The 106,271-nt window shown below is 35.5% G+C and overlaps 1 protein-coding gene across 6 annotated transcripts; it reads left to right on the top strand.

The window, feature by feature from the left end:
- Nucleotides 1-232: 232 nt before the first annotated feature.
- Nucleotides 233-94,892, top strand: LOC138696027 (thiamine transporter 1-like). 6 transcript variants are annotated; one of them, XM_069820511.1, is made up of 11 exons: nt 255-384; nt 1,421-1,491; nt 45,271-45,437; nt 60,569-60,739; nt 69,976-70,189; nt 73,964-74,092; nt 80,377-80,591; nt 84,826-84,934; nt 87,714-87,906; nt 93,279-93,420; nt 94,646-94,892. In XM_069820511.1, exons 3-11 carry the CDS (start codon nt 45,315-45,317, stop codon nt 94,751-94,753), a joined length of 1,404 nt encoding a protein of 467 aa, XP_069676612.1. In that variant the 5' UTR covers nt 255-384; nt 1,421-1,491; nt 45,271-45,314; the 3' UTR covers nt 94,754-94,892. The 6 variants fall into 6 exon arrangements, with proteins under 6 accessions (XP_069676611.1, XP_069676612.1, XP_069676613.1 ...); XM_069820512.1 differs by lacking the exon at nt 1,421-1,491 and adding an exon at nt 24,191-24,251 and having other exon boundaries at nt 273-384; XM_069820510.1 differs by lacking the exon at nt 1,421-1,491 and having other exon boundaries at nt 233-384.
- Nucleotides 94,893-106,271: the final 11,379 nt, after the last annotated feature.

Raw genomic sequence — 106,271 nt, 5'->3', positions numbered from 1 at the left:
GAAATGTTTGATAAAAAAATTATCTCGAAAAGGAAGCAAAAACTAGCAACTAGTAACTTAATCCTCTGAAATTAATGTCATTACTTATGGTTCACTCTTTATATCTGCTAATTATGTCTCTGCATTATTTGTGTCCAATTGCCAAAGTCTTATCAGTTTAACTCCAATGAATGCACTTTTGTTGTCTGATAATGATCTCAGTTGTCGACTTCATAATGGAAGCAGTTATCATTATCTTGTTTGCTTCATCTTTCGCAAGTGTTCTTGAACAATATATGTCACGAAGCCGGCATGGTCATCACAGTTTTAGACTTTGATTTTCATAATACATTTTTTCGGTACAATTGGTGGTGGTCTCAGTAATACATAACCCAGAATTTAAAGGTAAGTCACAAATACAACATCTATACTAATAATAAATCTGTAAGCGAAATTTTTCTGGTAATTTTCACTTTTCCAAAAATAATTGATGTTAACATATATAATTAATCATCCTGAAACCGAAAATCGCTTTTTTGAAATTTTTGTTTGTATGTCTGTCTGTCTATCTGTCTGTCTGTCTGTCTGGATGTTTGTTACCTTTTCACGCTATAATGGCTGAACGGATTTCGATGAAAATTGGAACATAAATTAAGTTCGTTGTAACTTAGATTTTAGGCTATATGGCATTCAAAATACTTTATTTAAAAGGGGGGTTATAAGGGGGCCTGAATTAAATAAACTGAAATATCTCGCTTATTATTGATTTTTGTGAAAAATGTTACGTAACAAAAGTTTCTTTAAAAATGATTTCCGAAAAGTTTTATCCCAGGCAAAATTTTGATAGGACTGATATTTAAGTCTGTCTGCCTGTCTGGATGTTTGTTACCTTTTCACGCGTTAATGGCTGGACGGATTTCGATGAAAATTGGAATATAAATTAAGTTCGTTGTAACTTAGATTTTAGGCTATATAGCATTGAAAATACTTTATTTAAAATGGGGGTTATAAGGGGGCCTGAATTAAATAAACCGAAATATCTCGCTTATTATTGATTTTTGAGAAAAATGTTACATAACAAAGGTTTCTTTAAAAATGATTTCCGATAAGTTTTATTCCAGGAAAAATTTTGATAGGACTGATATTTAAGTATATACAAGAGTTTTAAAATAACAATACAATACATTTCCATTGCCGCCTCAGATTACACTGGACAACAAATTTTGACTTTTTGTTTGCGACATGAATGAAACCTCACTTTTCTAAAGGATCACACTATGCTGAACACGAATATGACAACAAAACTGCTAGGTTGGTTCTGGTTTCAGAGTAATATTAAGAAAAATTCGATAGTCATTTTTTCTATGAAAATCTGTCTGATGTCTTGTAAAACATCGCTTACCTATTCTAAATGTGCTTTCTCTTTGCTTCCCTCTTGTAGTCGAGTTGAGGAGCATCCCTGATGACTGTCCAGCAGTAGTCAGCAAGCATTCTTGCACTACACTTTCCCTGGTAACGTTTTTCCATTAATGATATTTGTTGGTTGAAACGTTCCCCATGTTCATCGCTTACTTCCCCACAACTTACAGGAAAACAATTCAGATGGGAGTGTAAAAAGTGTAATTTAAGGGAAATGTTGCATCCCATTTTGTGATAAGAAGACAGCAAATTCGTAGCAGTGTCCTCATAGTTTTCAGCTCGTTTGTTTCCCAAAAAAATATTTACGATTTCTCAACATCATTTAAAAGGTATTCAAATATCTCATCTTGGTGAAGTTGACGAATCTGTGGGCCAATAAAAACTCCTTCCTTTAACTTGGCCTCACTCATTTTAGGAAATTTTGAAACTAGGTATTTGAATGTCGGTCCATTTCGTTCCAACTTTATAGCAAAGTTTTTGATGAGACCAAGTTTTATATGTAGTGGAGGAATTAAAATGTTCTCAGATTCCACCAGAGGTTCATGTTTAATATTCATTTTTCCAGTTTCCATAGCTTGACGTAAAGGCCATTCCTTTTTAATGAAATGAGAAGCTCTGTCTCTACTGTTCCATTCGCATATGAAACAACAGTGTTTAGTGTAGCCTACTGCTTTGGAATCCAGTTAATATTGCAATTACTTTGAAGTCTGCACATATTTTCCATTGATAAGTGTTATAATGAATTGATTCAAGAAGGAGTTTCAGGCTGTCATATGATTCCTTCATATGCACTGAATAACCAATAGGAATTGACGGCAACTGATTTCCATTATGGAGTATTGCCAGCTTTGAGACTTAATTTTGAGGCATCTATAAACAACCGCCACTGATCAGAAATGTGATTAATGTTCAGAGCATTCAATAACCCACTAACATCACTACAAAACACTAAATCGCCTTCCACAGAAAAATATTTCTCAAGATGTTTCTGACGGTCACGAAAAAATGTCACTTTCACATTTTCGGCAAGATAGTTCCATTGTTGGAATCTGGAGGCTAACAGCTCTGCCTTGGCTTTAGAAAGCTCCAGGTCTCTCACTAAATCGTTTAGTTCATTTTGGCTAATTTTGTGATGTTCAGATTTAACATCAGGTGCAAAGTCAGGATCTGTAGATGTGGATGGTTCTGGATCACAAGGCTCTTTTTCCGAATCTATGGAATATGATTCAGGGGGTGTAGGAACAGGCAGCGCATCACTATGAGGTACAGGACGAGTAGCAGAATGTATGTTGGGATATACAATGGTCTTCTTTTTATAATTCGTCATTCCTCGGAGTGGTGGTACTATACAAAATAGACAGTTGTCAGTGTGATTTCTTGGCTTCAACCAAATAACTGGAATGGCAAAAGGCATCGAAGGTCTCCTGTGATTCAACCAATCCAGAAGATTCGTGTAGCAAGTCTTACAACAGATATGTGGAGCCCAACTCTTATTTTGGTCTTCTAATTTGCAGAATTCACCAAAATAAAGATTGTAAGCTGTTTTTATAACAGGAGTGATATTTCTCCGCTGCACAGCAAACACCACTTCGCCGCAAATGTAACAAAAACTGTTAGGATCATTTATGCACTTACGTGGCATTGTTAACAACACGTAAAATTTTATCACTATTATTTACTATTTATTTACTATTTACTATTATAAATTAATTTTACACTATGTCACAAATTTCTTTGTAGCGTTTTAAGACGAAGTTTTTACTTGAGTTTTATCTGTTAGTAAATCATATCTGCACTCCGAAACACTTCTCAGGCACTGAGGAGATCTACTGTAAATGAATTCTTGTTTTGTATGTTTATCTTAGTCCCTTCCTTACAATAACAAACCTAAGATAAACCCAGCTCGTCCTCCTAAGTGAGTTTATTCATCCCCTATATTCCTCTACATTCTTATCTAGTTACAACTTCCTGTCATAAGTATAATATGCCATACTATAAAAATACGAAGCAACTGGCAACTTTCAGTAACAGTTTCGTCATGAGGGGTGCCCAATTAATCAAAATTTGTACATACCACTCATGTTGCAATTTTGCTGTTGACCAGTTTTATAGTGTCGTTGTTCCGTAACTTCTAGGTGCAAAATATTAAATTTTTTAGTAGGAAGAAAAACAAATTTATCCATTCTAAGGCAGTAGTGCATAGGAGATCGTAAATTCTTACATTTTCGAAAGAAAGAAATATAATTAAGTTATATGTAGTAGAATGTATTATTTGCTGCATCATTAAGTTATTTAGTAGAGCAAAAATCTGAAAATCGATATGTGACATAGGAATTATTGCAGGAAAGACGACGATGGTTACAATGAAATCAAAACAAATGACTCCGTCTATTTAAGGCGGCCTTGACGTTTATCAATATTAATATACAGAGAATATTTTGTGTGTTTGTATGAAGTAATCTCAGAAGCTAATTAACCTTCACTATTTGAAATTTGTAGTACAAATGAGGACTGAGGTAAGATGAAAAGAAATCTGTGCACACAGAAAACTTGATATTTGGTCCACATAAAATATTCTAATTTTATACACTCATTTTACCATAGAGATCACTGGAGCTGAGTTATTTTAAAAGGTGTCATGAAATGGCGTTCCTGCGCTCATAATTTACCCATATTCGTTTCCTGTGTTTCTTAAAATAATATTTATGTAGGGGACCTCATTTTTTATTTGCATAAACAATGATATACAATCGAGCGAGTTGGCTCAGGCGGTAGCATTTGAGACACGCATTCGGGGGTCCCGGGTTCAAACCCCGTGACCGACCAATCTGACTGAGATTTTTCATGAATTCCCTTAGTCATAAAGGCAAATGCCGGATTGGAAAGAAACATGGCATTATTCATCACCGCCTCAGTTACCAATACCAAGAACATTAATCAAAGTCTATAATCAGTTACATGAACACAAGCCATCTACAACACACAATAGAAACAGGAACTCAACAAGAGTAAAAACGGCCTGCTGATATACCCACACATTCTAAACACGCGACATGACCACAGATGTTAAGGCGTGAATAAAATAAACTTAAAAAAAAAGATGCACAGTAAGGTTAACATAAAAATGATCTTCGTACACAATCAACTCTATTACTTTGGAGTGATTTATTAAAGGATGCATTCAACACTAATTTAGAAAAATGTTAAACGAATTATATTTGCATCAAATGAGTGGTCTCTGGACCAAAATGATAGCATTTTAATTATTTAAATACAGTTTAAATTAAGTACCATATTAAAGGATTTATTCTTCTATCAAACACGAATGTTGCCTGGACCCAATGTTCTATTTTAATTATGTAATTACTTTATATTTATTTCTAATAAGTGCAGCGGAGCGCATGGGTACAGCTAGTATTCAAATAAAATATTAAGAAGCTGATACTTGCGACGTTTAATAGTGGCTATTGATAGTAGTTCAGTCACTACTTTTATGATGCTTCCCGTATTTTAAGAATAGGCTACCTTAAGCATCGAATTCGAATGAAGTCGAAATAAAATTTTGTGACCTTATTTTAGCTCCCTCTAATACAAGGTGTAAGGGTTATAAGTTCCATTATTTTAACTAATGATTATTCATGTCATAAGAAAGAAAAAATGTCCTTACAATTTTTTTCTAATTGCAATATTTAACTAATTATTAAAGTTTACATTATTAGACGTTTTGCAACGTTGCTGGATGGGGGAGGAGGGGGTTTAGAAGTACACAGTACAGCTCAAGCGTGGAGAAGGGGATTTAGAAGTACACAGTACAGCTCATACCGGTAGAAAACAGATGTTCTGTGCTAATGCAGGAGCGGACCATGACAGTACTGCTGTTTACATAAAACGAGCAACAAATACAAACTTTCAATCTCATTAATAGAACATTATAACCTACATTTTATGTAAGAATATTGCTCCATTTTTTTTAATTGTACGTCTAAAAAATAAACAATAATTGTTTTCTGCACAAAATCACACGAACTTTTTTTTTTCTAATGCAACATTTTAATCTCTCCCGCTTCCGTAAAGCGGTATCATTTTTAAACAAATTTCTGATTGTGTGATATTCGAAATGGGGTAAGAGACTTTTAGTTTCTAGTAATCGTTGAGAAACTGCTACAAAAATTCGCCGATTAGGTAATCTTCTTTGAGGAAAACGTTGACGGTGCTTCCTTCTTACCTCACTTGAATTACAACGACTTTCTCCATAAATTAATAACATATGGTATTCCTAAACTGTGAAAATGACATTGTAAGTTGTTTATCGAATACCCTGTACTGAATTGTCATCCGCTCGGCAGTAGACCTATGGACAGGGAACTTGAACTCGGATGACTCGTATTTACGTCTGTGCAGAGTACTGCCTGCTGAACTTCGCCACGTCTCTCGCGCCAGAATATTAACAAATTTAAGTATGCATTTTTATTTAATTTCACGGAAACATAATAGAACACACAAATATTTATTTAAACTAATATTAACGCTTTGCTAGGTATATCTACTGATGTAATTGAATCGGTGAGTTGGAAAAGGGGTCAAGTCCATCATTTTTCATACTGACATTTATTGGTGATACCTGACTGCTATGTCTGTACGCATCGTTTGGTATAACTAGGAGTCATGTCCCGTCCACAGAAGTGTGCATTAGATTAGTATTGAGTTGGAGAAGGAGTCATGTCCAGAGTTTTTTGTCTCTCCTGAACAATTTACTTTTCAGGACATGGCCCCTTTTCCATCTCAACGATTCAATTGTTTTCGTTATTTTACTAACGATATAAGCAGTATCACGCAAATAAAATAAGGAAATATTTTTTTCTGGAAAAACTATCAAATTTTGTCCCTATGTTATATGGACTTTTTTTGATTCTGTAGAACGACCCCGACGACTGTGAAAAGGACGCCACTTATACCCCTTACATCCTGTATATTTACAAAATACAAACAAGTTTTGAACTGTAAGTAGGTAATAACTAGAGATCGAAATCTTAGCCATGACTCTTTGAAGTTAAGTCAGTACGGAGTTTGTGCAATGACCAAGGAACTAGACTGTAAACAGACTACTTCCGCATCACGGACAACAGCCGCAGTATGCACATAAAATGATGTGAAGAGTAGGGTTGCGTTGTTATTACAAAGGAATAAACATCGTCTTTGCTGTGAACTTTTAACGTAAAATGTTACTTTTTCACAGGCATTATTATTGATGAAATGTTTAAGCCTATATTAAACAATTTTTGATGTAAAATTTTAACTTAAAATGTTACTGGCATTAGAGGCACTATTCTTAATGACATGTATAGGCCTAAGTCTGTATTACAATAATCTTTGATATAAAATTTTAACTTAAAATTTTACTGTTTCATAGGTACATGAAATGTTCAAGCACATATTACGATAATCTTTGCTGTAAAATGTTAACTTAAAACACCGGTATAATTGTAATACAGGTACCGCTCTTAATGCAAAGTTTAAATCTATACTACGATAATCTTTGTTGTAAAATTTTATCTTAAAACATCGATGTAACTGTAACACAGGTACCGCTCTTAATTCAAAGTTTAAGTCTATATTACGATAACCTTTGTTGTAAAATTTTAACTTAAAACACCGGTATAACTGTAACAGAGGTACTGCCCTCAATGATGTAGTGCTGTTATGTTAGTGAATAGGGTGTCTTTTGAAGGACACGTGACGTATTGTATATTCCGTGTACACTTCTGCTTCAATGTTGTTGGACTAAGAAGACGGTCTTTAGTAATAATAATAATAACTAGACCCCGGACGTCTGTGGTGATTTCATTGAAGTTGGCTTACCTTTGACTATAGCGCGAATGAATGTGGGTAAAGAGAAGACATCGGAAGAGGTAAACATTGGACTCATTCAGTCAAACATGTACAGTTCTGTAAAAAGGATGGGAACGCTGAATTCAACTCGATGTCTTTAGAGTTTGATTTGTAATAGGCCTACAGGGTCCGTATTTTAAAATCTAAAAAGTATAAAATCATGTTTTATGTAATATACACAGGTTAAGTCCACACCTGTGGAGTAACGGTTAGTGGGAAATGTAAATTCGTCCGTAACTGACAAACATATTGCATTTCGAAGGTGTGACATTTTATTAGAACATGTAAACTCGTCCGCCTAGCGTTTATTTCTTTACATTGGTAACTTGTAAACTCTTCTGCCAAGCGTTTATTTATTGACATTGGCAACATAGCAGCCATTTCAGAAATTATAGTCATTTAGATGAAAATGAAACAATAGTTCTTATTTAATTTTCTAACGCATGTGATCTTTTCAAGCAAATTTCAACAAGAATTTTAATACTGCACATCCAAACATTTACGATTTTATCAACGTTTTGAAAGAATTTCAGACAGAAACGTACATCATGCTACAAAGTATAAATACACAGAAAATATTATTAAACTAGCTACCAGGAATAAGCAACTGCGTACATGCAAAGCCCTAGAAAATTATAAAGTAGGGAATTTGTACATGGTAGATTTTATTAAAATTATTCCTTATCATTTTAATCCAAGATAAGTTTGTCCATGGTAGATTTTATTAAAAGTGAAGACATTATTTCAAAAACAGCCCTTGTCAAAAATGTCGATTTTTCAGGAAAACAAAAAAACATGTAACTTATGACATCGAAATAAAAAAAGGTAGACTCTTTCTTCAGGATATAAGAATCAGATATATGATAAACTCATTTAAGTTTTTACATATTAGAGACCTATAATTAATTACTGAATGTGGGAGCGTGTGACATGGGCTATTTTTGTATTAAAATAATACAAATGGAGATAGTAATATTATTACTTCAGCAGTCAATATTGTATTGTAATATCAGTAAATTAGTAGGAAATCACAACACATATTAATAACTTTCTTCTCCACTGCTCTTATCAGACCCTTCAATGTTTACAACATATGTATTGAAAGTTTCCGTTTCTGAAACAGGTTGGAGACTTTCAAAGGACCGGCGGTTTTCTGGAGACAATAGTCCATGCAGTTTTTTCAGTTCCTCCATTTTTTATTGCTTAATCTTCAAGGGATCATTGTAAAGAGGTGCAAACATAGTTCTTGAGGTATTGGTACCCTTTTACGGATATGCACAGATCTCCATGGCCCCGAATAACTGACCCTTACTCCTACATGTGGGGAGTCTCTGTCAATCCTATACATTCTCAGCTGCTTCAGCTAGAAGACTGAGAAAAATAGGGCTCCACTGTAGCCATGATGATGTTGAGAAAATCACTTCAAAAGGTTTTGGATGAACTCTGCAGCTAGCTATTATATCATCCCACTGATTTGGAGTTTGCGCAAAGGCAGTTCGTTTTTTCTTTGCAATCAAGGAAAAGTCCTAATCGTTTGACAAAAATGAGTGGCCCCTTATGGTGAACAAGTGCGTAACTCGTTTGAACTTTTGAAAACAATGTACTAGCATGTACAAGAAGTACACCATACAAAAATTTTTATTTTCTTTCTTTTAGGTGACCAAAGAGCAAAGAAATGACTTCTTTTTGTCCCTTCTTACAACTGTTTCATGATAGGTAAACAGTGTTACCTCATCATTTGACAAATGATACTCAAAAACAATAATGCCAAAGCTGACGAGAGTAGTTTACATTGGATCTTAGATATGGGACAGGCAAATTCTGTATGTAATCGAAACTCAATACTGCAGCTATGACTTTACGAGCTCTTAGTCTGTATGATCGTTTCATGTCATAGAAAGCCTCTGCTTTGAAAGAAATATTTGTTTCTGGTCCATGAGTTTGAAATTTTTCATCATTGCTTTCACAAGTTTCTATCTGTTGGGTCAAAGTATCACATAAGATTCAGGTATCAGATCTAGGTACTCCGAAATATTAAATTTTTCTGTAAAAATATACCAGTAGGTATGGTAGGATACTTGAATGTGATGTAACTCCATAAACATACTGCGCATTTCTTTAACTGAAAGTGTTTATAGCAGGTACAATTATGAGGATTTCTCCGTATACAGTAATGGGACTGCCGGGGTTTGAATGAACTATTATGATGCATAATCAGCGTTTCAATTTTCCTTGGAACCGCCTTGGGGCGATTAGTGTGTTTATCTCTGGAGTCAGTAGAAGATTTCTGATAGTTCAGCAATGATATCTGTACAGTACGAAGACGCCCTCTTGTTATCCCATGCAAACTCATAAATGCATTGCGACAAACAGGCATATCTTTCGATATACCATCTGAACATATTCTCACCTTAAAATACAAGCTGCCACATATTTCCCTAAGTGATTAGTATGTTATTCTCCCTCTACTTTAATTTTCTTAATAAAATCTTCCTTTGTGCTCTTCCGTTTTTTTCTGAAAATTTAATATATTTCCATCGATACTATCCATGATGTACAAGAAACTAAATTGGAATGCTCAATGCCTGTTCATTGTTGCAATGTGAAACATTTAAATATTTATTCAATTTAACACAATACCGCCAGTAATTATTATATAATGCATAATGTACCTAATTAATTCAGTGCTGAAAACATGTAACAAAAGAACAACCCATGTCAGCTGACAAGGGAAATTTTTGTTCGAAAGCAGAATGACATGGGCTGTTTTTGTAGAATCGGTGTTTTTTCTTATGGCTACTGTGCCTGACACAAGTCGTTTTTGGCTTTTAAACACATTTCAGATTGTGGCAAAAATGTGGCTCCACGTGATGGTGCTCTTAACTCATTTTCGTTAAAAATTGACAAGGGCTGTTTTTGTAATAATGTCTTCAAGTACTTCTTTTCATGAGAAACATTTTTAATCATACCACTTGCCAGTCCTAAACCTGGATAAAATGGGAAGGAAAATGTTCTCTTTAGCATTCGGACGAGTTTACACTTCCAAGATACCGATATTTAGTAGCAATGCGGACGAGTCTACCTGTCAGATTATAGGTAATTATTTCCATCGGACGAATTTACAGTTTCCCACGGTCAGTGTGTCTAGCCGTGAAACCAGGTGGCCCGGGTTCGATTCCCGGTCGGGGAAAGTTACCTGGTTGAGGTTTTTTCAAGGGTTTTCTCACAGCCCAAACTGAGCAAATGCTGGGTATCTTTCGATGCTGGACCCCGGACTCATTTCACCGGCATTAACACCTTCATCTTATTCAGAAGCTAAATAACCTAAGATGTTGATAAAACTTCGTAAAAATAACCTACTAAAACTAAATAACATAACTGAGAAATAAGTTTGATACGAAGTGGAATATTTCCTAGAAAATCAGACCCCATGATGATATTCTTCTTTATAATTGATAGTGTAAAATACTGTGGTAGGTACCTACCTATGTCACTTCAACGTTGCGTAGGATTCCCAATATTACATTTACTACAAACCTCCCAGTGGCATCTGTTGCTTCGTCAATACTAACAAATATGTTGTTCTCATCCACATTTTGTCTAATTTTGTTTAGGGCATCTGTATACAAAGGAGGGAAGTAGTTTTTACGAAGCGTCGACTTGATAAGAATATCTTTACTAATGTATTTTCGTAAAAATTACCGGAAATGTGCATTCTCTAATTTATTAAAAGGAATATTTTTGCACGCACCATCGTATCACACAAATCCCTGCAGAAAGTCTCATTCGTGAATCTTTGTAAATCCGATGGAATCTTTTCACTGCGAGCATTTCGTCAATGTTTTTCAGAACTACAGTGCAGTTCTAAGTGCCATTTACCAGTGGCGGTTCCTCGGGGGAGGGAAGGGAGGAACGTCCTCCTCACATTTTCTTCTTTTGAAAGTAAATACCAAATAAAATATGTGCCTTGAAATTCGAGGAAGATTCGATAATTTTTAAGTTCACAACTATAAGAAAAACTCGGTTGATCGAGTTTTAAACGACGCGCGCTCATGTGCTGTAGAAAACTGTAAGAAAGATGCGAGATTGTCTGTGTGGAGGAAAGGCACTCCATTCCTCCTCTATTGCAGTTAACACACATAGACAACAGCGCACTAGCGGCCAGAGGAAGAAGCAGAGTTTTAAAGCAAGTAAATGAACGGAGAGGGAGGAGATCCTCCTCTGGATCAGTCATGGGCGGGAAATAGAAACCGACTGGTCGTGCAGCAAGCTCGCTACCGCTGCCACCTAACGATGTTGCATTCAACCGGACTATAACACATCTAGGAGGAGACACAACAAAAACAGTTTTAACGCAAAGCTATGAAAGACACCATGTAAACTTTTTTTAAATTATAAATCAAAAATATTATTCATTGCACTTTATATAGGCTACTATTCATGGTTTGAAACTCTCGTGGATATTTGAAAGTTAAAGTAGGGTTTATGTAAAACAAAGAGGAAGTAGTTCTACGTAGTTGGCCCCTGAAATTCACTTCTATTCATAGTTTACTAGATAGGGCAACAGCCAAGTTGTCAGTTTTGCACAAATATATTTGAAACTGAAAGTAGGTACTCCAAGCTACATCATTTTTAACATAAAAAATTAATCGGCCACCGGCAGCTTTGAACAATAATGATAGTATGACTTTACAAGAACTGACATTCTTCAAAAGCATGTGATACTGAACTTGTAAAATGTAAATGTGGCAACACAGTCCACGTAGGTGGGTGCGGTGTTCTCGCTTTCCTCAGATCATTTCCCATTCCTATTTCCGTAAAACGGTTCCGGTTACGAGTTAGTAGCTAGTCTCTTCCAACACGTGTGATGCTGTAGTGTGCTCGAAAAATGCTACGAGGTTGTGAATTTTCTTGTAATTGTTAATTTGCGCAATTATTCAACAATGAATGGAAGTGAAAACATAATATATTTTGGACAATTTAGGAAACTCAGTTTACAAGAACAGGTTATTGCTATACAGAAGGGAAGGCCAACCCCAACACTACCTGGTCTTACATGTATACATGTAGGCTAATTTGTAGCATGTTTCATTCAAGAAGTTTTCATTTCGTGCTGTTAACTTCTTTCATCCTCTCAAGAAATATGCAGGAGCCGCCACTGTCATTTACCCTCAACTTGTACCTCTGAATTGCATAATTTGCATATAATCCTTTCTCCGCGTAAACTGAAATATCATCCCCGAACTTACAGTACTTACAATATGTTTCAGTTTTTCAGTTTTTACGTTTTTATTCTTCGGCATTATGACAAAGACAAAACGAAACTTTACACAACTGTTTCTTTGTACTGCACTGACACTACTGGGAAAGAAAACCACCTATAAAGGTGAACGTTGTACTATTATTTCCTGTTTTTCTATGAGGTGTATTAGGAGAGTACACCCCTGGCATGGAATAATGATACGTCGCAAGGAATACTGAATACAAAAGTCTGGTTGCGGATATGAGCGGGATTCAGCAGAGATAGTGTTGTGAATTTTCGTAATTAGCATGTGTGGCGTTCTTGGTGATAGATTAATAGGGCATACGTGCTACCACAGAGATTAACTGGGGATCGTTATCAGGACTTTTTTTTATTAACGTATTATAACAAATTTCAAAGAGTGCGTGATTCCTTACGCCGAGGGACAGAGGAATGCATTGCCATGATTGGAGTCACATTGAGCACCTCCTATGAACAAGTGTTCAGATCTCAGAAAGTATGTGTTGTAGGACCCATGTTTATTAGACATTACTTTCTTGTTTTGATGCATACTAGCAACTCCGAAAATATTGGATACTTTTTTAACAACCTGTATATCATTCTGTTGTTCGATTTCGAGTTTGCAGCTTTATTATCATTTGAATATAAAATAAATGAATTAACGTACAAATGAATTAATTTGTTAATTAATTAATTTATCAATTAATATATATTGCTATATAACTATTTCACTTTACAGTCATCCATAACAATTTTTTAAAATCAATTAAATATTGAGATAATGATAATAAAATAGGCCTAGAAGTAATGATTTAATCAGAGAAATAGTACTTAGAGAATACTTCTCCCACTACTATTTTGTACAGTACAAATATCATTCAGAGTGCAGAGGAAAAATGAATGTTACGAAAATGACACATACTTTCTCCTGCATATTACTGTACATATTTCGGGACAATTCAGTTCCTGTATTATATTGCGAATGTTATTGCTACTTATAAGATAAGTTTACTTTATTGAATTATAACTATTGGTATTCAAAAGACATAAATCATTATGCATTCAAATAAAAAGATGAACTTTCGTTTTCTGGATTGCACATAAAAATCATTTCTTATACAGTAATTCCAACAGTAAGCTGTTGGACTTATGTTGTAAGTTGTAGACCTACAGTTTAAAATACATTTATATATTTAATTCTTGGGTACATTTACGTAAAGCAGGTAAACATTATTTTACAACCATTGCTTTTCTATTTATGAAAATCGGCATTAAAAATTAATATAAACGATGTTTGTGGTTTATGGACCCTGTATGGAAATTTCAAACTTAGAAGATTTTGCTTCATTGGTTTATCCGAGGGTAAAAACGATCTTTATTAAGGTAATCCTCTTAACAATAAGGATTCAAAGACCGCCCTCTTTTATGTGCACTGTCTGGCCTTTGACAAATTCGCAACGAAAAATAGATGTAGGCCTAATTTCTCTTAGCAAAATAATTTCTAGTCGAAAGTATATTGACCCACTCATTTGTTACTTCATTCTACGTAAATTTACATATCGCGATGAATATCGTCTACTGATCCTTAAGGCGAAGCGCTAATGAAATTTCTAAAATTCACAATTTTTTTTAGCTAGAGTTTTGAAATTTTAACTGATTAGAATGCATATCATATCATAATCACACATTGCAAATTTAAGTCTTCTTTCATAATTTTTTTTTAAAATAAACCCATATTGTTTTTTTTTATTTTCTTAGTGTAAATAAAAAAAAAAATATTTTTAAATCTAATATTTTTCTTAAAGGTAACACTGCATATTGTCAAATGGAACATTAGTCATAATCTACTTTGTTAATTTGTAAAAAAAAACATATATAATTTCTTCAATGTTCAAACATTAATTAAAAATAATATCTGGCAATAAAATTATGTGGAATACAGCCAATGAAATGCTTCATTTCACTGCAGAGATATTAATGAATAAGTAGGCCTATACTAAGTTTCATCACTAGTTTTAATCACTGAGAAATAAAATGAAAACTTGTTGCTGAAAACGTAGAACATTTCTTTTTTGAGTTAATTAAATTTAAAGTTTTTGTTACACATAACTCGTGCATAAACACAATTTCTACCAAGTTATATAAAAGTATACTTATAATTAAGATATTGTATAAAATTTTCACGAAAATACTCGACATGAAACCCTACATTTTTAGCAAGGAAAAAAAAAGTGATAAAATTTGTCAAAATTAGACTATTTTCAGTAGTGCCTTAAAGTGAAATATTATGCGTTCTTGATTCAAATCAAAACCCCATTCATGGATAAATTGATTCGTAAATACTGAATATGAACAAAATACTCCCAATAGTTTAGGAGAAATTGTTCTCAAACACTGGGCAGACACACGCCATGTCCAAAATTATTTTAACGATATAAGAAGTGCTGGAATGTGCATTTCGACGAAAATATAGAAATCGATTTTTACAGTAGGCCTACTTCCTCTTCACAGTTCACATAATATGAAATTAAAAGTAAAGAAATGAAACATAAAGAATATAAGAAAAAAGTCGAAAAGAAAGAAAGGATTTTGTGAAATATAGTCAAAAACAGAGTACCAGTATTGTGTTTTAGTTTATGTCTGTGATCTAACCTTTATCAGATATATTTCTTTCAATGTGTCAGAAGGCCTTGATAACAAACTTGTCCTTTGTCTGCGCTGGCTTAAGATGGATGTACCATTATGTGATAATCTGACATAGATAAAAGTCCTTCACATGCTGACGTGATTGAGTGTGAATAGCTGTTATGATGCTTAACTGCAAATCCTGCAATCTAATCTAACAATAAATTGTCGTGTTATTTCTGTACATTTAAGTTTGATAACAACGCTAAATTTAGGCCTATATGCAATGAATCATTTTCGTACTAACGCAAAAATTACACTTCCGCGATGTAAACGTAATGATGCTATGTTATTTTAATGCGAGAGCGGTGACAGCACGTCTTATTTTGGGTATTTTCAGGTGGAAAGAGCTTATCTGCTAGACGAAAAACAAAAATTAATCATTTAAAGCTAAAATTGAATGAATAACCAATACTCAAAGAATTAGAACTTTAACATTGTGTTTTTATACAGGGACATCATTTTATTTTTACTTCAATTATTATTGTACTGTACCTAAGTTTTTGAATGTACTTCACTCCCATCCCTTCTATTAACGAAGTTCAACCGTCCTCCACACAGAACCAAGAGTGCATATACAGTCATAGTACCTAGCCTTACGGTCATAGTAAACAGTACGTTCCAGAAATATGTTCGCGTTTTCCATTGACGAAGGAGGTTTCAATATTGTATCATTTTCGCACAGGTACTGTCGTCCATTTGCCTACGTCGCACCCCGGTTCCTCCCACCTGCTTCTATTCGCCCCTCTGTAAAGCCTAGTGGCTGGGCTGTCTTAGCTCTTTTTTGAGAACATTAATTTATGTTAGGAATTGGACGTCTACGTAATATTATACAACTGTTTAAAATAACTTAAATAAAAAGACCTCGTTAAGTAATTAACTGTCACGTGATTTCTTCCCTTTTTACAACCCTGCGACATAACCACTTGGACGGACAGTAGATAGCATGTCTTGAGTAATTTTATCTCTTCGAATCGGGCAGAAATGAAGATTTAATTTACAGTACATAAGGTACTCTTTTGTAGAGTAGGTTCAGAATTATTTCAACATGAGTTACTAGTACGAAGGACGAAACTGGTAATTAGAATTAAGTACAATAGTCTATAGTGCGATAATATGCACATTAGAACTGAAGCCTGTATCGAACTGACGGCCACCATTTTAAAAAATATGTTTAAATATTCATATTATAATTATCTTTCAATTTAACTTCATTCTCTATAGTGTACGCTAATGTGCTGTAGAAAGTATAATATACACTACATAATGAATAGCCTATGTCCGCATGGACAGCTCAGTTCGTGAGTAAAAACACTCATTGTTAATTCTGTATTGTATTCTGATTAAACAAAAACCTAATGAAAATTATCAAACTCAAAAGCGTGATACTTCCTAGTTTACGTAAATGGATGAACTACTTTTCTTCCCTCCTATACCTAGTAAAGTGATTTGTTGTATATTACGCCAGTATCATCGAACCCTAGTCGTGGAAGGGGATAGCAAACTGTGTTTCCGGTTCTCAACCTTTGATCCAAAGGTATAGCCAGGTTATATTAGAAATGTCAGTAAAAATAAAATGATGTCCCTGTATATGGTTTTACTTCTCGTAGGAGTTCTGTTTTTCCATTTTCAGCGCTATCAAATCATTACATATTTTAATTATTTTGTTGTTGGGGGTCAACGTCTCAACTCTCTTTATAAAGAAACTCTAGAGTCTAGACATTACAGTTAATGACGGATTTATTATTTCATCGGTCCAATTTATTTTGAGTACATAATGTACCTAGATGTATTAATTGTATGTGTTATATTTCCGCTGTGTCGACTGCTAGCTGGTGTGATGTCAGTGCCAACTCCTGGGAGAAAGCAGAATCTCACGCTCAAACTGGTTTCAAAATCATTGAAATTAGTCCTGCTACATCAAAAGTACCGACGCGAAGTGTCCATACTGTATAATTATTTATACGCTGCTTTCACTATCTACAAATACTATTGTGTGTAGTGCACATTATTCATAATGGAGCTCGATGCAGATAAATTATTTGTTTTGTAGGCTACAGGGAAGATACGTTCCGTACAATTTTTGAAAGAATATCACGACAATAAAGTAATTTCTAAAAATATGTGAGGAATTGCAAATGAGATGAAAGCACCAGGTGAATAATAATAATTTAATTTTAAGACTTTTTCAATTCTATAGATTTTTATGCGTAGGGGTCCTTGGGAAATAATAACCAAACACAATAGAATTTCTCACATAGACAGTCCTCTTTCACTGACGCCATTTTCTAGCCTAGGCCAGTTTTCCAAACCCACACAGCCAGCAAATCAGTTGCCGCGAGCAGACCGTGTTAAACAGTCGCGAGGCGTTGTAAAGCAAAACGTCGCGTCGCGTTGCGTCTGATTCTGTGTGCACCCCGCTACGTTTCGTTCAACAGTAGCATAGTAAGAAACAAAGGAATAAGTAAAACTCTATGGCCCTCCCAACACATTTGACATTAAATAATGTAAAATGAAGAAATACGGTTTATTTTACTTCGTAAAATGTGGGAGTTGAAAAAACATTATATGCAATTCGTGAGTTAACGTAGAATTTGCTAGTCTGGACTACTTAATTGCTGGCCTTGCTATCGGTCGAGCGTAAACTCGTCCTCGACTAGTAAACACTACTTACCTCCCTTAATACATGCATAACTATTGTCTGGAACAGTCGGAAAGAATGGAATTTTTACAACCCTTCTCATTCTACTGTAGTGGAATCGAACCGAACAGTACTTTTGCGTTTTGTCATACAAAAGAGAATAATTCTGGACAAGATTTTTTAATTTTTCTTCGTTCATATTAAATTGTGATTTTTGTATACGTACTACTTCAGCAATAACTTTCAATAATAGACAAATTAATCCGCCAAGAATGGATGTGGCCCATTTGTTTTTTTGACAAAGGCTTCACGAGTACTTACGATCGTACCCGAAACAAGAAATTCTGTTCGGCAGTGGAATGAATATTCTAGCTCCTGAATTGTGTTCTGTTCGATTCGCTTCGATTCGATTTGACGCGCCGCTTTCTGCTATCTTCCATTTAAATACATTTTGAAGAGAAATTCTGTTCGATTCGATTCCTCCAAGTGGGAGCAGACCTTTAGAGTTCCTTGGGTGCACATATGTGCAGATAATTATGAATTTCGCTTTCCTTTCACAATCTAATATTCTAATCCATATCATTTCGTCTAGTTTAGAATTACTTTCAATTATCCTGCTTTCTAATTATAACGGCAATTCCCCCAGAATTTCTCCCCACCATTTCCTTGTCTTTGCATAGTTTTACTGGAACATATAAAGTCTTTTAATTCTAACATAGAATTACATCTTTTAATTCTAACTGATCATTAGACTTCGTGGAATTGCCACGAGAATCGTAAGGTTTACTACGCACGCGGTATAGACTGTATGAAAAGGAGACGTGCAACGGATGGAGTAAGTAAACACTGAGCAGTATACTGCGGTTACAATAAAATATGTATCCTGCATTCAAGAATGAATGATCATTGAAATAGGAAACGTCTAAACATGTAAATACACAATTATTTTGTAGTGAGATATATTAATATATAATATATATAGCCTATATTTATATTTATAAAACAGTTATATTACCGGTTCTTCTGTATGGTTGTGAAACTTGGACTCTCACTCTGAGAGGGGAACATAGGTTAAGGGTGTTTGAGAATAAGGTGCTTGGGAAAATATTTGGGGCTAATCGGGATGAAGTTACAGGAGAATGGAGAAAGTTACACAACACAGAACTGCACGCATTGTATTCTTCACCTGACATAATTAGGAACATTAAATCCAGACGTTTGAGATGGGCAGGGCATGTAGCACGTATGGGCGAATCCAGAAATGCATATACAGTGTTAGTTGGGAGACCGGAGGGAAAAAGACCTTCAGGGAGGCTTAGATGTAGGTGGGAGGATAATATTAAAATGGATTTGAGGGAGGTGGGATATGATGATAGAGACTGGATTAATCTTGCACAGGATAGGGACCGCTGGCGGGCTTATGTGAGGGCGGCAATGAACCTTCGGGTTCCTTAAAAGCCATTTGTATGTAAGTAAGTAAGATATATTAACTCTTAAAATTTCAATGTAATATATTCACATCATCCTTGAACATGTGCATTGCAGCGAAGAGTTACGTACATTTTGAGAGACTTCAAAGTGAACCTTCTCTGATGGTCACTCAAACAGATTTTATATTGGGAAAATGTACGTTCAACATCACACGATGTAATAGGTGCATCTTTGAAGAACGGAAAGTCGCTACTTTTTAGTACACCAACTTCAGACGTCTTGTCATGACCTGATAGTACATCATTTATAATACGAAGTTGTGAATAGGCAGAATTTTTAGCAATAATGTTTCTCAACTTACATTTCACTTTTTTTTAAATTAGTGAATTGTTATTTTGGATAACGGTTTGTGATACTTTATACTCTATATTAAGGGCTTCTGAGAGTTGTAGTTTAGATTATTCTAACAGGGTGATGCTTTTGGACACGATTTTAAAATTAGAATCAACGAACAGAATATCTTCCAATAGCTGTTCAGAAGGCAAAGATTTTACAGCTGAAACAGCGGAACTGTCTGTGCTATCCAATGCATCAATTACCTCCATTATTTTGCCGCAATATTTTGCATAATAATTAACAGGATCCAACCACGTTTTCCAACGGGTCAAGACTGGCTGCGGGGCTAAGGGTATTCCAGGGGCAATTATTTGGAACAGCAACACTCTCACTGTAGTATGTTTGATTGAATTCTTGTCTGCACTGAACAAATGTTAAGCTTTGACTATTCCAACCACAGTAATGCAAAAACAAGTGCTTACATAGGTATACATTAGCTGTAGATGCTCTATCTATTTGGACCGGTCACAACTCTTAACATGAACTGCTTATACTACGAGACTGGGAGGTCGCTCTCCTCTTCTATACTACCGTACATCGGCAACCTGATTGCATGCTGCGTGTGGCAATTCAACGAAGTCTACTTATCATCATTCTTCAACAATGTTTCCACTAAACCTAGTAGGAGTATATCATGATCACTTAATAATCTTATCAGATCTTTATTTTTTTTATTTTATTCAGGACGCCTTCATTGTTAATAAATCCACAGTTAATTATTTCATTGCTCAGGCTATCTGTTTTTTTTTTTCATACATTTCTTTGTGTGCCCATCTCCAGTCATACACCAATTCCGGAGATTGTAGCTCTTGTGTTCTCTTTCCGTTGTTATCGTCATCAAACTACTATTGGGTGAGGATACCGTGACTTCATTTGACCTATCCATGCTGTTCCTTCACGGGATTCCGAAGATCATATCCCTTCTTCTTCTTCTTCTTCTTCTTCTTCTTCCCTGCGTCGAGTCATCACTCCCAACTCTTATCTGTCCTGTTATCGCTGACTCATGGGTGCTCCTTTTCCATACGTTGCTCTGCTATCCCTGCAAATTTGCCTGCCACTCTGCTCCCCCGTCACTTCTTCTGAATCAGCTGTCATCCTGTTTTCTATATTCTTACACGATGAGGATCTTGATCCGTTTCTTCTTCTTGACCCTGATTCAATAATGTTTCTATATTTCCGCCAGTATTCTAGATCTAATAAGTTTCCATTTACCTTCAGTTTGTTATTCATCAGGACTGCAAACCAGAGACCTGTACAATGGCCCAGTCCACGGGGGTGCTTCCGCACTGGACCGCACTGGGCTTCACAGTCTCGCACGGAACAAGCTCATGACGTCATCGGACGGACCGGGCTGGGCTTCTTGCGGAGAGGTTTTTTGCGGAGTACTGCTATCAAGGCATCGAGCCCAAGTCTTCTCTTATATCAGTTACCTATTAATTGAGTGCTTGTGCTTGCGTATGCGGTTCGATCAACGATCAATTACTGTTTCAAACTTTTTTGTTTTAATTTTTATTTCTGTTTTTCAAGATGAATCCAAATAACGGTGCTTCGCAAAGAAAATACAATCTCGGTGATGGTTTTCCGGGCTGAGATGCGTGGTCTACTGGTAGACTATAGCATCTCAGTCCGGAAAATCTTCATCACAGATACCGGCCGTGAAAGTCTACATCAGCGGTCATTAACACAGTGCACCCTCGGGCTACCGTCTTTTACCCGCGGGATATGACATTGCACTATACTTGTTTTTTTTTTAAGATGGGACATGACAATTAAGCGGCCGAGCTTGGAAGTACAGCGCTATGTTGCCAATATGGACTACCACACTATCAGCTGATGGAAGCTAGCAATTGACGTTAGATGGATGACGTTAAAATATTAATTGATAATTGACGCGAAGGTAAAAAGAACAATACAAAAATAGACAGAGAATCTAAGGCGAAACGTATCAATGTTAACATCGTTTACTCAATAAATGTCGCCAAGAGAGCTATTAAACACTCGCCACGTGGAAATTGTGACTTTGGCACCTCAACTGTTGTTACCATAGCAACAGGCCTACCACGCTATGTGACATTCAGTTGTTTTTTTCGATCCATTGAGTTCTATACTAAAATAATGTTGAGATCACTGTTCCGATCGCAACGCTACTGTCATGTCCCAACTTAAAAAAAACAGGTATAACATGCATTCGTGACTGCTGGCGGGTATGCTGTCTCCCTATTCCTTCTGCATGACGGAGCATATTTAGTTGCATTCCTTGCACTTTACCCATTTCAGCGAGTGCTAACGACCATTGGTCTACATGCTAAAATACACTCTCTCCAGAGCAGCGGAGACCAAACTGGGTATCGTGTTACATCGTGTAATCAAAGACATTCATACTAGTAAGGGGAGTTTCCTGTACATTGCTCTCTCTCCCTCTCTCTCTCTCGTTCACGTACTGATGGTAAGCAGTATCGGTACCGTTTCGCTCTACGAATCCTCTGTCTCTACGAGCAGGAACAGAAGGTTTCGTACAGAATGGGAAGAGGAATTTATTCGCTGTTTTGTCGGAGAAAATGTAATATGTTGCTTTGCTCAACGGTTCAATTAGTAGTAGTATATAGAAGTGACATTACAGGGCATTACGCTGAATACACAGGCATAACAGGTATTATTATTATTATTATTATTATTATTATTGCTATTATTATTATTATTATTATTATTATTATTATTATTATTATTATTTATCAGCAAGTGTTACCATAATTCTTATATACGTACCTCAATATACAGGCCTACATCTTCCCTTGAATGATAAAATAATTACTACGCTATATCTCCATTTTAATTTCTTTTTCAAATCTTTTGATGACTTATCAGCTATTTACTAGTTATTGATTTAATAATAATAATAATAATAATAATAATAATAATAATAATAACAGTAGTAGTAGTATTACTAATAACAATACTGATAGCTTTGTCTAGTAGTAGTAGTAGTAGTAGTAGTAGTAGTAGTAATAGTAGTAGTAGTAGTAGTAGTAGTAATAATAATAATAATAATAATAATAATAATAATAATAATAATATAGAGAAACTGATTGAATATTACGTTTTAGTGTAGTAATGAAGTGATCTATTAAACTCCAAGAACTGAAATCAACCTTCAATCATCGTAATGAAGAGAAAGATGACATAAATAAATGTAAGGAAGCCAGCTACCTACTGGCGAACGAAATAGCTCGTTCTCTTAAGCCTTCTAACGAAGGAGAGTTTTATAAAAGCGTAATGATCAAGGTGGCTGAAATAATTTGTACAATGAAAGTTGTTAATTAATTTTGAAAAACTGCGCATTTCTCGACCTAATATCCAGAAGAGAATTCAAGAAATTTCTGATTATGTTCATTGAGGAATATTTAAAAAAAGCAAGAAAATTTGTATAAATTTTTTATTGGTTCTTGATGACAGTAGTGACATTACTGATACAGCGAAGCTTGCTATTTTTATTCGCGGGGTTGATGAAGAAATCAATGTTAGTGCACGAACCGCCACTAGTTGCAGTTTTCATGCCATGTACCTCTCCCTCGTCTCCTAACTTCTTATAGACTGTTTCTCGCGTGTAATCACTGCCGTTCGAGTTTTGGTCACACCTGCTCTAGAGAAAATGTAGTGAAGGAAAAAATCGCTGCTAGAGAGTTTAAAACAGCAATCGGATGTTAATATAAAAAGTACCATTAGGACAGTTTTTAAATGTGTTCCACAGCAATGGAAAATAATTTAATTTTGTATGTTGTCCGGTATGCGGGGATCTCTATGCTCATGCTATGGATTTGACTGGTACCTCATATATTTCCAGTCATCCGTGCATTGCAAATCACAAAACTCGAAGTCACTCGTAAGCACAAATGATACCATCCCCATAATCCGTTCTGATTTCGAAGCATTTCGCTAGACATTGAATGGCTGCCGTGTTGAACCCGAAATACTAATTAAAAATATAAGTTCCGTACTTTAGAGTTTTCATAGGAGTAGAATAAGACCATACCTACCATGTATATATATATATATATATATATATATATATATATATGCAGACCTATAGCCTATACAGAGTGGAAGGTAATCTTTTACAATCCTTCTGGGATATATCTCGAATTATGACAAACAAGAAAGTCTAATAATATTTTGTTCTCAGAACGGATGTTTTCGAAAAAAAATTATCTTTTGTAGCTTGAAATTATGATTAAGTTTTTCATGAAACTACTCAAAATTGGATTTTATCTTATGTAGGATGATAGAGTAAGCTATGTATGAACCATATTACAGTAGTATTTGCATGAAAAATAACGCAGATTTCGAATAAATCGCGTGAATAATAGTGTTCACATTGCATGGAAACAGGGCTGTGACACGCTGGCAACATTGTTTCTGGCGTACGTAAACCATGTGGCCGAGCTAGGTGTACGGAGAGAACGATACACTTACATTCACTTCGTCATTAGTTGCAGGCTGCGTGCAGTTCGGAGCAGTTGAAACACAACGAGATGCCACAGTTTTTTAATCGTGAGTATCTGGATATTCATTCTACTGTATTATTGATGAAATTTCCTTAAAATGTAACGGAAACTACGTGTTTATTCGTACTAAATTTAGTGCTGAAATGATAGAATAAGGAATATTTAATCATAGATAACGAATAACATAGTTCATGTAATTAACATGTTACGATTACATAAATTGTGATTTGACTGCATTCTCAACAGATGTTTTTGTTTACAAAACGGTATGTTTGTAGATCCTCTCAAACCCCCTGTCAAATAGATGAATGGAGCGGCATTCAGTAGGCTATGCCGGGATGCAATGATCGCGCGGAGTAAACACTGCTACTGGCTAAAACGTTGCAACATTGCAACATTCGTTTTCTGAAAATATTACAAAAATTATTCGTCGTTTGAAAAAACATTATTTGACAAAACGTTCCTAATGATATGATCTGTTATGTGTGTGAAGGATTGCAAAAAGTTACCTTCCACTTTGTATGTAAAATTCAGAGGGAAAATTTGGGATATTTTTTGTAGACCTAGTTAAAAGTGAAAGCTTATTTCTAAACAATATTTAAGCTCCAGGAAAGTGTAATAAATTAAAAATACATTATTAAACCATTAAACCATACTCGAATTACACTGTTTCGTCTGAGACACTGAAATCGACTAGCAGCGCGATACGTCATGTCATAAAAGATAAATTTAAGACTTCCGCTGAGTCCATAGTTTAATGGCAGATATCAAAAGAAAGGTGGTGATACTTTATCGTTTTATTAACATTAGGTTTTGTCTGAGATAATTGTTGTTGTTCAAAAATCGATTTTTGTTCGGCTAGAATTGAAAATTTTCACACTTCGGCACTTGTTACCCTATAAAATAGTTTGTACCTGTGTAAGATTTAATTTTGAATTCGATTTCATATTGAAAATTTTCGAAACCTAATACAGCTATGACATGATTAAAATTTCAGCATTGCGCGTTCTTTTCTTACTCCTCAATAAAACGCCGAATAGTTGCCGGATCACGGAGTAGCGCGCGACTGAAAATGATTAGTTTAAGTTAATTGTGCATGATTGCGTAAGGGAACAAAATGCAGAATCGTCACAACAATAATACTTAATAAAATACGTAGGCCTAAGTTCTCTTGAGTCTGTATTAGCTTCTTTATCGTATTTCTCGTTAAAGCTTGAAAATTATTTTGAAAATTGATGTATGCAAATGTTAAAAAGATACCCTTGTGAAAAGCGTAAATATAAAAAATGAATAAGAATTTGTGTTTTATTCTGAAGAATCTACCTGCATTAATAAATTCCAGGACAATAAACCATATAATACACTAAGGAGTAACATCCACAGAAACATTACTAGAGTGCATAGCAATAAGACAGAACTCACAGCGGAATTGCGCGCACCGCGGCACAGAAAATAATTTCAGACTTATTCGCAAATTTCCGCAAAAAGAGAAAAAAGGTGCCGTTAAAGAAAATAACATAGAATATAATCACAGTCTAGTATATACAGTCGCGAAGCTCAATGCGTAGTAAATATGCAAACATTAGATAGTTGCTCACCACTAGGATCGCTAATATCGCCCCATTACAGGCAATGCAAAATAATACCGTCACAGTCTATTGTTTGTAGCACCATCAAAACTCAAGCTTCGTGACTGTATATAGTAGACTGTGATATAATGGTTAAAGTTTCTTTGTGAGTCCATGTGAGTCTCTATATAAGCTTCGTTAAAACTTGAAAATTATTTTTGAATTGCATATTTGCAGTCATAATAAAAAACCTTTTGTGATACACAGTAATATTAAAGGAAGAATAAAACATGTATGTTATAAAGAATATATTTGGATTAAGAGATTTCATCACAGTGAATCAAATTCATCACACAATAACACCAATTAAACATTCTTACAAAGAGCGCTTAGCGCTCGCAGTGGAGGATCGGACAGGAAATGCAACATGAAGGTACTGTTCGATCAAGTAGTTATGTTGCATCTCGGTTTCCCCCACCCGATTCTGCTCGCCCCTCTGTAAAGGCTAGTGACTAAGCAGTTAGCCTTTTTCCTAAAAATATTTGCTGTACGGAATTAGAATTCTACGTAATATTATTCAACTGTTTAAAATAATTTAAAGAAAACGTTTCCGTTAAATAAGTAACTGTCACGTGATTTCCTCAGTTTCAATGATCCTATGACATAACCACTCGGTCGTACAGGTACGTTTAGTTGGACTATGATCCACTGCCATACGCCAAGCGAAAGCACAATAAATGCGAGCAAGCAGAAAAAAAAAAACATTAGAATGCAACCAACTGGTGGGTTGATGTCAGTGCAGTGCTGAGCAGTGAGATGAACTGAAGACCACAGGGGAAAAGGGAGGTAAGTCATCTCATGGGGTGAAATGAGTTCTTAGTGCTATCTTGTAACCCGAGTGATGTAGTTTATGTGTACTAAGTTGCAGACTAAAGGATGGTTAGTCAATAAGAAATTGTAAGTTTAAGATATAGGTCACAGGGAAAGAAGGAGGTAAGTCAGGAGTAAACTGTGAAAGAGGGAGATAAGTCAATCTAAGAAAGTATTTTGTCAGCCCTGCAGTGCATATGGAAAAATACGAGTGGTAATACTGTTCGAATGTGTATTTGTGCATTGCTATGTACATGTTTGAGCAGTATTAATAGCAAGGCTTCCTATTTCAATAAGCTGTTTTTAAAGTACATTAGTAGTCAGTTGGACCATTACGATGGAGCAGATAGAGAGTGCCATGAGTGAATGTCATGACGTTTGTGATGCTAATCAAGGCGGCAAAAAGAAGAGTTTTGGTAGGATACTGTAAGTGATGCTAACAGAAAGCTGAAAGCGCAGTCGCATGAGAAAGGGGATCCCTGTAATATTGTAAGTCGAAGTATTTTGATGTTCTTGGCGAATACAATCAAAATAACGCAATAAAATTAGAAACTTCAATAACTTACAGTCTTGGGAGAAACAAACATTATACTTATATGGTCTGATTACTTCTCATGATATCACACAGAGGAGGAAGGAAGAAAATGAAGCAATTTTTCGTAGTAGGAGTAACTGAAGAGGATAATGTGAAGGAAATAGAGATATGCCAAAAAGCATTTAGGTCTGTGCATAGTATTTCTAAAAAGAGACTTGAAAACATTCAAAAACGTATCACATAGAACAGTGGCAATGATATGAGAGGCAAACACAAGAACAGGCACGATCAACTGTCTGTAGAAACTGAGAGACTAATTATAGATCACATAACATCATTTCAAGGTCGTGAAAGTCATTGCAGCAGGAAACGAACAAAGAAAATATACCTGCTTGAGGAGCTGAACAACATGATAAAGAAATCCATCCTGAAAATTTGGCGTCCTATGAAACTTACCACACTATTTTTAATACAAAGTTTAATGTTTCATTTGGATTCTCCAGAAGTGACACTTGTAGCTCCTGTGATGAGTTTACTATGCTTAAAAAATCACTAATAGCTCAACTAGATGCAGCAAATATCAGACAAAATGTGAGCTAGAGAAGAAAATCAAGGATATTGAAACTCAGAACAAGGTTCATATACTTAATGCTGAAACTTTCTGTAGTCGCAAAAGAAAAGCAAAAATTAGGAGTAGGAAGTATCAACACGTAGAGTCTATTTATTTTATTAGGTTATTTTACGACGCTTTATCAACACCTTAGGTTATTTAGCGTCTGAATGAGATGAAGGTGATAATGCCGGTGACATGAGTCCGGGGTCCAACACCGAAAGTTACCCAGCATTTGCTCATATTGAGTTGAGGGAAAACCCCGGAAAAAACCTCAACCAGGTAACTTGCCCGACCGGGAATCGAACCCGGGCCACCTGGTTTCGCGGCTAGACGCTCTAACCGTTACTCCACAGGTGTGGACCGTAGAGTCTATTTCTATGGACTTTCATAAGAATCTCCCCTGCCCCAATATTAGTACAAATATAGTGTATTACAAGCCACAATTAAGCTTTTTTTTCTTTCAATATTCACCAACTGTCTGATAATAAAACAATTTTTTTCTTTTACCCTGAAGCTTGTGGCAGAAAGGGAGCAAGTGAGGTAGCATCTTTTCTTAATGAATGTATAAAGAGTATTCTAACCCCTGAAGTCCAACACTTAAACATCTTCTGTAACTCTGCAGGAGGTCAAAATAAAAACTATACCCTCTTCCGATATGTACATTACATTGTTCATGAGACAAAACATCTTCGGTCAGTTCTTGTAACATTCCCCATACGAGGACATTCCTATTTGGAATGTGACAAGGATATGGGATTGATAAAAACAAAAACTGTGGCAGAAGTTCCTCAAGACTGAATCAGCGTATTTCATAATGCAAGACTTGAGCTTGAACCCTTCACAGTTATAGAGGTGGATGATGGGCTGATCAGAGACTGGCGTAGCTTCCTATTCAACAAGTACATCAAGAAGTGCCCTTTTCCCACTAGACCTTTAAAAGAGCTCAAAGTTGAAGCAGAACATCCACGGCTGTCCATTCATAGAGAAATGTACAACGCAGCATGGGTATCCACCAGTCTGCGTGGGAGGAGGTCAGACAGAAATCCTGTACCATAGTTGGAGCTCAAAGAATTCGTACATCCACCAAGAGCTTATGAAGATAAGCTTCACAGGTCCACATCACTTAAGTACTTTATAATCGGGCTACAATATTAATCTCATTAAATGAGAGTTTGCTGAGATATCACATGAAGAAATGTATAGTTGTTTCATTGTTTAATTACTATAGGTCTTCTACCCATATCGGTAGAAAAGTTCAATGATCTCCAGGAACTGAAGAAATTTTGCTCTGCAGAGGCTCATGACTACTACACCAATCTATCGCACATATCCAAGGAAGACCAAGATGAATGAAAAAAAAATGTGATTAAATTGCATAAAATGACAGTTTAGTGGAGTGAACGTGAAGAAGTAACATTCAGATAAAATACAGGGACATCATTTTATTTTTACTTCAATTTTTATTGTACCTGAGTTTTGAATGTACTTTACTCCCACCCCTTCTACTAATGAAGTTCAACCGTCCTCCACACAGATCCAAGACTGCCTATACAGTCATAGTAGTCTTAAGGCCATTGTAAACAGTACGTTCCAAAAATATGTTCGCGTTTTCCAGTGACGAAAGAGCTTTCAATATTGAATCATTTTCGCACAGGTACTGTCGTCCATTTGCCTACGTCGTATCCTGGTTTCCCCCACCAGCTTTTATTCGCCAGCTAGTGGCTGGGCTCTCTTAGCTCCTTTCTCAGAACATTAATTTCTGTTAGGAATTGGACGTCTACGTAATATTATACAACTGTTTAAAATAACTTAAATAAAAGGGTCTTGTTAAGTAATTAACTGTCACGTGATTTCCTCCCTTTCTACGACCCTACGACATAACAACTTGGACGGACAGTAGATAGTATGTCTGAGTAATTTTATCTTTTCTTATCGGGCAGAAGTGAAGATTGAATTTACAGTACCTATGGTACCCTTTTATAGAGTAGGTACGGAATTATTTCAACATGAGTTACTAGTACGAAGAACGAAACTAGTAATTGCAATTAGGTATAATAGTCTATGTGATAATATGCACATTAGAACTGAAGCCTGTATCGAAATGAACGGCTACCATTTTCAAAAATATGTTTAAATATCCACATTATGATTATTTTTCAATTTAACTTCATTCTCTATATTGTACGCTAATGTGCTGTAGACAGTATAGTATACGCTGCATAATGGATACGTCCACATGGACAGCTCAGTTCGTGAGTAAAAACACGCATTGTTAATACTGTACTGTATTTTGATTAAACTAAAACCAATGAAAGTGATCAAACTCAAAAGCGCAATATTTCTAGTTTACGTAAATGGCTGAACTACTTTTCTTCCCTCCTATACATAGTAAAGTGATTTGTTTATATATCACGCCAGTATCATCGAACTCCAGTCGTGGAACGGGGTAGCAAACGGCGTTGATCCAGAGGTATAGGCAAGTTAATACGAGGCGTGTTCTTAAAGTAAATTCCAAAAGGGTGTAGAAAGTAAACGGGAAAATATTTACAAACCATTTTTGTAGCATTGTATTCCCCACACTTCAATTACTTCTCACCATAATCTCCACCATTATTGAGGCATTTATCGAGTCGTGCCACAAGTCTTTCTATCCCCTCATTGTAGAATTCACCCGCCTGCGAACCACTCCGCAACATTTGTGGAAAATTCAAGGAAAGCGAAGAAATTGTGAACCTCCTGTCCTCATGAATTTTTTCATCGACAGCACGCACCAAATCGTCATTGATCCAAGATGGCCGACCGGTATGCTGCTCGTCATGCACAGAGATGCGGCCCTCGTTGAACTTTCTAACCCATCTCCTGACCATTCCATCACTAATGGCATCATCACCATACACCTCACAAAGTTGATGATGAATATCAGCTGGTTTGATATTTCTCGCATTCAAAAAACGGATAACAGACCGCTTCTCACAGTCGGCGGGGTGCTCGATCTCTTTAATCATTTCAGCTGATCACAACTAACCACACACACGGACTGAAGCTCTGAAACTGCATGCACAGCTTGCCTGAGGACTGAAGAAGAAAACACGTATGCGCAAAATAACGATTGCAGCGATGCGACAGCCATAATTGAAAATGGAACTTACTTTAAGAACACGCCTCGTATTAAAAATGTTAGTAAAAATAAAATGATGTCCCTGTACATCGCTTTAGTTGATTTACCTCCTTTTTGCACTTATAGATGTGACATTTAGATAGAATTTAGTATTATTTTCATATATATATATATATATATATATATATATATATATATCGATTTAATTTAATTCATCATTTGGGCACAGTCTAATATATACAGTCGCGCAACTCATACGCATCAAATATGCCAACATTTGACAGCTGGCGCGACAGTAGCCCTCTAGCGGCAGGCAAGTTAAAAGTGTGCACACGACATATGATAACACATTAGAAAACGGGTTTTGCGTAATTTATTTTATATTTTTATGCTATACAGTAAGTGTATATGGCTCTTATTAATTTTACTTTAGAATCCTTGAAGAATTTCACACACAGTTAATCTACAAGTTTCAGAAGCTGGGAATAAACGTAATTCTTTCTGCTCCTTACAACTGAATCCTGGCCCTGATCATGTATCATGGTTTGAAATAATATAATTGTTCGTACGTGGACGGTTAATTCAATTGATTCCTAAATATATTTATGAATCATTGGAACTTTATAGTTCCTATGAGAAGAGTCAAAATTAGTAGCTTCAAAATTGTAGGGTACATCGCGTGGTGAACTCCTCTCCCTTTTTCCTGAGAAATTAACTATTTTCCATACCGCAAATTGGGGTAAACTCGGCCGCTGAAGTAAACTTGAAAATAAAAAAAGGGAGGATTTAAATCTTAATATGACAGACATTGATTTATGTAGTTCATTATTTTTCAATTTATTAAGAACCGATATTACCTTTATTATTTTGAGTCACAAATAGTGCTGATATTGTGGTTTAAATTTTTATGGCAATTTTATCGCAATTTACATTACATTTTCAGTTTTCACACATAAGCTTAATTTTAATTTAGCCTACCTCTATAATACGTAAATTACATGCGCTTACTGTTAATATGACATAGGTGAGAACAAATAAATGAACACACAATTTTGTTGAAAAAATTGTAACTTCAATTAACTCAGAAAATGTACGCCTAATTTTATTTTCAGAGCAGAAGTGGTGTAAGTAAAAAATGTGTAATGATTCTGTAAATTACAGCGCAAAGTAGCAATTAATATTGAATTTATTTAAACTATTAGTAGTCCGTGAATAGCACGAAGGATATATTAATTGCTACTTTGCGCTGTATTTTACAGAATTTTTACTTTAAACCTCATTACCTAATTTTGACTTACACCACTTCTGCTCTGAACGGCTCAAATAATCACTGGAAATGTAAAATAAACACCAATAAGAGTCATGCAAGTTATTCTAGAAAAGATTGCTTTTTATATTGAATTAAAAAAGGCTACGAATGATAATTTTACATGCGGGGGGGAAGAAATGGTTTCATTCCAGGAGCATTGTTCGTTACCCACCAAAGTATGTGTGATGTCCCGGCTGGTTATCGTGGGACTATGAATTCTAAAATCTTTGAAGAATGGTTCGAGGAATTTTTGCTAAAACGACTGGAAGAACCGTCTGTCATCATTATGGATATTGCCCCATACCATTCCCGTATTGTGAATCCTGTACCTACTACTAGATTAACAATAGATGCCATTTATACGTGAAAATAACGTCCCTTTGCCCACGCCAGTCCCAACAACAAAGTTACATCTGCTACAAGAGATAAAACGTAGCCATCATAGAAAAAGATGTATGTAATTGACGAACTATCATCAAAATACGGCTGCCCCCCCCTACCATTGGTGTCCCATAGAATTCGTTTGGTCGAAACTGAAGAGAAATAGCCGGCCAGAAAATGTATTGGGAAATAAATCTGTTCAAGAAGTATGCTATTTAATAGCAAATGTGATGGATGACATTAATAATAAAAAGCAGTGGGTGAAGTATATCGAACATGTAAAGACAAAAGAAAGTGATTATCGCTCCTTAGAAGCTAGCTTGGAATCTTGTGTAATTGATTTAAATAGTGACTCAACGGACTCGGAATAGGAGATGTCCGTGTTTTAGTTCCGTATACAAGACTCACACGAAGGTTCACTTCAGTTTTCAGAAGGGAAAGATGGCAACTTTTCGTGCTGCGAGGTTGCGAGTCTGTTCACACTTTTGCAACCGCAGTCTAGCTGCAGCTTGCCATCTCCATGTTGACTTCTCAATATACTGTACATCATGTGGTTATGTTCGCATTATTAATAAAACTCATGCGAAAGCTTACTTTCTATTATTTGCTTTTCTGTCCTAACTAGTATTCAGAAATTGGCATTCTTTTTGCTATAAAGCTTTTCAAAACGCCTATATACTTAAATGATAACTAACAGCATATTCACTTAATCAATGTTGGCAATCCTCCTGTTTGAAACTACGCTACGGAAAATAAAAAAAATGAATTATACCGTCAGCAAATGTACTCAGACTGTGTTGTGCATTTAGTAACTGTCACAATTAATTTATTTTCATCACATCTAACATTAAAATATATCCAAACAATAAAAGTATCATTGGCACATTTGGATGGCAACACTGGTCGCAACCGCAGCAAAAGTTTCAACAAAACCGATATAAAAAATACTGCGGCTGCAACCCTGAGAACCCTGTTCGCTACTTCTAAGCTGCGCGCAGCATAAAAAAGTAGCAGGCAGCAGGTTCGGCAGCCGCTACTTTTCGGGTTGCACCGTTGTTCACACGTCGCAGTACGAGAGTTGAGCAGTTTTTTGTACTGCAGCGCTGCAAAAGTAGCGACGTGTGACCTTAAATCTACCGATTCTTGCTGTATGTGTCCCCAGATCAACAGCCATTTTTGATATGTAGAATGCGCTTCACTTGGTCTATAAAATCATACCAATGCCTTGCACAATCTCTATTTATCAACTACAGCACTCCGGTTAATATTAATCTCGCAAGAGATATCTCTCAATCATACGTCAATAACCCGCACGCTATGGGGTAACAACCTTGCTTTGCCCTGTCGGAATCTACATTCTACAACTTACGAAGTTATTTTCGACACGACTAAACACTTCAACTGCTGAATGTTGAATGAATGTTTTATTAAGTTAATATGTCTTGTGTTTTCATACAGTTCATGTACAGTGTACACTGAGAGATGTTTATTTAGTTGGTTATTTAACGTCGTTGTAGAAACCTTGGTTATGTAGCGTCGATGGGATTGGTGATAGCGAGATGATATTTGGCAAGATGAGGCCCAGGACTCGCTATAGATTACCTTACATTCGCCTTACGTTTGGGAAAAACTTCGGAAAACCCCAACCAGGTAATCAGCCCAAGCGAGAATCGAACCCACGGCCAAGCGTAACTCCGTAACTCCGGATCGGCAGACATGCGCCTCAGCCGACTGAGCCACGCCACCGATGGCCTGAGGATACTAAATGGCGCGTGAGTTGTAATACGGTTAGTAGTATAAATCGATTCACATTCGATGTTGAATAACAAGAACAGTCGTAATCAGATAAACCACAAATATCACGAAATAAACAATAAACTATGCTATTGACGTTAATTATTCTTATCTTCATTCTACAAAATGTAGTCATTTTTTTTCTTTCAAACTACTACTGGAATATAATTGTTATGTTATTATACTGTATAAAATTTCGTACTGTAGTCCTATGTAAACTAATGACAAGACATTATACGAACAAATGAACGATTAATAGTTTTTCTTTTCAGAAATGTAAATTTATTTAAGTACCAGGTCGCAAAATAGACCCATGCCTTTTACAAGATGTATATGTACTGTAATATAGTACATGATTCAGTATAAAAACATGCAATTTACATTCAAAGTCTTTCATCAAAAGTGAAGTGTTTTACAAGAAATCATCAGCGGCGGTTCCTCTATATGAGCACAGGAGCACGTGAACACCTTAAAAACCAACAATAATCATACGTATTACTGATTTAATATTATTACCGGTACATCTATTATTATCCAATGCGCAATGACGTTCCTACATTTTTCGTCTCGAGAGAATGTCCCGTTCGTGTGTCGTGTGTCTTTAAATCTCTATTGGACAGATTGACAGCATCTCGCACAATTTTCCTCTAGCAGGGTGGAATAGCCTGAGGCGAGAATATTTTCTGGTTTGTTACAATGGTTACAATAGCTCTGGGTCGCACATGTCTTAACGTGCTAGTGACAGAGAAACAGAGATGCTCCATCTCTCTTGGGTCTGGCATCCTGTTCCTTTCTCCCTCTTTCCTCATTTTCTCTCTTTACTTTTTCTTTTCAAAATACCATTATGCGCGGGAGCTAATTCTGTTGTCTTTTGTTCAGCAAAGTAAGGAAAATACAAGCTGCATTGGTGCATATTGAGGGTTGAAACAGTAACATTTCAAGTTTGGAAACGGACGTGTGTGAAATTGTGTGTTAAACAAGGGCGGTTATCCAGGTGAAGTAGGTGAAGTGCGACTTCACCTATTTACTCGTAAAACAAAATTTTATTTCGTATTAATCATTAATTCTAGTTATTAGCAGTACAATATTTTTAAAACAAAACAAAAAAGTTTTATTTTCAGTCGTTATGAACGGTGTTTAGTTGTATAAATAGTACCTGTAACCGTCCGCTGACTAGAATAATGTCAACTGTTACGAGCGCCGAGCGGTGTCTATTGGAACTTACAGTACTGTAGAGGTGAAATTATTTGGGCTCTCATTCTCATACAGCACTTGGTTTCCATGGTAACGTGACGTCACGCATTAAAGAAAGATTGTATGAGTGAAGTGCGTTTCTGAGTCTGTCAGTTACGAAGAACTGTCAGACTTGTAGGTGGAGTAACCAGTTTGCAGATCTAACGGTACTAATAATAGAGAAGGGTTGAACCTGGTTTCCAAGGCCGGGGGCTATTATTTAAGGACTGTGAAATTTTACAGTATGTACTACCTGACTCGAGAATAGTATCCTCATTTCTTGTGTCCATGGAGCCACCCTTGCAGCGGTAAATTAGCTGGCTCTATGTTATTTCATCAGGAATACACCCTACATACATTCGCAAAGTTTAAAAGTTGTTTTCCGCGGCGTGTATTTCTTCTCATGAGCTTGCCAGTTTTGTTCCAGCTCTTGTATTTGGAAGTTTAAAGCGCACATAAATGTACACAAGTAGTTTAATACTATGTACGTATATATTAACTTATTATTTAATGTATTTAGAATATATTAGTGTGTTAATCCTACATAATAGTGTAGGCCTACTCATATATTATATGTTTAAACACTATAGTGCTATTATACAGATACTTAAGTACCAGTACATAGAAAATATTGATAAATGAGTGCGAAATATGTATCTCGAAAATGACACGGTTTGTAATTAATTAGAAATGCCGTTTTGCAGACTTAAATATAAGGATAAAAAATATGTTTTAAATTCTGAACAACCTACAATTCCATTTGTTCTTTGTTTTAAAAAGTGCTAAGGAAATAGAGAAATTGTATAAAATAACTTAAACAAATTCTTTCGATAAAAGAAGCTTTTCTGTTTGAAAATATTGAAAATTTCACTCGGAATGCTGCACCACAGGACAAACTTTCATCATTAACTCCATAGCTTTGCAGTTAAACTCAGACATTTTATGAAGACATCATCGACAGGTTTGTTGTTTTAAAAGATAGGAGGATTGACTTGGTATGCAAGAAATTGAGTGAGTTGTGAAATAAATTAATTTTCCTGTTTGCATGTGACCTAGAACTACTGTATTAAAATTGCACGCAGTCTACGAATAGCAGGCCTACTCATTATATTAGTAAAACTGTTTATGCATTTGTGTATGTGAACAGCACTTCACCTATTTTTTTTACGGCGAGCCGCTACTGGTGTTAAATTAAAAGAGGATTAAAACATTCCTCCGTAGCACCATGACAGAAGACCGATTAAGTACATTGGCTATGTTGGCAGTGGGAAAAAAAAAAAACTTCTCAACAAGATTAGAGACTTCAATAATAAAGGTATTGATAAGTTTGCATCTCTCAAAACTAGGAGCATGGAGTTTCTCTACAAATAAATTTAGATCTTCAACACCATCTACAACAGCAGTGAAGATGAGTCCTATGACTTAATTTTACTCTACTCTTGTTTAATGGTTTTAATTTTGGTTTCATATGCGTAGATTTGGTGCATGAATATTAGAACTTGTTTATCTCTGACGTGTGACTCAGCTATACGAGAATATATCAGTGTGTTCATTACTCATTTTTTTGTGAACACCCATTCAAGAAAGGCACGAGCCGCCACTGGAAATCATTCATTCATTTTGACATTTAAACACGAGAAATGACTAAGCTATTGAGCAGTGGGTTTGGATGTGTTCTTACAGATTTTATAAATTTGTTTCTGGCATTTTGAATATAATCGCTAAGTAACAAACATAGGTGGAGAGAGAACCGCTTCCTTGGGGGGGGGGCAAAGCAAAACCATAGAATTCCGATATAACGAGGTTACGGGGGATATCATTTACTTCCTCCCCCCGTTATAGCTTGACCGTGGTACAGTATATCGGAATATGATCATTTAATAAAAGTATTTTTGGGGTGCATGTTTCTTACAGTTTTACATCCATTTCCATGTGAGGGCACTGCCCCCCCCCCCCAAATATGTCTGAACTCTATTTTTTCTATTATCATTACAAAATATTGTATTCAAAGGACTTTTCTTGCTTTTATTTACAATATGAATGGGATATTAATTGTAAATGCTACCATTGTACCATCTTCCTGGGAAATGGCCGTTATCACAAAAAAATCTTTGAACTATGGTTGTTCCATGAAAACTACTGAAAATTTCCACTCCTTTAAGGGAAAGCACAGGTGAAATTACTAAATCTTACAGTTTTCATTTTTTTTTCTCAAAGACCAAGGACACTAGAATAAAATTATGTGACACGTTTCTTTATTAAGATGAAATAAATGGCAGGAATTTTTTCAACGTGATTTTCTTTAATTTTCGACGTGTGGAACCATTTATATATTAATTTAATTAATTTATATATAAATGGTTCCACACGTCGAAAATTAAAGAAAATCACGTTGAAAAAAATTCCTGCCCTTTATTGCATCTTAATAAGGAAACGTGTCACATAATTTTATTCTAGTGTCCTTGGTCTTTAAGAAAAAAAAAACTGTAAGATTTAGTAATTTCACCTGTGCGTTCCCTTAACATGGGACTATGGTGTTTATTTTCACTAACACCTAATTCAGTAGATGGCCGCTGCAGACTTCTAACACAGGAGTACAGACTGTTACAAAAGAAACATTACAGTGCTTCCATTCTTAAAACGAGATATAGAAATTCTTATACTTACTTACTTACTTACTTACTTACTTACTTACTTACTGGCTTTTAAGGAACCCGGAGGTTCATTGCCGCCCTCACATAAGCCCGCCTCGGTCCCTATCCTGAGCAAGATTAATCCATTCTCTATCATCATATCCCACCTCCCTCAAATCCATTTTTATATTATCTTCCCATCTACGTCTCGGCCTCCCTAGAGGTCGTTTCCCCTCCGGCCTCCCAACTAATACTCTATATGCATTTCTGGATTCGCCCATACGTGCTACATGCCCTGCCCATCTCAAACGTCTGGATTTAATGTTCCTAATTATGTCAAGTGAAGAATACAATGCGTGCAGTTCTGTGTTGTGTAACTTTCTCCATTATCCTGTAACTTCATCCCTCTTAACCCCAAATATTTTTCTGAGAACCTTATTCTCAAACACCCTTAACCTATGTTCCTCTCTCAACGTGAGAGTCCAAGTTTCACAACCATAAAGAACAACCGGTAATATAATTGTTTTATAAATTCTAACTTTCAGATTTTTTGACAGCAGACTGGATGATAAAAGCTTCTCAACCGAATAATAACAGGCATTTCCCATATTTATTCTGTGTTTAATTTCCTCCTGAGTATCATTTATATTTGTTACTGTTGCTCCAAGATATTTGAACTTCTCCACCTCTTCGAAAGATAAATTTCCAATGTTTATATTGCCATTTCGCACAATATTTCCGTCACGAGACATAATCATATACTTTGTCTTTTCGGGATTTACTTCCAAACCTATTTCTTTACTAGCTTGCAGTAAAATCCTCGTGTTTTCCCTAATCATTTGTGGATTTTCTCCTAACATATTCACGTCACCCGCATAGACAAGCAGCTGATGTAACCCGTTCAATTCCAAACCCTCTCTGTTATCCTGGACTTTCCTAATGACATACTCTAGAGAAAAGTTAAAAAGTAAAGGTGATAGTGCATCTCCTTGCTTTAGCCCACAGTGAATTGGAAATGCATCTGACAGAAATTGACCTATACGAACTCTGCTGTACGTTTCACTGAGACACATTTTAATTAATCGAACTAGTTTCTTGGGAATACCAAATTCAATAAGAATATTTTATAAAACTTCTCTCTTAACCGAGTCATATGCCTTTTTGAAATCTATAAATAACTGATGCACTGTACCCTTATACTCCCATTTTTTCTCCATTATCTGTCGAATACAAAATAGGCTATCTGGTCAATAGTTGATCTATTACGCCTAAAACCACACTAATGATCCCCAATAATTTCATCTACATATGGAGTTAATCTTCTCAAAAGAATATTGGACAAAATTTTGTACGACGTCAACAAAAGTGATATTCCTCGAAAGTTACTACAGTTAGTCTTGGCCCCCTTCTCAAAGATAGGTACGATTATGGACTCCTTCCATTGTTCTGGTACAATTTCCTTTTCCCAAATATCAAGTACAAGCTTATAAATTTCATTAGATAATGCGCTTCCACCCTCTTCTATTAATTCTGCTGGAATTTGATCAATACCTGGAGACTTATAATTTTTCAGAACTTCTATCGCAATTTCGACTTCAGAAAGTGTGGGTTCAGGTATAAATGGCTCAGCAGTTTGTATTTCAATTTCGTCCCGATCATTTCTATTTGGCCTATGTATTATACATTCTGAAATTTAAAATAAATATTATAGTCCAGATACATGATCTGAAGACATTAATTCGTCAATTTAAGCACAGAAACTTAATCATAAACAAAAGCAAGAAAAGTCTTTTGCTTTCAATATTTTCTAATGTTAATAGAAAAAAGAAGAGGGTTCAGGCAAGTTTGGTGGAGCAGTGCCCCCCATGATTACAATATAATGATTACAATTTACTTTGCTGAAAATGGTCGTATCTTCAGTTCAAATAACTATACAAACAGACAACACAAGCAAGAATACATATCTTTCTCTAGGCAAGTAATTGTGGACTTCCTTTAGTTAAACCACCACGGTTGTCCAGTGGTCAGAGCGCTGCACTTATAATCCTGTAGACTCGGGTTCGATTCCCGGCGTACCCCCGATTTATAATTTGTGTTGGACAAGCACGTGGTCCAAGTTACAGGAGCTTTTTCCGGAAGCTCCAGTTCCCCTGTAACATTCCAAGAAATCTCCTTAACCATTCCATCATGGGTGTATTGTACACCCTCCTCCTATGGCGCAATTTGTGCAACGGCTCTGTCGGTAAATTGGTCTACACAACTGGCTTCATATGGGTGAACGACGAACATTCGCCATTAGTTGAAAAAAAAAGTCTATGATCATATCGCGAGTGTAGATCTTTAGACATATCAGTAGATCATTGACTATTATTGAGTTGCTGTTTCCATTTGTAGTGTGTTAGATGGTTTGTGTTCATGTAGGCGTAACTGATTAAATTTTGTTTTGATAAGTATGATTATTTATTGGTGATTGTGGCGGTATGTAAATTTCTAATCCGGCATTTCCTTTGCGGCTGATGAAAACATGAAAAATCTCAATCAGAATGGCCGGTCTAGAGACCTCCCGAATGACAGTGTCAGACGTTACAGTCTCAAACACATCGCTCGGTAAAAAAGAACACAAATTTATATTGATGTAATTCAGAAAAATGCAGTTGTTTATAGAAATTTCAGTAAGTAACTTGTAGGCCTTTTTTTAAGGGTTTGTAATAATTATATTTGTAATAAGAAACATTAAAAAAGGCGAAAAATTATAACTGAATATTGTTGGCATCACTTCTGGTGCCTCTAAAGATGTCCAAATACTCCGCGACATCGTGATCCAGTCTTGCGATGGTGACTAATATTTGCGGGCGAGAGCTATTTTATGCCCGCTGCGCGCGCGCGGAGCTCTTTTACCTGTAAACATTGCTAAAGGATGTACAGATCTTAGAACACAGCGCATCATGACGTAACAGAAGCGCTTAAAGCTTTCGAGGAAGAGTGGAAGATACAATATTTATGCTTCGAACATGGTGATGAAGTCCAGTGTTTGTTGTGTAAAAAAATATAATTTGCAAAAAAAAAAAAAACAACATAAAACGGCATTACGAGACGCAACATGAAAAAAAATATACATAGGCATTATTCAGGAGAAGAGAGAAATAAATTCACTTCGGAATTGACATCGAAGGTAAATTAATTTACATTTGGGTCAGCAGATAGTATCTAGATTCCTTTTATTTCTTTATTTTAAATGTATTGTTGATGTTTTATTTGTTGCTTGTTTCTGGATATTTACTTTTATTAGACTACGTGTTTCTTTAATTTAGAAATAATATTTTATCTTTGATTGCACTTTAACTTATACTATTACTAAACTCAAAATGCTAATTCACTTTTATTCCAATAAGTATTTTCAGGATTTTTATCAAATATGAACTAAACATTTTGAAAACTTTGATGCAAGGAGGTTTTTTAGTAACGTCAATATAAAATATACTTAAAAATATAATTTCAAAACTATTAGATCTAATTGCACAAAATTTTGTACAGATTATATTATTATAGATCTGTTTATATAGTTTAAATTTCACAAATTTTGGCCGAAATTGTGGAAGTTTTAAAAGTCATACATATCCCTTTAAATGATTGACCCCAAAAATTACGATGGCTTTCAATATCTTAATTTAATGAATTTGTTTTTTTTTTCGTGTTACGTGCATCTCACAAATCACTCTAAGAAAACTCATTACATAATCACGACTGGAGAGTAACATTTTCACAATCACACAATCAATATACTCCATTTCAATCAATATTGTCATCATTATTTTTTCAACAAAATACTCAAAAGTACTTAGAGATCACACACGTCGAGCAGGTAGACCCTATTAGTTTCTCCTAACCAATGAAGTGAAGTATTTACATAATAAATAATTGCTTTTAACAATAAAATGGTTTACATACAATTAACTTCTCCTATTTCTCTTTCTGTTCCTAAAAACCCTTCTCTTTGCGATTTGTTTATATAAGTACATGTACAGGGACATCACTTTATTTTTACCAACATTTTTAACATTAACCTGGCTATACTCGGAAACACTTACCTCCTTCCACTACAGGAGTTTGGTGTTACTAATGCAATATGTAAATAAATCATTTTACTAGCTATAGGAGGAGAGAAAAGTAGTGTATCCATTTATGTTACAGGGAAATACGATATTAGGATTTTCAGTTTGATCATTACTTCTACGCTATTTTATCAAAATACGGTAAAGTAGTAACATTTTTTTCCACAAACTCAACTCCTCAGGCGGTTTTATTCATTATAAATGGCTACTTTATTCAGCATATTACCGTACTTTCGGTAACTCTAATCTTCACTTCTGCTCAGTTCACACAGATAAAGTTATTCAGTCATGCTACACACCGTACCTGTGCGAAATAAGCAGGGGCGGCTATTTACGGAGATCGCGAAAATCACGACATAGGCCTAATAAGCTAGATATACAATAGATCTAATCTTTACGAATTAAGTGATTCTGATTAATAATATGCGGATAAAACAATCACAACAAATCACTAAATAGAGTTCTAATAGGGAAATCTGAACACAATCGCGAATTATTATTATTGTGTCGTTTTATAGCGAATTTAATATTCTGAGTTCTTTTTTCGGACTTTTTTTTTTTTCATTTGAATTTGTTGCGCATTCAAGTAGGCTACATTACACGGTATTCCAGGTGTTCTTATTACATTAGTGAACTCAAAAGACGGAGAATTCAACATTTCACTAATAATTTGAAAGTATTAATTTGAGAGCTGTAAGTTTTTTCTCGTTTTTAATGAATGTGTGTTAAATACAGTCTCAATCCAACAAATATTGTCTATTGACCATACCGCACCTTTACCAGAATCCAATGAATCTTTAATGTTAATTATTTGGAAAGTAATATTCATACTGAGTTAATACTCCAATTTCAAAAAGTTGTATTTTCCAAAATTTCCATTAATATCCAACAAGAGTAGAAATCAATCTCCAACAATCTCCGCCGACACCAATATTAAAAACCACAAATGATAAAATTAATCTCCATAAATACCTGCCCCTGGAAATAAGCTTCAATAATATAGGCTCTTCCTTCTATGGAAAACGCAACCATATTTCTGAAACACACTATACTCTGTACTGTTTACTTCACTGCTAGCAGACTTCGAATGCAACAGCGGCCGTAATTTTGTGTGGCTGACGGGAGCAAGAACGTTACTGTAAGGGATGGGAGTCAAGTACATTCAGAAACGCAGGTACAATAAAAATGCAAGTAAAAATAAAGTGATGTCCCTGTATATTAAATAACTGAGTAATTAGCCCTATTACAGAGTCAGAAATTTAGTAACGCAAGTTATTGTAATAATTGCTGCCTTTATTCGCTGCATGTGCATGTACATCCCTGTTGTCTACGTTACAGTGAATGCGCTATGCGCTCGTGACCAAGGTCGAGCTCTTCTACCATGACTGGGAGCTAATATCGTCTCATCCCTGTCGTAATCGGATGTATGGCATTATTTCATACAACACTTTCTGCCGTGCAACATGGCAGCCTTCACAGCTTCTCTGAGAACCATTACACAACAGATCAGTCATGCGGATTAATAAGATATCATTGATCAGTAGTCAGGTATCTTCGAATGACAGTAGACAGACGCACCGTTTCATTTAGTTCGTGCTGTGTTCTTTATGTGCTGTGATACAATTCTTTATCAGTCTGCCATGGATGTTGTCATAGATTACGGAGACATTACAAGGTAATGAAATTATTATAATGCAACATTATCAATTTCGGCAGTGCAAGTGGAGAGTGTTTCTTTCGTTGTATGCATCCTACGTTTAAGGTGACAACACAAATTCAGCGTATGATAGGGTAAGTTAGAATTATTTTTTCGCTCATTCCCCGAGTTTCAGTAATTGATTCCGTGAAAAGATCTTTACTTTTCCAGTTTATGATAAGAACTTTCTTTTTTTATAGTATCTTGTTATAAACTTGTACTTGCTATTTGGGAAAAGGAAATTGTACCAGAACAATGGAAGGAGTCCATAACTGTACCTATTTTTAAAAGGGGGGACAAGACTAACTGTGATAACTTTCGAGGAATATCAATTTTGTTGACGTCGTACAAAATTTTGTCCAATATTCTTTTGAGAAGATTAACTCCGTACGTAGATCAAATTATTGGGGATCATCAGTGCGGTTTTAGGCGTAATAGAGCGACTATTGATAAGATTTTTTGTATTCGACAAATATTGGAGAAAAAATGGGAGTATAAGGGTACAGTAGCATCAATTATTCATAGATTTCAAAAAGGCATATGATTCGGTTAAGAGAGAAGTTTTATAAAATATTCTTATTGAATTTGGTATTCCCAAGAAACTAGTTCGAATAATTAAAATGTGTCTCAGTGAAACTTTTACAGCAGAGTCCGTATAGGCCAGTTTCTGTCTGATGTTTTCCCAATTCACTGCGGACTAAAGCAAGGATAAGTAAGTAAGTAATATTAATGATAAAGTGTAATGTATGTATATTAAGCATGAAAAGTTTTGTTCATTTACCTTTTATAGTAGCTGAGATATAAAAAAATGAATTTTACTAAATTTTTGCAACCAATGATGTACCTCACCCCTTAACATCTAGTTCATACTCAGTTTGTAGAATCTTTGGGTATATCAGTATGCCGTGACGTGGTGTTCTGTTTCTATTGTCACAATATATTGTTATATGTATGACTAGTATTCATTTTAACTGATTTCAATTTTGAATGATTATGATAAAATGGTAATTAAGGCTGTGATGAATCATAGTATGTAAATTACTAATCCGGCATTTGCCTTTGTGACTGAAGGAAACCATGAAATACTTCAGCCAGGTGACTGCATACGGGGTTTGAACCCGGGACCTCCCGAATGCGAGTCTATTGCATTGTCACTGAGCCACCTCGCTCGATAAAATAAGTTGTACTGTATATTTTTTGCAGGTTAATAATTAAATCTGTAACCAATCCAACATTCACGAACAAAAATGGAGACTTGGCTGAAGCTGTCCCTTCTTCTCTGTGTGTTCGGTTGCGTGAAGGAATTCCGTCCATCAGAACCATTTATCACACCTTACCTCATGGGGGAATGGAAGAACTTCACAGGAGAGGTATGTTGTCTTAAATTTTGTCCCTATAACAATAATTAATTGTTGTTATTATTATTATTATTATTATTATTATTATTATTATTAATCACTAGACCCCGGATGTTAGGCAAAATACCTTTTTTAAACTGAGTATATGTATGAAAGACCTATTAGAGATAAACACGTTTCCACACATTTGGGGAAGACAGGCCCAATTTCTATTTTGCCTTTTTTTTTTTGCCTATTTTAAGGTTAAATGCCTTTTTTAGCCTTTTTACGTCTTTATTGCACATTTTCTATATTTTTAATCCATTTACGGTCTTACTAATAAACCGTGCACAGTTTTTATACGAGACTTATGCAGAGTTGAGACAGAAAACGTTACTAATAAACCATGCATAAGCAATGGATGTATAAACAGTCTGCAACTATACAATGGGAATTGCTTTGCAGTAGTTGTATACACGAAATGCCATGTTTAAACGTTGTATATAGAGAAAAAAATGGCCGCCTCTCTAACAGCTGTTCGTATCGACTGTCATTTTATGATGATAGATGCCTTGTAACCACAGAAGAACGCACCAAAGAGCACAGAATAAGTAGAATAATATTGCTGTAGCTTGTACTCTTTGACCAAAATATAGTGTGTAATCGATCAGAGCCAGTTGTACAATCGATACTTAACACAGCACACTAGAGCGCTCTACCGGATGCAATAGAGAATCTCAGATATTCTATTACCTTTTGTAATGAAGTAATGACGAAACTATGACGTAACTGCGTTAACTGTTATACTGTTATACACGATGTATGTTGTGATTATTGGAATTTACACACGACTTATAAACGAGCTACTCATTGTATAAGAATAAGACAGTTAAACGTCTGTATATAGAGTTTTTATTAGTAAGACCGTTAAAATAAATCGCACATAAATTATATCAAAAAACAAAAAAGAACGGTTGTACAAATTACAAAAATATGCATTCACCTCACACAAATATTTCCTGAGAATCTTATTCTCCAACAATATATGTTTCAAAGAAGTCGTAAACTTTTCTCCCCTACCGATTCCATCTTTTATGACATTTAACAAAGATGTTTGAACAGTATAACCCTCAGTGCTCAGGTCACTTCGGGGTTTATCAGCGAAAGAAAGGGGATGAGGGAAGTATTAACAGCAAGTCTCCAGGTCCCGTTAGTGTTGTCGCTTATACGCACAAATCACGCGTACTTTGAAGCCCCTAATCTCTTCCCACACCCCTCTTTTTGAGACAAAACACAGTCGGTTTTTCCCGATCTCTGATAGAAAGTAGAGGCAGTCCTTCTGAAATAAGTTGTTTTAAGTTTGCTCCAATCACTTCAGTTATCTCTGATAGGCGGCTCACTATGACAGTTGACAACTTAAAAAAGCATCTTGTTGTGACATGTAACCAAGGAAAGTGAGTACCGTATGGGATAGTTTATTAAGTATTTGTCTATTTTTTGTCTGTTTACATGAATAATAAATGCCTATTTCACTGTCTATTTTTTTAGTGTCTCTATGACTGCCTATTTTAACCAAAATAAATCCCTAAACATCCGGGCTCTAATTATCACCAAACATATTTAGTTCTATGAAATTACTTAATGGCGGTCCTTTATGTTCCTATTTCTTAGGTAGATCTACTCGCCTCAAATTTTACATTAAAATATGAATTTAACAATAAACCTATACTTAATATTCTTTTTAGCGTTAGTGATTGCAGGTATCGAGCTCTTATATTTCACTGGAACAGCTAAAGCAGAAATTACATTACTTCGAAAGGAGCACACATATGAGGATACATTTTTAATGATGGAGGTTGAGAAATCGGCCCATTTCTTAACACCTGGACATCCAGCTTATTTTTACGACTTCGTCAAATACACCAGTTGCATGAGCAATCACAATGTACAGATCTTTACAGATGGATCAAAAATATCTAAAGAAGGTGTTATTGATCAGATCGGATGCACTTTTTTTTATACATTGCAACGACCAAGAAGTGTACACACAGAGGAACAAACTTTTACCTAGATGCTCTATTGTGCAAGCTGAATTATTAGCTATTAAGGAGGCACCGATGTGGACTAAACTTAATAATTACAATTGTTGCATCTACAGTGATTCACAAACAGCCCTCAAATCTATAGATAATAAGTTTAACTTAAATCCTCTGGCAGTGGAAATCAGAAGAAATTTAATACCTTGGAACAAACACATTTGCTTCACGTGGGTGCGAGGACACAGTGGAACAACAGGAAATGAAAGAAGGAACTGGCAAAAAGTGCTGCGGTTTCGAACTTCAATTTCAGCTATAGTCTGTGCCCTTATTCATATGTGAAAAGAAAAATAAATGAGCACATAATGAATAGGTAGAACAATCAGTAGCTATGCAGTACAAAGGGTTCAGTTACGAGAGAATTTTTTTTTCCTAGGGTCGACACCGGCTTAAATAGCAGCAAAGTTATGCCGGATTTTATACTAACGCAATTTTTATCGGGACTTGGAAAATTTGGGTCTTATTTAGAACGATTATATTTACATACATAAAATGGCTACTTATGTATCCGTGAGGAACAGCAAACTGTAGATCATCTTTTGTATTCGAAAACAGAAAATTTATTTTGGTCGGACATTTACATTTTTGTAATGTAATATATGACAAACCGTTATTCAACGTGTTCAGAAAAACATGCTGTTATAAAGTTTTGTAATTTTATATGTAATATATTTATGAACTTTTAATTAATTCAAATTAATGTAGTAGATATAAGTGCTAATTTCAAATAGCAAGACTGGGTTCCCCACGTCAAATGAATTATCATTGTAATAATATAAACGATCAGTCTATAATTATAACCCTGATATACTTTCGGGTAAAATAGAGTTCAAATAAATCTGTCGTCGATTTGCAAAAGGGGGCACGTTCAAAATGACAAAGTGTTGGGAAATCGTAAAAAAGCCATAACAGACTTAAAAAATTAAAATGTTCATGGATCCTGAATGTATGTATCGATAGTGATCTAATTAGAAAAAAATATATGAATATTTTAATTTGTTAACTTAGTTATAGTTTTTGCGATTTTCCAACACTTTGTTATTTTGGACATGTTCCCTTTTGCAAATCGACGACAGAAATAATAAATAAATACTCTTAATATAGGTCGTTCGTTATCTCGTGAAAGCAAATGCATGAGTGCGCCGTAGCTTACAGTAAGAACTTCGTGATGGGGGTATGTCAGCTAGTAAAGTGTGTCCCAAGCTGCAATACTGTCAAATGCATTGCGGCTGTCGACAAATTACTATTTCTCACTTTTGGCTCTTCTCTAATTTCTAGTGAGTACCACTGTCTCAAGCGCATCCGCGTCATCCTCAACGCTTATATGGACTCCAAAGGGCAATCTGCATAACTATCACAGGAGCTGATTATCGCATTCGTAATACCCTAGATCATATTATATACCCAGATTGCTCGGCTTATAGGTTTTGACGGTAACAACTTTTGTCAGGTTTACTATGCTGCCATCTAGTTGTTACATAAGGAGTCACGTCGTAACTCCCATTTGAATTGCATTAGCGACTGTAATGCCATCTCGTGTTCGTTTACGGCGGACGGGTGGCGATCCTGGCGGTTGTTCTCTTCAAAGTGCAATCGATTTTAACATAGGAATGATCAATCTATATGTGATCTGGGGTAATACTAACTACACGAAGCGCTTGGTATAATGAAACTCACTGAATATATGAAGCTGATCCGTCTAAACTTCCTATCCTCATTACTTACTCATCCCATCCCATTGCTAAATATTCAAATCGACTAGCTTAATAGCTATTTCAACCTCTAATGAGCTCATAAATCACGCTCAATCAATCTTATCATCAAGCCAATACTGTCACTTCCACTTGATATAGGTGAACCCATTAATATACCAATGAACAATGACAACTACACTGAAGAACTAAATACAATAAAATATATAGCACAAGACAACGGATATAACGCTAACATAATAGACACATTAATAAAAGAGGCAAAAAGAAACAGAACAAATCAACACAAATACCGCATGAGAATAAATACATAACATTAACATATCACAATACCAATACATACAAAACCGCAACTTCATTCAGAAAACTAAAATACAAGATAGCATATAAAACAAATAACATAACACAGAAATATCTAAATAATCACATCAAACATGAAAATAAATATAATTCAACTGGTGTTTACAAATTAAAATGCAATAGCTGTCCAGATTTTTACATAGGACAGACAGGAAGATCCTTTCAAACAAGATAATATAATGAACACATCAAAGCTATAACTAAGCCCTACATCACATCAAATTACGCAGAACATATTATCAACAACAATCACGACTACAATAACATAGAAACAGATATGGAAATACTACACATCACATCAAGAAGTCCACAGTTAAATACTATGTTAGAACAATGTGAAATATAGAAGAACACAATAACACACCCACAACATATACTTAATACACAATTACAGTTCAATACCCATACATTATTCGACATCATAACACATTACACACAAACAACCCCCCCCCCACCATAAGAGCAAGACACCCCACCCTTACAACTGACGAACGCAAACGCCGGAAATCAAGATCAGCTGGAACAGCAGTAGTTCGTAGGACACTAAAGATGACGCCAGACCGGTGTCGAAACAGACCCCGCCTGTCATCAAGGTCCGTGGACGTCGGTCATAAGGTACATAACCTGTTTAAATTATAACACTTTTAACGTTATAACTAATATAGTTTCAAGTTTTAAACAAGTGTTAACGTGAACAAGAAACAATGATAATGACAAGTGGTCAATGAAGCATAAATACCAACTCGATTCAGGCATTAGAATTGCATTGACTAACGCGCTACACATTCCATCAAATGTGAAAATAGCTGGAACTGAGGTCTGTATAACGTATGAAGGTCAAGAACAACCTGAACAACAGTGTTTTATATTTAGAGAGACTACACATTTGCGGCAGGATTGTCCACAACAAGATAAGAGAAGGAAAATAACAACTGTAGCCCGAACACAGCTCTTGATGAGTAATTTATTCAAACCACACAACACAGAACCGAGACAAGGACAGTTGTCAAATGACGATGGTGGTAAATAAGCTGATGAATGCGCGGAGGAAGAACAACGAGAAATTGTTGTAGAGAGTGTGAAGGAAACGAGAGCAGTTTGACTATACCTGATAGGCAAGAAGAAAGTCAGGAACGTGTAGTTACGGCAACAGTAAATCAAGAGATGGAAGCTACAGTAGACGAAGATAATAGAAATCTCCAACAAGAGAGTGTTCAGGAGTGTAGAGAAGAACAACATAATAAAAGTATCAAACAAGTACAAGGAAATAGACAAATACAAACTGGGGTGGTGAGCTCGGAACATAAACTATCGTCCTCTGTTGCTCCGAAAATATCTAACAACTACCCACGCCTAAGAAGAAACAAGCCAACTTCGGGGACAATACAACATGTGGAAGAGACTACTCCGTGGAATCAGCTGATAGATCAGGACAGCAGTGATACACCGGAAGAAGCAGTGTTACAGTGTCATGAAGGCTTCAGTCCTGGACACAGAAACGCATTAAGTTCAGAACGCGCGGTTGATAGTGTTGTGTTGGTCGAGTGGACTGGGAGGTGGAGCGCGTCGTTACTTCGTGTCTCAACATGTAAACAGTCCGTCATAGTACGGCACAAAATATATTTCACCCTGTACAGATGCAGTATATACAGTACACTCCTAGTGTAGACAATAAATGTCTACCATTAAAGTATTGACGTGACTTGTAACCTTCAATCAGGCATCCCTACGCCGAAACCTGTTACACGTACCGCAGCCAAGCAGCAATACGCACAACGGTAATGCACATTACAGACTCACCTGTGCTGTTGCAGTCACCCTTCCACACGGGTCATGACGTCATTTATACTCCGTGTACTCTAAACTTCATACTGGTTATTCTGTGTCCCTAGGCCGAAGCCTGGTCATGAAAGTAGAGAATCAACGAAAATAACTATCCATATAAAAAAGATGAAAGTAAACTTGGATTTCCCCACTCTACGGAATTATAACTAGTTAAAAACCAAATCAAAGGGCATACATTTTCATGTCTTTCATGTTTGTGGAGGGTTTTTATTTGATATTTCTGATAACTTTTCGAACATACTGTAATATCAATGTTTGCCATGAGACTTATAATCAGTGCTTTCATGGTTTATGATTGTGTTCAATGTGTTTGTCACATTACGTAAACCATGAGATTAAGTATTAGTACTATTATATTTTTTACTTATGTTTACTATCCTTATGTACTGATGCGATAACTAAGAAATTTATTATCAGAGTTATACTGGATCATATTTTGGCTTCATATGTTTTGTAATAGTACGAGAATTACGAGGAGTAATATTAGTTACATTATGTTGACACCTTCGTTCAATATGTTTATATACTATTACTTGAAATATGAGAACTTACGTACCTAAATATAATTATTTTTTTTTTCTAATTCATTTGAATGTTTTTGTAATCTTACGTTATCCACTAGAATTAACATTGGTGCTAAATGTTTATACACTTTTATTTTAGTGTTTTTGGTTTATATGTCTTTCGCGTGAATCATAACTAACATCAGTGCTAATATGTTTTTATGGTCAATTTTTGTAATACTTGCGTGGATCATGGGAATTAATAGCAGATATATAATGGCGTATAATTTATGTACAGTTTCCCTGGAAAAGGATGAGACGATAGAATATTCTTAAGTCTCAGATGTAAGACACTGCGCATGATCGGAGGCCAGAGCACCGATACACAAGATAACGAATATTGAGTTACATAAATTCAGGCTATTTGGTTTGTTACTAGCATCGTTCCGAAATTCACTTCAAAAACTGCAAAAAATATGATAATATTACGTAAATAAAAGATAAATATATACATAAATCGTGTAGTTAAATCGACAATGGACCTTCATGACTAGATCGACACTCCGCACAGAAAGGAAAGCTTTCATGTCGTTTCAATAGCTCAGACGCTAAGACTTCTGCGTGTTGTGTAGAAGAGTGCGAGTTCGATTCTTAGTCTACACAACGATTTTTTTGTCTAAATAACGTTGAAATAGCTAAGTAACGTTGAAATAGAGATTTACAAAGTCATGAGATTAAGTGTTAATGATCGCAAACAATACAAAATTACAAGCTATAACTTAATATTATAAACGTTAATCTAATGAATGCACTTATACACACATATACAATGTAAATGCATATATATTAAAAACAAACAATTAAAATGAAATTAAAAAATATATGTAATAATAGACAAACTTTTACAAAGGTTTAGAGTCCTTAGGCTAAGTCATTTGTTGAGTAATTATTACAATATTTTATTAATACCTTTCTGATATGTGTAAGAAATGCACTCCACAAAACAATTTTTGTTAAAAGTATGGCTTTGGATTATTTCATTCTCACCCCTTCAGTTAATTTTAACTATTTTATCTACGTGTTTGCAATAGTGTTTCATTTAATGTGCATTCAATTTTATTCATGTTATGATTGAATGAAAAAGCACTGTTGCAGTTATTGACTAATTACATATATTAATACTAATTATTAAATGCATCTGTTAAGTAACCTATTGCAGTATCTTTTGCAAAATCTTGAATGTTTAAGTTGTTAATAATATTTCTGTACTATATACTATAATACGTTAAAAGAATTTGCAATAGATTTGGGATCCTCTACTTTATAATCATTGGTTTTAATGAAAAAATATTTTATTTCTTAGGATATCTACAAGTTTAAATTTAATAATATTCCGAATAGGTTTAATTGTATTATCTGAATTTTGTACTTTTCTATTCATATATATATATTCTGTTTCCCTGTTTCATAATTTTTGATAAATTACACTGTACTTTTTGCAGTATTTAAGAACATGAAGATCATTACATTGCAACACATTACATATAGATTCTTCTTTTTAATACATGAGATTTTGAAGTCCCTGCGTTATCTACATGTTTTTACTTTTGAATTTTTTCACAACAATGAGTGGAGAACATCCACTAAATTGATTATGAAATTAAGTGAAAAATTCAATACATTTACTCTTAATATCAGTAGTACTAGTATCATATATGTTTTTCCAAGATTCATTTTGTAGACATAAATGTGGATAATCACTAGATACAGCATTTACGATCCTTTCTTAGTTTTTAAATTAATATTTTGAAATTGTAGAGTAACATTGGAAACACTTAGGATTTGTTTATCATGTTCAGACAAGCCATTGATTATAGGTTCTGTCGAATAGGAATTCAGTCTAATTCTGTGTACAAAACATTTATCAATGGCTGTGCTACTTCAGCTTCTATGCTTTGGAAAAATGACTCTGCGACTAAGGTTTCCAGTTTCAAGGAGTGAATTTAATTTACTTCTACGGAAAGGTCCGAGAGATAGTCTATGTTTATGTCACTAAAGATCACAAATTCCATATGAGATTTCTAAAGTCTTTTCTTTACAAATTCAATGTTGGCTATAAACATTAATAAATAATCTAAGAAATATGAATGATTGTAGTTAGAAGTCTGATTTACATTATAAAAAGCAAGAAGTTACATTCCTCCGCAAGATTAGAACTTTCGATGATGGTTTTGTCGTCCAACGCACAACCACGGACCTATTCAATGCTTATGTTAATAACCTACAATTTAGCTGTAGCAATGTGGTGTCATAACTTGGGGTTTGTTTACCTAATGTAATTAGATTTAATTTGATTAGTTTCGCAACAATTGGACTTCCTGTTATATCCTGTTATTTAGATATTTAATTTAGGGTTGATTTATTAACTCTTACTATGCAAGAGGCCTGTTATTTCAATAATTCTATATCACGTTAAATAGTCATTGTCTACACTAAAGTATTATCGTCATCCCTCATTTCTCATCGTAATGGCGAACCGACGTGACATGAGACAGCGAGTTATAGCTCTAGTTGAGGCTGGATATGGGGCTAGATCTGCTGGCCGTTTGGTCGGTGTTCCTGGAAGTACAGCCGCGAGGTGGGTTCATCGTTACCAAAATTTAGGGGAGGTCGAAAATCGCCCTATTCCTGGGCGTCCGCGGATTTCTTCATTGGAAGAGGATGCTCTCTTATTCGAGACAGTTCGACAAGACCCCTTTCTGACTGCTAACGAAATAAGAGCAGCATCTAACTTTCCCGGCTCTTCACAGACTGTGATCAGCTGGTTGAGGAACCGCGGTATTAGGAGCCGGAGGGCTGCGCAAATGGAAATATTGGGGGAAGCACAAGCTGTCGACCATCTTGCCTTCGCTACCAATCGACTGGATTTCGATTGGAGAAATGTAATTTTCTCCGACGAAACAACCATCTCGAATGATTACGAAGGTCCTGTCCGTGTCTATCGTGAGGATGGTCTCCGACATGACCAGCGCTATGTGCACCGACGTGAAAGATCGGGGCGCTTTAGCATATCGTGATAGGGGTGGATGTCTTACGATGGACCTGGCGTTATAGAACGCATCGATGGCCGGTTTAATGCGGGAACCTACGAGCACATTCTGGAAAATATATTCCTTCCCTCCGCCCGAGAACGTTTTCCCGAAGGAACACTGCTGTTCCAGCAGGATAACCATCCCGTGCACTATGCTGCAAGCATTCAAAGATGGTTTCAAAGGAGACCCGAGATCGAAATCATTAATTGGCCTCCGAAGTCACCTGATTTGAATGTCATCGAAAATTTATGGGCGGAATTGCCAAAGAGAAGGATAGCCACCTATGCCCACCGACGTCCTCGAAATCGAGACGAATTGTGGGATCAAGTTGTTGACATCTGGGAAGATCTCGCCGGGGATCAGAACTTATTCCACAGTCTCGTGACATCCATGCCGGATCGACTTAGAGCTGTAATAGAAGCTGATGGCATGTGGACAAGATTTTAAGTTAACAGGTCTCTTTTTGTTTCTTATGATTTTTGTTTGAGGAAGAATACTTTTAACTTCCAAGTAAGATTTATTTTTTTGACGAGGTTCAGCCCACTTGTAAGACCCAGAAATTGGGCATAAATTTTTCCATATTTTTGACAAATTGGACAGTCGAGGAACTCTGAACAAATTAATTACACCTCAATAAAAAAAAGTTTTACCCGGGATCGAACACGAGACGTTTCGGTTATACAGTGGAACCGACACGCTACTATATTAGCTAACGAGACAAGACAGTGACAGCAGCAGTCCAGAATGTAGATCCCTTAGCAGGCATTTGCCATTCGGTACAGAGAAGCAATGATATTTTGTGACTCGAGCTATGTTGTGAAATCCTGGCCTTAAATGGCAGTCTTCTTCGTGATCCTTATTCTGGTCCTTGTCCTTGTTGTGGTCCTTGTAACAATTCTTGTACTATCTGTCATGTTATGTATCCCTACGTCGATATCGAGTGAACCGCGCTGTAGAACTTTAACTTCCGACGACCAAGAATCGTCTCATTCTTTTTCAGGGTAACTGTACATGTTTTTTAAATATACGTGAATCATTAGAATAATATTAGTGTTAATATATGAGCTATGAGTTTTATCAGTGTTATAATGGCTATCATACTTCTTACAATAGTGACACTTAACTTTAAAAGTAGAATTTACAAACTGAATAGCCTAGTGATTATACTAATTATCAACAAATGTGAATAAATATTAATCTTTTTATTTTATCAACAGATATTAAATCTACGTGTTATTATGTTGTTCATGATCTAATAGCTACCCGCCATAGGCTTTATCGTATTCACTTGACGGATGATGATCTCTGTCCAAATTGTAACCATACTAACATGATAGTGCATAGATTAGCTGAGTGTACTATGGTACAGAATGTAGGAGAAAAGTGAAAGAATTTTATGCTACTATTTTAATAATAACATATTATCCCTTGTGCAATAAGTACTTATTTATAAGACCAGATTTCAATATTTTTCCAAGGAAAAGAAATAATGCACTTTCTTGGATTCTTGCGGATTATACAGTATAATATATTTTGTCTTACATTCTCATGATAAGATCGTCACTTTGGATTTTGTATACTACTTGCGGAAAGAAAAATAGAAAATAATTTCGAGTGGAAAACTAAATAAACTTTTTGGACATTTTCTTAATTTTATATAACTATTTGCCTGCAAGTTCAGATATTTTTCCCAAGTACCATGCCTTTTTATTTTTCTTTCCTGCTTCTGTTAGTGATATTGAGTTAAATTTTAAGATGGTTATATATATACATATACTAGCCATACCCGTGCGCTCCGCTGCACCCGTTAGAAATAAATATAAAGTAATTACATAATTAAAATAGAACATTTGATCCAGGGAACATTCGTGTTTGATAGAAGGATAAATCGTTTAATATGTTACTTAATTTAAATTGCATCCAAATAATTAAAATGCGATCATTTTGGTCCAGAGACCACTCATTGGTGCAATGACAATTCCTTTAACATGTTTCTAATTTTTATTACATGCAACCATAGTTTAATGAACATTGACATCATTTAGATTTAATGAGTATACTTTATTTTACTTGTTATAGGTTTCCATTGAATTATGGTAATATCTTAATTTTAACCCTTGTGTTCTACGTATTCAGTAAATGGCGTTTGGCCCACTATGGTTCTGAACTCTTCAAATAACTTAAATTATATTATATAATATTACATATATTATATTATATTATATTATTTTATATTATATTATATTATATTACATTACATTACATTACATTACATTACATTACATTACATTATATTATATTATATTATATTATATTATATTATATTATATTATATTATGTTATGTTATATTATATTATATTATGTTATGTTATGTTATGTTATATTATATTATATTATATTATATTATATTATATTATATTATATTATATTATATTATATTATATTATATTATATTATATTATATTATATTATATTATATTATATTATTAAGTATTGCTATTCAACGCGGAAATGCAATGAGCGTTTTGGGTACTCTTCCAGAGTCCAGCCCTTTGGACGAACTTTTTCTCCTGTAATTTTTTTTTATCTCTATGTAAATGTTTATATTTAGTGTAATTGTAACGGTGAAAATATTGTTAATCCAATAATTTTTTATTTATTTATTTATTTTTTTCATAAGTGTATAGGCTATTATTTTGACTTAAGGCTCATAGAAAGTACTTATAATACATGAAAATAGTTCTCGTATTATATTATATTATATTATATTATATTATATTATATTATATTATATTATATTATATTATATTATATTATATTATATTATATTATATTATATCAGAAGTTACTGTAATAACATTATAGCATTATGTCCATCTAGAGAAACTACACTTTCCAATGGTGAAATAATAATTATACAAATCGGTTAATTTAGCTTCCGTTATTACTTCATAGAAACACAGAAACATTCTCTGTAGGATATCTTTCATAGCTTTCGATTGTTGCTGTGCAAGGCCCCTTATAGACGAAGTCATTTGTTTTTTAATTCATTATACGGCCTTAGATGGCAGTTATTTTAATTTTAAAACTCATTTATCTCATTAAATATCAGTCCTATCAAATTTTTTCAAGGAAAAAACTTATCGAAAATTATTTTTAAAGAAACTTTTGTTATGTAACATTTTTCACAAAAATCAATAATAAGCGAGATATTTCGATTTATTTAATTCAAGCCCCCTTATAACCCCCCTTTTAAATAATGTATTTTGAATGCCATATAGCCTAAAATCTAAGTTACAACGAACATAATTTATATTCAAATTTTCATCGAAATCCGTTCACCCATTATCGCGTGAAAAGGTAACAAACATACAGACAGACAGACAAAAATGTCAAAAAAGCGATTTTCGGTTTCAGGGTGGTTAATTATTTTTGGAGTTGATATATGACCAAACTCTGAGAGCTATGTAAATAGTAGTAAATTAATATTATTTTATCGGTTTCTTATATTAGAGCCTACGTAATTAAATATTATTATGTAAATATTTATTGTAGATCCAGAAAATTTGTATGTTTTTGTAACAAGGGTTGAATAAAAAACTAATATATACAAGGTGTAAGGGGATTAAGTGCCGTCCTTTCCACAGTTGTCGGGGACGGTCTACAGGATTAAAAAATGTCCTTACAACATAGGGTCAAAACTTGATTGTTTTCCCAGAAAAAATATTTTTCTTCTCTTATTTTATTCGCGTTATACTGCTTATATCGTTAGTAAAATTATGAAAACAATTACATCAGTAGGTATATCTAGCAAAGAGTTAATATTAATTTAAATACATATTTGTGTGCTCTATTACGTTTTCGTGAAATTAAATAAAATTGCATGCTTAAATTTATTAATATTCTGGCGGGAGAGACGTGGCAACGTGTTCAGCAGGCAGTACTCTGCACAGACATACGTACATGTCAGCTGAGTTCAAGCTCCCTGTCCATAGGTCTACTGCAGAATGGATGACAGTTCGGTACCAGGTATTCGATAAATAACTTACAATGTCATTCACAGTTTAGGAATATCATATGTTATTAATTTATGGAGAAAGTCGTCGTAATTCAAGTGAGGCAAGAAGATGTACCGTCAATGTTGTCCGCAATGAAGGTTACCTAATCGACGAACTTTCGTAGCGGTTTCTCAATGATTATTACAAACTATGAGTCTCTTACCTTATTTAAAAAACCACACAAACAAGAATTTCTTTAAAAATGGTACTGCTTTATGGAAGCGGGAGAGATAAAATGTTACATTTAAAAAAGTTCGTGTGATTTTGTGCAGTAAAGCGTTAGTTTATTTTTTAGACGTGTAATACAAAATGGACCAATATTACCAATATTGTTAAATAAAATGTAAATTTACCATAAAGATCTATTAATGTTTGTTTTATGTAAACGATGGTCCGCTCCTGCATTAGAACAGAGCATCTGTTTTGTACAGGTATGTCTGTTTGAGTTGTACAGCGTACTTGTAAACGCCCTTCTCCCCACCCAACAACGTTGCCAAACACCTAATATTTTAAACTTTAATAATTTTTATAGGGTTATTTTACGACGCTGTATCAACATCTAGGTTATTTAGCTTCTGAATGAAATGAAGGTGATAATGCCGGTGAAATGAGTCCGGGGTCCAGCACCGAAAGTTACCCAGCATTTGCTCGTATTGGGTTGAGGGAAAACCCCGGAAAAAACCTCAACCAGGTAACTTGTCCCAACCGGGATTCGAACCCGGGCCACCTGGTTTCGCAGCCAGACGCGCTGACCGTCTCTCCACATGTGTGGACCTTTAATAATTAGTTAAACAGGCTATTGTAACTAGAAAAAAATTATGAGGACTTTTTTTCTTCCTTATGATATAAACAATCATCAGTTAAAATAATGGCACTTATTCCCTTACACTCTGTATATAATGGAAACACTTTTCTGTACCGCAATAACCCAATTCAGTTTTTTACTTTAAATTCAATTCAATTCAAATTTATTCCCAATTTTCATTTAAATGGTGTGATGGTTATCCGAAATGAGCATGTGTTTATGTTCGTGTAGAGTCCAGTAGAGACTAGGACTACATCAATTTTGCAAACATCAATGATGTTGATGATAGTAATAATAATAGAATAACTCTTCTCGGGTTCTCAGGCAGGTGAGTTGGAGATTTGCTTCCAAGCTTTCGACGGCTAGCTCTTCCAGAGAATATTGCATGTGGGACCATGTCTAGCCGGTATATATGCAATATTCCCACATTACTTCATTCCCTGAAGAAGATGGCAGAGCTAGCCGTCGAAAGCTTGGAAGCAAATCTCCAACTCACCTGGCTGAGAACCCGAGAAGAGTTATTCTACATCAAACGCTGAGAAAGCCTCAAGTCATACATGGTAATAATAATAATAATAATAATAATAATAATAATAATAATAATAATAATAATAATAATAGTGAACAAAATAATACACAAATAATAAAATACAAAAATCACTTAAAGTAAATGGTATTCTATTCTGTTGCAGGATATTGAAGAGATCTTTTCCACTGGCACTTACTCTTATCTTGTTGAACTCGTGTTTGTGTTTCTTGTGACCGATTTGCTTCGCTACAAGCCTGTCATAATTTTTGATGGTATTTTTGCAATCATAACATGGAGTTTGCTCATTTGGGGCTTCGGTGTTCCAGTTATGCAGGTAAAGTAACTAAAATGTATTTATCTTCCTTATAGAGTTGTTGTTTTAACAAAATGTTATTGTTTTTATATTAGGTATCTTATGAGACTATTGATTGTTATAGTATCGGTATCTTCACTGCTGCTTCCAGAGAATACTGCAAAATTCCAGAATTTAATGGGGAATATGTATTGTATTGTATTTCATTTAGGTTTTTAACTAGAGTCTACGGTCGTAGGAACGAAAAGTACATGATTTAATCAAAACTGTCTCTTTATTGCAGTAATAATGTATTACACCTCTTTTCGTGACATAGTCTATCAGTTTACTTAATATCACAAGGTACATTTATCTTCGTGCAGGTATAACCAACTACTGCGTGTTCAGTTCAAAGTGTGTCATGGCTCGCTGTATGTCGTCATGTGGCTAGTCGATGAGCCTGGAGGATTCAATCTTCCTACACTTCCGCAGGGGTGTATTACCTATGTGTCAGAGAAGTTGCCTAGCAAGTACGGCGTTCATTCTGAAGAGTACTTAGCGATACGTATGGTAACGCCGGTAGTGGCAGGAATGTGAACTGTTTGGAAACATGTACTGAGATGGGTTTTTTCATACTGTCGGGATATGGGGAGAGGGTTAAGACGATTACTTACGTATTTGTTGACATTAACTTCGACGGTAAACATGGACACGGAGCATTTGATTTGTGTTGTGGAATGTTGCCGTACGCAACAGATGATAACAAATACCCTGCGTACGACTTGCCCGTGCAAAACACAGTTCGAAAGAGGTTATGGTAGTACACAGACCGCCATCTGTTGCTACGACGTTCAAGTTATACCGTACACGTTCTCAAGTTCAGATTGAACGCCTTGATTAATAGGCAATTTCTCTGACATATAAGCTGAAACTCGCTTCAAATCGCTGACTCACAACAGTATAATCTAACAGTAGATTCTAGTTGGCAATTGCTCAGACTAGATCGCTATCTCGTATTATTGTTGGTTACATTCAACTACGAGTATTATTCTTCTATCCAAAACCAATTCAAAATCAAAACGTTGGTTGATAAGAAATTCAAAAACGCAATTCGGTGATCTACGAAGAGTAGATTCATTTATGATGGCTCCTTCCTAAAAGAGAATAACTGCTCATGCCGAACGATATTCGCGACACGAAGACCACAAGGTAAGCACTACCATAATATTAATCACTAGACAGCGGAAAAAAATCATTCGGATGTGAAGGTAACTACAACGCGAGTAGTTTGTCTCGTCAGAGGGTTGTTGTTTAAGTAAGCACAGTAGGCATACTAGAGGCGCGTGCAGGTAAGAACTGTTTTCGAATCGATGATTTAGAAGGTGCCTGATATTATGTGTAATTTTCTATAAACCCTTTAAAGTGAGGATTGTTGAACGTTTTGAATGGAATATTGCAACTTATCATCATTCGACACAAATCCTGGCAAAAATCAGATTTCATATTTGAGGCTGAATTTGAACTTGAACCCTTATTTTCTTCTAACCTAGAGCAACATTTTTCATGTGTTTCTGGGTATTACAGTGATGTTCTATCGATTGTTTTGTTATCTTTCTTAATGCACATATACATAACCCACATTTAATTGTTTCACCAGTATCGCTACTAAAAATGTGGACACAATATTCTGTATTAAAGAATACAGCCTATGTTTTTTAACATCTGTCTTCGGCATTACGATCACTTCACCGAACACAAATGAATAATATGTTTACGTATCTCAATATTCTCTGTTCACGTACGGACGAAGACTGACTGAGAACGCAGAGTGGCAGTTGTTTTCGGTGTTCGCGTGGTGCTCTCTGCGGACGGTACCGTGTTGTAGCTACCCACTTGGGAAGCGTGCACACCTCATGCCATAGTCTATGCCAGCCGTGGCGAAAATGTAATCGTGCGCCGAGCCACTGTGTAAGCTGCAACGTGCATAGCACCTGTGCACCTGAAGGGCAAGTGAAGCAACTGTCTGACTTATTAACGGATTTCCTTACGTCAAGTACTTAAATATAGTTTTATACAGTATCAGGTTACGAACTAATGTTTAGTAGGCCTACATGTAACGAAGAAAGAAATGAATAAGAAAATATAGGACACATTATCACAACCTAAAATTAACGATCTTCAGAGTGTCTCTGCGAAAGAGTTTCAAAATCAGAAATTATGTCACTTACTGCCAGTCGTGGTTGATTACGAAGGTATTTGTCTGTCAGTCGTGATCTAAATTTGGTTTTTACTGTTTTCATTCTTCAAAAAATAATGTTTCACAAACGTAAGTTGTAGCGAACATGGCTTCAACGGAGCAAGCGAAATAACGAAGCTTCGGATATTTATTTTTTGGCAAAGCTTTGAAAAGTTCAACATTTGCCAAGTCCTTACAATCATCTAGCTTTCTTCTAACATCACATTGTAAGTAAATCTGTGAGTTTAAATTAAAGGTCTAACCGCATTATTCGTACATCTGCTGAAAAAGGATCGACGTACAGAGATGATGATGATGATGATAATAATAATAATAATAATAATAATAATAATAATAATAATAATGCCTAACATTTTAATGTTTCAAGAGTAACATGTAGTATAATGACGTTTTATGTTATACAACCGTTTTCTTCGTAATACTTGTGAACAAATCATACTGGAACATTTAATATTCTCATCATATTGGCAGCAAAAAAATGCGTCCTCCCATCCTACTCGAAACTTTAGTTTTTGTAGAGGTACATGGTTTCGAGAGAGACACTGCGACGATACGCCACTCGCAGGTCAGAGACAAATACAAATGGAACGGAGTTTGACTCCAGTGAGTGAGAGGGTGGAGGTTAGGGGTGGTAGGAAGCAAGAGAAAAGCACAACTATCATTGCGAGCCACAATGTGCTCCCGAGTCGCATTTTCGCCACGGCTGGTCTATGCGTACAGTACTTGTAAACCATAAACATGACTTTTATTTGACTTTTTTTCCGTTGTCTATTATTGACCTATTGTTATAGTGCAAATATATTTTTTGCACGATCGTGATTTTTGCTGTATTTACAGCTATTGTTGTTAGGCCTTGAAAGTTAAATTCCCACACAGAAACTACTGCTAGGGAAACCAGTCTTAATAACATAAAACTGTACTGAAATAAACTCTTACAGTGTACTTATTGTCAGGGGCGGTTTTTCGGGTGAAGCTCACTTATTTACAAATACTTTAATATTTTATTTAATTTCACTTAATTTTTGTCTTTTACGTTCTGCGTTGTGATATGTTCTGCGCTTAGGTATTCTGCATTATGGAACACTAGTCCTATTGTAGAGTAACTTGTCACTACCTGTTGGCGTAGAGAGAGTGGAGAAGGGTGAAGATTGCAGCTATTTCCCTCTTTCCGAGGTAGAGCTTCACATTTGCGGATTTGTTTACGGGTAACCATGGCAACGAACCCTTACAAGATTTCTATAGAGCCTGTCTTCGAGGGTACGTGAATCGCTGACAAAGCATTTCCTTTGTAGCTGCAAGAACCCTTATCGCTTCCTGGCTTCGCTCTTTTGAAAGGAAAATAACGGTACGCGAATACAATGAGTGTTCACACTTCTTTGCACCTCTTCATTTCAGTTTGTGAGACGCGTGCATAGAGTGACTGTGTTACGTCTTGTTGCTAAAACGATATATTAGAAGATTAAGTTAACTAAGCAGTTATTTATTTTTAGTGATAGTTTCATAATTATTTTTAAAAGTGGTGACTAAAATATTTTTTATTAACAACGAGGAATATAGTGTGTAGCGTGTTACAGACACCATTTTCTCGATGAACCGAAAGTGTTGGAAGAGATGTATTGTTAGCGGAGAAACCACCGGCGTGGCTCAGTCGATTAAAGCGCTTGCCTGCCGGTCTGAAGTTGCGCTCAGGTGCGGGTTCGATCCCCGCTTGGGATGATTACCTGGTTAGGCTTCTTCGAGGTTTTCCCCAACTGTAAGGTGAAAGTCAGGTAATCTATGGCGAATCCTCGGCCTCATCTCGCCAAATACTATCTCGCTATCACCAATCTCATCGACGCTAAATAACCTCGCAGTTGATACAGCGTCGTTAAATAACCGACTAGAATAAAAAAATTGTCAGCGGGGAAATCAACACTTGTTACTAATATATCGGCAAAGAAGTTGAAAAGGAAAGGTGCAAGATCTTACACCAAACATTTTAAAAGTGCGTGGTACAGTGAAGATCAGTGGCTGTGCGGTAGTTCTTATTTGGAAAAATTGTTTTGTTGGTCCTGTTTGTTAGTTGGAATAAAAAAAATCGGCATGGAACTCAGATGGATTTTGTGAAAACAGATTAAGTTTTTGTCAGTTTTTGAAAAGGCTAAAGAAAGGGGTGAATTTTCAGGGCGGAAATATGTTAAGCTGTCAGAAGGTGAACTTTTTCAGAAGTACACACAATTATTTTTTAAATAAGTTACTTGTCATATTTATGCAAGTTAACACTAGATATCAAGATATCGAACAGCTTCAGTTTTGCTCTTTTGCCAATATTTTAAAATTTCTTCAGTATTCTAATATTTTTCCTTCTAATGCTCTTGCCGCTCTACAAAAGACTTTCCCAAATTTTTTCAAAGTAAGTCGTTTGAAAACAGAACTAGAGCTTCTCTATGCAGATCATGAGTACCAGAACATTTCCCCTGATACAAGACCTAAAACTTGTAAGAGAAAACAAAGACGTATTGAAGAAACCTATAGGCTCTTGCGTTGCAGTGGAGCGAAGTTTTGTGTTTTTTTTTGTGCACTCAACCGCATAAAGACAATCTTCGCAATTCAATGGCACAAGGGAGATTAACATCATTGGCGTGCATCTCCATTCACAAGGACTTGCTACATGATCTGATTGAGAAGTAGCCATTTCATGACGACATCGGTGACAATCCGTAGAGACAGATGAATCAACTTAATCTACAAAAAATAGGCAAGTGGTACATCATGTCCCTTAATAAAAGAGCTTCACCAACTTTTGAGGTTGCGAGCCGCCACTGCTTATTGTTACTTAGTTACCATTATAGTATAGATTTGCGAGACTTTCTCTAAATTTTCAAAGCAAAATATATTGTATTTACAATTTTAAAAATATAATCGTGCAAAAATTTTGTACAATACGCGTTTTTGAAGTGTATTACAAAATCTCGGAAATTGAAAAACGAGCAGAGTAAGTTTTTCAAATTTTTCTTCGGTTTTGTAAAAAGCACTTCCCAACCTTACTGTAGATTAAATTTGATCCTCATGAATACCATACGAGACAAAACTAGTTTCTTTCTAAACACCCCCAACTGCCACACAGCTGCTGGATTAAAACACAGCAGAAATTTTGGACCCAGAATATATAATGAATTAATTATAGCTTACCCTGAACAAAGTACACTGAACACACATAGGCCTAGATTTAAGAGACAAATTAGATTAATTAATTGTTTTGTCTTTCTTTAAGCTATAGGAGTTTAAAATTGTAATCTAATACACGTGTACTTTGTATTTTCTATATTTGTATATGTCATTACATGGTCTATATTTTACTGTATATTAATATTATTGTGCTAAATTAACACTCTTCAATTTTATATAAGTAGACTGAACTGTGCCCAAGCACGAGCTTCTGCTCTTTCGGGCTGCAATGACTAATGTAGTGTAAACCTTGTGTATTAAATAAATAAATTTGAATTAAAATTTGAAATTTGTAACGAAATATTCCATTAAAATTAATCTGTCTGTAATTCTGTAAACATTAGTGCTCATGAAATTAAAAGAACTATGCTGCAGGACACTCCAAGTCAATAGCAAAAGATGCATTATGACATATAAAATGTGTCCTGAGGACAAAACAGTGATGTGTTTTTACACAATACCACAATATACCAGGTATAAATATTTTTTGTATTGATCTCTTCAGTTGGAATAGATACCTTAAGAAATTTACAACAGATGACGAATGAATAAACTAGAAGGAATAAAAACGCAAAGAGCAGAAAGATTTCACTCCATCTAGCTCAGACCTGCACAAGGTTTGCGCTCTCCGAGCCGGCTCACAGCTCATGAGCGGAGGCAGATATTGACTGCGCTCTCTATAAGAGTGGACTGGAAGAAGTGGTGATCTCCTACAAAATGTACACAAAAGAAAGTACTATTACGAGTGTTTATGAAATTAATTCCCGTTCAGTATTTGCAAAATTATCTTGGACTATTATTAATTAATAAAGAAATATTTATTTTACAGAAATAATAGAAATTCTATAGCTACTTAAATGTACAATATTATTTTGTTATAGGTATATTTTTATTTATCGGTACTGATCGTAATGAAACATCAGTTACAGATGTTCGATGCCTGCCTTTATTAAAGTTGATTATAGAAAACAGTTGTTCACAAATATAAATGTTGAGCCAAACATAGCAATCATTTTCACAGCCAGCCTGTGTAGTCGTGAATATTATTGCTAATGTTTAGTCTTGTAAAACTCAACCAGGCTAGTAGCATTATCCAAACGATCTTTAGCCCTTACGTCACATTGATGATCAATAAGTTCGAGCTGTAAATCGTTATATGTTAAATGTTATGTTCCGGTCTTTAGTTTCCTCCATACTGTACTGTAGCAGTAGGTAAGCAACGTGAAACAGTCACTGAGAATATACACTGCACTCCACTAGATAACTGAGTGGTCGTTTCCCTCTCCTCTACCCATAGCAAGTCTATGTCATTCAGACGTATCTTTCTCTCCGTTTTGGCGAGCGGTAAACACAGCTCTCCCGCTCCCAAGGAGCGCGTGCGCTCGTTGAGCGCTGTTTGTGCAGGTATGATCTAGCTCATGGGCGTCCAAAAGGATCGTCTGCGCCGAATCACTTGCAAGACGCTACTTGCATAAGCTCATGACCTTGGGTGGGAGGGTTGAAGATGTAGGTAGCGACAGGTGAGTTAACTAGAACAGTGGTAGTTTATTGTAAGCTAGACATCATCGGGGAAGTTTGTGTACTTTAACTTGATTCAAAATCACAATTTGTTAATTAATACAAATAAAAATTCAAATAAATACATATACTATAGGCGTTGGAATAGTGTGATAACTACTCGTAGTATAAACCATTAAATATATTCAAAACACTTTGGAAATAAACTATTATGAACTACAAGGCCTATGTAAATTGAAATTAAATACATAATCATCATTAGTCTGATGTAAAAATAAACCAATATTTATGTCTAAGTATAATAATGAATGGAATGTATTCTACTGAAATTAGCCTCCTTCAGTTTCACATATTTGTTTCAGCAATATTGCATTGAAATCCGGAGTTGCATCACACACTGGTCCGTCATGCGGGTCCTACATCTTGACTTCGCTCTGTTTCCAATTTTGTTTATAATATTATCCATGACGTGCTGAAAATTCAAAGTTTTCTCATAAAGGGCTTCTTGATGAAAAATGCAATGTACTGTGTAGAAATTTGATACATCTCTTTCGTTAAGAAATCCTGTACTTTTAGTCTGCCAATTAAACCCTTTTTCTCGGCAATAATGGAACGGGCTCCATCAGTTGCTATGGACACTAGCTTTGACTACTGTAAATAATTATATTTATTTATGTACGAGCAAAGGTCATTGAATATTTCTTCTCCAGTGGTGTTACTTTTTAAAGGAATCCGGTCTAATAAATATTCAACACCTCGTATAAATACAGATAACTGAGCCGTACCTATCAAATCATTGCTTTCATCACAAGCAAGAGAAAAATGTAAAACGTTATGAATTGTAGCATCAATTTGCCTAGATATGACAGATATTTTAATTCTCCGTGCAACAGTTTCTCGAGAAAGGTGTAAATTGTGAAAGTGTTGCAATTCTTTGGGGCACAAAATTTCTGCGACTCTAACCATGCATGTTTTTACAAACTCGCCTTCCTGAAATGATTTGAGAGATTTGGCTATCTCCCATGACACAGTTTAACTAACAAGTCTTCTTTTTCTGTCATGTCAGGTGCAGGAATGTCAATATGCAGAGCATGCTTATTTAACAGGTTACTCAATTATTTTGCCCGATCTACTCCTGGAATAATGAAGGAATATGCATAATAATAATAAATAATAAAAATAATAATAATAATAATAATAATAATAATAATAATAATAATAATATAATATTCAATAACGCTAATATAATAATATTTATAATAATCAATAATACATTTCGTCTCAGTATATTGAGAATGCCATGCAACAAATGACGCTTTACATTCCCTCGAAACATGTCGGAAATTATCTTGGAACATATAAGACATTTTATATTATCACCATCATCAAAGGAAAGAAACTCTATAATGAAGAAATAATATAATTCGACTTATTTGACAGCTTTATTAAAATGAATTCAGAATTCAAAGAAACTCTAGTTCCCACTCTACATTAAATTTGGAGGTCGAAGGCTTGGACAGAGACATTCGTAAACCACCTTACAAATCCGGTACGCCCGCCACTGTCTTGTTTACTGTATCAAGCACACGCTATGGCAGTCAGGGTGCCTTATGAGGGAGGAGGGCGAATGGAGGGGGTTACATTGCAGGTTGCATAGAGACTACACAGTGATTCGCGAATCACCTTTTGGACATCTCTGATCTAGCTCATAAGAATGCTATTGTAATAACGTATGCTGTGACATCGTGCTAAAGTGGCGTTATATTGTCACGTAACTTTTATTTCTTTCATTCCATTTGCGTTTTTATAATTTGGAGCAAAGACTTCTTAAGTTTTTGGAAACTTGAGATTATAATGTATTTATTTATTCATTCATTTATTTATGTATCTATTTATTTACTTATTTATCTATTTATTTATTTATATAACAGGGCAAAGCCCCAATTACAATAGACAGTACACATATTTGCTTAGAACGTAAAATTGGAGATAATATGAAAAAAAGAGATAAAACAGTACAAATGCAAGATACAAGTGAAAATACAAATGAAAAAAGAAAAAAAGACAGACAAATAGATACTACCTGAATAAAAGACATATATATATACTGTATATATATATATATATATATATATATATATATATATATACTGTATATAAATGAAACATACTAAATAAAAATAAATGAAAATTATTTCCAACAAACAGAACCCCCTTTTGACTGAAAAGGTAAAATCCGTGCGTGTTTCCCAGTATAGTATATTCGTGGAATTATTACTCACGTTGGGATTTGCAGATCATGGAAGTGTTCTACTCCTTCTTTCTGGCTGCGGAAGTGGCTTACTATACTTACATCTACGCTCAAGTGGACAAGGAGCACTACCAGAAGGTCACAAGCCACACACGGGCGGCGTACCTGACGGGGCGTGCTCTTTCTGGCGTTGTGTCGCAGTTGCTCGTGTCATACAATGTGCTGGACTACTACGAACTCAATTTCATCTCTCTCACAGGCAGGTTCAAGGCTCGTATTCCTATACTTCGTTCAATAATGTTTGACAGGCGACATCTTGATGTTGGTCGGTCTGAAGCGTTCTACTCCCGCCCAACTTCAAGACAAGAGTGGAACGTGACCTTTGCCATTGGTTGAATAGCAATATACTTCTCTCCTTCTCTACCGGCAATGTTTACGTCACCTGTCAGACATTATGGTATGATGTATAGGTGCATATTTATCAGACTTACGAAACAAAAGAGTTAGTGGGAGATTTTTATCTCGATCCGCGGGGCCAACTCGCCTGGCAAATACAGTAGAGGAGGCAAGACCTGTCCTGTGACCTTATATTACTAATGGGTATGGAGGAGGAATATAGAGGGACATCATTTTATTTTTACTAACATTTCTAATATTAACCTGGCTATACCTTTGGATTAACGGTTGAGAACCGGAAACACCGTTTGCTACCCCCTTTCACGACTTGAGTTCGATGATACTAGTGTAAAATACAAACAAATCACTTTACTAGGTATAGGAGAAAAAAAAAGTAGTTCATCCATTTACGTAAACTAAGAAATATCACGATCTTGAGTTTGATCATTTTCATTAGGTTTTTGTTTAATCAAAAAACAGTACTGTATTAACAATAAGTGTTTTTACTCAAGAACTGATGCGGACGTATTCATTATGCAGTGTATATTATACTGTCTACAGCACATTAGCGTACAATATAGAGGATGAAGTTAAAATTGAAAAATAATCATAATATGGATATTTAAACACATTTTTGAAAATGGTGGACGTTCATTTCGATACAGGCTTCAGTTCTTTTGTGCATATTATCGCACTATAGACTATTGTACCTAATTCCAATTACCAATTTCGTCCTTCGTACTAGTAACTCATGTTGAAATAATTCTGTACCTACTCTATAAAAGAGTACCTTACGTGCTGTAAATTCAATCTTCACTTCTGCCCGATCCGAAAAGATAAAATTAGTCAGACATGCTATCTACTGTCGTACAAGTGGTTTTGCCGCAGGGTCGTAGAAATGGGGAAATCACGTGACTATTAATTATTTAACGAGGCCCTTTTATTTAAGTTATTTTAAATAGTTGTATAATATTACGTATACGTCCAATTCCTAATAGAAATTAATGTTTTCAGAAAAGAGCTAAGACAGCCCAGCCACTGGGTTTTACAGGGGGGCGAACAGAAGCGGTGGGAGAAACCGGGATGCGACATAGGCAAACACGACAGTACCTATGCGAAAATATGATTCAATATTGAAAGCTCTTTCGTCACTGGAAAACGCGAACATATTTCTGGAACGTACTATACTCACTAACTCAGTACTGTTTACTATGAACCTAAGGCGACTTTCACTGCATACACGGTCTTAGTTCTGTGTGGAGGACGGTTGGAAGTTTACTACTGGAGGGGGTGGGAATGAAGTACATTCAAAAACTCAGGTACAGTAAAAATTGAAGTAAAAATAAAATGATGTCCCTGTAGGTTTTAGTCTGAGATCAACTTCCGTGTCGGTAGATTAGCATCAGGGGCGGCTCGTCCATAAGAGCTGCGGAGCTGCAGCACTCCCTGCTTTGACAGGAAAATAAAAATAATATTTATTTTAATTTTTAGAAGAATTGTTACAGCTTTTATTGGTAAATTGCTTTATATTTCATCTGGCCGGGAATATGTACTATTATCTTATGCATTATCTTTTTGTGCGTCGACTGTATTGGAATTGGCACTGCATTCAAAGTCGTCCTGGGATCTGCAGGGTGGTCAGTTCATAGAGAGTGTGTCTTGCTTGGTCAGGGGGTAGAGAGGTGAAGGGGAGCAGAGGAAAACTGCCGCTGTTTAAAACCCATATCTCGCTGCAGTGGTTGCAGAGCCAGGCAACAAGGGATCTTTCCTCTCCTCCCACACCGCTATTGTAATGCTGCGTCAAATGGATTCTCTATTCCCTTGAAACTTAATGACAAAATTTTTATTCTCTTTTCACATACTTATTGTTGTAGAATCTTATCGAGTTAATATAACGAAATTAATATTCTCTTTTGCCTTATTATTACGTATATATCCAGCCTCCAGCAGAACCTAATATTTGCCTTAACTCAAAATGATTGCACGAGTAGAATCCTTTTGATATAGCACGTAAAATACGAAAGAGACTTCTTTTCCAGTTTTAGAAAATTGTTGACCATCAGTATATCTGAGTGTTGCTTTGGTGTGACGTCTTAATACCGTAACTTAACCAGTGCAAATGTGCAAGCATGAGTGTGTGTGTGAATTACAGAATATTAATTTTATTTTTCTCAACTTTCCCTTGCGGAGAATATTGATGTAATGAAGTGAAATTAAAGAGTCGTCCGTTACCCGACTTAAATCTTACTTAAGCTTCATCCAGCCGAAATAGTGCATATATGTAAGGAAGTATAACAATGAAATTTACGCTAAGCATTTGTGGTTACGTGGATGTGAACAAAAAAAAAAATCTGTATTTTGTTTTCCTTGCCTCCTCTTCGGTGGTGATACTGCATGGACTAGGAGTGGTGTGACAGATTTAGGACATTTGCCCCTAAAAAGCAAAATGTACGAATCTTCGCAGTCTCACCTGAAAAATGTTGTTTCATTGGCTATGTTACGCAACTCATACTGCTGTGCAATTAAGTGAAACGAACAGAACAAACATTCTCAAACATAATCAAGAAGTGATAAAAAAATCGTGAAATTATTTAAAAAAAATGATGGTATCAAATTTTGTGGCCAATATGAACTTCCCCTTAGGGGACATGATGAAAAAAACGATTCGAAGAACCCTGATGTGTTTCGTGGGTTGCTACAGTTCGTCAGTAATCTAAACGAGCCTCTCAAAAATCATTTGGAACATATCACTGTTTAAGGTTATTCTAAGACAATTCAGAATGAACTGGTAGATTGTAAGTTGAGTGTCTGCCGATCTGAAATTCAGACTGAAATCGATGGCATTAGTTTTTCTTAGGGATTAGCAAATGGTCCTACAGACATCTCCTAAGTCAGGAAGTTTTGGTTTTTCGATATGTAGTGCATTTATTTTTGTCCTATTCTTATTAGTAATGGTATCAAGAAGTGAAATTTGTATGTACCGAAATCTACTGCAGCTCTCCCAATCCACAAGTTCACGAACCGCCACTGATTAGCATAATATTAACCATCATGAACCAAACTCTCTTTCTGATAGCTCATTCTTTCCCCTATCGCATAGCTCACATGCCAGGTCTCGCCTACTCATTTGTACTTCCGACGAAAAGAGTGTCCAACTTCGAGGTTGAGTTTTCAATGGATTATTTGTAGTCTTAGGTACCCAGGCCTTACTGTTGAGAATGTTCAATGAAAATAGGATCTACTAAGCTAATATAAGAAGTTTATGTCTGAACTTGAAATTGTCCGTTGTACAATTCACATCGAGTCCACAGTAAGCAACTTTATTGGTGGCATGAACTACGTTTAACATAATGCTCAACTTGAGTTTTAATTTGCACCATCTGTCTGTCTATCTGTCTCTGTCCGTCCGTCCGTTCCTGTCTCCATTGAGGAGAGGGCACGGACTCGGACTTTCCTCGCATGCAGGCCGCAAGGATTGGCCCGTTGTGCTGCGGATGAGCTGTTATCCTTGCACTGTACGACGTCACTGCTTTCTGTTTCACACTAAATGTGGGATTTTTTGCATTTGTACGTCAAACAAAGACGTAATCACACCAATAATTCAATTTTTGTTTACCAATTAAATTTTTATTTGCAGCTGTTACTCTAGCTACAATTTGGGTTCTGTTCCTACCATCAGTGAAGCACAGTATTTATTTCTTCCGAGAAAATCGTGAGAGCCAACTTGAAGGCATCGAGAATCCTGGAGTCGAGATTGAAGACGCAGGTGAGAACCCAATCCCATATTGGTACAAATGGAAACACACTTCCGCTACCTGTCAGCTAAGGAAATGAAATCGACTTATAGATGCTTTCAGATACTTTGGTTCGCCCTACATCTGGTATCTTACTATTGTTGCAGTTTTATAATCGCATCATCTCATATATTCATTTTAAAAGCATCTGTAACAGAACTACTGAACTACATAGGAGGATCGATAAGTAACGCACAACATTTTTTTTTTTTTTGTGGCAACGATTTTAATAGATAAGCAAAACGAAATAATGCACAAGAAAGCTGCAGCTTATACCAATATTTGAATGCAGGAATCAAATCTCTCGACACATTTCTCCCATCGTAACATCAGATTCAGTAATTTACTCAGTGGCGTATACTGGTTTAAGGGTCTGGGCTACCACCGACCCTATTATTACACAAAATATATTTTAAAATCCCTATAATAAAATTCCTTATCTATTTATATGTGAATTCCAGACGTCTTGATTGGGACGAAACTACTTTGATGACTTCGTCATTGAAATTACTGGGCCGCTTGCGAAGTTTCTGTAGAAATGACTTTTCAATGGACATCAGTGCCAAGCCGGATAAACGTTCTTGTGTATGAGTTGATCTACAGTAGGATTTTATTCGCTTCAACGCAGAAAATGTTCTTTCTACCGATGCTGACGTAGCTGGTATTGTCACAATTAATGTTGCCAATTTAAGGACTTCAGGAATAACTTGGTTCAGCTGGTTTTCATATATGGCAGATAATATTTCATGGATAGGTTTGTTCGAAAAATCAAAGACTTCTGCTGAATATATTACGCTAATTTATTTTTCAAACGTACTTGATCAAAGTGACTGCTATAGGACTGAAATAATTTGTTTAGTGCCTCATTCGGGAAGTTTTCTCTATAAGCAAAAAATTTTTGAGAATCTAGAAGATGTGTGAACTGAAGCTTTCCATAATCAGAAAATCTGTCAGTAATTTCCATGTGCATACGATCTAGTATGCTGTAGTACAGCTGCCTGTATTTCAATTCATCATCTCCTTTTCTTCGCTTTAATGGTGGTTCCATTGTATTGTCTGAAAAATTTTCATTTTCCATATTACTCCATATGGACGGAAACCCACTACGTCTGAACTCGGATATAGTATTTTTTAACTTTGATATCTCTTGCAAGCAGTATGCTATGTCTAGACTTTTTGTCTGAAGAATATTGTAGAGCACATCTGTATGTGCGAACACTCTAGCATAGACTTCTAGAAGATATATATTCTGAAACTGTGTGAAAAAATACAAATATCCTTGAGCCTGCATAATTACATCATCATCCCAGTTTTCTTCAGAGTCATTACAAATGATATTTTCAAAGAAAGCAGTCAGTTGTTCTCTGTATTCCTTTACTGTATTTACAAGCCGAGATGTAAAATTCCATCTAGTTCGTGCTATTTTTGGGAGTTTCTTTTTCATAAATTCCTTGAGTTTTCTGATCTTTTAGGAGATGATGAGAAAAATGCAGCTACACCCGACAGTGTTTTAAAAAAATGCGGCATTCTGGAATGGATGAAGTAGTTTGTTGCAAAACTAAATTGAGAACATGGCTGTAACAATGGACAAATAGTGCTTGAGGGTACTTTTCTTGAACTTTTGTTTTTAAGCCATTAATATTTCCCGCCATAACTGAAGCACCATCGTATGTCTGTGCAATTAACTTATTGCCGACATTGTATTCTGCTATAACACCTTCCACATGCTGAAACAAAGCAGCAGCAGTTTTGTCCGAACTGACATTTGTGAATCCTATAAACCATTCTTGAACATTGGCAGTACTGTCCACGTATCTTAAAACAGTGGACAATTGACTCTGATCACTTGTCATCAACAACAATGGCCACAAAAGGTGCTTCTTCTATTTCAGATTTTATGTTCTTTATCATAACCCCACTTATAGCAAATATTAAGTCATTCTGAATTGCGGGAGAAGTACCACGAAATACTGTTGAACTCTCAAGATGATTGGCCAGTAAATGGTCAAATTCACTTAAGGAACTTAAATATTCAATATAATTTCCTCTATTGTCTGATTCCACACTCTCATTATGATCCCGAAAAGCCAATTCTTGTTTTCCTAGAAAGCAGACTGCGTTAATAACACGCAGTAAAAATCTCCCGATTTTTTTTTCACGAGATCATTGTGTTGGTTGATGTGTAGAGCTTTCTGCTTATCTAGCTGTAAATCAATTCTTGTCTTCCCAAAGTTTGCAAAGTTCATGCTACTACAAATATGGGCTTTTGATTTGTTGTGTTTTAGGACTGCCGTTCGAAGGGAGTTCATATTAGAAAACCCCTCTTTTGACCACACATTAGTTTCGCGGCTAAATAACAAACATGGACAGCAAAATAGTTTAGACAGTTTAGAACTACCACACAACCAATTCCAAACATGGCCAGCAAAATAGTTTAGACAGTTTAGAACTACCACACAACCAATTCCACTTACCATATGATGTTGAAGTGAAATGGCGTGTGTACTCACGCTGTTTTTCTTTTACGTTCATGGACAAATTTAACTCAGGAGTTGGTCTTTCCATTTTCACAATTTCAACTTTCTCGTTGTTATGTACGACGGTTAAAAGGCACTTTTAATAAACCTTCTATTACACAGTCACTTTCAACACAAACCTCTCCAGAAACTTGTTCTGCCATATTTTTCACAATATCACTTAATTGGGAAATTAAAAACTTAATAATTCACAATGAATATAACTCTTAGACACTCGAACAAATCACAAATTTAAAATACTGAACTGCAAGAACACAATCACATTCATGAGCTAGCGTACTAAGCGTATTGTTGTTTCGCGCCTGCGAAGAAACCGATCACGAGAGCGGCAACTCACCCGGCCTACACTGCACGATAGAAACAGAAGGGAGCGGGGGAGGGCAGTTGTGCGACAGGACAGCGTGAGCGGAATGGTCACAGGCTACCCCTCGTAGCAGCGGTTTCTCCAGCGATGCCGCCTTGACAACTTGTTTCTTTTCGAGAGCAGAGAGCGCATATAAATCTAACAATTACTTTAATTTTAATTACTGTGGTAAAACTAATAATACAAAATTATTACATTATGTTATATTATAAACTTTATCTTTTGTAATTTCCTTGGGCTACCGCCGGTAGCCCCGGTAGTCCGCAAAATACGCCCCTGAATTTACTAATGTCGAATTCACTTCTTTCAAACGACGTATCAGACAAATAATTGAGGATATTGTCCGAGCCACTACAGGATAAGGTTGTAACAAAAAATAATATACCTATATAGCAATTCTCATTAAGCTGGCAACCGTCGCTAACAAGTACTCACTGCATAAGTTCCTTATAATGCGTTCAGTAACTCTGAAAAATTGTCCATACTACCTATTTATTTTTGCTGTATTATTAAATACAATTCCCGTGTTTGACAAAATGTAATTTTGATTACAAAGTGTCGAAAAATCTGAACGGCAAGTTTGAATAGGTAGAAAATTGGACTTATATAAGCAATTTTATAATGGATGTACAGTAGTGGCAAAAAAACCGGACCGATCTTTGTAGCTGATTTCAGAGCCTTGTTCACTCCAGAGCACGATAGACTGGTAACTAAGACTTTCGTGGTTCGAATCCTGCCTGGGAAGGAAACTTTTTTTTTTGTTCCTTATTAAAATTTATTCCCAATATTTTTCGATTGCAGCGATATTTTACTACTTAATTAACTTATTATTCCCAGAACATGAATTTTACCAGCAATTGAAAAGTATTGAGAATAAATTTGAATAAGGAACAAAAAAAAGTTTCCTTCCCAGGCAGGATTCGAACCACGAAAGTCTTAGTTACCAGTCTATCGTGCTCTGGAGTGAACAAGGCTCTGAAATTAGCTACAAGTGTCGGCCCGGTTTTTTTGCCACTACTATACCTAGTTCCGCCGAAGAATAGTTTTACGCTGTAAATCCCTACTGATTAGGCAATCCACACAACTTTTCTTCGCCACGTACGGGCTGATTATTGAAGCCTCCCTCATTTCATGTGATGTAGAAAGAACTTTTATGCTCGACCATGCCGAAATGTAGTAATTTTATACCTGGTGACAGTCCTTTAATGCATGTCATTAAAGTACACCTATTCATTAAAGTTCAGGTTTTCGATTATTCTCGGATATGCAATCGAAAGACAACTAGGGAAACGTCACGAAGGCTGGAAATCCAATACTGTCGGAGAAGGTTATGTTCTGTTACTCGTTAATTGTAAATAATATTCAAATAAATTCAATTTGTCAACTCGTTTTTCAATGTCGAATTCAATTTCAAGGTTATATCAAGATTAATTTTTATCTTACTCTCTAGATTATATCAAGGTCGTCGACATTCGTTTCGCAGAAAAATCAATACTTTCGCGTCTGCGCACATCTCACAATTTATGAGGTAGGCTATTGCACTCACTCACATAACAATAACATGAATACTTATTAATAATTTCAAGTTAGAAATATGGTCGAGCATAAAAAGTCGTATGAAACTTGCCTATAATGGTAATTAAGACGCTCGTATGAAAATTATGAAACTCGCTTGCGCTCGTTTCATAAACATCCTCGCGACTTAATTACTACCATTATAGGCTCGTTGCATAATGTACTATTCTATGCACAAGTTTATTTTGCGGTCGGAAGAAACAAGTTGAATCCTGAAAACACGGGAAATGTTGTTGTACCACAAAGTTTCATACAGTCAGGAAAGAAAATGGATTGTCTGCATTATACTGTTTTTATTAAATTAGCAACAGCCAATAAGGCAATACGTAAGAAGTTAAAGTGGTTGTGCTTTTCTTTATGTCCAATAATTTAAATACAGTCGAAATCTGTTATAACGACTCTGAAGGGACCGGTCATTATAGCCGATAGTCGCACAAACCAGTTTTTTTGCTAAAAAATTCATATCTGTAAATTTTAGGCTGCACACTTACATAGTTAATGAACAGAATAGAGTTAAAACTTCAAAAAATGTAACAGAAATACAGTATGTACAATATTTACAATACAGTATTTGTGGAAAGGGACTGGAGAGGAATTTTTCTTTTAATATTTATATAGTAGGCCTACGTATAGGAATAATATGCCGAAAAATATGAAAACCTATAATAAGTGAGAAAAGAAGTAGAAACAATGTAAATTGTCCAATAATGTAGTACATACATGGTCTTGGCTAAAGAATGAGATAAAATGTTGAGCATGTTTTAAACTTACAGCTCATGCATTTTGTCAAGACACTCGCAATGTGCAGTACGGGAACAACGTTTCTGTCGGTGGGGGGTAGGAATAGAAGGGAAGATCGGGCGTGTGTCTATCGAGTTCAAGGCAAAAACTAACCCATCCCCTTATAATTCGTAAGTATACTCATCAGATCTCGTGCACAGCTTTGTAGAAAGAGTGGGGGAGTGTCTTGACAAAAGGCATGATCTGTACTAAGTGCTGTATAGTATAATAGTCTTGAATGACACATCCCCGTTCCAATTACTGTATTACAAAAATTATGTACTTAACATTACAAAAATAAAAACCCTATACATAAATTACACTAAGACCTACACTTTCTCCTGTTTTTCTTTTTAAAATGTCCTGTACCGTACATATTAGAAAAATTCAACACACACAACCACAAAACATCAATAACGAATACACTATTATTCCACTTCTGTAGCTACTTTAGAAAAAAATAACACATTATTGGAATTTAATTTTCTGGTTTCCTACAACCAGAGCAAAGACAGTCTACAATCTAACTGAAAACAAGAGTTTGAAAATAAGTGTTACATTCTTGTCAGTAATCCCCAAATATGTAACAAACAAAAATAAATATTGGACGTTATACGCGATAAATTTCTCCGAAAATGTGATAAAAATACGTCGTTTTATACGATAAATTGTAATAAGCGATATCGTAGTAAGCGATTTTTTATATACAGTATTTATATAGGATTTAGATGGGACTGTTAGATTTCGCCTTTATAGCCAATACGTCGTTAAAAGCGATGTCGCTATAAACGGTTTCGACTGTATTTTCCATTATACGGCTAGTGTTTTGTTTCTCGTGGGATTCTATATTATGGTAAGTTTGCTGTCGCTTAAGTTTAATGCACATAAGTGCATATTTCGGCGTTTTAAAGTGCATATCTGCATGCTTATTCTAGAGTTTTTAGTGCATTTTGATTCTCAACACTACTGATTACAGTATTTATTCGCATTTGTATTTCAGAGGTATCCACAAAATTGTCGCCAGATACTACTGACGCTGAATCCAAGTCACGTTCTTCTTCACAAATTCAACCAGTCGCCAGTCATGTTCGTACTGAAAGCAGGTGGAAGGCAGCTTGTCGTTACATGTGGCAAGATCTCACTCAAGCTTATTCTAATTTCTACGTAATCAAGTGGTCTATATGGTGGGCGCTCACAACATGCGGTTTCCTGCAGGTAGGAGCTAAATTGCAAAGCATCAATACCGATACTAAGTACGATTTACAAAAGAATACATTTGAAAAATTGCATAATTAAACTTTTTCCCTTAAAGGGATAGGTATAACTTCAGCACTGGAGAATTTTTTTATATGACATTTTTTCTCAGTATAAGGTAAAGGTACCTAAGACTACGCAGTCTCTAAGATTGCGCAGTGTCATATTTTTATAGTTGGCAGCATTGTTAATTCCCGCCATTCCGTTCAGAGAAGTTGCTTATCAGGTATAACTCTGTGGTCTAAAGTGTTTGTGTGAAAGTGGATATATAAAGATTTATTGGATCAGAATTAGATGAAGGATAGGTGGAGCGGAGAAAAATTCTCTCCGGCACCGGGATTTGAACCTGGGTCTTCAGCTCTACGTGCTGACGCTCTACCCACTGAGCCACACCGGATTCCCATTCCGATACCGGATTGAATCCTCTCAGTCTAAGCTCCACCACCTCTTAGGTTCCCTCTAGTGGCCAACCCTCATGCACTGCATCACAGATGTGTAACAGTGGCTCAATGTCGAACACATTAAGGGGAGGCAGAGGTGAATATTTCAAAATCCACAAAATTTATTCGATTTGTTTGAAATTGATCATGGATACTAAGTATGTTATTAGTAATGGACATACCAAGTTTCAAGTTTCTAAGTACAATAGTTCTGTAAATATTCATAATTTTACAAAACTTTATATCGTTTGATATAAAATGCTCCATGCACCATATTGTAAGAAATTTTCAAAATACTTTTTATTTATATGTTCAGAGAAGGTATATAAATAAAGATAAGTATTAGTTTATTATGGGAATAATATAGTAATAGAGTTGTCTTGGTTTTAATTTCATGCTTTAAAGGGCACAAAATCAAAAACTAACATCGGAATATGAAAATATAGTGTATAAAGATAATAAAAATGGAAAAAAACCAAATTTTCTTTAGTTTTGTTTAAAATTTCACTTCTGTCTCCCCTTAATGTGCAGAGGTGCACTCATTACGAGTGACTGAGTGGCCGGGATTCGACGGAATGAGCGCTGTTTTAAATCACTAGGTGATTATTTTCGCATATCATAATTATTACGATGTACCGAAGTACATATGATATTTCCATGCAGAAATTCTGCGTCATCATATGATGAAGGAATGGAAATCCAGTGTGGCTCAGTGGATAGAGAGTCAGCACGTAGAGCTGAAGACCCGGGTTTAAATCCCGGTGCCAGAGAGAATTTTTCTCCGCTCCACCTATCCCTCAACATATGATGACGCAGACTTTCTGCATGGAAATATCATATGTACTTCGATGGGTCAGAATTTATTTTACCCACATTCTCTTATAAATTTGCATATGGAGAAGGTTAAGTTTATTTAACAATTCCAACGATATAAACCTGCATGCATGTAAGGCATTTTACTGTTGCTAGACAAATACATATCCTACGTTATTCACTTTTCCCTGTTTGTCTAAGTAAACACTCTTGCCATTTAATGATTACAATGCAGAACTGTGTAGAATTCTACAAGGATGCGCATCAGTGCGAATCTTACAGGCAGAAAGCAATCTTACAGGCACATTTCCTCTCATACAACCAGTTTTTAGAAATGAAATATTATTTCTTGCAGCTTTCTACTCTAGTGTGTCATGATTTCGACGCATGTTAGGAAATCAGACAGGAAATCAGACAAGAAATGTTAGAGAAAAGTCGAACAAGAATTGAAAATGGTGAAAACATAGGGAAATGGAGATCAAATTTCCTTAGCAGTCGAACCTGAGATTATTGAACAGGCATTAATTTCACCAGCTATGATCTCTCTGTTACCAAAGACAGTGGAGTCAAAGAAAAGGAAACGAATTTTAAAAAATCTGACATGTTGTCTTCCTCTCCGTATAAGAACTCTCTTATAGAAAACACTGAAAACTTCTAGCAATAAGAAACGCTGCAAAAATACCAGTTCTAGTGATTCTTCAGCTACAACAAAAAAGTCGTGCAATATTAAACAATGCAGGAAGAGCTTCAATTACGACAGCCCATCAGCATCAATTTCATCGTATCGGACAGTTTCAGAAGGAAAAATTTTCTGTCCTGATTGTGACGAAACCTATGAAGAACCAATTTCTGAGGACTGAGTGCAGTGTAGTGGGTGCAAACAGTAGTGGCATGAAGATTGTTCACACTACGAAGGCGTTGGACTTTTTAAATGGTGACACATGTTGACGCACAATTTTAAAGGACAACGTGCGCAGACTTAAAGGACAGTGCCTGTAAAATTGCACGTTCACAACTTCTCAAAGAAGAATTTTTGTAAAGAACAAATATTTCATTCTTGTAACTTTTTTCATATTATTGTGACCTTAAGGGTAAAGAGTTTCGTTTCATAAATACAGTTTTTATACTGGTCTCAAAAATGAGTATCTAAGGACACATAATCCACTAAGTGCGTAATCTTAGGAGCATTTACCTTAAGTAGCTTATACAAAGTTGCAAATTAACAACAGAAAACCCTATTTTTTCATTATAATAAAATTATTCTCAATTTTCCAACATTAATTTAAGTGTATAATTGAATTATTCAAAACTGCAGCTCCTTCTTCTTCACTTAGAAATTGGTTCAAAGGAATAAAATAAATTATTCCCAGTCATGAATTGCAGAAAACTGACATGTCCGAGCAATTCAGATTTTTTCCAGCAAATACTAAAGAAAAGCATTCAGGTTCATGTGTGTCATACACTACTTATTATTATGATTTAATGAACAAAATAGTAATTTTAAATAACATATGCTTTTGAAGGTAATAAGTTTATTTATTTATTTATTTATTTATTTATTTATTCACTTATTTATTTATTTATTTATTTATTTATTTATTTATTTATTTATTTATTTATTTATTTATTTATTTTATTATGTATTTAATCTGACAGGATTAAGGTCATAAGGCCTTCTCTTCCATCCTACCAGATAGCACATATAAATACAAACAAGAAATACAGATGCTGATGAAACTAATACAAATTAAGTTAAAGCCCTATAGAGGGTCAACATGGTCAAAAGAACACTATAGAGCGCTCATCGAGCTAACACAAGAAAAAAATAAAAGAAAGAAAGAAAGAAAGAAAGAAAGAAAGAAAGAAAGAAAGAAAAACAGATATAGCAATGATGATAGTGATATTGTCCGACAGTCTCTGACATGGTCAGAGAGAGAATTCCAGAGGCGTGGAATCGATATTTTGTGTCTCTTGAAAAATTTACTCAAATGGACATGTATGCAATTCATGATTCAAATATATTATAGCACAGAATACCGTGTTGTTCACACTACACGCTCTTGATCAGTTGAAATTTTCAGGAATTAAATTCCCCTCTTCATGTTTTGTTATATTTTTGGATATCATTTGTTGTTGGAATTGACATTCCGAGTTTTTTTAAATCAATATTTCCTCGTCTGCATTCAGGATGGTGAAGATTTACGAAAATAAACCTGTCGATTGCATTCATCGCCGTAAATACGTATTTAGTTAAGAATAGCAATGGGGCTGATGTAAATCATATAAAATAAAAACACTGGTATAAAGATCAAAACTTCAGTCCACACTATACAGAGTGTCCACAATGAAACTCCAACATTTTAAACAAATATAGTGCAAAGGAAAATATGTATACTATTATTATTATTATTATTATATATGAAATTGTTAATGTAACTCATCAAGTTTTTAGTGTTACTCATATAATTCAGTTCAGTGCACTTGCACATGGGTGCCTTGGGTGGTGCGAAGAATGTCAAACCTACAGTTGATTTCATGCCATGTGTTGTTAGACATATTTTCTGTCACAGAGTTTATGGCATCTTTCATGCTACGTTTTAAGTCCATTATGTCATTAACTCTTGTAGTGTATACCCTGTCTTTAACAAAACCCCCGAAGACAAAATCTAGTGGGGTAATGTAGGGGACCGCCACGGCCAATCCAACGATTGGCGCCCAATACGGGAAGCTAATATTATTTTGTTTCTGAATAATTCGGAAAACAAAGTATTTATTTCATTTAGTACTATTTCAAATTTTAGGCAATGTTTTAAACCAAATTAAATCAGTGCTACAACTACAAATCAAACTCTCTCTCTCTCTCTCTCTCTCTCTCTCTCTCTCTCTCTCTCTCAATCTCAATCTCACATCACTCGATAATTTGCTAAATATTTTATGTGCAGGTGCTAAACTACGTCCAGATGTTATGGCAGATGATCATTGATAACAACCATCTAGACAGCAAGACGGATATTTACAATGGGGCAGTGGAAGCTCTGTACACTGTAATTGGTAGGTACTTGTATAGATGGAGTGAAGAATACCACCTGGTCTGGTATGGTTTATTGACTTCACTGGCTTTGAGTTAGAGGCCATATAGGGTCTTACACACGCAGGATGCACTCTTCAATAAATAACAATAAATTAATATAGACTACATATGAAACTATTTCTGACCTAAGTGCCAGTAGATATGTGAGTGAAGTAGAGTGGAGTGATTGATATGGTTTATTCCAGTATATGCGTAATTCTGTAATTTGCGCAATTGTTTTGTAGCGGATTAGGGAGAGAGACTTGATCATGACTTCTGTACTGTTCATTTCATTATTATATACATATACAAGGGAGAGTCAAAAAATAACCTTAATAATGGTTTTATTAATTGAATATGTTCAATAACACTACAAACTACAAACACTTCATCACTTTTCAACATGGTCTCCACTACGTTCAATGCAAGTGTTCCTGTTATTACTTACTTACTTACTTATGGCTTTTAAGGAACCCGCAGGTTCACTGCCACACTCACATAAGCCCGCCATCGGTCCCTATCCTGTGCAAGATTAATCCACTCTCTATTATCATATCTCACCTCCCTCAAATCCATTTTAATATTATCCTCCTATCTACGTCTCGGCCTCCCCATAGATCTTTTTCCCTCCGGCCTCCCAACTAACACTATATATGCATTTCTGGAAATGTTAAATGTTATGTTTTATTTAACGACGCTCGCAATTGCAGAGGTTATATCAGCGTCGCCGGATGTGCCGGAATTTTGTCCCGCAGGAGTTCTTTTACATGACATTAAATCTACTGACATGAGCCTGTCGCATTTAAGCACACTTACATGCCATCGACCTGGCCCGGGATCGAACCCGCAACCTTGGGCATAGAAGGCCAGCGCTATACCAACTCGCCAACCAGGTCGACGCATTTCTGGATTCGCTCATACGTGCTACATGCCCTGCCCATCTCAAACGTCTGGATATAATGTTCCTAATTATGTCAGGTGAAGAATACAATGCGTGCAGTTGTGCGTTGTGTAACTTTATCCATTCTTCTGTAACTTCATCCCTCTTAGCCCCAAATATTTTCCTAAGAACCTTATTCTCAAACATCCTTAATGTCTGTTCCTCTCTTAAAGTGAGAGTCCAAGTTTCACAACCATACAGAACAACCAGTAATATAAAAAACTGAACACACGATACAAATGGTTACGCCTGACTTGCTCAGCAGAGTCCATGAAGAGTTGTTACGTCGCGCTTACATCTGTGCATTCAGCAGAATGGGAAACATTTTGAAAATTGTACACCATAATTTGTCAACTGTTTTTACATTTATGTGTATAAAAGTTTAACCGAGCGAGCTAGCGGCGTGGTAGAGGGCTGGCCTTGCATTCGGGAGGTCCGGGGTTCGATCTCAGGGGCCGGCAATCCTAACAGGTTTTTCATGGTTTCCTCAGTTATTTCCAGGCAAATGCCGGGATTGTACCTCTTGAAAGTCCGGCCATTGACGGCGATCCTTCCCTTAATCCTTTCATATGTGTGAATGAATGCTGTGTAATGTCTTAAATGTTTGTGTTGTATCGGAGGTGGCCCTGGCATTGAGCTGATCCCTCGTCTGGGGAGGCCCTCCATGTCCTTGTGTGGTCAAAAAAGTATGTATGTGATCCAATAGATTAATTCCTCTCCCGACAGGTCGCGGCCCTGTAAGGTCCGTGTGGCATGGGTTGTATAAATGAAGCTAAAAGGGAGAGCGCGGGTGCTCGTGTAAAGGGGGTTAAGTCAAATTGTAAGGCATGTAAACTTCTCTCCTTTGGTACTGAACAAAACACCTTTGTCACAAAATAGGGAGTACTGTAATTGCATCATAGATGGAAGAATGATTTCACCCCTTTAACACAAGAAAAAAGTAATTCTGGAGAGTTGAAATCTGTACTTATTCCAGTTTAGTGAAATCATACTTAACCCCCTTTACACGAGCACCCACGGGTTAAACTAAGGTAAAGAAAGAAAGAAAGAAAGAAAGAAAGAAAGAAAGAAAAAGAAAGAAAGAAAGAAAGAAAGAAAGAAAGAAAGAAAGAAAGAAAGAAAGAAAGGTTTATAACACTAACGATTCTTTTGTTTAATAGCACTGGCATCGAGGGGAGGGGTTGTTTATTTCCAAATCGACTGTACGGCATCGAGAAGGCTTCTTTCTCGTGAGGATGAACATCATTTAAAAAACATATCCAATATAGTTAATTTTTCGATAGACTCGTTACTTATGAAAAACTCTACACTAATTCCTCCAACTTATATACTATAAAATGCATTTTGGACATGGGATGAAGCATGAGAATCAACATATTTGCTACCTTTCATAACAAAGAGAAGAGCATTATTTTGAATAATTATGCGTGGGATAACAAGTGTAGTAAATGTAGTCTGTAATGACGTTACCCCCAAACTCAGAGAAATAAATCGCTAGGGAATGCATAAGTCGATCTGTTTAACAACTGGTCAGTTACAGAACATGAACAAAATCTGTCCAGTAGTTTAGGAAAAATGACTATACAGGCGGACGAACAAACAGGAAACTGAAAACCTTTAAATCGATTTTATGCAGCATCACAGCCTATTTTCTCTGATGACAACGTAAAAACTATTTTTAGTATTATTCTAGTCTCAAACATTATGGTAGTCCTAGCTATTTTTGAAATGTGAATGTAGGCCAGAACTCGTTGTTGAATGTCCTGAACTTAGGTTTTTGTGTGTCACAGACTCCTGAGCACTTTCTGGTCTTGGTACAGGGGCAGTCACTTCTTTGCTGTGCGGCTGGGTGACGCTCAACTGGCAGGTTTACGGGGAGGCCACTTTAGCAGCGTGTGCGCTCGTAGAAGGCGCTCTGTTGATGCTCTCTACACAGACCGATACCATGCTGGTCGCCTACGTGTACTACATCTTGTTCGGAGTGATCCATCACACCATGATCACAGTTGCCAAGTAAGCGCCAGTTGATTCACTTTCAGTTATGTGGTGATAATTAAACCGTGGAACTTCATTCAATGGCATGCTTTTACTGATTTGGCATATTGAAAAAGTGAAAATGAATCTTTGCCGGTCATGGTTTTTACGTTCCAATGAAGCTAACTTAATTTTGCATAAATGGGTATTTCGAGATATGCATATACATTTTTATTTTTGCATATTTAAATGCATATATTAACATTTTTTCTTGTTTTTCGCCATTTATTATCTAATTTTAAAATTTTCTCTGACTATTAGGACATTTTTACTATGTCATACTACTTTTGACCAATAAAACGGTACGAAAGGACGTCTTTCAACCAATCATGGCTGCTTGTCACACAATTTATCACATTTGTTTATTTTTATCCAACGAGTTAGATACTATAGAGAGGCTAAAGACCTCTGATAAGCGCTCCCTGCGGAGGCCAATAATACTATGGATCGTACCCTACAAAACATGGCGGTCTATAGTACCACCAGCCTCCGCAAGGAGTGCTTATCAAAGGTACACTGCCTCTTTGACTAATGTGTCCCGTAGTTTCCAATGAATACTTTATTTCATATTCTTGTATTATACACTTTCAATAATAATATTTCACAACATATCTATTATTGGTACGTCAAACCAAAGGTCCCGGGTTCGATACCCGGCTCCGGAACAATTTTTCCCTCGAAATTATTCATATCTATTATTATTATTATTATTATTATTATTATTATTATTATTATTATTATTATTTGTATTATTTGTATTAATTGTAGACTTGGGTCAGTGGAAGAACAGGCCTTAACTCTGCCAGATAAAATAAAATAAATTATATTTTTCGGATACATCAATATTTAATTTAAACATTTCGCTATAGGTTTTGTAAAAGCTGATTTATAAATGAAAAAGTAATAGTTAAGACTTTAAAATTTCCAAAAATGTCTCATTCCCTCGGATTTAAATGAAATGTACCATAAATCATAATATTCGTTGCTGGATAATTAAACCCTCTCAATACAGGTACCATTGCCCCAGAGAATTATAAGATAAGACGGACTGAGCATAAGCGAAATATCTGTATTAATAAGTTTGTACCATCAAGAGTTTAGTATTTATTATGTTTATAGGGCCTACTCCAATTTCCTTGTCATTAATGTGTAGGGCTCTTTTTGTTAACAAAGAGGAAAGTTAGCACTTGCATCACACACAATTTGTCATTATTGTTCAAAATAATGTAAGAACAGTTTTATTCTGAAAAAGCCTCTGCCTAGTTGCGAGACACGTGTGAGATCAATATTTGTTTCAAATTATATTAGAGTACACGATGTCTCCATCACGCGAAAAGAAGTGTAGCTACCTGTGGCTCCTGTTGTTTCTGATAACAATGTTAATCGTAAGTATCTTATCGTTTCAAAAAATGTGGTGAGTTATGGATCATGAGTAACTTTCTATTAGTGTCATTCTTTAATTATTATGTTGCATACTAAGAAGTTATTTGTAGTTTTAATAATTGCAGTTTTCAAAAGTTCTCTTTGTTAATTCCAATTTCAAATGAATTTTTCTCAATAACTTAATTATTGGATTTTTTTAATTTTCGCCATTATCTTTCCTATATTTTACTCCTATTAGTTACATACGTCGTCTCTCTTGAAATCACCTGGTGAGCACTGAATTACATAATTTCATATTAGGTTAGATTAGCTGTAAGGTAATTAAATTTGTGACGAAGTCAAAAAGTTATTTATTTTTTTTCTGCCGAATACATTCATATTTCATCCGTCTTTAGGTGCTTTGCTTTGGTTGTATAGAGTATAGCTTGTCATTTAATATCTGGGCTATATTTAGTGAAAGTAATAAAACATAGGCCTACAGCTGTTATAAAACGTAAAGTTTTGTTTGTATTTTACTTTTTACTTATCAACATAGTCTTAATATGTAACTCAATTCACAATAATACTAACTTCGTCACAGTCATTTCCTACAACATCCGAGCCACGCCCCTTTGTTTTGACTAACCAAAATATGGCGGACCAATGTTCAATTGTCTTCAACTGTCAGAGGTCTTCAGCCTCTCTATAGTATCTAGCTCGTTGTTTTTATCATTTCTCTAGCATTTCTTTTTATCGCTTCCCTCGCATTTGTTTCTTTGTTTGCCAACATTTCAAACCGCAAATTCTTTAAGGTACTAAGAGTTTGAAACATGCTTTGCGATCTTCATTTGTTTCCCGCATAGACAGTCGACTGAAAATGGCGACTCTGTTCAAATATCTTGGTGAAGGAAACATTAGTGAAATAGAATTTTAGCAAGTCAATTAATATCTATTTCATTGTATTAGAGTACTTTGTTTCTTCTAATCTCTATATACTTTCTTCTGTTTTTATCACCTCCCTACCATTTGTTTCTTTGTTTGCCAATATTTCAAACTGTAAATTCTTTTTCGGTACTATAAAACATGCTTTGTGATCGTCATTTGTTTACCGTATAGACAGTTAACTGAAAATGGCAGCTCCGTTCAAACGTTTTGATGAAGCTAGCGTTAGTGAAATAGAATTTTAGTAAGTCAATTAATATTTTATTTAGAGTACTTAATTTCTTCTAAACTCTATGTACGGTACTTTCTTCTGTTTTATCACCTCCCTACCATTTGTTTCATTGTTTGCCAGCATTTCAAATAGTAAATTCTTTTTCGGTACTATAAAACACAACGAGTTAAGAAGAAAGAGAAGACTATAGAGTGGTCATGTTGTCCTGTACAGCGCTCTTTGCGGTGCCACCGCGAAACACGGCAGATCTGAGCTAAGCGCCCACCTTTGTAAAAATTCGTCTGCTTACAATGTTGTATAACGGAGGTAAGAAGCACAAAAAAACGAAGAAAAAACATGCTTTTTGTTTGTGCTGCATATAACTGCAATGTCAAAAGGAAAAAGACAACTGATATATCATATTTCATGTAAATTTTATGAAGTTAAGTCCATAGTTTTGTTAATTAGCAGCATTTTTTTCATGCATAAATGTGTAACAACGCCCGGCATAAACAAAATAAATGGTTCACTGTTAATGTACTTAAACTAAATACGGATAAAATCAATACAATTCCGTTTCAGACCCAGTGAAAAACAAATAGCAATACAATATTAAAACTGTATTTCGACACCGGCATCCTTTATTTCTGCTCCTTCTGTCCTTACTGCTTATACAAGAAGACGATGAGCTGTAGCTTATAAGAAGTAGGCCTATTTCGAAGACAAACGATTAATCAAATAAATGGTTTACTAGTAATAAAGTTAAACTAAATACGGATAAAACCGCTACAATTCCGTTTCAAACCTAGTATAATAGCAATCAAATATTAAAATTGTATTTCGACACTCGCATCCAAAATAACGCAAAACTCTGGGGTAGGTCGTATTGTTGTTAGTATTTTGACTGGAAGGACATGAAAGAACATAATTGAGCACCCACGTGCAATAATGGGTTAAGTATGAATATATATTTTCGTAACTACTTACCCCATTATAGTACGTGGGTGCTCAATTATACACTAATAATAATCTGTGGTGCCACAGGCCTTGAAAGGCTCAGACAGACCAGCCGGCTGTTGGCTTCACGTTCACACTTCGATAATAATTATACTTTACTGTAACAAAAAAACTGAAAGCGAGTTCTGTCATGTTTCACCCACGTTACAAGCTTGGAGGTAAAGGTTGTTTACTGCAGATAGGGCCTACTTTCATTCTATATCTTATGGTATAGTAAATAGTTTTCCAACCTGTAGAGACTGGGAAAACAATTTAATAAAATCATCCGAATCATACTCGTTCATTTTATAGGCAATCTTGCAGGTCGCATTTAAAAGAACCTAGGAATATTAACATTTTCTTCAGTATATTTGCTAGGACTTCTTGTCATACTGCATGACAATTTTGCTTTGGTTATTCTTTTAAGCATTCCTTCTAGGAATAGCTCAAGTGTTTTAAATTTAGCGTACATAAGTTTAGATTAAGTTCCTAGCACGTATTTGACGAAATACTAGGTTTTTCCACTTCAGTTTAACTGATTTATGCAAACGAAATTAAGACAGCTGACGATTCTAATGTCCGTTATCACCACGCCCACTTTGTTTTGGGCGCATAAGTTCATTACCGACGATCGTTCAATTTTCTTCAGACATGGCGGCGCAATGACCACTCTATATCTTTCTCTTTCTAACTCGTTGATAAAACATGCTTTGCGATCGTCATTTCTTTACCGTATAGACAGTTAACTGAAAATGGCAGCTCCGTTCAAATGTTTTGATGAAGCTAGCGTTAGTGAAATAGAATTTTAGTAAGTCAATTAATATTTTATTGTATTAAAGTACTTTTATTTTGAAAATGGGAAACATTAATTGCCGGACCCTGTATTAGTGGAATGAAAGAGGAAAGGGAGTACCCCTCTGCAACATTTGGTCTGTCCACCATAAATTTCATTACAACTAGGCCGAGGATTGAACCAGGCCTGAGCTTACAAGCAAACATTCTGATGGGGGCAGAAAGAAAAGTTATTTTTTTTTCCTTTCACCATGTTAATAATGTAAAAAGAAGTGCTTATACAAATTTTGGCCACTCGACCACAATTACTAGGGCCGTAAAAATAAGTTCGCCAGGGGACGTTAACAGAAAGAAAACACAATTTCATTGGAAAAATTTATTGGAACAGACATAGCAATTAAGCTATTTTTCATCATATTCCCCACTGCAATTGTGACATTTGTCACATCATGGGATCGACAGAGAGGTGCAGACGGTTGTCAAACGCTGGTTCCGATTTCAGGCGGCTGACTTCTATGACACAAGGATACAACAATTGATCCCTTGGCATGACAAATGTCTCAATGCCAGTGAGGTATATGTTGACAAATATCGCAACAATTTCTGTATCTCTTTCAATAAATCTTTCTGTGCAATTGTGCTTTTTTCTGTAAACTGCCTCAGAGAAAAATCACTTTCTGGACGACCTCGTAATTGCAGTCGAGTGGCCAGAATTTGTATAAGCACTTCTTTTGACATTATCAACATGGTGGAAGAGAAAAAAATAACTTTTTTATCTGTCCCCATCAGAATGTTTGCTTGTTAGATAAAAAACCAACACACTAGAGCTGAGGCGCAGACGTGGCTCTACATTGTTTTCTATTAAATTTCTTCTGTTCACTCATGTACCACAACATACACTGTATCAGACATCTCAGTATGCAACAGTAGGTCTATTACAGAAGTCTTTATAAAGTGCAGCTATTGTTAAAAGTTTAAACTTAATTATATCAGATTATACATAAAAGGAGCACAAGTAAATAAACTGTGTGGTTTTGTTTCTTTGTAGCGCGGAAGTTGCAAAGCACATCAATGAAGACAGTTATGGCCTCATTTTTGGATTGAATACCTTCCTTGCAGTGGCATTCCAGACCATTTTGACGGTAATTGTAGTAGATAAGAGAGGTCTGGCACTCGACACCTCAACACAGGTGAGTAATATAAAAATAACTTCCAGTTTTTTGCATATCCATTATCATAGTCATCCTCTTTCATAATATTGTTGTACAGCCCTAGATACAAAAAAATTACTCCTCTCCTTTAGCGTGAATTTGTCCAAGTCCACTTCAGGCAGCGCCTGGTTCACACGATTAAGAAAAAATTTCTTCACGTGTAAACCTAAGCTCTCACGGAATCAACCGAAGTCTTCTGAAGAGGACATAGCATATTGCAGCCGGTTATTATTTTTTTATGTCTAAGAATTTAATTAGCACCCAAATACTGCTCCTTTCTTCTTCTTTTATTATTATTATTTAACTTCTCCTTTCCACCGACTTCACATATAATGCAATGTAAGAAAGAATATCTTTGAACAAACGCTAGACTAGACGGCATTTTGGAAGGCGGTCAGCTGCTAAATGCGCCATAGCATTTCTGGTATGTGGCATCACAAGCGTATACAGTAGAACCAATCGGAATCAGTCTATAACAAGTACTTCCCAAGTTCGTTTGTTCACGTGTGAGTGTTTCAATACATTGAATAAGTAAAACTAACATTTACTGTGTGTGTAAGATAAATAAATCCATTTTAATATTATCCTCCTATCTACGTCTTGGCCTCCCCAAAAGTCTTTTTCCCTCCGGTCTCCCAACTAACAATCTATATGCATTTCTGGATTCGCCCATACGTGCTGCATGCCCTGCCCATCGCAAACATCTGGATTTAATGTTCCTAATTATGTCAGGTGAAGAATACAATGCGTGCAGTTCTGCGTTGTGTAACTTTCTCCATTCTCCTGTAACTTCATCCCTCTTAGCCCCAAATATTTTCCTAAGCACCTTATTCTCAAACATCCTTAACCTATGTTCCTCTCTCAGAGTGAGAGTCCAAGTTTCACAACCATACAGAACAACCGGTAATATAACTGTTTTAAATGGATTTGAGGGAGGTGGGATATGATGATAGAGACTGGATTAATCTTGCACAGGATAGGGACTGATGGCGGGCTTATGTGGGGGCGGCGGTGAACCTTCGGGTTCCTTAAAAGCCATTTGTAAGGAAGTAAGTAAGATAAATAAATGGAAGAAGAGACTGTAAAAAGACAAGTATTGCGCAGGCAGGCGCGGAAAATAGTGTTTAAGGTGTATAATTATTTTTAAAAAATGTTGACGAGCAGAAAGTCTCTCGTGATCACAGAACTTTTCGTTTTGTTACAGTTCATGGTTTACGGATCCTATTACCTGGTGCTTGGAGCGGTGTTTGCTTGCATGGGCGTGTACACTCTGATCAGAGTGATAATGAAAAAAAGAGAAGTACAACAATAGGTATCACAAGCGCATTGTAACCAGTAGACACGGGCTTCCAATTGATTCTGACACCTGGTTTTATCTCTTGCTCAGTATAACAAAATATTAATCTATGTGCAATATTCAGTATGTCATCAATAAACGAACCTCTCAAATACTTTTTTCACCTTCTGTGTATAATTTTATTTGTGTCTCGAACACTGAAATTCTGCAAGTTGACAAGCCTTCTGTTAACATATTATGGAAGTACAGCAATTATTTCAACTTGTTGTAGTTACGATAAATGCCTTTTGATCAGGCAAGTGAAATAATATACTACACATTACCAGTGTTGCCAAATCAGCTGATTTCCTGCTGATTGTGGCAGATTTTATTTCCTTGAAGCCACAAAAATCAGCCGACAGCCGAAAATCTGGAAGATTTTCTACATTCCTTTAGTGACTGCATTATTTTAGGCAATGAAATTATTAATTATTGGCTTCGTCATTCAACTAGTGAAATTGGACGGTGTTTGGGTAAAGGGAGATAAGTCATAAAAATAAGTTTAGATAAGTGAAAATTATACTTCGGATCATTATCGAAAATAATTTCCTACACAAACAAACTCATCAAATGCTAGTATTATTTTGTTTCTTGCACACCCACTTTAGAATTTAATTTGTGTATTCACCTGGGGAACAAATTTCTAGTTAACCAAAAAAATCACAACTCGGTTACTGATCGGTTGTTGTGGTGTTCGCTAGTGCAATAGATCTTGTAATGTCGCAGTATCCCCTCCCGAAATTTATTAAGTGGGACATGTGATCGAAGTAAATCGGTTGGCCTTTATGCTAGAAGTTAACATGAATGTTATGGAAAGTTGAAGGATGGACTCTGTTGTACATTTCACTGAGACGCATTTTAATTAATCGGACTAGTTTCTTGAGAATACCAAATTCAATAAGAATATTATATAAAACTTCTCTCTTAACCGAGTCATATGCCTTTTTGAAATCTATGAATCCGAGGCTTATGTTGTGGTTTTGTAACAAGCTGTTTCTTTACGGTGATGAGTAAAGTTTTTAGCTCTTTGCCCAACCCCCAAGACGGAGGAGCATCCCTTATCAGCTGTCCGTGATTGGTTATTCGATTTCACAGATACCCTTCATATCTGGAGACTGTCTCCTCTGTTGCAACCTGAGGATGCGTCATGTTATGATGTTAGCGACCCACCATACGTGGAAGTATTTTAATACTTTAATTAATATTAAATCAGTTTAAGTAATAGGTATTCTGCACAGTGGCGTAGCATGAAATTTTGAGCAGGGGAAGCTAACTCAAGTTGTCTTTCATGCAATATGAGAAAACGTATTACAAAAATACAGTCTTAAAATAAATAGTACAGTAGTCAATTTCAAGCCAGCAGTTGAAGATTGGTTGGAACCTCGTAAGTAACACTAATAAGACATGACCTCAAATGATACGTAGTAAAATATGATTTCACGGTTTACACATCAAATAGACACGTATATGTATAACATCAGCTCACTCCCTGTCATACTTAGAGAAATCACAATATTAGTATCATTACGTAAGTATGCATCTTGTCTTTTGGTTGTGTCCTTCATTGACAGCAAGGGAGTCGGTCATTTGTTTTTTAAATCACACTTTTGTTCGTAAGTCAGTCTTGATAATACAATTGTCCTAAAAAAATTCAAGTAAATTAGTGTCAGGAACAGTTATTTCGCTCATTATTTATTATATCAGCCAAATGCACACTAACACTTCAACTGAACACAACTGACGAAAAGGGATAACGCGGAAACTACTTATTTTAAATGTTAAAGCTAGCTTCTTTAGCTTCTTGCGAGCCTTGTGACCAGGGTAGTTTAGTTAGAAAGGGACGGAAAATCTGAGGGTGGATTACACAGAAGAAACCAGTCTGCTTGGAAGCTGGTGTGTGCAGGCTTCTTGTTTACTGCTGCATCACAAATCATCCTGAGCTGCCGCATCACAATATTTAACGCGTAAATATAAATTCTATTAAAGTTAATAAATAATTTCCTCCATAAACTGCAGGTTTATTATGCAATTATTATTAACTGGGGAAGCTAAGCTTCTTAGCTTACATTGATGCTACGCCACTCATTTTGCAATGCTGCTACAAGACCCGTGCTTCACCCTAAGCCTCAGTCTCGCAGGGACAGGTTATAAGGGCAGTCTCCTTGTGACTGCCATCAGTGCTACAGGGAAGACTGTTTCCGTCTGTTGGCAAGTGCTACTGAATTCACTGCGATGTAGCAATTTTTATAGACAAAAATTAATTTCTTACTAAATAAAAAGAAAGGACGCAAAATGGCGAAAGAAGATTCTATTCCTTTTATCTTAGGAATTTATTGAACACCTTCCATCCTGTATGAATTTTCGAACCACCATTCACAGTTGAGATGCAGCTCTTTGCTAGTTTCATTCTTTTGAACTGAAACAACACAGAACTCACCACGTGGAGGTGGGATAACCTCCTTACCATGTGGGCAAGTGGATTCCATTATTCATTCTTTGTCGTTTACAATCAATACTCATCTATGACATGAATCAATATTTAGGTCTGTATTTCAATTTGTAAAAGTCACATTATTAAGATAATCGATCACTGTATATTAGTGCAACGAAACATATGAGGAAATAATATTGATGTCATTCTTTTTGTGTCATTTTTTTTTGTTTTTGTAGGACCGTTCATATAAATATATATATATATATATATATATATATATATATATATATATATATATATATATATATATACGATAGCTAAAGTGTAAGATAACTTTCGGTATGATGGATAATATTTTTTTACATGAATTTAATAACTTTTATTTCTTGTTTCTCTATTTTGTGGTTTTCTCTCTTTCTTCCATTTCCTCTCTATTTTTTATATTTATTGAAGTTTCTCTCTTTCTACTCTTGAAATATTCTACACAAATAAGATTTGAAAATGGAAATCGTGAAGAAAATAAGGAAACAAACATGTCAGTATCCACTGTCAATACTTCATACTCATTTTTTCCATATCAACGACTACAGAGTTCGGCAGATAAAGCCGGCCCATATCTTCTGATTTACTTGAAACAAACTCTTCTCAAAGAAATGGAATAAAATGAATAGGTAATACCAATCAACTTTAATTTCTTGCTATCAGTATTTGCACAATTATTTCCATTGATAGACACATTATTCAATATTCTGCAGAAGAAATCCTTAAATATTGCTTACTGCTCATCAAAGGTGCAACAAATAAAGGAACTAGTGAGAAATCAGAGAGATAAATTCAACGCATTTCGGGAACGAATTGAATCAAAAGAAGAGCCACTCAAAAAAGAGCCCGCTCATCTGCAACTGAAGATAATCGCGACGTTTATAGACGCCTCTACTGTGAAATAATTGATAACATTTCTGAACAAATGGAAAGTTGTTTTCTGGACCTAAAAGCATTATCTTTTTTGAGCTCTTGGATGTAAGCAAACGGATCACTCGTCGCCAAATGTTTCCTGAAAGAGCTTTCACTAGTTTGAAAGATGCCTATTCCAGGCATTTTGAATTTTCTCGCTTAAGGAGTGAACTAATTGCAGTATTTACTATAGACGATTATGCAACCCAATCTGTCAGTGAACTCTTGAAATTTTTGAAGCAATTCCAATTAGACAGTGATACATTCCCGGAAGTTTATAAACTGTGCGCACTTATTTCAATGCTTCCTGCAACTAGTGCTTCTGTAGAGAGATCATTTTCGGCAATGAAAAGGATCAAAACATACTGCAGGAATACTGAGGGGCAGGAACGACTGTTGGCACTTGGGTTGATGTCGATTGAAAAGGAGCTTCTGGTGTCACTGAAACAGCTAGCATGAAAATGATGCTGTAAATTGTTCTATTAATGAATTTCTGCACATAATTATAAAGTAAAAACGCATTTTGTTATTTATTCGTATTTTTACAATATTCAAAAGATATGAAGCAATTTACTCATCACTTGTCTGATAAAATAGTCTTATTCTGATACCTGTGATGTTGTTCTTCTCAATACTGTAATTACTGAATTAAGGCACTACCCCAACATTTGGTTAAAGCAGTGGTTCCCAAACTTTTTGAAGCAGTGACCCACTTTTGGGCGAGATTTCAGTTTGCGATCCCTGCACCCTCATTACAGTACCGGTTCTTGACTCCATTACAAAAATACAAATCCCTGTAAAATTTAAACAACTATAATAAAATTTTACACAAAACCAGTAGATAAGTTTCTGCTAGAAGTACGATTTTAAGCAACAGGTTCTTGAGTATTTTCCGAAAAAAAAACTTAAAACAATCACGACAGTCATGAATGGATACTGAATCCGTTGCGTTCAACTGACTGAAATTACAAAACCAATATGTAGGATAAATATGATGGGATGTTGAAACTAGACCCTTTTTCGCACAGCGTTGACTAGTTTTGCATGAAAAGAATACCTCGAGCTTGCAAAAGAAGCTCTTATACTTTTGATAACATTTGCAACACCTAGTATTCATGGAAATTAAATTTTTCGTCTATGATTGCCATCAAAACAAAAGCGAGAAACCTTATTATTTGAAAATGATATCACTGTCTGTGTCCAATACATAGTACACATTTGAGAGGCTACGTTCTGAAAAACAGGCACAGTTATATTAATTATTTTTACTTTATTACTGCTGAGACTTTTTAAATTTTTATGTTCAAAGTTGTTTAGATTTATAAATTCAAAATAATTGTATGTTAATAAGGCGTTCTTTTCATTTTGTAAATCTTCTCGCGACCCCCATCAGCTCTTTACACGACCCCCACTTTGGGAACCACTTGCTTAAAGTACCGGTAAGTGTGGAGGTTACCTTCTGTTTCTTAAAATAATGACTTTCTTAGTAGCTTCCCTAGGTTCTACAGTCACCGACAGCCACTGATTTGCATGGAAATCTGGGTTCTAGTTAGGCCTATCACTTCTTAGGTCACTAGTTATAGGTTGAATATCACCACCCACCAAGGTTGCCAGATGTCCCGATTCTCATATAAAAATCCCGAGTCTCGCTTCGATTCGAGGTGGGACGCAAAAAGTCCCTCCTTCAGAAAATTAACATCACTTGTATAATTTTCTCATTATAGTAACTGTTTTCTTCTAGGTCTAAATAATTACATTAAATTTAAATTAATTTTTTTAACAATGTAGGTTTGCACATTGGAAAAAACGAATATTTTGGCAAATGTAAGGTTTGTGACAACGAATTCAGTGGTGAATATGATATTTCTAAATATTTAAAAAGAGACGTTCATCACAGAAATGCCTGATACAGAAAATGAAAAAAAAAAAGCTTGTTGACAATGCTAAAATCCAGTGATAAATATGTATATAAACTCTGAAAAATGTATACTGTATGTTAAATAGTGGGTTTGGAGCAATAATATGCTAAGCCACAAAATAATATGAATTTAAATATCAATAACTCTTATACTATTTTAATCAATTCATAAACATTGAAATTTAATGCCAGCTTTTGAAATTTGTGCTTTGCAGTCAATAATAAATAGCTTGGGAAATCTATGAGACAGAACTACTATGAAGTCATGAAGTTAATAATTTGGCATAACATATTATTGCCACCAGCCTTTAGAAAGACGTGAGAGAAACGTGACGTACTTACAAGTACAAAACAATATTTATTTGGCCGTAAGTTAGCCAGATAAATATTGTTTTGTACTTGGAAACCTGTACTTACAATATATCCTTTTATTAAAATTTCAATTTTGAGATTCATATTAGCACTTCAACTGCATGTAGATGGATAATTTTTATTCCTTTTTTTTTTTTTAACAAAAAGTGCTGTATATGATGAGAAAATATGTCCCTCCTTGGTATATCTAAAATCTGGCAACCCTGCCACCCACACACTATTACCCATACTATTAGTAGGTTATTCATTATTAGGCCGGCCTAGTAGTAGGCCTACATTTACTTTCACTTTGACTTTGTTCTATGCTTTTGAAAAAAGAATGGATATCTCGTGAACTCACTGTCACATAAAGTGAACTGAATGAACTCTTTCTAGAAAAAGTTCCAGGCTTCTCCCAGTTCTTTCTTACACATAGATTGCCTATAACGACTTACTTGTGTTAGCAGGCATTTTCTACTCTTTCCTGTATCAAAACTGTTAAAAGAAACCGAGTAAATGCAGCAACAGACTTGAGATTAAAGATAACTAACTTAACTTTGGTCATTTTACGCACAAGAAAAGTTCCATCATTCTCACTGAAGTAGGGAAACTTGTAAAAATATACTCGATTTATTTTTCAATCAATCAATCAATCAATCAATCAATCAATCAATCTTCTTAATGCATCCAGCTGTTTGCCGACAACATAAAGTCCACTATAGTCCACTGCAGTCCATTCAGTTCGTTTTCACGATAAATGAGGGGTATTTTGATCGGTGTTCATTATAGATGCCTGTTGCTAGTACCCAGAGTTGGGGTGTGGTCAATATATACTGCAGGGCTGTGTCTTCTGCAACTGGTACTGATGATTATAATTTACTTCTTTTGTGGTTTATAGATGGACAGTATAGAAGAATGTGTTACAGATCTTCATCATGATTATTGCACCACAAACAAGTAGGATTATCAGAAATCTGAAATCGGTGTAGGTACAATTGTGTGACAATGTGACCTGTTCTGGCTCCTGTTAAAAATGTTTGAACATGTCTGGGCAAGTTGTACATTTCCAGGCCATTTGGTTTCTTTTGCACAGACTGTAAAATTTGTCCTTTGTCAGGAGAGAATTTTTCAATACAAGAATAGGCCTATTAAAGGATGTATTGAAAGTAGAGCACTGTTCTGCTTTACATTTTTTAATATCAACTGTGCTGTAACATATTAATAAAGACCATCTGCTTCTTTCAGGACAATATCATAATATTATTTACATTATTCAAATATATTGTTAATACTTATTCAATTTTGGAAAATGTAACAAATATCACTACTCATGTTTACTGAATATTAACCTCAAAAATCTGTCCATCACTGTGGAGTAACAGTTAATGTGTCTGGCTGTGAAATGAGTAGGGCCAGGTTCAAATCCTGATTGGGGTATTTTCCAGGGTTTTCCCTCAACCAATTGACGCAAAACTGCTGGGTAACTTTCGGCATTGGACCTCTCATATCGCCATTATTAATTCACAATCATCAGCATCCATACAATAGGCCGGGTTAAGTTCACGGTGCAGCGTACTCTATGTGTACAAGAGCATGGCTGTTCAGCTATCCAATCATTCACAAAATACGACTGGTAAGCACAATAAGCCTCAGGCTGCAGTGCAAGCCTTTGGGTCTCTCCTCCATAAAAAGAAAAAAAAAACTTACCCACCATTCCATTGATGACTTTGAAATGGTCCCCGAAAATACTGACCTATGGAAAGGGGATCCACAGTGTTAGTAAATTTGAGGACCATTGATCTAGTTGCTTTGCAAAGCATTCGAAACTGGGAAATGTTTTACCTCTGCACTCTTTTTTTTTCATGCAAAAGTTTTTTAAATCACACTTCCTCAGCTGAGTTGCAAACATCGTAATCCTTTCTTTGAAATTCTTGATCATACTCAGAAGTATTATCAGGAATTCATTTTTTCATTGCAAGTTAAGATATGCATTGTTCACTTTTTTATGATATCACAAAAAAATTACTTTTTTGCGTAAAAGGTAACAGTGGTGGCAGAATATCTCTGAGCCTGATGACTGTTATGATAACTATTTTGATTCCTGGAAACAGACTTGCAAGAAGAAGGGACAGGTTTGGGTATGAAAACAAATCCTTCACACTGCTGAAATTAAAAACATCTGTTCACTGTCGTTGTTGACTCGTTCACTTCTCTGCAATAGAGGTTCAATGGCGGCCAGGGATCTTCATCAGGAAGATGTTCTAGATAGACAGGCAGCAATTAGGAACAGCAAGCTGACAGCAGCTACAAAACCCCTGTATTTTTTTGGATGCGACCTGGATAAATGTCAATATGAGAAAAAAAAAAAAACAAAATTTGGATGATAGATAACAATGACATCTTAAAAGTTCCAATCGGGAAAGGTTCTAGAACTATTGTGCTACATGTGGGAATAAAAAAAGAATTTGTACCTAATATGTTGTTGGTTTTTAAATCAACTTTGACTAAGGATTACCACAAGATGTACAGCACAAGATTTACGAAATATTTCTAGGAACAGCTAATTCCCAATATTCCTGAGAATTCTATCATTGTTATGGACAATACGAGTTATCATTCTCACGAAATTGAGAAGCATAAAATCGCATAAAGCTGAAATAGTAAAATGGTTATGTGATAAGAGGGCTGGAATGCGATGAGATGATGAAGCTTCGTCTATGAAAAATAATTAGGGGAGTCTGTTGTACCTTCAGCATAGTGCACCTTTGAACATATTTTGTTTTTTAATTTTTGCTGCTACCTAGAGGACTCAAACTGAAGTAGATTGTAGAGAAAGCCGCTAAGTAGCTCTGGTCATAGTTTCAGTTTGATTTACTGCAAAGTGTGAGTTCCGTGGACAAAAGAAGTTCTTTTAGTATCAAAAGTAAACATTTCGTTCATTGACATAAGTTTCTAACACAACACCAGATTGCATTTGTTAATATCTTTCAAGTACGGTGTATTCCCTATAATCTGGTGAGTAATAACATATTTTAATTTCCATGATTTATTCGAATCTCTAGTTTTGGGAGTCATATTTGTTTAAAAGTGCACCCTCTTATACCTCTGAACACAAAACATCTTGTACCATGGAACATGTTCCAAAGTACACAATACTATCGGTTTTTGTTTTTATTTTATTTTAAGATCATGTCACGAAGTAAGTCTGGAGTTAAGAGGCCCCCAATTGATCCGGATGCCTTGAAGAAAGCTGTTGAAGCAGTTATTGCTTCTCCAGGAAATAAAATCTCAATCAGAGAAGCCTGCTCTGGTTTATGATGGCAAATACATTTTAAATATGATTGTCAGTTTTTACAGCTATATTCCCATCTATATTCTATGTGTTCCAACTTACAAGAGGGTATGTTCCAAGGTACATGAACCTGTTGTACTTTTGAACACATTGCATATCCCTTCATTTTATTTTTTCCATCTTTAATAGATCCGTAAAACAGCAAAATACATACAGGAAATTGCAAAGGGATCTTCAAAAATTATTTCAAGCATTTTTTCATTTAAAAAATTTAATTTCCCAAAATTAAAAAAAATAAAATTGGAAAGTGTTTAAAGATAGAACAGTCTCCCCTAAACAACAGAAACCTCATACGTTATTGATACATTAGTAGCAAGTCGTGGGTACATGTGGAAGGTTATGTTAAGAAACACAATACTAAATTTAATATGGTCACGTGAACAAAATTTTTAAAGAGGCCATTTCTTGAGTTAGTGTTGAAAACTGGACAAACGGATGCAGTCACACACAAAAGAGAGAAGATTTTTATTTGGAAAAGAAACAAGTTAATGGACAGAATAACAGATAGGTTCATAATTTGCGTCGGAAATGAAAGTGGTTCTTCAAATTGCGAGTGAACAGTATTTTTTATTTTATTTTTGTTGTTAATTGAAAACTAATGCATTTTTCAAGTGACTTATTCCGTAATTCATCTACAGTATCGTGGCATATGCTTCAATACCTATTTGTGAAGCATCTTGTCGCAGGCTTCTCTGCAAAAGCAATGCATGTATTGTTCTTTCAAAATATTTGCAGGGAGGCTGAAACAAATTATTATAGGTATTGGGGCCTAGAAAATCCCCATGGATTTCATGAGATTCCTCTGCACAACATAAAAATAGGAATGTGGTATGCAGTAGAATTATAGGATCGATCTTTTTTGAAGAAACAAATTCAAGACTGGTATATTCAACTAATGCTGACACCATTCTTTCAGCAGATGACAGAAGAAAAGTTTCATGCAAGACAATGTCAAGATTCATAATGTCAGAAATTCTTTAAAAACAATTTCTGAAATCTTCGGTGAGTGGATTATTAGTAGAGGGATGTGGGGTCCTTGTTTGCTCGATTAAAATTCTGTGATTTTTATTTATGGGGTACGTTGAACAAACCTCGCACACTTGAATTAAAGGCGAACATTTGAGAAGAAATTAATTACATAATAAGAGGAACTTCAAGTATCCAGAATCTTTTTCTCAGAGTGTGAGGTATACATACTGTGTATGCAGGACTGCCGAGAAAGGGGGCAAGTGCATATGGGCCCCTGAGCAGTAAGGACCCGTCAGATTAAGTCAGTCTGATTGCTTTTCATTATCACGAATTATTCACAGATACATACCGATACTATAAAATTTTCTAAGAACATTTGTTACATGAATCTGACATATTAACCAACAATAGTAGAATTAATACAAATTACCACTTAATTATGTAAATGTTTAACTTTTATATAGGCTAATAGAATATCGGTTTTCCATGTTAACAATCATCGACACAACACTTGAGGGCTCTGGGATTTGCCTGAAATATGTTCCCGTCACTTGTACCAAACACGTTCAATTTGCTTGTCCTCTTAACTACCAACCCCTGCCAGCCCACAACAATATGCTAGTGGACTCTCCCAAATCCAAGCCGGTGGATTATGTTTCCTTTTCAGTATGGCCTACATAGTATGTTTCTTGACGTAACTTTTGTTTTTTCGTTGTCGTTTTTCTAATAAATTCTGTTCATCAGTGGACAAGTAGAAGCATAAGTCGGGAGCTGAGAAGCGCAAGGAGAGACAGAGAAATTGGAGGATATTAAGAAAGGGAGTAGAACTTTGTTTGAAGTTGATGTGAAATTGAGCGAGCTTGGAAAACTAAAAGTAGCAGACAAATTGTGTCATTGTTCGAAAACAAGAGTCTTCCCAAAAACAGTATTACAGTATTTTCAGAACTCAAGAATGGAGAATGTGTTCCCAGAGACTGGCTAGTAGTACAGTGACTGATTCGTTTCACTCCACATTAGCCAGTCTCTGGGAACACATTCTTCATTTTTGAGTTTTGAAAATAATACTGGAAAGGCTCTTGTTCCGTCATTTTAAAGGTTATTAGGCAAGTTGCAGGTACTTTTTCGAACAACACATTCAATGACACTTACAATTTGTCTGCCACTTTTTAGTTTTCCAAGGTCGCATATTACTTGCCATGACTCAGAGTTAGAACTGGTGTGTGTAAATTTGTTTCACTTGCACATATTCACACATCATTTTTACTATTGTTTGGTTGTTCTGATTCAATACTACTGTTATCAGAATTATTTTCTAAACAGCCACAACCATCAGTGTGCACTTCTAAGCATGAACTGTCTTCATTTTTGACAATCTGAACAGACGGCCTTGAGATTGGTTCATTTTCTGCACATTCACTAGCAACGCTCAATTTCACACCAACTTTAAACAAAATGAAGGAAATAAAAATGTATTCAGAGTAACAATGTGTCAAGAAAGACTGAGTAAGCTTGGTCT

Source organism: Periplaneta americana, chromosome 3 (genome assembly GCF_040183065.1).
Source record: "Periplaneta americana isolate PAMFEO1 chromosome 3, P.americana_PAMFEO1_priV1, whole genome shotgun sequence".
In the NCBI taxonomy this organism is placed as follows: Eukaryota; Metazoa; Arthropoda; class Insecta; order Blattodea; family Blattidae; genus Periplaneta; species Periplaneta americana.
The sequence above is the reverse complement of the archived record's forward strand: the minus strand, read 5'-3'. Positions and strand labels throughout refer to the sequence as shown.

What these genes read in the sequence shown, in the direction of transcription:
- LOC138696027 (XM_069820510.1), top strand. Translation starts at nt 45,315, where the DNA reads ATGGAGACTTGGCTGAAGCTGTCCCTTCTTCTCTGTGTGTTCGGTTGC. An exon ending in CAATTTCATCTCTCTCACAG is followed by an intron (nt 70,190 to 73,963) that starts GCAGGTTCAAGG and finishes TTTTATTTGCAG; the next exon opens with CTGTTACTCTAGCTACAATT. An exon ending in CAACATGCGGTTTCCTGCAG is followed by an intron (nt 80,592 to 84,825) that starts GTAGGAGCTAAA and finishes TTTTATGTGCAG; the next exon opens with GTGCTAAACTACGTCCAGAT.